Raw genomic sequence first — 131429 nt, 5'->3', positions numbered from 1 at the left:
GGGATAACAACCCTCCAGCTTCTAGGACTGATGCACAATTACACCCCCCCCCTGCAAAGCACCCTTTAGGATGAATAACACTACCCCTCCCCCTCTCCCGTTAATTTGATAAGGGTTACCTCCCTCTATCCTGAGGACAACCCTCCCCCCATAACTTTCTTATTTAAAATCCGGTTTTTGCTTTCTTCTGTCAGATCATCTTTCAGTGGGGTAGATTGTGCCTGCTAGACCTTGAGAAATGTATTCGCCCCCCCCCCCCTGCTCATACTCTTAAAAAAACCAGCAATTGTATAATCCTTACCCCATAATTACTTTTAACAATTGTGTGATGGGGGAAAAAAGAATAATAAAACGAAACCTTTAATCATGGCATGGCCAACATTTTTCCTTGTGTTTTTTTTTGGGGGGGGGTCAACGAATTACCATGGATAGGTCCAAGGAATTACCCACTGTGATTCAGAAGCCAGTGTGTTCGTAAAACAATTAATAAACAGGAGCATTGATGTCAACATGCTGTTATTTTTTTTATCACATATCCCAACGGAATGCGTCGCCCCACATCCAGAGTGATCTTGTTTTGGCACGGCCCCGTCATGTGCAATGAGATGTTACCTCACACTGTCAAAGAAGTTCAATATTCAATAATCAAACAATGACTTCAAAGACGTCTAGAGGCTTTTGATACATTAAAGTTGAAATATCATTGACATTTATAATCAGTGGTTATATTTACCTATGACGAAATCAGAGACTAATTCAGGTTTAAGCAATTGTACACGGTGGTTTCACATTGTTATACCATGGACCTACCAATGAAAGGCCTAAACTGCCTGAAATTGCAAATGGCTTTTCCCCACTATTCAGTGAAGAAGTTTGATGTTTTCTGTACTTGTTGATTCAAGATTCCCTATTTCAAGACTATTTTTTTTCAGGTGGCAACAAATCCCATTCATAGATCATGTCTTCATTATTTTTATAATAACTTGCCAACTGACTTGTAAAAAATGGGGGGAAAATATCTAAAGCCGTATTCTTAAATGAGGTAACTCTGGAATATATCCTTAGAAGCCGAAGATCCTTACTTACAGTAGGCCTATATTCGTATTTTATTTACTAGAATCTTTTACCCATTATTTGATGAGAAATCAAACACACGCACATGTATATTGCTTAGAGAGGTTTTAAAATTTCCAGTGTCAAGTGTGCTCATTGTCTGGACATATACAGTTTGATATGCGTGGTATTTAGAGTCAAGCAATCAAATCAAAAAGTGAAATTCAGAAAAAAGGGCCTTTACCTTTAAATCGAGAAGTAAATAAAAATCATCTTTCATTCGGGCCATGGTTAAACGCCCCTATAGAAGACCGGATGTCGACACGGTTCGTGTGAATTATGATTATCGCCGGGACGTGCCCTATTTGTCTGCTTAGCAAACTGTCAGAATCAACAGTCGAAATCGACGTGAAATAATGTCTTTTCAAGACTTATTATTCAATAAATGAAGTATATTAGTCATACAGGTAGTCTGTTTTTAACCTACCCCACCCCCCCCCCCCATCCTTCATGTCCTTGAAGTATGGGGAAAAACAATGATACCATTAACAGTCGATGGGCTAACGGCCGATTTTTTCATATACCATGGACCTACTGCAAATACGCATAATTGTGGGTATTGGGGGGGGGGGGGTATGGGTATTGACACAAGCATCGCAGAAAATTTTTCAGAAATGGTAAATATGTTCAAGGAAAAGGTAGCGTACCTGAACCAAGGAATTCACTGCATAAACCTTTCCAGAAAGGCATTCTCTACACTTGGGTGTAGGGCGGCAAATGTATAGACAAATAGCTATTCTCCAATTATTCAGTAGTCGGGACTCTCGCCAATCATATTTAACAAGTTTAATGATGTGATCAAATGACCCAAAGTCAATATCACTTTCAGTCTGGCATCTAAAAAGTCTAAATAAATGGCTTGCAGTGTATTCAATTACACGCAATCACTTTACATTGACCACATAAGTCGCGGATATTGTTTGATACATCCTGCACATTTACCACTTTATGAACATATTAAAACCGACGTAGATCATTTAAGTACCGATGTATTGGATTAACAGGTTGGATAGTTTTGATAGTTGTGATGACCGTGAGATCGGGATGAAGAAGACTGGAAGCAAATGAAAAAAGTGGCTTGAATGTCAGACATATCCGAGAGGGTTGACGAGTGGATACCATGCGTGACCAAAAAACACGTAAAAAGGATGTCTTTTTCACGATAGGGCACGTTACGTACGTAACGTGATAAGGGTGTCAAAAACACAAAAATAAAAAAAGGTATCTATTTTACTAGGAAAATTACGTGTTTAGGGTCGATTTTGCGGGGATGATAAAACAAAATTAAAATGTATTATAAAGGATGTCTTTTTTGCCCCGACACTTCGTGTTTAGAGTCCGATTTGCGCGAGGTGTAGAAGGTGGGGTCGTACTAAACCAAATAAGGTAAAGCCGACGACCGAAGGCCCCGTAAGAATAAAGCTTTCCTGTACTTGTTTAGGGGTTCATTTCAGGGAATTTTTGCCAAGAGTATCATTTTGTTTCCAATACTTGTTAAGCATGTTAAGGGTAGGGTTTCACACGCCAATACTTGTTAAGGGATGCATTTTCAGAATATGGAAATTACGTGTTTAGGGTGCTCTTCGAGACCCCATGATGGTCGCGCATGGTATCCACTCGTGCATGGAAGTGCCCCCCCCCCGGGGGGAGAGGGTGGGGATAGATAGAGAGATAGTGGGAGGGAGAGGTTGAGCGAGAGAGAGAGAGGGGGGGGGGCGCACGAATGGAGCAAAATCAGAAGAACAGGAAGACAAATTGAATTATATTATAATTGCGTATACAAGTTGTAAACTGTGTAACACGCGCATGCACCCACACTCACACACCTACCCCCCCCCCCACACACACACACACATCCTGGGAATTCCGATGACGTTTCATATGATAATGAAACAACATCCTCGTGATTTCAAGTCAAGTGTATGGACATATATATTTGTCAATACTCTTGAACAGTATATGGATGATGGTACGTCATACTCCCGAATTGGGTCGCAGGAGGGCGCTCATGCACAGTGGTTCAAAATATAAACCGGTGGCCGATTGCACGAAACGGTCTTTCCAAGGACCGTCTTTCGTGTCGCCATCTTTTATGATACGCTATAGGCGGGGTGTTTCTGAAATTCATGATTAAGAATAAGATTCGTTAGTTTGCTTTTAAATCAAATTTTATACAATTTCATGATAAATCACATCATTTTATAAACAAATAATTTGTTTGATTTAACGGATGAATGAAATATGTTTGCAGATGATTTTTATTCAAAATGCGTTTCACATTGCGCATCATAAAAGATGGGCGACATGAAAGACGATCCTTGCAAAGACCCTTTCGTGCAATCCGCCCCAGGTGCCGTGGCCGAGTGGTCTAAGGCACCTGGCTATACATGAAAGGTCCGGGGTTCGATCCCCGGCCGCGGCAGCTATGCCCGTGAGCAAGGTAATTAATGTACAATGCTCTTTTATCCTGTTTTCAAATAAATGGAAATGATATATGCATTATTAGTAACTAGGTGTGAAAATAAATAAACCATCATGGGGCCTTCACTGGTACCAATACAGCCATACTGGATCAATTCTGCCGTCCTGATCTTTACTATTTCTTTTCTTCTTATTTGTTTTTATCCTTTTTTTAGTTCTCAACTTGGGATATTATATGATTCATCTACAAGATAATAAAACAATTGGATTAGCATAGCCCCAATATCCGAAATATAGAGGTTCTCAAAACTCTATACAGCAAAAAAAACATTTACCTGTACAACGAAACTCATTCCACAAAGTTGCTTCATTTTGTCGGCACTTTTCTCCAAGAAATAAGATCATGGTAATGGTAGATGAATATTAATTTTCAGAATTATATGTGCCCTTCTTTTTCGAAAGAAAATGTTATAGAGTGTTGAATTTGGATTGGAGAAGAAGAAGGTTGAGAGAGGGGAAGGCGGGTAAAGTCCGAGGAGTAATGAGTACTGCCGGACAGATGGAGGGGGGGGGGGGGGCAAAACAAAAATTCACGACTAAGAACAAAAAAATAGAAGAGATAAGGGTGAATTTTTTCTGAATATTATGTTAAATTATATCACAAACTTGGATTTGCTTGGATGCCGAAAAGTTGCTCGCTCGTTCACATTTTTTTCATTGATTTTACTTGAAACGTAATTATTGAGCCCCCTTTATTTTATTTTTATTTATTTGTTTATATATATATATATATATTGTAAAGAAATGGATGAATAGAACAATGGTAGGCGTAGCTTAAATCAGGGTTCCCCAGAGCTATCTACCCTTTGGAAAAATTGGTGATGCCGAAAAAATGTCTCTGCCGGGAATCGAACCCGGGCCCCCAGCTTTGAACGCCGGTGCCTTAACCACTAGACCACAGAGACGGGTTAATGGCTAGGGCGAACCCAATCCGATTGACCGTCAGATCGACAGATTTTCGACACTATACCAATCATGATTTCCTTTGTCGGGTAGATTTTCCAAAGGGTAGATAGCTCTGGGGAACCTTGATTTAAGCTACGCCTTGATTTAAGCTACGCCTACCATTGTTCTCTTCATCCATTTCTTTACACTATTTGAATAAAAAAAGAGTTGCCAAAAGCTGTTGTACATTTATAACTTTGCACATTTATATATTTTTTATGGGGGGGGGGGTGTCTCATTACGCCACTAGCTAGGGGTGGGGGTTATTATCTTGTATAGGCGCACAACTACAACACCATTTAAATAAAAATGAAATTCTGTATCCAGACTTTGCAATGGCTCCCCACGATATAAAGGTTCAATCACATTTTGCCGCTGACAATTGCTCAGATCGAAAATCCGCACCAAACCTAAAACCTAACCTTCCAACTAACCATCGCTGCAAGCAAATTAATTCCCCTTTACCGCGGCAGTACGGTGAGTCGAAAACAGCCGTTTCATTCATTTTCATTCAAACCATCATGCACCTATAGCTGGTACCTGGGTACAACTGGCCATACGGCCGCTGAGGGGTAAATGTGACTGCGCCGCCAATGGACCATGATGCTGTAGTCACATTTCCCCTGTGGCAGCCGTACGGCGAGTCGAAAACAATCGTTTCATTCGTTTTATTTAACCACCTATTATGTAGCTGGTACAAAAAAAATGTTAAAACAATTGTTTTCGACTCGCCATACGGCCACCGTAGCCCGTAGACCAAAAAATATCATTCATTCATATCATTATGACCCCCCCCCCCCCCTCCAAAAAAGAAATCTTTATTACAATCCTAACTCTAAACTTATGCACTCTGAGATATTGAGACCGGAGTGAAGAATGTCAGAGGAGCTAATATGTATTTTCACCGATAAAAGAAACAATTTAGATTTCCTTTTTAGCCCTCCTTTACAAGTCATGATTGAATTATCATGACAATGGAAATCAATTTTCATTACAAAATAATCATGCTGATTTGCGTTTCTTTGTCGAATTATGTTTTCTCTCTCCTTTACCCCTTGAAACCTTGTATTTTCAGTGTGCTGTAAGTGTAGCGAGTATGGTGACCGCACAATGAACTATGCAGGATCGCATTTATATCGAGGAAATGACATTGAATGTCAACATTTCCTCTCAAAACGCCTTGCGAAGAAAACAACGGGAAGAAAAGAAAACTGGTTGCTCGGACGAAAACTTGCCAGTTCGCTCCATCAGCCGTCAATGGAAATATTTGACAAGTCCGATTTCCAGCCAGTCTGTGTCAATAACGAGTGTCATGCATCATCTTCACAAATGTTAGCTTACACATCGGCGACGCTATGTCTCGTTGAAAGGCGAATAATATTCAACAATACGAAAATCCTATTGAATGTTAAAGGAGATGTTCATCGTGCCGTCAACTCGGTTTGAATACAAGCCCCCCCCCAAAAAAAGGAGAGAATTTAGTGAATGGTTGAAAAATAGCAATAATAATAATAAAAATAAACGAATGCCAAGGTCATATGTTTGAATAAAAAACATATCTACAATAACTCACAGAATAATGGTCTCGTGTACACTTTCATCATGACTAACTAAGACTTAAACCGTTTTCTATGTTACTAGTTGCAACACCTTGTCGTTGATACAGCTTTGCCGAGCTCCTACATTATTAATACGGGAGTTACCTTAACACAAGCAGAAACAGACCGTTAACTATGTTTCAAATTATATACGTAAGCGACCTGTAAATCTGTGACCTCAAGAAGTAAAACAAAAAAAAATCCATCTTCAATCTTTGATTGACCGACAAACTTTCGTTTAATATGTTTAAATATATTTCCATTTTTTTATGTCGTTATCGAATCCAACTTGAAGACTTGAGAAGTTTGGCGCCCTTGGGTTACCAACTTGAAACTAGACCTAGAAGTTGCCTTGTATTCAATCAATTTGAATATCTTGAGGACTATGGTAAAAACATCATGTGGCAAGGGAATGTCAACATTTTCAGTTTTCGACCCAAATTATCATTACATACATAAATACTTATTCCAGACTTATGCAAATGCATTAATTTTGCAAATATCATTCAAACAACGAATTAACATATTATCCAAAATATGAAAGAACAACTCATTTCCTGACAACTGTGAATCATTGAGAACATTGAGAATCATTGAGAATTTGGAAAGAAATTATTGATCTTCATATTCCATGTATTCTGAGGCGTGCCTTATTTTGCCTCCTCATAAACCTTCCCAAATAGTACCCATAAAGCGGGCTGTATCCAATTCCACAGTCGGATATTTGATTTACCTAACCCAGGTCTACCATGCCATATATTCACATAATTCTAGGTCATTTAATTCCTATGGTCACTTGATATCAGAAAACTGATTACATTGTGAAAATGACCTACAAACATGTAAATATTTCCGTTTTCACAAGTACTGAGATAGCTGTTCAAGATATCCATTCCAATTGCGTCGTTGTCTCGTGGTTCTGATTCTCGCCTTTGAACACACAGGGTCATGGGTTCGAATCGTTACATATTTTCCTTCAGCAAGAAATTAATCCACACTATGTTGCACTCGACCCAGGTGAGGTGAATTGGTGCCCGGCAGAAACAATTCCTTGCTTGCACTTAGCGCCGGTGATGGTAACTCGAGCTAAATCCGGGGTAATAATAGCAACGCTTTGTATCCTCGGGCAAAAAGCACTTTATAAATCCAGCTATTATAATTATTATTAATTGAATTTATTTCATTCTATTTTGCAGATTTTCTAGATCTGACTCGTTTTATTTCGCCTGCGACAATTTCTCCAAGCTTTTTTTTTTGTTCTAAGATATAGGGTTCTAGGGCTAAGGTTGGAATAAGGTTTAATGTTTTATATAGTGTTGAATCCAAGGTTTAAGAGGGACATTCTATTAGTTTGTGGATTTTACATTGGAGCAATTGTCGCCGGAGCAAATGTCATGAACCACTACTTGTTTGACACCCCCCCCCCCCCGTTATGCCACTGCAATGAACCCATGATATAAAGTAATGTGGGGCAGTCATACCGGCAAAAGCGACTCCTGGGCTCCGTAACGCGAATGTTTGCGATGAATTGCAAATATGAAAGAACCGCACTGATTGGTTACCGGTCAGCATTTCATTGAGAGTGCGTGTGCAGCGATGATCTTGATTGGTCATTGGTATCTAGCGATTGATTGCAAACATTTGTGTTACGGAACCCAGACCGAACGATGATATAAGGGAGTTTCAGCAACACGAGGCAGACGCTTTTTAGAACGTTGAGAATATATTGTCGAAATCCTTTCATGACAAAGCAGCCTTTGTTGAAAAATGGGGAAATCGAAACAGCAGTGTCGTCCTGGACCCAGGACTAACGTCAACTGTTTGGCAACTCCGAATCAGCTGTCCCGGTTCATTCATTTTCGACAATGAATTCTAAGCTGATGTCATTTGACGGGCAATTTCAATAATGTCAATAGATTTGCAATGTTCAAGGCAACATCTGCCTAATGGTTGCAAAAACTCGCTAATTTGTTATTTGAATTTGGTTTCGTTGAGTGCATGTCCATATATTTTCCAAGTGGATTTGTTTTCTTCAAGCTTCTTTTTGGAATATTAACTTATTTATTTATTTATTTATTCATTCATTTCCCAACACATGGGCTGGATAGCCCTTTTCAGTCTAACGGCTGTTCTTCTGAGGGGTCCTGATATTGTGTATCGAAAAGATACACCGAAAGAAAATATTCATTTGCAAATATTAATGGCATATTTTGGGTGTACTCTTAGGCCCGTAATCTGAACTCGGGTTTAAATCAAACCCTGGTTTAAAGTTGTTGTTTACCTATGGAAAGCCAATTGGTGCAGAATCCCTAACAGTAAACATTCAATAATTATTAACTTATATGACGCTCAAACTGTTCACAATTATCTTTGTTATGAAAGCAAACGAAACACAATAGTAAAACTATGAAATGTAAGATACAAACATAATATTTTTAATTTGTGGCTCCCCATAATTTCAGCACAGAGTTAAACCTGACTTCAGAATACAGGGCTTACTATAATGTTTACTAACACTAACAGCCCTACTTTCGGGCCTAAAATAAAATCGAGGGCATGTCACCTTATGTTTGCTCTAATATTAGAAGAGATTTGTCAATATTGTGTCGCAATAAGCTATCAAGTTTATTATGATTGATAGCGGAAGTTATGGGTCAATAGTTCACCCATAGTATGGGGCGAAACACTGGTCAAGTAACGGCGGGAATGACACCTCCGTCACTTCACAGCGACATGAGGGAGGTAGGTGCAAAAGATCGTCTCTTTCAACGTATAATAAAGAAGAATATTTAAAAAATATATGAGTTGTTTATCCTCGCGAATTTTCTTGCAAAATGGATGCTTACGTCTTGTATTGCACTGTTTGTCTGATATTCCTTCCCCTTTTCTTTTGAGGCCTTCATCAATTTCAAGCTCTAAGCTTAAGATGAAGGTCTCCCACATTTCAAATGTATTATGTTAATAAATGTATATATATGATTTTTCCTGCTATTTTTATTGATTTTTTTAAATAAAAAAAAAAATATATATATATATAATATATATATATATATATATATATATTTGAACTAGATTGTATATATGTATATGTTATTAATTATATCATTTGCTTATGTTATGCTAAGAAAAAATGATTACTCTTGTTTATGCTTATTGGAATGTGGAAATAAATAAATCAAATTAAATGTGAACACCAATAAAACCGGATAAGATTATACGATTTAATACTTTGTCACATGATTTCCTTTGTCATAGTCAGGGGTCACAGAACGGGGGGGGGGGGGTTAAAGGTGTGGGGGGGTGTAGCTTCTTTTTTTTCAAATTTAATTTGTTACCCATATTTCACTCACTCTCCCCCGTGTCATGGAAATTAGTGGGGAGGGAGCAGTTTTTGGAGCAAAAAATCTTTAAAATCGCGTGAAGTCAAAGAGAGCGAGCAAAACACCTTGATTAAAAAAAAATCTGTTTTTGTGATGGATTCTGATATACTCATTAGAAATAGTAATATATTTACTTTTTTTATTCCGTGTGCTATTGTCTATACGCCAATGGTACCAGTAGCAGATTTTCTGTGTTCTTTTTAATCACAGCTATTTACCAAGGCATTCGTCAGTATAGACCTCAATGAAGAATTACCTATTGCAGGTTTTGATATTGATAACATTAGCAAAATGTGACCTTTTAGAGTGCTCGAAAAGAAAGAAGGAAGTAGTATATAATATCAGTGTATTATTCTCGAGAAAAACAAGGAAAATAAATGATTGTTTTGATAGTTGACAGGAAATGTTGATCAACCTGTTGTAAATATTAAGAAAGTAGTGGTACTCATGGAAAGTGCTGCAGCGGTCTATACGATCACTGCGATTGCCGCAATACATTGTGGGCCAAGCGATCACTTCGAGTTTCCGCAGAAGGTGATTCTCCCGGGGGTCAAGGGAGTCAGAAACAGAGAAAAGTCCCCCTTTCCTTTTTTTTTCAAATGCCTCGAGTTTCCACATAGTGGGTATGTATTTATTCCTCTCCCTACCAAGTCTTCTCTCTCCAACCATTCGGAGATATTTATGTATAGATGCTAGCCAAAACCTGCTCATGCTAGCCATGATTATTTCACATGTGGTGAGTGCTATCCAGTTTGGCAACTCATTCCAATTAGAACAAAAGAAAATTACATGACTTGTACAGTCTCGTAAGCCCCAGTGAAATATAAACACGGATCCTGAAAGGACAGGTCCACCCAGTGAAAATGGATTTCAAAAAGAGGAAAATCCAACAAGCATAACGCTGAAAATTTCATCAAAATTGGATGTAAAATAAGAAAGTTATGACATTTTTGAACTTCGCTTAATTTCCCAAAACAGCTACACTGTTTATGCACATTCTGGTCTGTATACAAATGAGGAGACTGATGACATCACTCAATCACTATTTCTTTTGTATTTTAGTATATGAAAAAAAATGGAGCGTTGTGGCCCAGTGGATTAGTCTTCGGACTTTGAAACAGAGGGTCGTGGGTTCGAATCCCAGCCATGGCGTTATTTCCTTCGGCAAGAAACTGATCCACAATGTGCTGCACTCAACCCAGTAAATGGTACCGGTAGGAAATAATTCCTTAAAAAGCTGTGTGCGCTATGAACGCATAGCTTAGCCGGGTAATATAGGAGCGCCTTGACCACCTAACAAGGTGGATATATGAGAGCAATATAAATACCCTTAGTATTATCATATAATCATTTTCCATTCATTGCCCTGTTAAATAAAGTTGCATTCTTCCCTGAACATGTGGTACTGTATTACCATTGTTTAATATTCTATTCTTCAGTATATTATATAATGTATAATTCAAATTTTTAAAAAGGAAATAGTGAGTGATGGGCGTGGCAGACTCTCTCGTGCGCATGTCACTGAGCGGTGCATATAACTGTTTCGTGAAAAATAAGTGAAATTTTGAAATGTCAGACACTCTTAAGATGTTGGGCAAGATACTTTCCATGCAACAATGAATTGGTAAAAAAATCATCGAACTCTGAGTAGTTTTCAACCAATACTGTGTAGTTTTCACCCAAAGCACACATTGCTGGTTTAAAACTACCCAGAATTAGAAAAAAACATTAACCAATTGTTGTGCGGACAGCATGTTGCCCAAATTTCTTTAAGAGTGTAACTTTCTTATTTTACATCCGATGTTGATGAAATTTTAATCTTTATGCTTGTTTGATTCTTCCCTATTTGGTCAAATCAACCCTTTTCTGGGGTAGACTTGATATGATCCACAAGGACGTCAACAGATCATGTCAGCGTGATCTGGGTTTGTTTATATGCCCAGAGTTGAGCGTCGACGAGCGTTGATGACAGTACACAAAGTATCAACACGTCGTCTACAATATTTTATTAAAATATTATTTAAAAAAAAAATAGATACTGATTCCATCAACAGAATACAGGACTTCTCTCGTCATGCTCGTTAACGTCCAGTGGACAAAACATGTGATGGCGCTAGACCTTTTAATAATCCAACTCAATATCAAAGTCAAACATCCCTCCACGGCGGAAGAAGTTTGTGTTAATTTGGAAACAATTCACATGTAACAAACAGTGGACACAAGGAAATCAAAATGTCAGATCAATTCGACAGTTCTTATAAAAAACAGAAATGTTTAATTCCTTCCCATGATGACCAAATTGCCATTGTGGACTACTGAGTTATCCTTTTGTTATCAAATTTTCTGGGGAAAAATGTAAGAGAAATTCAATAATCAATGCACTAATTAAAATGTAAAGTACGATATAAATGATAATATAAAAAAGAAGGTATTTTCGAAAACCATTGTTCATTTGGTATAAATAAGGAAGGAAGTGCTATGTTAAATTTCATATTCCATAGAAAACGAAAATAAAAGGTTGTTTTGAAAAGTAGGTCTGACATGTTGATCAATCAGTTCAGAGAAGTAATAACTATATATATATATATATATATATATATAAGAAATGGATGAAGAGAACAATGGTAGACGTAGCTTAAATCAAGGTTCCCCAGAGCTATCTACCCCTTTGAAAAATTGAATATGCCGAAAAAATGTCTCTGCCGGGAATCGAACCCGGGCCCCCAGCTTTGAACGCCGGTGCCTTAACCACTAGACCACAGAGACGGGCTAGTGGCTAGGCTGACCGAGATCCGATTGACCGTCAGAAAGACAGATTTTCGACACTATACCAATTACCTTTGTCGGGTGAAGGTGGGTTTTGAACAATGACAAGCCGTCATGCCTCAGCTGGATCAAAGCTATTGCTTCGATACAGTACACGTAGTGTGAGAAAGTATGCAAATGTGTGAAGCTTGAATATATATATATATATATATATATATGTATATATATATGAAATATAAATAGTCTGCTTCGGCATATGGAATAAAATAATCACAAAAGGTTCAGAAAATGCCGTAGAAATAAAACAGTAGATTTTAAAAGGAGCATTCTTTTAAGATATGCTCCTTTTAAAATCTACGATTTAATTTCAGCGGCATTTTTCTAAACCTTTTGTGATTATATAACATATAAAACACATTTATATACATTTTTAGTAAATGAGAGAATTTATACATGTACAACAGATTTGGCAACTCTTGCGTTTAAAATAAAGTGAAAGAAATGAATGGAGAGAACAATGGTAGGCGAAACTTAATCAAGGCTCCCCAGGTGCTATCGGGGAATCGAACCCGGGCCCACAGCTTGGAACGCCTTATCCAGTAGAACACAGAGACGGGTAAGTGGCTTTGGCGACCCCGATCCGATTGACTGTCAACATGGTCAGATAAACAGATTTTTGACACTATACCAATTTTAATTTCCTTTGACGGGTGAAGGTGGGTTTTTGAACAATGACTAAAAGTATGATATTGTTTTAATGAAATGTTATGCATGCACTCCACTTTCTCCTTTTTTTTCTTTATATTCCTGATCACTCAAATCTTCTGTATATATTTTGATTTATCCCTGAATTTTTTAATGTAACTTTTATAGTGAAATTTGATGTAAATGATTTGTATGTTGATGATTTATCAATAAAAACATTAAAAAAAAAAACAATGACAATTCGACTTGCCCCAGCTGGATCAAAGCTATTGCTTAGACCCAGCACATGTACGGGATAAATTCTACAAATGCGAGAATTATGCATGAAGAACAGCTTTGGCAACTCTCGTGTTTAAATTATGTGAAAAAATGAATGAGGAGAAATAACCATATATCTGGAGATGAAAGTTTTCCAATAATTCGGCCATAGTCCTCTGCCATGTTTGTTCAAGAATTTATAAAGCTGCCTGAGCATTAAGATCACTCAGATAACAGGCAAAACTGGTCGCGTAGCAACAAGATTTGAATGCACGCCCTAAGTTAATAATACAGTAGAAGATAAGGCTACAGTGGAAAAAATAAAGAACACATGAGAAAGAGAGAAAGATATGATGATGGAAAGAATGAGAGCTGAAGAAAATAAAAACGAGAGAGACAGAATGATATCAGCGAGTTGCCGCTTGGTTTCGCCAATGTAGAATTGATCGCACTTGGTTCAATTAAAAAGCACAAATAAAAGAATAGTCTTTTTTTTTTAAAGTAAATCAAATTTATTTATTAAATAAACCAAACATTTAGACATGATGAATACGACGTGATCTTATACATTTACAATTCTTTGAATTACGATCGTTTGAAAACATATTTTATGATACATTCATCAAAACTATGTACATATTAAAACTGGAATAAGAGGCTAAATAATGTGAAGCAGAAAGAAACAGAGGATGCAAGAAAGACAAGTGGAGCGCCTCTGGCAGTCTAATCTGCATTACGCGATTGTATAGCAGTGCTCAGTGCTGACTTTGAAAAGTACTATAAAATTATCATTCACAAAAACACCATTCATGATAAAATAATACGTTTATTGACCCCATGACATTTGACCTTGATCATGTGACCTGAGACTTGTCAGTGATACTTGATTACCCCCATGTCCACAATCATGGATTATATCCATACACTTTTAAAGTTATGATAACAATTCAATAATTACCTCAAACATGGCCAAAGTTCGTTGACCTTAATAACCTTTGACCTTGGTCATGTGACCTGAAACTTGCGGAGGATGTTGGGTTATACTTGATTAATCTCGTTATGTCCAAGTTTTATGAATCAGATCCATAAATTTTCAAAGTCATGGTAACTCAACAAATATCCCCCCAACTTGGCAAAATTTCATTGACCTTCAAAGACTGTTGAACTCGGTAATGTGACCTGAAACTCGCACGGGATTATCAGTAATAAAGTGGAGCGTTGTGGCCCAGTGGATTAGTCTCCGGACTCTGAAACAGAGGGTCGTGGGTTCGAATCCCAACCATGGCGTAGTTTCCTTCAGCAAGAAATTGGGTCACAATGTGCTGCACTCAACCCAGGTGAGGTAAATGGGTACCTGGCAGGAATTTATTCCTTGAAACGCAGCGCGCGTAACAGCTGCACTGCTAAAGCCAGGGTAATTATGCTGCATATACTGTAGAGCGCTTAGAGACTTCTGACAAAGTAAGTATTAAGCGCTATATAAGCAAGTATAATTATTATTATTAATACTTGAATACTTTTATGTCCAAGTTTCATATATTTTCAAAGTGATGGTAATTCAACAAATACCCTTAACCTGACCAAAGTGACCTGGGTCATGTAACTTAAACTTCAGGCATGATGGTTAGCAATAGTTGATTGCCCTTATGGCCAGGTTTCATGAACTCAGTCCATATGCTTTCTAAGTTATGACATTTTAAAAACTTAACCTTAGTTTAAGATTTCAATATTGACTCTCCCAACTTGGTCTAAGTTTATTGACCCTAAATGACATTTGACCTTGGACATAGACCTGAAACTCAAGCAGGACGTGAAGTAATACTTGATTATCCTATTTTCCAAGTTTCATGAACTAGCTCCATATACTTTATCACGGGTGCCATTAAAGCGCAATGTAAAGAATAGATCCTACATCGTTTAGCTCGGGGGGGGGGGGTGGTTGTTGGTATGATTTTTTATATGTAATTCTTGATGATCAAATCCATTTAAACACACAAAAAAAAAATGTTTTGCATCTCATTTCATCACCTGTACACCTGCATTGCCCCCCCCCCCATCCCCCACCCGGAAAAAAAATATGTAGAAAAGCGAAACGAGTTAAATAAAAATGATATTTTTCATTAAAAAAATAAATTTTGTTATAGATTTCGACATAATATCCAGTATGCTGGCTCAGTTGGTAGAGCGTCCGCCACATAGTCTGCTGTGCAAACCCTTCACTCGAGTAAAGGGTCTGAATTGCAGCCTACTCATGCCTTGTGTGCTGAAGGTCTGCGTGGAGACACACTTGTTGTATTTTCAAAGTGATGGTAATTCAACAAATACCCTTAACCTGGCCAAAGTGACCTGGGTCATGTAACTTAAACTTCAGGCATGATGGTTAGCAATAGTTGATTGCCCTTATGGCCAGGTTTCATGAACTCAGTCCATATGCTTTCTAAGTTATGACATTTTAAAAACTTAACCTTAGTTTAAGATTTCAATATTGACTCTCCCAACTTGGTCTAAGTTTATTGACCCTAAATGACATTTGACCTTGGACATAGACCTGAAACTCAAGCAGGACGTGAAGTAATACTTGATTATCCTATTTTCCAAGTTTCATGAACTAGCTCCATATACTTTATCACGGGTGCCATTAAAGCGCAATGTAAAGAATAGATCCTACATCGTTTAGCTCGGGGGGGGGGGGGTGGGAGTTGGTATGATTTTTATATGTAATTCTTGATGATCAAATCCATTTAAACACACACAAAAAAATGTTTTGCATCTCATTTCATCACCTGTACACCTGCATTGCCCCCCCCCATCCCCCACCCGGAAAAAAGAAAATATGTAGAAAAGCGAAACGAGTTAAACAAAAATGATATTTTTCATTAAAAAAATAAATTTTGTTATAGATTTCGACATAATATCCAGTATGCTGGCTCAGTTGCTAGAGCGTCCGCCACATAGTCTGCTGTGCAAACCCTTCACTCGAGTAAAGGGTCTGAATTGCAGCCTACTCATGCCTTGTGTGCTGAAGGTCTGCGTGGAGACACACTTGTTGATAAAAGATTCAATCAGGGTCTGTGACTGAAGACTATCCGACTCAGATCAGAAGGGGGGGGGGGGCATGATGACCCCCCCCGTCCTCAATAAATCTCAAATAGCCCAGTCCTTTTAGGGTTAAGGGCGCTATTTAAAACATTCCTTCACCTAGGGCGCAATCGGTGGTGCCAATGGGACAAGTTCCCCAAACCTACATGTATTTCTTTCCACACAGTACTGACGAAAATATGTTCTACTTGAAAGATTATTACTTGCACTGAAGAATATTTTATAAATGACCGTGCACGAAACTCCTGCCCGCAGGGTCGTAACAGTACGAACATATACATGTCACGTCATATTGCCTATCTAATAACAATAACGACAGTGAACATGGTGAAGCTGATGTTATCGATGAAATAGTAATGATAATAATGATAATTCATTGGTTTGTGCTATAACGTTTTATTTGCTTTTTCTTTTACATGTATTTTTGGTTGTTCGAAATTCTCTCAGCAAAGTGCCTCAGAACGATGTCTTCAAGCTTCAAGCGCTTTACAACGTCGTATCTCTCCATGCTCAATGAATTCAGGCTTGCCTGGCCTGCCTATCAACATTATGTATCCTATTAGACTTTCGGGACAAACTAGTGAACGCTTTCGACATGTTCGATTCCACAATTCCATGGCCATACTGGCACCAAAGAGCTACCGAAATCCTGGACTATCCGCGGCTTCCGCCCATCAAAAGCTGTACGCCGACGTGCACGACCTGCCGAAGCATTGGGGATTGCGAACAGGGGGCGGTGGCAGAGGATGCGTGCTGACCCTCCCGGTGGAACCCGGATGTCTGGATAGCTAACTTGAGTCGGAAACGCAAGTCCTCTTCGGACTCGTACTCGGGTAGATCCATGGATAGGTATCCCCTGCACGTCATGACCTCGGGCATCAGCTGGCCAGGTTCCGGGTACTTGTCAGGATGAACAGGATCCCGGTATTTGTTAGCCATGTTGTTCAAGCGTCGGATTGGAAAGCGGACGAAGCCACCGACTGGAACATGGTCAGCGCCGGTAAGGAATTCTGCAAGAAACAACACAAAATCAAAACCGAAAGACGATTAGAAATTATTAAAGTGCTTGTATGGACATGATGAACCATCTCTTAAAGCCATCAGTTACTCAATTAGTGTTAACCAGAGCTTGCAAATTGCCATTATGTCATTAGTGCCATCCGAATACACCATCGATTTTATTTTTTTATATCAAAGGGTCATTAGTCTCAATAAATACAAATTAATTGATGAAACCTTTCCATGTCTTTCTTATTTATCGTCATTATCTTGTCACAATATTACTTAAATATTAAATATTGTTTAAAGAATAAAAGAGTGAAATTTCAATCGAAGCGTCATAACATTATCCTCTCATTTGATTATAGGAGCAATATCCTAACCTGCATGCTTAACCAAGGTTTCTGCACTAAAACACGGCTGATTTTCTAAATAGCGCGAAGGAGCCATCTTGAGCTTATACTTTGAGTATTGTATAGACTGTGATAAAGCGAGGACCATGACGCCCCCAATCATGGTAGCCTATGCGTGGTTCTTCGAAGTGACAGACTCCCTTCTTTTTCGTAAAATTAACCAGTTTCTGAAATGCGTACTTGTGTTTCATTGCTAATATTCATGATATTGAGACGATGAATTTGAATATTTACCAAACATTTGAACATTGTATGACAATAATAGGTATTATGTTCGAAATAAGTATAGGTAATTGTTCTGGTTTCCAAAACAATATAAGCTTCGGAAAAAAAAATCAGCGCCATTCGCTCGAAACCGTTTATAGTGACCACCATCATTGTTTTTCTTCAAATATATTTTCTCGAATTATTTCTGGTTCTTCCTTTATTAGTTTTGAATGTCTGAATTTACTTTTTGAATAGTCATTGGCTAAATCATCGATGGAATCAATATGGGTTAATTAAAATCGAATAAGCTTAGGCAACTCTACAGACAACGCATATCATCGAGACATGTGTTGAAGTCATTGCGGACTATTCAATAGCTTGACATTTAGCTCGAAAATTTAGTTTCTAACTAAAAGTTCTTACTGAGAAACTGTCTCTTCTCCCGTTCCTCCAGTTCACCAAACACCTTCCAGAACATCTTGATGACCGGATGGTCTGGTTCGTAGGGGAATTGGTACATAGCACTCTAAAATTCAAGTAAAAGTTAAAATGGACATCAGCATACATTTGTGTCAAATTTAACTCTGTGCTTGCAGAGACTCTCGCATTGTTTATCTTATAAGTTATAACAAAACGCACACAAAAAAGGACAAAAATGTCTTACAAATTTGAAAGCGTTCCAGTCCAGTTCTTCTCCCAGGACAACATCTCTCAGATCTTCTGCTTTGAAGATATTTTTCATTAGAGGTGTCTTTGAAGCTATCCTGTTGAATCCCTTGGCGAAGGCTGTAAGCTGTGGAATGGCCAATTTCTTATTTACCATATCACTGATGTACTCTTCCCTACGATGCACAACGAAAAAAAACAATGTCGTCGAAATTTTTCATCAGGTACTGCTTCTAAATTGGAAACGAAACTTATTATGCGCGTCATATAATTTCAAATTAAAATGCGGACCATTGCGAACGAAGAATAGATACAAATAATTATGATCATATGTTACGACCAAAATACACAGTGTGCTGCAAAAGTGAAATACCAACATTGTATAACCTTCAATATGAAGTAGTATGACGTAGTCTTATCCATCAAAATATTTTGTACAAAATACTACGTGCAATAAACAAGGTACATATGGCAAAAGTAATACTTTTTAAAGAAAGAAAGAAAGAAAGAAAGGAGAAGAAAAGAAAAACGAAACGCATTCATGCCCATGACCATCACGTGCTAGAACTAACCACTGGGCACCTGGTCCCGAAATTATGCAGCATGTCAGAAACGAAATTGCTCAAACCCGTGAGATCGTGTAAAAATCTACTGCAAATTAAGTCTTTAGTCAATTTTCATAAATGTGTAATGATTTATACTTTCCGGATCAAACGCAATATATTTCATCTAGTGATTGAAAAAAAATCAAAACAAATACGATATACATCAACATATAAGATATATAATACAAGTGTGATATCTACATATTTTCAGAACACCATAATAAAAATCCTACAAAGAGTCTGTGATAAAAAAAAACGCAGTTTGAAGACCGTCATTAATTAGAGCATTTCTTCAATATTATGCATAAATTAGCATAATGTATAAGTTATGAGATTTGTTGTGGAAAATTACAATTTTGAAGATTATGCGATAATTAGGGAGGGGGATGAATCCTCCCCCCCCCCTCCCCGTCTTGTCAGGCGACAAAATAACCAATTAATTTTAGGATTAAATTTTCTTCAGGGGCCCATTTCATAAAGGTACAGCGTCAGCTTTAAGTCCCAAAACAGCGTCAAATTCTTACTTGCTATCATAGCAACTCTCACAGATCTCATATTTAAATTATACAAAACACATACATCAAACAAATCTCATATTTAAATTCCTTTAAGTCCAAGTTGAAAAACTTTCTTTTCAACCATCAAACATCTTGATTTAATTTATCCCATCATATTTCCTAATTATTATATGTTTATTTTATCAGTACAAGTCTTGAATTTTATATTTTACTGTCCATAGGGACTGCCTCGACAGAACATTTGCTTTGTTCTTTTGCAGATTCCCATTTCATGGTCATTTTTTATACATGTACTGTAATTATCCTTATACAATCTTAGCCCTTTTAAAAATCTTACTTGCATCTTGCTATGTGTATTTGTTTCCTTGTTTTTTATGTATAATGGGCCCCAGATGTATTATTAAGACATTCTAAAATTTTGAAATAAACCCCGAACAGCCGAAGGAATCCATGAACTTAGTATTAGTAACAGACTGTTTCTTACGACTGCCCATCCGATCACCCGTCATGAGCTTGAGAAATAAAATCATGCATTATTCACAAACCATTTTGTACATAATGTACCCGGAGTCACAAACTTACAAATTGTCCTTCGAGACATTTATTGTATCACCCTCTGGTCGCAGACCAGTGAAGTCAAGTTCCAGCGCATTAACGTCTTCTTCCTTCAGTTCACGAAGCATATAGAGCTGTTTGGCAAAGTCTTGGTCCATTTTCTTTAGATCAGAAACATCTGGATCTCTGCGAATAGACAAATTGGAGAGGGAACAGAGCAGTTCCATGAGAATGTACTATAATGTTGATAATAACACTATAACTACTACTACTACTACTACTACTACTACTACTACTACTACTACTACTACTACTACTACTACTACTACTACTACTACTACTTCTACTACTACTACTACTACTACTACTACTACTACTTCTACTACTACTACTAATAATAATACTAATACTACTACCAGTGGCGGACCGAGACCCGGAGGAGACAAAGCATTGAACATGTTGAAGGGGCACAGCATTGTTCACAAACCATACAGTGATTGTCTCCGGGTCACGGTCCGCCACCATGGCCACTGACTACTACTACTACTACTACTACTACTACTACTACTACTACGATTACTACTACTATTAACGATAATAAAAGCAAAGGATAATTTGTATAGGCAGTATCCATCTTCTCTCTCCGGTTAAGCTCGGCAAACCAATCCAGGTGCTCACAAATTCGTCTTCTTGTTTTTTTTTGGAGCAATTACTTCCTGTCTGACCCCTTTATCTCACCTAGGTTTAACATACAGCTTATTGTGCATCGATTTTTTTCTCTCTTATCTGCATAGAAGAGTGAGACAAAAGGCGCCGCTTTTCCGATACATATAACTTGGAAATAAACGTAAGCAAGTATAATTGAACATCCTTTGCGAGTTTCAGGTCACATGACCAAGGTCAAAGGTCATTTAAGGTCAATGAACTTTGGCCATGTTGGGGGTATTTGTGAAATACCATCGTAACTCTGTAAGTGTATTGGTCTAGTTCATAAAACTTGGACATAAGAGTAATCAAGTATCACTGAACATTCTGTGCAAGCTTAAGGTCACATGGCTAAGGTCAAAGGTTAATGAACTTTAACTATGTCTTTTTTGGAGGGGGGGGGTTGAATAACCATTTTAACTAGTTCATAAAACTTCGACATAAGAGTAATCAAGCATCATCGAACATCTCGTGCGAATTTCAGGTCACATGACCAAAGTAACATGTCATTTAAGGTCAATGAACTTTCGCCATTTCGGAGGTAATTATTAGACTTATGTCATACCGTTCTAAGTTTAATGTAGATATAGGGGTAATTAAGTATCACTGACAAGTCTTAGGTCGCATGATCAAGGTCAAACATCCTTTATTGTATCATTACATGAAATGTGTTTTTTATGAATAAGTATTTAATATTAGTTTTCATAGTCGACACTGCTGCCATATTGAATCGCGTGATGCAGGTGAGACTGTCAGATGCACTCCACTTGTTTGCTAAAAGAAATTACGACATGACTGGGATTTGAACCCACAGCTCTCTGTTTCAAAGTCCGGGGGTTCAAACCAGTGGGTCCCAACGATCCATGCGTTAACAGGAACGCGAGCTTCTTGCAGGCTATGCAGGCTCATACGCACCTGTTTGAAAGGAGTTTTTCATAGAGTTGTTCTGGGAAAGGCACTGTCGTCACAGCTCCATTGTATATTGCTAGAGCAAAAAGGAGTCCAATCTTCTCTAATGTTTTGTAATCAACATAATGCTGCAAATCGAAAAAAATATGATCCATCATAAAGCAAGATAAAGATTGAACTATTGCAGCACAAAATCTCTGGCAAATTAACAAAATTGTTGGCAAACAAAATTTGTGCCATTGACAATATCATAATGAAAAACTCTGGCAAAAAAAAAGACTTTTATTTTTGCTGGGAGCACTGAATAATGACAAAGATTTAGGAGTGAGTCTTGGATTAGAAAATACGATGCGGCTCGTGTTCATAATTTGGATAGGGATTTTATAAGCAGAACAAGCGAGCAAAACAACAATGACAAATAAAGAGAATTTAAGACACTTTTACTGATAAAAAGGCAATTGAGATTGAAGTCGTGTCATCCAAGATTTACACCGGAACTAATAGAAAAAGTTACAGCCGAATAATTATTTTATGCATTAATCGGCATAATTGATTGATTGAAAATAATTACGGTACAATTCACTATCCAGTTTTGTAAAGTACGTCATGGGTGACGGGCTAGCCACATGGTCGTTATCTCGAGAGAAAAAGAAAATCGAAAGGGGGGGGGGGGGTGGATATGCAATTTTAAAATAAAACGGGATATTATATGACCAAATGACATTAAAATTTTATTTTCCAGACATCAAAAGTACTCGGTGGAAATTGTGTGATGTTGAAAAATGAATAACAGTGACTTAACTCCAAAAATATCTAACTTTTTCGTTATTCCATTTTTTAACATAGGGGAGGAAGGGAGGGGGGCAGCGAAATACCATTACCTCGTTGAACCACACATGTGATGACGTAGCTTGGTCATCAATCTTCCTGAACATGGGCATATGTGGGTCCAACAAAGCGGAGAATAGGTGATGAAAGAAATCCTGTGGAGAAACCAGAGTTGTTATTCTTCTAGAGGAAGTCCATAGGCGAATGGGGGGAGAGGGCTAGCCCCCCCCCCCATTGGTGGAGCAAAACAAAAAAAGAAAAATTGGAAAGAAAGGAAAAAACGAGAAGGTTAAAGACAGGAGAAAAAAAAAAGAAAATAGGGGAGGAAGACGAGTGAATAAAATAAAAAGAGGGGTCAATTTGAAAAAAAAATTAATAAAACAATTTAATAAAATTTTTGCTCGCGCTTCGCGCTCGCATTGCCTAATCGATGATACATATCTTGCTCAATATATTATAGACTGATATAGAGCTTAAAACATCAAGTTCAAAGTCAATATACAAAACGTATTTTACCTCGGACATCGATCTTTCCTTATTTTGTTTGATTTACAAACTAATTTTAAAAGAATACTTCGTAAAATGTCCGTTTTATGGTCTAAATATAAAAAAAATCAGTTCGCGCTGCGCGTTCGCATTATTTGATTTGTCAAGTACCGTGTATTCGTGTATTCCATAATGTTCTAAATATATCCCTTTTCATGTCTGGTTGTCTAAACGTATCAGCTAGCGCTGCGCGCCCGTATTTTTAATGAGTTATGTATATCTCTATGATAATTCTATAACAAACTTTTTTAAATCCCCTTTCCATGATAATTTATGAATGAAAAATTTCGGCTCGTAATTTGCACTCGCATAATCAATTGATAAAAATATATTCACCAATGCATCATATTCATAATTACATAAGTGCTTAAAATTATTATCCAGATATTAGGCTTCGCTATCAATAAATTTCGCGCTCTCAATAGGCCTATTAGACATGATAGATTTATGAATAAATATAAATATTTATGACTTCCTATAAAGTGTCCCTTTTTGAGAATGGAATGTCGGCAAGGTTCATCTCGCGCTTAGGAAGATGAATAGAAGGATAGTCATCATTTTAATATAATGACTAATGTTCTAAAAATGTCCCGGCCGTAGGTTGAAATAATATATAAAAATATATCAGCTCGCGCTTCGCGCTCGCGTGATTTATTAAGTGCAATCCCTATCCACTTTCCAATTTTCCTACACAGTGCTTGAAATATTGCTTAGATTAAACCCTTTTTCAGACCAGAATATCAAATACTTGAAGCTTGCGCTTCAAACGCACACGCATGTTTATTGAGATAGGCATCTTGTTCTTTATCAAAAACATCAGTTTGCCCTTCGCATTAATCGATTGTTGAAATGTGTATTGTCTTCATAGCTAACTAAACAGTCTTTAACAGGTACCGTTTTGATCAGACTAGAATGTATTTTAAAACGTTCTGCTCGCATCTTGTTTAGGATCACAAACATTGCCCAGAATGTTCAATTATCAGGACAAATGCACTGTAAAAGTAATCCCCCCCAAAGAAAATAATAATAATAAAAAATAGCTCGCGCTTCGCGCTCGCCCCATTTGCACAGGGCTCATGAGATTATTATACATTTGTGTTGTTTTAAAAGAATGTTTTAGTGACTGTTACTACTACCCCTTCAAAGAAACAAACACAAATCAATTTTGAGCGGCTGATCGGGGAAAATATGGGGGGAAAATAGGCGAAACTGGGTCCGCCCCTGAAGTCTATTATAATTTATTACCATGTACCTAAATGCTTGAAGACAGTTTTAATATGATGTCGGGGGGGGGGGGGGGAGTCCATAGCAATACAATAAAAAAGTGGGAAAAAATAAAATATGGACTTGGTCTAGGTAATTGTCCGAAGATTATTTCTCTGCATCTTAAATTCCAGTGCAGTAACACGGGGGCACTATAGTTACACTTTGATGGAGGTGTGCCTCTCGAAACCCTGGCTACTAGGTTTAACACGTTCAACAAGACAGTAATAATCTCTCAATGCAAAATGATTAATCTGGTTCTATATTTACACTACACAGGGAAGAGAGGATTTTATTACAATTCTCGTAAAAAGTGTAGAAAAAATGAACACTTCACGCAAGGGGTGCTAAAGCGAGCCCTCAGGCACAGTTACTTCAAATAGATTGGTCCATAGTACACCTATAACTCCAATTCTTTAAATGGTTCGTTACACCAACAATGCTTAGAATGTTGCGTTTTTCTTGCCTATGTATAGCCCCTCCCCCCCCAAAAAAAAAAAAATAAATAACTGGAAAAAAAACCAGATCGGACTTCTCGCTCGTATATTACTAACGTGCTTACTATTCAAGCTGTCCAGTTTCCAGAAAAAAAAAAATCAACAATATTCAGTGCGGGCTTCGCACACGCACCAACTTCTTAGTGTGATACCCATTTTTTTTTCTTCTGGTCAGAATAATTTTTATCAAAGATTTCAGCTAGACCATCGCGGTCGTGTTATTTGGTTGATGAGATATGCATTCTACAAATGAACCACTGCAAAAGGCCTTAAAACGGCCCCTTTACTTTTCCGGTCAGTGTATCAACAATATCTGCTTTTCGCGCTCGCATTAAATTATTGTAAAAAATGGTTAAAATGTGTTTCAGCCTATAAAAGGACAAAGACTACCTTAACCACCCCCCTCCAAAATAAAATGCTCTTGATGGTCGATCAAGGAAAATGTGGATGAAAATATATCTTCGCCCCCCCCCCCCCCCCCTCATTGACGAAAGCAGGATCTGCGCCCGGGGCGGGTGGTTGTGCCATAAATTCACGATGCGGCTAAAGCGTTGTGTTAAAATAAAAGAAATTAATGAAACGTCCGCTACCAGATAATTGGTTACCTTACTGGGACCTCCCAAATCTATGGCAGACTCTCTTTCGAAGTTTACACCTAAGGGCTTCAGCCAGATGGACTCGCATACCGAGTCCTCATCTTCGTTCCAGTACTTGTCCACGTTATCGATCGCAGTCTGGACGATATTGTCGCGATCAACGTGGAACTGAAGACTGGTTGGTATGATTGGGACCCGGGCCTGTGGAAACCATTTGGCATAGATTGTCTTGTTAATCTGCCTTCTGATGCTGTTCTCTTTGTCTGCATTCAACATGTCGCGTTCCTGAAATTATGACAAACGAAGTTTAAACAAATGAATGCACTACAGAATATACCCTTATACGTTGACTTCTGCTTGTCATGCTTGTTGTTCTATCTTCGCTCCTCGTTGTTCTTACATGTATATACCAAATCTTAATATAGACTGCCTCTTATAATAAAAACAAACCGCCAAAGGAAAACCAAAACTTGAATTAGACACATGTATATCATACAAAATTGATTTACAGGGGAATTCGTTATAACAAAGTCCCTGGTGGGAAATGATGCATAGTGTCTCTGTGATTTAGAAAAAAAAAATGTTTCATCACAGTCGATGAAAAAAGGGTTCCTTAATCTACGTATTGCTACATTTTTAAACGTTTTAAGAGTTGGAAAAAAGTGTTCAGAGATACGATTTGGGTTCTTATATTACCAGGAAATAGAAGCACTTAAAACTGTTTTTTTTCTATTAATTTCTTATTTATTATGATAAGCATACATAGTTTTGAACAGCAATTCTTACCATGGTAAGAACAGCTTCAAGCGACACGTATTTCCATTTCGTTCTGACATTGAGGAGGAAGGGTGCATCAAGCCACGTGAATGCCTTATATTATCAAATGAGAATACAAAGAGATTAAACGCACACATCACTTATGTTTTTTTTTTCAAAATACGAGGAAAAGTATAGATATTACAAGATCAGAACCCTTCTTTGACTATAATCATGATAATAGTAATACATATGGTCAGGAAGGGGGTAGGTATTTTCCCTTTTACATTTTGCGCTATCTGAGGTCGCGCCGCGAAGTTTCATGAATGTTTCTTCCGGATAAGCAATTTAAGAAAATATATATACGTTTTCGACGTCCGTGTATGACGTTTCGTAGTAACACAAATGAACGGACTTAAAATATGTTCTAATTGAGCCATTCATTATCGTTTTATGAACTTTATTTCGTTCAAGCAATAGTTATAACCACATTTCCAACTCTCCCAGCACTAGCCAAACAGCGGCAGACCTAGGGGGGGGGGGTGTAAGGGGTTTAAACTACCACCTCGGGCTTCCCAAAAATAATAAGAAAGGAGTGTGGGATCAAACTCCAACACCCCTTCCCTGTTTACGAGAGTCACGTATTAAAAAGCAGAACAATGACGGACCTGCTGAGAGAGGGGGGGGGGAGGGGGAGTAGGACGCATTACGTTGGATCTCTTCGTTATTGGGTCAAACCAACTCAACTCAGATCACCCTCTCAGATCCGCCACTACCAAACCATTTAAGAGTATGCTTGTGATTTGAACACGTTATGACCAATTTATGAAAGAAGCGAATTAAGTTAGTCTTACCTGGGAGATGTTTGACTGGGAATTTTTATTGTTGACGTACTGAATCAAATCATGGCGTAAGTGTGGACTAGATTCCAGACCTTGTAGCCAGAACAACCGGCGAGATACTGGGTACCCATATTTTTCATTGATCTGGAAATAGGTTGAAGTTTGGTCAAAAGAGAAGAACTGATTTATTGAAAGTGAGAATTCTACAACAAATAAACCAAAGTGTAGGTCAATGTTCTTTTTTCTCAAAAGTTGGTTTTTATTTTATATATTTTTTTGCGATTGAGGACTATGCATAAAAAATATTGGGTCAAACCACCGCATTTGACTACTTTGTCAAAACATGTAATTAGGTCATAAGAGTGCAAGCATTCTTAAAATTTTCATCCACATACAATATCAATTAAAGCGTCGATTTCGTTCAACCAAGAAGCAGTAGCAAATGCGATATGATGGTTATCATTGATTCGGCGGTTAATTGTTCTTATTGCTACGGTGTATTTAAATGTAGCCTACAATTTATTGGCGCAGCAATGTAAAAAGGGGCATGTACATGATGGCCATCCCGTCCGCAACACTAACCGCTCAAATAAATATCTTTTTTTTCCCCACGGCTGTCAGCTTTACACACCTTTTGTGACAACCTTTGCAACAATCTTATATATGGTGAAACAGAAAATACCACTTCAATTATTTATATATGATACATTAGGTGATTTACATACGTAATCATATTTTGTCTACCATCTTGATGCCAAATTTTAGATACGTATTTGTCTTGTCCAGATTTTTGTTTAGGGAAAATGTTGCAAAACCGAACAAATGACATGAAATAGAGAGGAAAGAACAAATCTTCCACTCCCGATCGAAGCACCGCTTCCTCCACATGCGCACGGAGGATTCAAGAAAAGAGTAATTTGAAAAATACACTCTTAAAAGTGAAATAAAATTATCTTTTAATGACTTTGTATTTGGCATACCAGCTGGAAATTCTTCTTTTAATTTTGATATTTTATATGCCAAATATGATATCTTTTCAACTAAATGTTTAAAAGGAAACTTATCATTCTCATCATTTCAAAAGAAATTGAAGTATCAGCATGACATAGAACGAACTATGCACATGCAACATGATGAATCGAGGCACATCGAGCTTATTTAAATTATGTATTGTGTAAATGTATGATATTGAATTTGATGTATCACATACATTTTGCATTTGTTTATATGCGTTGTGGAGAAATATTGAATAAAGACTTTCTTTGAAAAAAAAAGAGTAATTGTATTGTGAAAAGCCTGCAATGACAAAGGACAGAAAAGTCTTTGTCAAAAAAAAATGTTCAATTAACACAGCAGTTTAGTCCTTGATTTGGTCCTTCTGGACAAGCAGTTTGCAATATCTCATCATCTCTAAAAGTGATGTTTTGGATCATCCATTTTCATCAAAGTCTTGTTTAGTTGTTCTTCGCCATTTGACGTGCATTTGGCAAAATCCACTCGATATTGAATTCTAAGTACCTCGTTAGACGAAAACTCTGGGCCTATTCTTTAACTATGATGCAACGAATATTAAATACCAACCTCATTCAGTATCCGCAGTACACCCAGGCTCAGATTGATATTGTTTCCAGTGTTTATGGACCACACAAGCCATGACCTGAAAGCGTTCACGAAAAGAGTTAGAAGCTCCTTGTCTTCTGCAAACATCCGTTCTGAAAAGGAATACAAAACAAATCAAATCAAATAATATTAAAATTGTAATAATAATAAAGCATAATAATAATAATATACGGTATTTATATTGCGCACAAATACACCTTGTTAGGTGCTCAATGCGCTCCTATATTACCCAGCTAAGCTAGGCGTTCAGAGCGCACACAGCTTCTTAAGGAATTGCGTCCTACCGGTACCCATTTACCTCACCTGGGTTGAGTGCAGCACATTGTGGATCAGTGTCTTGCTGAAGGAAATTACGCCATGGCTGGGATTTGAACCCACGACCCTCTGTTTCAAAGTCCGGAGACTAATCCACTGGGCCACTACGCTCCACTACTACTACTACTACTACTACTACTACTACTACTACTACTATTACTACTACTACTACTACTACTATACTACTACTACTACTATTACTACTACTACTACTACTATTACTACTACTACTACTGCTACTACTACTACACTACTGCTCCTGCTACTACTACTACTACCACTAATACTGCTAATTATTAGTGTTACATGTAATATAATAAGATCAGAACGGATGTATCATAAAATTAAAGAAAATGTTAAAGCTCATATGTCATGTATGTTTACCTCCCCCTCCCCTTCCCTGCCCTTCATATCTCTGCCTTCATGTTGATCGCGCGATCTTGACGAAAATACATACCATGCGTATTAGACGTCATTTATTTCACTTGTATATATTGAGAACCCTACTCAGGAAAATGACACTTAAACAATTACGAAATTTGAATATTTGAAATATAGGGCCTAACAATGAAAACAATCTTTAGAATACATGTTTACGTTGAAGAAACATAGTGAAGCGATTTTCTTGACGATGAAATCAGAAAGGGCTATGTAGATTTTGCATCTACATGTATTTGTCCATATTTGTGAGATTAATGGCAGTCATAGCCTACTATCTAAGCGGAGGCTGCAGATTTTGTAATTTTTATTATTATCATTATTTTTGTTGCCTTCATGAGCCTGATGATGTTACGCGAATAAAAGTATTTACACTCCGGCCTTTCGTTAACCATGAGACCGGAGTGACCACTTTGCATGCGCATCAGACGTTTCACCGACGTATCGTGGTACAGCATCGTGCTCAGAAAAGGCAAATACAGCATCTGCAGTCTCCGTCTGCAAGATTACAGGCTGTGGCAACTGATATTCATGATCGGACTATCCATATTACCCATTGGTTCGAACGGCGGATGCGACCTTCCTTTCGCCTGGATCAAATTAACACCGACCATGGTAAGGATATTCTGATATTGACCATCATTTGGACGTATAGGGGAAAGGAATTCCATAGCCATGGTCTTATAGATGTCCCTGCCAGTAGCAGTCTCAAATAGCCATTGGTGACAGGAGGCTTCAAAGACCTGGAGTGCTTTTAAAATCTAAGAAAAAAAAGAAAAAAAAGGTTAATTCTTAGGAAAACTTCTGTCTTATTTATTTCTTGAAATGTTTTACCTACTTGGCAGTAGAAGTAATTATATATTTTTTTAAAACCAAAAACAGGGATATGACCCAATAATTAATATTCTAGTCACAATCTTAATGCACACTATTAAAAACATGCACGACTAGCATGTAATATTAAACACAATGGCGGCGTACCTAGGATTTTCTAAAAGGGGAGCAATTTTTGGAGGGTATTTCACGAGAAAAGACAACGGACAGCTGAAGGAATGAAACACGAATAGGGACTCTCCTCGATTCGCCACGGGTATCAATATCCTAAGAGAGCAAAAAACAATGATCGTAATTATGATGATGATAATTATATTAATACAAATAATAATAATAATGAAATATATAAATCTAATCGCGTTTAACAGGAAGCTCTACATCGTTTAAGACAGGGGCGGCGGAACTAGGGGGGGGGTCACTTGCCCCGCCCCCCAAAAAATCCCAATAGGAATAAAATGCCCTTTTTCATAATGAATAGTGTCTTTTTTTTCAAAATGAAATTCGCCCCTTTATAAAACGAAATACCCTTTTTAAGTAAAACATAAAACATTTTAGGTTAGAAAATCAAACTTTTTGCTCGCGCTTCGCATCAATTATCGTAGTAAGTAGTAAGCTACTCATTCTGTCTTTCATTAAAACAAATGTTTAAAATGTCCAGTTTTCAAGTTGAAATATCACAATTTTGGGGCTCGCGTTTTGCGCTCGCATCAACTATTGATTAGTAAGGTATTCGTTCTGTTATTGGTTATAAAAAATGCTTAGAAATTTCATTTTTTTTCACGTTGGAATTTATTTTTTTGGCTAGCGCTTCGCGCACGCTTTACTAGATTGGTGAGATATGCACCCTTTTCATCAGTCATTAATGTAGTCCTCATCAGGTTCCTTTTCTGGTCAGTATATTAACAGTTTCAGCTTGCGCTTCGCGCTCGCTTCAATTATTTAGGCCTACATCATTTTCTTAACAAAAAAACTGCTCGAAATGTTTAGTTTTCATGTTTTACCACATGAAATGTCCATACCAGTAAATAGCGCCAGACTCGACCAAAAAACAAGTTTCCCAGCTTCCATATTTGTTTTTTTTTCCAAACCGCTCGCTTGTTACTCTTGCTTGAAGAAAAAATAAAAGTCTAAATATACATTTAATCAATAAAATATCAGTTCAAAAGGGGTTGCTCAACTTAAATACTACACAACTACTTCACGCAGATGATGACATTATCCGTCTGCACCAAAATGCCAAATTTGAGTGCCCTTTTTTGGCTTTGCCCCCAAACAAAAAAACACCTTCTGCCGCTCTTAGTTTAAAATCATCTTCTGACAAAATACTAAATTTAATCTTTCTTTATACCTCTTTGAACATCTCAGTCAGGTCGAGTGGACCAAATTCATTGCAGGCTCCATTATTTATCAGACCCAATAAAGCTCCATGTAGCAGATCTATAGCCATTTTCAAAAGCTCGTCAGCGTCCGCAAACCAACTTTCTGCAAATGGGTTAAAAAGACAAATAACATAGAGACTTTGTAAACGCACTTCAGGTATTTTTTTACATTTATGTTTAATGTGTTTATTATTTTCCATACTCAAGATTCGTTCATAAATATATTGGATTCAATGTTATTATTACTATCAATACCAAGCATCAGTTAAGTCATTGTCATTCTTATTATTAACAAGAAGGTGCGATAACTCAGTCGATAGAGCGAGGGTTACTTACTCCGGTGACCGGGTTCGATTCCCACGTGGACCTTAGCCGTCGGTCCTCTGTTTGCTCGTTTATACGCATTCATGCTTCCATAGCAATCAGCTAAAAATCACTACCATTTTACATTTATTGTTATCATTGCAATATTTATTATTAGCACAATTCCCATTTCGTTCTTAAACTTACGGAGCCTTAAAAGTGCCATCGACTCGACGACTTGGCGACATATATCTTGCCATGTCGACAAAATAACCTTTATGTCGACATGCCGAGAAACATCATCCCGCCAAGGTGACTTATAAAATGTTGTATGTCGACATGGTGAGATACGTTATCTTGCCAAGATGACTTATACAAAGTTCAACATGGCGATATATTTCATCTTGCCAAGTCGACATATAAAAAGTTATATGTCAACTTGGCAAAATATTTGGACTCTCGCCGGGCCTTGGACACTTCATATCTTGCCATGTCGACATTATAACATTTTATAAGTCGACTTGGCAAGATAAAATATCTCGCTATGTTGACATGTAACATTTCATAAGTCAACTTGGTAAGATACCGTATCTTGCCATGTCGACGTAATATGGTTATTGTGTCGACATGACAAGACAAAGTATGTCGTCAAGTCGATGGCACTTTAAAGGCTCCGTATAAACCATTATAAGCCTATCAGTACTATTATCATGATCACCGTTTATCATCATAGTCTTTTCTATAGGAGAATAGCACATATTTTTCGCACTCTATTGTGACTTTTACCTATTTGCCTGATGATAGGGTTTGAAGGATCCTTCAGCTGCTGGTAGGTCGTCAGAATCGTGTTGGGCAGATTGCGGAATGCCGTCTCGTTCGGTCTCACCTGCTGAGGAATCTGCAGATATGCCGATCTGAGGAAAGTCATTCCTGTTTGCGTCCGGCATATGCTGGGAAGGCGTGTGAAAAGTTCATTCACCTGGCGAATATTCAGTATCTTGATTTCAATAGAAAGAGAATAAAATAAAAAATTATGCGTTATATACAAATAAAGATTTGTTTTATGAATGCAAAGGACATAATACCATTGGCAGCGGAAGCCAAAAAATTTAGGGGGTGTCCACCTGAAATTTTGGGATGGACACAGGTAAAAAGTAAAAAATTGGACAAGCGCGCCCCCAAAAAAGGTTATAAACCTAAATTTTAGGAGTGGCTACTCAAAATTTTTGGACAAGCAAAAAAAAAAAAAAGGTCATCAACCTAAATTTTAGGGGGGGGGGACAACACACGTTTCAAGGGTCCACGTGACTTTAGGGGGGGACGCTGGAAAAAAATTAACAAGCAAAAAAAAAGTTATCAAAAAAAATTAGGGGGGACCATCCCCCCACCTAAAATTTAGGGGGGACACGTCCCCCCCCCCCGTCCCCCCGCTTCCGCCGCCTATGCATAATACTTCATGAGGTAAAATGAAATTATCTATTCAGCGAAGCGTAGCAGTGTTGAATGGCTCATTCTGTTCATCTTCCACCGGACAAGTCTGCCCACTACAGTAGTAGTATATCATGTCTTTATTAAAGATCAAGCATAACAAAAACCAGGGCCGGCAACATATCAGGTTGGCCGGCAGGTTAAACTACATTATTACATGATACATAAATCAGAGTACATTATACATTGCAATCATGATACACTATTATATTACTGTTTGATACAGTAATATAGCGATTATAACATTAAATATCTAAAATACATTACAAATACATTCAAACAACGATGAATGCATTCACATGGTACACAGTAAGATGGAGAGAGACAGTGAGAGATAGGGAAAAGGAAGTAAGAAAGAAGAAGAGTGAGAGAAAGAAAAAAAACACTAGAAAGATAGGATCGAGGGAGAGGGGGGGGGAGGGAGTGGGAGAAATAGAAGAAAAAGCGAGAAAGGCAAAGAGAAGAGAGATCGAAATAATATAGCATTTACTGATCACTACAGTATATAACATTGTCATGAAATGGCAAAAATATATGGATGCAGATCCAAACGGTCGTAACAATAAAGATTCAAACAAGTGGCACTGGGAAGGTAGCATAAAGGGAAAGCGGGAGGGGAAGATAGAGAAGGGGGGGGAGACTGAGTTTGGGTAGAAGTAAGGGGGGGGGGGCGGGTAGAGAATGGAACAATACTACCATAACTTGTATACGAAGATAGTGGTATGTAGGGTTGAATGACAGATTTGAATAAGCGTTAATATAATCAGATTGGTAAATTAAGGAACAGTAAACATATTATTTAACTTTAACTTATATAAATCTCAATTATACTTTCATGTATTGGTCAATCTGCCATGTTGCCTCACGCCTGCCTTGAAATATTACGTAAGAATTAAAAAGAACAATCTTAACTATTTGGTCCCTAATATCTGGATATCTTTCTGAATGGGTACTGAGATTGAGTATTTCTTTCATTCTATATTTATTCTGGGGGGTTATCAGACCACGTGCACCAATTTCAGTGCATATGAGATTGTTCTTCCAACCTGTTGCCGTGATGTCGTGTACGAGTCCTGCGTATCTGTCTTGTTTAGGTTACACGGGCCTAATCACAACTGGCAGGCCATATTCATTCGAGCCAACCCACTGATCAATTTTTAAATTTGATAATGCTGATTGACAGAAATGAATGAATATGACTGACAATCTGACACTGATTCTAGGGAGGGTACCTACTGAACTTACTTTTTCCAAATTAAAAAGATATATCACCACCATTGAACTACATTTTTATTGGTGGAAGAATTAGGGTCATTTTACTCTCTCAAGTGATGAATTTGGTCCCGTCAGGTGTAGTCTTAATAAATGCTGATTTATTTTTAAAATGAGCCGGTCAAGGTACCTTTTCTGGTCAGATATGGAATGTCAGACATTTATCCTATCAACTGGTAGTAAACATTCAACCCTCGAATTTCCTCCTTATTTTTTATGAATTCTTTTTAAGAGCCCTTTACGTTGATGTACGTTTTCAATATTTGTTTCGAATGGTACAGTATAAAGTTCGACGATGGTGATGGTTTTATTATTGTTGTCAATGTAGCAAATACCAGGTTTTTGTTGGGTGTGTATAATGTGTGGTGGTACGGTGCCCCCGTTGATACTTTCCCCTTCGATGCTGCATAAACTCTGTAGGTATTGCTTGTGGTGGGTTTTATGTTTTTTTAGTATGATGTGTATTACGTTGTTATGGCGCCAGGTATATCGGTCGAGCATCTTTTCGCAATTATTGACAACATGGTGCAAAGTATCAGTAGAGTTCGAAAGATTACATTTGTCTGAGATTCCCCCCCCCTCAACGGTACAGGTTTTTGTTTGTAGGGAGACTATCAGTTGCTGCATTTTTTTTTTCAATTTTTCAATTTCAATTTATTATTTACCATCTTTAAAAATAAGTGTACATAAAAATATGACATAAAATACAGATACATATTGTTTAAAAATGGAGGGATACCCTTAATAAGCACAGTGCTTGTAAGCAGGGTCCCAACATAAAAAAAATACGTAAACATAATACAGATTATACATTAAAAATACATATGTAACAATAAAACACACATACATATGCATACACATAAATTTAACCATGAATTTCATAACACCCTGTGGTGCATTACAGATATAATCGATTTCCAGTCACATCGGTATTTTCTATATGAACTACCTTCATGAATTCTCCCTGTACCAGAAGTGGTTCGATCAATTTTATCCACCTTTCTCTACTGTCTTCTCTAATTGATTTTTAATATGAGTCTTTGCCTGGTTCCAATTCAAAGAGTCCTGTACTTTAAGGTAAGTTCCATGTGCATCTACCGTGATAAGAACATTAATTTTTTGGTTAATATGACACCTATATTTTTTTTCCATTTAAAATCATGAATGTCGATGAACAATAATTTATGTTTATGCAGTGCGAGATCGGTATATTGATGTCACGTGCACAACATGCGCGCTGCAAGCACAGGCCCCGGTTTTATTATTTTGCTGTGCCTACAGGTTGGGTGCGCGCGTGGAATGGACAAAATCGTATGGAACCAAAATTGCACGGTTGACGTAGTCATTGTAAAATGTGCTGAATGATTGATATCAAACAACCTATCAAATGACAAGGATCTATCTAGGTGCCACTAGGTGTCATATTAAAACAAATAGTATACAGACAATGAGTTTCCATGAGTGCAATGGATAGAACACTTCATGAGGTGTAAGATGAAATACCTAATGCATGTAATGTCATTTTCTTGTCAATCCTTTTTAAGTTCTTGGAGGACAAAAATAACAAACCAAATTTCAAATAATAATAAAAATGATAATGATATAGTAATAATAATAGTTTATAAAGCGCAGTATACTATGTGCATATAATCAACCTCGCTTTGATACTTGGTGTCGTATTATTACCAAGGCTGTAGCCGAGCCGCCATAATAAGAAAAACGTTCAAGAAATATTGCAACCCTAACCCTACATCTTAGACAAGTACGGAGAAACATTCGCAGAAGCAAATGTCGTGTTATGTCATCTAGATAACTTACTATCTGCAAAATAACCTTTCACGTGGAAGGAATACCTACCTACAATGGAGCGTTGTGGCCCAGTGGATTAGTCTCCGGACTCTGAAACAGAGGGTCGTGGGTTCGAATCCCAACCATGGCGTAATTTCCTTCAGCAAGAAATTGATCCACAATGTGCTGCACTCAACCCAGGTGAGGTAAATGGGTACCTGGCAGGAATTTATTCCTTGAAACGCAGCGCGCGTAACAGCTGCACTGCTTAAGCCAGGGTAATTATGCTGCATATACTGTAGAGCGCTTAGAGACTTTTGTAAGTAAGTATTAGCGCTATATAACATGAATTGAATTGAATTGAATAACAAGTATAATTATTACCTGTCTGATAATTCTTGACACATCAAAAGAACCCCTTCCTTTCCCAGAATTCATTTCCATCAGCCTTGCAATTCCTCCATGAAGAAAGTTGACAGCAGCCTTCAAAAGTAAGTGGTAATTCGAGTACCATTGTTCTAAACCAGGAAACAAAAATAAACTTGAAATTATTGAAGGAGTTTGGAAAAATGCTTTCATTTGTTTTTCAGTTTTCCAGAGTGGCAATAAATTATTCTTTCTTTATAGCTTATTTATTTTGATAACATTTAATTAGGCGTCGTTTCCTGGCCAAATTGCAATCATTTCTTTCTTATTTGTATTACTTGATTCTAATTCAATTATTTTTAGAATTTTCATCGTTGCATCGTATTGCACTTTATTTCATTTGTATTGTAATTTGTTAATTTTATTCAGTATAATTCTATTACAATAAATATTTTTATCTTAATTAATTATCTTGTTTTATTTAATTTTATATCTTTATTCATTGGCATGATTGGGGAATATAGTATACCCAGCAAATAAAATGTCACTAGTTCTATTAAAAAAAGCATACCTATGTCCTGGAAATGTGGATGAGACCTGTCCTTCAGTTGGCTTAGAACTGGATACAGGAAATGAAAAAGTCCGCGCAGTCCCACTTCAAGTGGATCCTTGAGCTCGGGCAATTCCCGAAGAATTGTTATCATGAACTCTTTACCAGCTGGTGTCCCGAACAACCAGTTTTCAAAGTCAGCCAGAGTCTCGTACAGGATTCTTGCCAACTGATGGCAATAAAAATAACATCTTTCATTTTTATAAATGACAATTCATTTTCTACGCGCCCTTTTTTTTCACAGACCCGCGTTTAACAAAACGTGTACACGAGATCAATATACATACATGCAGGCCTAATGTTATGGACAATAATGTATTTTTTCTATACGGAGGCAATAAATACGCATTTACTAAGACTATCCCATACATTGTGTCCCATGATAATCAAAACCAGAAATTATCAACGATTTATTGAATGTTATTACATAAAAATACGAATGACCTGTAAATGAATCCCGTCTTCGAACTGAGATGATTCCTTAGTCACGCAGGAGTGAGTAAAGCAATTCGAGGAAGGGTCACAAAGCTAAACTGGAGGAATTCTATATCATTAAAGGAATGGTCCAGGCTGGAGATTTTGTTTGTCAATAAATAGAGTAAAATTCACAAAGAAAATGCTGAAGATTTGATCAAAATCTGATAACAAATAACAAAGCTATTGAATTTTTAAAGATTAGTATTCATTCCGGAGACACAGTTTTAGGCATGTCCTTATGAATATTTATTAGGTGGGCTGAATGATGTCAAATCCCCGTTTGTTCTTTTGTGTTTTATTATATTAAATTACGTTTATTCAAAAGTTTTCTTCCAAGAACTAAAACAAGGATTGACAAATGATTGAATGCATTAGTTATTCATTACCACAACTTATTTCACCATAATACATGTATGAACAAATTAAACATTTATGATTTCATGTAATAACATAAGAAAAAGTAAAGTGGGGATGGGACATCATCAGTTCACCTGATGAATATTCATTAAGATGTGCAAACAACTGCTTGTACAAAATATTGATAAACTTCAAAATTCAATAACTTCATTATTTGTTATCCGATTTTGATGAAATTTTCAGCATTCGCTCTATTTATTTAAATATAAATATTTTCAGCTCGCACCATTTCTTTAAGTGATTTTGACAATCAAATTTATTTTGTATACTAATTGTTAAATTATTATCCAAAATTTTATTAACCTTATTCTGTTTTTCATAAAAGCTATAACTTGTTACAGGGAGTTAGTTCTACTTAAATTACTTACATCATGTAATCCGTGATTGTCCCTTGTAACAACCCCGTGGTCTGCTTCTCTGGTCTCGTAAATCGCAGCTGCAGAGCTGTTGGACCAAAAGGGTTATTTTAATCTAAACTTTATACTTTATAGCAGTGAGGTTTTAGGCTACTAAATTGGGGTATATTCATCCATGAACAGAAAATAGAAAGGAGGTGGGTCAATGGTATCCACTCGGTGAATATTAAGGAGAAGTCTGGCCCTCCCCCCCAAAAAAAATGTTGATTTTGATAAAAAGATAAAAGTCCAACAAGGATAACACGGAACATTTCATCAAAATCGGATGGAAAATAAGAAAGTTATGACGTTTTCAACTTTCACTAAATTTATATGCACATCCCGGTTGGTATGAAAATGAGGATACTGATGGCATAACTCTCTATTTCTTTTGTATTTTAATACATGAAATGTGAAATATTCTAATTTTCTCATCAAAGCAATGTGAAAGATGATTTATTTCCCCTGATTATGTGGAATTACCATTGTTAAACATTCTATGGTTCAGTCAAGTTGGTCCTTATTGTCAAATATGTAAAAAATAAAATATTGTATAATTCAAACAATAAAACACATAGGAGATAGTGAATGAGGGACACCATCAATTGTCTCATTTGCATGTGACAGAATATTTCACTTTTTTGTGGAAAAATAAGCGAAAATCTAAAATATCATAACTCCGATTTTGCGTAAATCATAGTTTACGTTTTAAGGTATCATAATAAAAGTAGATAATATGGATATTGAAATATTTTTTTTTTCCGAACAGATGGCAGCAAAAGCAAAGCAAAAAAAAAAAAAACCCAGGAAAATACGGCTTCGTTTTTTTTCCTGGGACGCACTGTCTATGATTATACACACACCCTTACGCACACACACACACACAAATAAATAAATATATTATATATATATATATATATATATATATATATATATATATATATATATATATATATATGCACACATGTATATATGTGAATAGTGAATAAAGAAAATGATAGCATTGCAAACTTGCATTACTCGTGAATATCATTTTTGTATCTCGCATAAACCCCTCAAAAAGTTAGGAAATCTGAGTTTGGCCGTTAATCTCTTCCAACTCCCAATATTACACAGTTCATATTTGACATCATTCAAGAAATCAATTAATTGTCTTTAACACTATACCATGCTTGTCATGATAATGCCATCACGAAAAGAGCAGGATTCAAAAATGGTGGATGAGGTCTGAACTGAAAAGCTGTTAAACGAGAAATAGGTATGACGGATCAATTTTTGTCTGTGTCAATAGAGATGAAAATCCATTCAAATCAAGCTCCTGCTTCTTCATTTTTGATGTTTTGTTGTGGTTTATGTAGTAATGTTCTGTGAGATAACATGGTTTGAGTCGTAATTTGAAATACCCATGCATATTCGTTTGTTTTTTGTGTGTTTGTTTGTGCAGAAGTGTGTTTGATTCCATGTTAATGTTAGCGAAACAATACAAAATCGCTGAGAAACTCACTCATCATCACGGGAAAAAGAACAGTGTGTAACTTTGTGTGTAATATTGTGTAACTTTGCAACTTTTGAATTTTGACCTTGCCACGCATTTTAAGGTACTGCACCTCATGTGAACCATAATCATATTATGTAGGAAATCATGTTAAAGAAAATTGAATGATCTATTCAGTGGTATCAAACATGCATTAATATTCGCTAAAACCGAGGAGGGATTATCGATCAGTCAGATTTCCTTTTTTTAGGAGGAGGAGTTTATACATAGTAGGGGAAGGCAAGGTAAGTTTAGCATAGGGGCAAGTTGAGCCACCACCCCCAGGCCAATAACGGATGAGTCAAACATTGTGGTGATGTCATGTATTGATGACCCATTACATAACCCTTTACCCAACCATATTGTTTTCGACTTTGGAACAAAAAGTACTTTTTTAGACGGAAAAATACAAATTTTAGCCAAAAAAGAAAGAAAAAAGGGTATAAAATAAAGGAGTGCTTTTTACCCACACTCGTTTTTAAATACAATAAAGAAATAAGAACATTATTGCTAGTCCAGGAATGAATCTTCGTTCTTGTCATAGTGTTTTAAATGATGGATGCATAAGAAATGTGTGGATGTGAAAATATTCCAGTAAGTTCGGACTGGGGTACTATGAGCCAGCCAACATGGAGCAAGTTGAGCCATGGTAATTCTTATGGTAATAAGGATGAAAAAAAATGAAACGCCATTTATAGGCAGGCAGAAAGATGTAAATTCACATGACAGTTCTCTTACTTTTATTTAGAGGATGTTAGTATTTATAGAGAATTAGCAAGTGAAAAGACTTGATATAAAAAAATGACATGCTGTTTCTTCCCGCATGCATTTTGTACATAGTTTTTGTGGCTCAACTAACCCCAGAAGGTGGCACAACTTACTCCACATATGGGGTAAGTTGAGCCATTTGACATCGTTTTTTTTAAAGGTCACAATGAATTTCAATGTGGGGGTAGAAAGTTGTATATAGGTGAAAATATTTCCCAAGAATCATATTTAAAGGCAAGGTACTTATTTCTAAAATATGTCATATCAGTTGTAAAATGCAAAAAAGTGTCACAATTTACCCGCTTTCCCCTACTCATGTAGGGAGCAGTCGCGCGTGAGCCCCATGCTGTGGTGCACTCTACCATATATTTATATATATATGGTAGAGTGTACATTCCAACTTTGTTTATATATATGTATCGTTATTACTATTATTACTTGATCAAAACTTCATCAAATTATATTTTCATCTCCCCTGCTATTTTTACAAAAATCATTTCGCCAGAGTGAACCTTATCTTCGAGTGCATGGTGGTGAGGTTGAGTGTGAGAGGATGTTTACGAGGGTGTACGTGGATCTTTTCCGGGTGTCTTCATACTGAGGCACCACAATAACTGACACCGTAGGCGCCAAAACTACACGCTACATCATCATCATCACCACCACCAGCAGCACCACGTCTTAAGAAAAACTGGCAACTTACCATCTGTGCTGAACAGCTTAGAAAGTGCGTCTGGGACAAATATTTCTCTGATTTCTGTTAACTCCATATCGTCCAATTCAACCACACTGCTGGCTTCATCTGCTCTTATAATATCGGACGAATTTTCATTCATATCTTCCTCCCTCGCGGTTACACTATCCCGGGTGTCTTCTGCCATAATCACATATATCTAACCCAACATGCCCAAACTGGGCTATAAACGTGGTAGGACAGGGTCGCAACTTTGATGTTTTTTTCCATCGAGTTACGAGTACAATCATGGGGTTCTAGTAGGATCCATGGACGATACAGCCGTGCTATGACTTTCTGTACAAAATACGTTCGCGATTAGACCCAAACAACAAAACGCAGCTCTTCTTTGTTATGTGCGTTTCGTTTACATCAAAACGTACTTATCAACGATCACTAACAATAGCTGACTAGTCTCTAGCGCCAGCCAGTGGTGATATTTCATTTAAATGTATTACACAAAATATTCAGTCAAGGCCTTGAATTACACAAAATTTGATGTATGAATATAACATAAACTTGTTAAAATTATGTTATAATCGCGTCGCCAAGATTTGATTAAATGTGGTGTGTTTCATGCTTTACCACATAGAACAGAGGACTATGGTACCAGACTAGCACCACAAGCAACTGGGGATTCCCCAATGCCCTTCTAATACGACGACATGTTGATTACGTATGGGGAATCCCCGTCTCGCACTCTCAACCCCCGCAGTGGACTGAAAGGCAGCAAATACAAATGAAGCTTTCGATATTTTCCGATCACTGTCTGTAGCCTTTGAGCATATGCACTGATTAAACACGGTATATGCGGATTCAGTAATTTCGTAAAAATAACATAAAGTAGGGTCATCATACTGAGCACATATGTACCATTTATATTAAATCGGGTTCACTTAGTCCATAAAGGGTGCGGTACGTGGGAAACATTGATATAACCATTGAATTGTGTTTCAAGACATCTCTAGCCCTAGCCTATAATCTAGGCGGAGGCTGCAGTAATAAGGCAGTTCAAGGTTAGCTCATGATCAACTTTTCTCAAATGACCTTTGTGATTTTTCACTAGGATAAGCACTTCAAATGTAGATGCTGCGTAATCTTTACGGTAGAGTATTCAAATTCTAAGAACAAAAGGCATTGTATAGACCAGGTGACTAGAATAGTACATCAGGGATAAATTTTGAAAATCTGTTTTATTGTGTGCCTTTTCCCCACATTTGACTATTGTTTAGGCTACTGTCAAATAATTTATTTTCCAGCGTTACGGAGTATAGCTGGTAAATTTTGTTTAGACGGCAACGTATGAATGCTAAGTCAGGCAAGCGTAGCGGTCTTGACATGCTTGACGACGTTGGGTAATTTGAATGTGACGTATAGGGTAATTTGTATATGAAAAGAAGTAGATTCTTGAGTTGGGCGTAGAGAACGCCGAGGATCATTCTAGCCTTCTACAGCATAGAACTAGCACGGCTTTTTTTAAAAAAAGACCAATTAGTTACCCGAGTTAATATTTTAAGAATCCATTATTTCGTTTTATGTCTGGTAACAACGTTTGTAATAACCTAGGGTTTTTCAGAGTTTTTGCGCTTATTAGTTTTTATCTCTGTTTTTTTCAGCCTGGGCTAAAAGGATAGGGAAATGTTAGAGTCAAATTTCCCGTGTTAGGATTAAAAAGGATAAAACCTACGAAGATGATGTACCTTAAAACACATACTGAAGAAGCAATTGGTTTGTTTTCGCGTTTGTGACATATCTTATTTTTATGACAACTGTGTTGTCAAATGTATTGATTATTTGATATTACTGAATAAAGACCTCGCCGGCTCGATCGTGCTAGTAGCTTGGCAGGCTAATCCAAAATAACGTGTATTTTGGTGCGTTATGGTTTGTAATGAGAGATTTGTAAGACTTATGCTGTGAACGTTGGAGGATGAACCCAGTGATTATGAAGGCTCTATTTATTACTCTTCAGCTTGGATGTGATAAAATGAATATTTTGAAAGGAATACACGAATAATCATCGAATCACAAATGCCTATGTCAGTGAATTTGAAAGCCACCTTCATGGTTTATCTCAAATGACCCTTTTCTGCTCGTGCGCAGTTTACAACCGTCTTTGCTGTTATGCTGGACGTGAGCGATACGTCTGATCTTGCAGTTAGGTCCCTATGTCTCGCCTGCAATTTACGCAATTCAATACAGGGCAAGTGCTGACTTTCAAAACATGCATGTGAGATTTTTTCTCAAAAAGAGAGAAAGGGAAACCCACTCATTTGATACACTGGCATCAAATGACCTTGACAAGGAATTTCTTTTTGGTTGTTATTCATATAGTAAGTGATAGCCAATTAAAATCCCACGTAAGTTTGATTTATCTAGATTACATAAAAATCTTTGAAAAAATAAGCCAAATAGTAATTCGCATCATTGTTCTGAAATGGCATTTGTCCTTGACCCAGTAACTCAAAATTACATTTATTCTCATTCAAAGTGTGATACCTGTTAGCAATTCTACCCATGTTTACCATAATAGTGACTGGTGCAGGTAACTTGAAAATGAAAAATCCTGACTTATTTTTTTTTCTCAATTCGATAAAAATTTGACCAAAGATGACCTTAAAATATGGATCTGATATTTGTTTTGTTTCGATAATTTGAAGACACTTATATAAACGTTTGATATTTTTACTTTCATAATTATTTCATAAAATTCAAAACCTTAGCCTTACGTTTTATTTATTTTTCGTTGTTTTATATTTTTACGTTCATAATTATTTTGTAAAATTCAAAACCTTAGCCTTATTCTTTATTTATTTTTCGTTGTTTTATATTGATACCCAAATTTGTATAAAGTTCAATGACCGTAGATGAACTTTGACCTTGATCACGTAACCCTGAAACTGCAACTCTCTCCAGATGATTCAATCCATACTCATTTCCAGCAAACATAAACAAACATATACATTACAGAATCATTGCATTCGACAGTAAAACTGAGACATAACTTTATTATGAAGATAAAGTTAATATGACCTTCCTTTTTTTCAGTAACACCATATAAAAATATAAATTAAATGGAATACAGCGAAACAGATGAATATAATAATACAAAATGTATCAACAGATGAAGAAAATTGAATAGATAACAACAAATGACATAATTAAATACAATTAAAAGTAAAATTCATATAATTTTTAAAAATATGAATATGAACCATTCAAGTTCTAAATATTACACAACTTGATGACCAAGAACACATTGTGTATCAGTTTGACAGACACATTATTGCAGCGATGAAAGACATTTTATGTCATATGGCATATAATATCACCTTGAACATTGAATTATGTGTGTGTGTGTGTGTGTGTGATGGTGTGTGTGTGTATGTGTGTGTATATACATATTAGGTTACACTTCGTAATTCCGAAGCTTCGTAATTCCGAAGGTTCTTTATTCCGAAGGTTCGTAATTCCGAAACACGTAAATTGCCTATACCTCGATGTTCGTTAATCCGAAAACGAAAAAGGGTTCGTTAATCCGAACATTTGTGGCGAAATTCCGACGGTTCGTTATTCCGAAGGTTCGTTAATCCGAAAACGAAATAAGGTTCGTTGTTCCGAAGGTTCGTTAATCCGAAAACGAAATAAGGTTCGTTGTTCCGAAGGTTCGTTAATCCGAAAACAAAATAAGGTTCGTTTTTCCGAAGGTTCGTTAATCCGAAAACGAAATAAGGTTCGTTAATCCGAAAACGAAATAAGGTTCGTTAATCCGAAAACGAAATAAGGTTCGTTAATCCGAAAACAAAATAAGGTTCGTTAATCCGAAAAATGAAAACTGGGAAAGCAGAGGCAAGGGGGAGGGGGCGGGGGACACTGTTGCCGTTCAATTGTTATGAGGATGGGAAGGCAAGGGCGGCCGAACGAATTTTCGTTTGGGGGTAAAGCCAAAAAATGAAACTCATACGTCAAAATGGACACTTTGGTGATATTTTCCCCTTAAGATTATCATCTGCTTGAAGTCATTGTGTTTGATAGTGATTAAGTAGAGAAAAACCTTTTTTGAAGTGATTTCTTATTATGGCAAAACGTATATTTAGGCTATTTTTTGAAAGAGAGTGTAATGAGCGAGCGGCTTGGTAAAATAAATTCAAAGGTGAAGTTGTAAAACGTTTTGGGGGGTCAATTATTCTTAAAATGGCATAATTGCGAGGTGTTGCGAGCGTGAATCACAAGCTAAAACTTTAGGGTATTTCAATAAAAAATGAAAATAAGTTTTTAAAAATCCGAGCAGATTTCTGCTGTCATTAAAAAGATGTGCATCTAACTAAAAAATTAACACGAGCGCAAAACGCAGCTTAAACATACTGACCAGAAAAGGAACCTGTTAAAGAAAGCATTTAGTGACCTCTTTAGGATGCATATTTCACCAATCGAATGAGAGTGCGGATCGCGCAAGCAGAAAATTTGCAATATTCCAGCCTGAAAACTTAACTTGTATACTTTAATAAGAGTATTTTATTTCGAAAAAACACGAAAAACCGCATATTTATTTTTGAAAAAGGAACTTTCCCATTTTGGAAAATATTAATTTCCCTGTTTTTCTTAATTTCATTTTGGGGGTGCAAGTGCCCCCTGCCTCCCTCCCGGCGGATCCAACTTTCGTCAAATAGGGGGGGGGGCAATATTTTTTTCAGCCACATTTTCCTTGATCGGCAGCTTAAAGTTGATTTTTGTTTGTTTCTTTGAAAGGGTAGTCCTAACAGTCAATAATTAGCTTTATACTTATAAAAAAGTAAATATGTAATAACATGATAATTCCTTTATAAATAATGCGAGCGCGAGCTATATATTTTTTTAATGATGGGCAATGTGTTTGTGATCTTCAAAACGAAATGCCTATGTAACTAACTTTAGATAATAACTGCGAGCAAGGTCGCAAACAGAAATTTTGAATATATAAGCTCTGACCTGATCTAAAGGGGACATTTAAAGAATGTTTTTGCAGTTAGCCATGAAGACGATGCGTGTTTCAACAGTGGCGGCGGAATATATTTTCCTGGGGGGGGGGGCAAAGCCAAAAAAAGGGGACCAATAGGGGCAATTTGGTGCAAACGTATATTTTCACCATGAGATTATCATCTGTGTAAAGAGGTTGTGTGTTTTGTAGTAATTGAATTGAGCAAAAAAAATTAAGTGATCACTGATTGATAAATTATATATTTACGTTTCATTTCTGCGAGCGTAGCGAGCAAGCGGTTGGGGGGGGGGGGGAGAAATCAAATCTGAAGATGTAAAATTCGCCTTTTTGGTCAATTACTGTTAAAAGGGCATCCTTGTGAGATGTTGCGAGCGAATCACGTGCTCAAACTTTTGGAAATTTCATGTAGGCCTAGAATGATAATAATGATATAGATAGGGAAGCCACTTCAGTTCTGAAAACTGTTCTCCCAGCTATTATTTTTTTAACAAGAATGCTTAGAATGTTCAGTTTTCAGGTTGGAAATCGGAAAATTTTGGCTCACGTTTCTCGCTCGCATCAAGTATTGTTTATTGAGGAACTCATTCTATTCCTGGTTACAAAAAATATAAAATGTCCAGTTTTCAGGTGGAATATCAAACATTTTAAGCTTGCGGTTCGCGCTCTCATCACTTAGTTCGTGAGATACATATTCTATTCATGAGTCACTAAATGCAGTCCTTAAAAAATTACTTAGGTTACTATATAAACAAATTACAGCTCGCCCTCGAGTTAATTCTTTAGAAAGATACACATCTTTCTCACGATTAAAGAAACTGCTCAGAATGTTTAAGTTCACGTCTTGTTACATGAAATGTCTATTAGTTTGAGCTTGCGATTCGCGCTTTCAACATCTCACAAGGATCATTATTATAGTATTATTTTTTATTACCAGCAGAAGCTGTTATTAAAAATGACATCCCCTCCAATACAAATCCTATTATCTAGAGGTTACTCGCACGCGACCAACACACTTGATCCCTGCATCTTTAAACCATTTGCTTAGGCAGCAATTGCTCAGATAAAATCGAAATTAGCCTATGCTTGATCAGGGCGCCTATTCTTAATGAAATACATGCTTTTGGCCACAACACATGCATGTATCATCGATCGTCATTGCATAATATCGTGTAATCTTGTAATGACAACACCGTTTTTGTTACCAAAATGAATAATTTTTCATTTTCGGAAATACGAACCTTATTCAATTTTCGGATTAACGAACCTTATTTCGTTTTCGGATTAACGAACCTTCGGAATTACGAACCTTATTTCGTTTTCGGATTAACGAACCTTATTTCGTTTTCGGATTAAAGAACCTTATTTCGTTTTCGGATTGACGAACCTTCGGAATTACGAACCTCATTTTGTTTTCGGATTAACGAACCTTCGGAATTACGAACCGTATTTCGTTTTCGGATTAACGAACCTTCGGAATTACGAACCTTATTTCGTTTTCGGATTAACGAACCTTCGGAATTACGGAACCTTATTTCGTTTTCGGATTGACGAACCTTCGGAATTACGAACCTTCGGAATTACGAACCTTCGGAATAACCGAAACTTCGGAATTACGAAGCTTCGGAATTACGAATGTATGCGTACATATATATATATATATATTTATTTATTTATACAGAGGATACACCACCATCGCCTGAAATTCCATTTCATTCCATATTCTTCGTTAAGTACATAAGCAAAACTCAAATGTGTTAGATCGACCTCTTACAAAATTATTATCTGAGCGAAGAAGCCGCAGTTATGGGGGTTTTAAGAAAATAATTGTTATTGGCTTTAATACGTCTAGGTTTAATTACCTTTTTTGTATTTGGAAAATCTCTTTTTTTATTATTAATATTTGACACTCGAAAATAGAAAGAGTATGTTTACAAGTAGAGTTTACACAAATTTATATTATATATTTAAAACTATGTACTGGAAGTGTGATATGGAGTTACAATGTAAACACTCAATAGTACGACACTGTTAATACATACATATTTAACAAGTTTAAGAAAGAAATAAGTGGTAAGTTGAAAAAAATGTTAGTGCTTCTGAATAGAGAGAGCATTATGTGAGTTGTCAGTGACTGAATTTTAAAGGAATATTGTTTCATTTGCTATATATTTTAATCTGTATATTTAAAGAATCTAAGTTTGTATTGAATAAAACTTCTTAATAGAAACAAAATATTGTTCGCGTACAGTAAAGAATACACAATTCAAATATTTATACTCGATGGGCCTCGATTTATCAAGATCTATTGTTGCATTTGCTTGGTTCGTATTTTCTCATGTCGATATTTTAATTTATTACATCCTGATGAGAATGATAAATAATCTTTTAATCATTTAGTTGAAAAGGTACCAAAATTGAAATAAGATTGTTTTCCAACTGGTTTATATGCAACTACAAAATTACCAGGTATATTTATTTTAGTTAAGAGAGAATTTGTTATTCGAAATCATGTAAAGAACCGCCGAGTGTCAAGGGCAATCCGCAAATAAGTAATAGTTTTAGCGAGAGCTAAACAAAAATAGCATAAATCAGGTTTAACATACCAATTCGAAAAAAAATTACTTTAGTTTCAACACAATTTAAGCCTACTTAGTTAGATAAATGTAACTGTACCCCCTCTCTGAAGTTCTGTAAAGAACCGCTGACTGTGGCAATCCGCAAATAAATAAGTACTAGTTTTAGCGAGAGCTGAACAAAAAGAGCATAAATCAGGTTTAACATACCAACCCTTTACAAATATGTATTAGTGGTTATCAATGATACCAAGAATAATTCAGCATTCAAAACACGTGGATTTCTCGATAAAGATTGTTTTAAAATGAATCATATATATATTCTTGCCATTGTTCTAATAGCGTCTGGATCGGAAATTTCGTTTCTTGTATATGCTATGATAAATTACTTGTACCTTATAGTCAGTTTGTTGATGATCTTAACCTTCTGTCCCAAACAAGTCTACTTCCCAAATCTTAGAAATCCTGTCTTCTTGTCTTCAAAGTCGACTTTGAAAGCTCTCACCACTCGACGTGTTCCCTTCACATCCCAAATTAGTCGATTTCCAAGTGTCAGCAAATTGTCGCGTGTTCTTTTCCCAAAGAAGTCTACTTTCCGAGTAACAACTCGTCATCTTGCTTTCGTGCCCCAAACAAGTCGACCTGCCGAGTCCCAACAACCTTTATTCTTGCCAAATGCCGTACGTCCATGTTAAAACCGTCTTCTCGTCCGCTTATCTCGTCATAATTTTAATTAGCACTTTCATTCTTCCGTTTTCAAGTAATCTTCTTCGAGTACCGGTGACAGAGCACCTTGTTTCTGAACGCCAGGATCCGTTAAGGTGCAAATTTTCCAAGGAGGAAAGGCCGAATCATCTGATGCATTGCCCGGAGGATCAAGTTTTTAAACACCGTGGACTGCAACACCAAGGATCATCGACCTCCACTGAACAAAAGGTGTAAGCTGCGAACAACCTGTTGCAGCATCTGCGATTGCGGGGAACGTGCCTCTGCATTGATTGGTCCCTCTCGATGGAACCCGGATGTCTGAATAGCCAACTTGAGTCGGAAACGCAGGTCCTCCTCGGATGTGTACTCGGGTAGATCCATTGACAGTACTCCCCTGCAGGTCATCACCTCTGGCATTAGCTGGCTTGGCTCTGGGTACTTATCACGTTCAATTGGATGTCGGTATTTTTCAGTCAGATGGTTCAATCGCCTGATTGGGAAAGGAACAAAGCCGCCTACAGGAACGTGGTCTGCACCTGTCAGGAATTCTGTAGGGGAAAAAATGACGTCATGATCTTTATAAAGTAGGTTTAAAAAGGTTTATTAAGTTAAGCTCTAGCTAGCAGTCGTTATGAGCAGGCGTGTAACGGAAGGGGGGGAGGGGTGGTGTGGGCAGTGGCGTACCCAGGATGTTCTAGGGGGGGCAAATTCGTCCACCAAATATTCGACAAGCAAAAAAACAACAACAACAACAAACAAACAAAGAAAAAAGGTCTTCAACCACAAATTAAGGATTTCGTACAAGAAAAAAAATGGCAAGCAAAGAAAAAAGGGTATTCAACAGCCTAGACAGGAAATTTCGCACCAGAAAAAGAAATGACAAAAAGGTCTTCAAGTACAAAAGAGGGGGCCAGTTGTGGCTCGTCAGTGATCTGTTGTGACTCGTCAGGGGGGGGGGCAGGGGTATGTCCCTTGCATGAGTTATGACTCGTCAGGGGGGGGGGGGCTTAGATACGCAAATGGGTGTGGATGAGTTGTCTCTCCATAGTCTGCAAGCGAAAACTCACATTTGACACTTATAACCAATTATATCATGTCTGGAGTAAATACTGTAATTCTCTGTCTTTGTATATGCAGCCACACTACACAGTAAAAAAAGTCTCACTACTTCAGCCTCTTCGTTTTGTACTATGCAAATTTACAGTCTCGCCTGCATTACGCGATTCAATATAGCAGCAGTGCTGACTTTGAAAATTACTCTAAAATAAATATGTTACTTCGTACATTGACCCTAAATACCAATTGCTCTTGATCAAGTGACCTACGACTTGTGCAAGATGAGCAATAATACTGGATTACCCAGATGTCCACATTTTATGAACTGTATACATAAATTTTCATAGTTATGATGGCAAATCAGCAATTATCCCCTAAAATACCCAAATTTCATTGACCATAAATGACCTTTGAAACTTAAGCAAGATGTTCAGTAATACTTCTTTACCCTTATATGTAAGTTTCATGAACAAGGTTTATATGCTTACTATAAAATTTCTAAAACTAAACGTTAGGTTAAGATTTGATGTTTTTTTTCTTTTTCATAGAAAGTCTTTATTCAATATTTCTCCACAACGCATATAAACAAATGCAAAATGTATGTGATAAATCAAATTCAATATCATACATATACACAATACATGATTTAAATAAGCTCGATGTGCCTCGATTCATCAAGATAAACAATAAACTTATTTTGTTGCATGTGCGTAGTTCGTTCTATCTCAAGCTGATACTTTAATTTCTTTTGAAATGATGAGAATGATAAGTTTCCTTTTAAACATTTAGTTGAAAAGATATAATATTTGGCATATAAAATATCAAAATTAAAAGAAGAATTTCCAGCTGGTATGCCAAATACAAAGTCATTGAAAGATAATTTTATTTCACTTTTAAGAGTGTATTTTTCAACATCATCTAAAAATCGACGAGTAAGGGGACATTCCCAAAATAAATGAGCAATAGTTTCCGTGTGTGCTGAACAAAAGGAACATAAATCAGAATGTGATATACCAACAGTTTTCAAGTACCTGTTAACACCAAGAATATTATGAAAAATTTTGTACTGAAAATATCTAAGCTTTGTTGAAAAAGTACATTTGAAAGGAATCATATAGATTTTTTCCCAAGTAACGATTGGATCTGAAATCATACTTTTCCATTTGTTTTGTGAAATAGGAATTAAAAAAAATTCAACACACGTTTTATGAATATATTTACACACTTTTGTTACCTTGTTTATGTTATATATAACATAAACAAGGTAACGGCAAGATTTGATGTTGCCGCCGCCGTCGGAAAAGCGGAACAAGAATCGGGAAACATAGGAAAAGGTAGGTCAAGACTCATTTTTTTTTTCATTCGACAAATTACTGTAGTTTCTGCACAGTTTAAGCCTACTTAATTATAATTATGTAACTACCCTCCCTCCGCTAAAGTTCTGCCTCATATTCACCTAAAATACCGTACCAGTTACATATTAATATGCAACCTAAGCTGTGCCCTATTATTTATAGACATTTATTGTAAAGTTTCATGTTTCTTACTGAGGAACTGCCTTTTCTCAATTTCTTCCAGTTCATCAAACACCTTCCAGAACATCTTGATGACGGGTGGTCTGGTACGTAGGGGGAAATATATATAACACTCTGAAAGGTAATAGAGGTATAAGGGAAACATTCAAATAATACAGTGCCTCAAAAAAAGGAAACCGAACATTATCGAGGATTTATCATAGATAAAGTAATCTTCAGCTAATAAATGACATATTATTTGAACACTGTAACAAAATAGATTTTGTTGAAAAAATACATACAGGTAACAGGAAAATAAAAAAATATTATAACATAAAATGTTTAGGAGAATAACATAGTTATTCTGGGAACTGTTAAAACAGGAAATTTTTCAGCAACAGAATAGGTCTATCTGAAAACATGTTTTTTTCAGGATATGTTCATATACCAAAGTACCACGTGTTTTGTAGTTTTACAGAATGCCTGTAAAATTACATCGTACAGTGAATGTTTTTTTTAACAAGTTCACACTTATTTACCAATAATGCAAATAGCATTTCCATTTATTTGAAAACAGGATAAAAGAGCATTGTAGATTAAATGCCTTGCTCACGGCCGGGATCGAACCCCGGACTCTTTCATGTATAGCCAAGCGCCTTAGACCACTCGGCCACGGCACCTCCTTGAGAAAATGTTCTCAACACTGCGATAGGATCTTTTTTTCGAACAGTGAATACTTAATCTCCTCTTTCATCTTGATTGTGTATTGCCACATGATACGTACTTCATGCACGAGTAAGCTAAATTATTTTTTAACGGAATGTTGTTAACTTATCATCCTAGCTTGTGATGATCATGTTCCTTGATAAGGCAATGCAGAGTACTGAATACACCACCTCCTGCTAACAACCACTCATCACAATTCCTTACAAATTTGAAAGCGTTCCAGTCCAGCTCTTCTCCCAGGACAACATCCCTCAGATCTTCTGCTTTGAAGATATTTTTCATCAGAGGTGTCTTTGAGGCTATCCTGTTGAATCCCTTGGCGAAGGCCGTAAGTTGCGGAATGGCCAACCGTTTATTGATCATCGCATTAATGTACTCTTCCCTGTGTTGCAAACCAAAGAAGAAGAACAATAACAACATTATTTTTAAAAAGCAAATAAGGTAGAACACCTCCGGAGAACACCTCCAGGGGTCTCCTTGTCTACATTACCCAATTCAATATAGCAGCAGTGATCTCTTTGGAAAAGAACCTATATCAAGATGAACATAACTATTTTTTTTGTCAAAATGAATGGGAAAAAGCGCAATCAATATACAATACGATCATAAGTATGTTGATCCTGACTAAGAAACTTGCATTTCATTCCATCTCATTTGTGCAGTAGGGGGCAACTTCTGATTTGATTCAGAAAATGAATGGTTAGGTGAACGAGTAGAGATATAATGCATTCAAGAATTTTGGGGCATTATTCAAGAAAGATTCGAACATCGACGTCCAATAGTTTTGTACAGAGTCGCTATAAGATAAGAATCAGAAGAATCCGTAGGAAGAAAACGAGCATGAATTCAGAATGGATACAAGAACAAGGTAGTATTGAGTTTTAGCTCAGCGATGTACGGATGATTAAAAAAACAGAGTAAATGTATCGCTAAATGAAGAACTAGTCCTTCCTTCTGTACAAACGACGTATCTGCATACTATCGTCAGCTCTCAATCTTACGACGAAACTGATGTTCCGCCTCACCAAATTTCGGCACTTACATCCGTACTTTGTCATTTTGAGGGGAATTTCCAATACATCTACACTGTCCTTGGATCATCCGTGCGTTCCTAAACAAAAACTAACTAATATGTCACAGAGTTCGGCGGTGCATGAAGAGTGGGAATGACCAGTGGTGCACGGCAACCGGATATCTCGAGCGGGCTCGAATCAACGTCTCCCCAAGTTGATTAGATTATAACATTACAATAATAATAACAATAATAATATGTCCATTTATATAGCGCAGTTACTATGTGCATATACTAAACTGCGCTTTGAGACTTGGTATCATGTTATTGATCTTATTGTATCTGACCCACCATATTAATAGGCGCCTAAGCGTTCAAGGAATAAATCCTACCGGGTACCAGTTTACCTCACCTGTGTCGAATGAAGCACAATGTGGACAAATTTCTTGCCGAGGGAAATCACGCCATGGCTAGGATTCGAACCCACGACCCTGTGTTTCAAAGTCCGGAGACTAATCCACTGGGCCACAACGCTCCACGCCACACACCTCATATGAAACCTTAATTACCCCGGCCGCTGATTGTACTTTTCTATTATCATATTGTACTCATGACTTTTATAACATGCGACTTACAAGTTCTCCTTTGTGACACTGACGTCCTCTCCCCCTGGTCGTAGATCACCGAAGTCGAATTCCATCGCTTTCAAATCTTCCTCATCCAATTCACGGAGAGTGTAGAGCTGTTTGACGAACTCTTGGTCCATTTTCTCCAGATCAGTAGATCCTGGGTTTCTGGAGGAAAAAAAGGGGAAATATAGTGGAGAGGTGCTGCGATACATTTTTTCCCTAGAGGTATAATATGGATAGGGCTATTTGGATTCTTTGTTTACTATGGTATAGTGGATCTGTCGTCCGTTAATTATTCAGAGGGTTGAGACCGTATAAACACCCGGGCGGTGGTTTACCTTAACAGGCAAGCATCCACCATTGTCCACTCTGCTGCATTCGTGCAAGGTAAGTGTTTACCTTGACTACATGCACCCCAACAACTTATACATATACAGATGAAGCATGTTACATCACTTTTTTAGTTTAGTCAATATTATAATTATAAAAAGTACTCTACTCTTTTTCATCTATCCAGTTCCACCTACATAACTGGATATATTTTGAACTGTTATTGCTTTTTCACTTATCATCAGAACAAAAGTATCTTGAATTTCGACCTATCATTTAGAAAATTTGACATTTAATTCTGACGTTTGGCTCAAACGCCTTTTTTTTTTTTGGGGGGGGGGGCTTTTTTACCGGTTCGAAAGAAGTTTTTCGTAGAGCTGCTCGGGGAAAGGCACTGTAGGGACAGCTCCATTGTAGATTGCAAGGGCAAAGAGGAGCCCAATCTTCTCTAAGGTAACGTGATCCAAATAGGCCTGGAAATTAATGAAAGATACAGATGATAATGGTCGCTTGCATATGGATGGAGGGCATGTGGGCCATGCATCCACTAAAAGTTATGCGACCCAGAAAAATGTAGGGGGAAATAAAAGAAAAGGAAATGAGAATGGGTGAAGCTATTTCATTTTTAAATATTATATCGAAAACTAACACAAAATTATATTTTCGTATCAAGCAGGGCAATATTTTGCAGGCTCATTCAACTCGCAGCATTGTGTTTCTTTTGATAGACATGTAAATGTTGCTCCATAACCCATGTCTGACCAATATGATGTTTTGTGCACGTGAAGCCTTAACGAAGGCAATACGAACATATTATACTGATATACCTTAATGTTAATATACACATTTTCATACGGCTGACCACTTATTCACAAAATAAAACGCCACAAACTTTGAAATTACCTGATTGAACCATACATGCGATGACGTAGCGTCTTCGTCCATCTCCCTAAACATGGACATACGTGGGTCCAGCACAGCCGAGAACAGATTGTGAAAAAAAATCCTGCGTGATTAATATTAAAACATTTAAAGACAGTTCAAAATATTATGTTCCGTAATTAATAGAATGTCGCACATTGTGACAATGTGAATTGAATCAGGGTGTCGTACATTATGTGCCAAGCTCGACAGGTGTAACCCAATTAGAAATCTGGGTTTACTTTGTTTATCATTGCAGAACTCTGTAAGTACACTGTAAATACAATTTAAATATAATATAAGTACACATAATCATTACGTATACTGGTTCATTCTAGAGCAAGATATTTATCACGACGTTGCATAATTAATGGTGTTGATATGTCATTGTACACGTTTTACTCTGGTGTAGTATGTTGGTGTTAGTTCCGCACCTCTCGCTACTATTACAACACCTTTGGTAGTTGCTTGATACCTCTTGGTGTTATCTTTCATTTATAGGGTCTAATTTTACACATCGGCGTACGACCCTTTAAGAGAAAAAAAACTGATACCAGCTTTTAATAGTTTTTACAGTGAATATAAATGAACTGAGTGGCCACTGGCCAGTACATGTATATTATAATTAAGGATGTTAAAGGACTAATCACCATACTTGGCCCACCAAGATCTATGGCAGACTCCCTTTCGAAGTGTATTTCCAGAGCCCTTAGCCAGACAGAGTTGGATTCCCAATGTTCATCATCATGCCAATATTTGTTGACATTTTCGATCGCCGACTGGACGATGTTATCGCGATCAACGTGGAACTGGAGACTCGTTGGTATGATTGGGGCCTGGGCGTGCGGAAACCATTTGGCATAGATTGTTTTGTTCACTTGTCTCCTGATCTTGTTTTCTTTCTCTGCTTTCAACTTGTCCCGATCCTGCAAAATAAATGCATAACGAGAGAAGTAAACCGAAATATATGATGATGATGATATTGATCATATAATGGTCCTAATTTCACAGGAACTCCTGAATATGTTCAAGTGTCCAGCCACAGGCTCAAGTATGGTACTTTAACTTATCATACCATGTCTAGAGTAAAGACTAAGAGAATGTTGCCAGCAAACTTTCTGTTAGAATTTTACAATCAATGTATCAATTTTAGCTGTATTTGTTGTCATTATCATCAGTGTTATTTTGTTCTTCTTGTCATTTTTAAAAATTATGTTGTTAGTAACGGTATCATTAGTATAACTATCATTACAATCACTTATTAGCCTCTGCATCATCATAATCATTATCATCTTCATCATCATCATTACTTTCCATGTTGTAATTCTAAACATCATTGTCAATATCATCATTAGGCCTACACATAATCTATAATGTAATATCTTACCATGGTGAGCACAGCTTCAAGTGACACAAATTTCCATTTCGTTCTAACATTGAGCAGAAAGGGCACATCAAGCCACGAGAAAGGCTACACAGTGTATAAAGTGAGATGTCGAGAGAGGAGGGGTGGTGATTAAACATGAAAAAAAGGAAACACTGAAACAATAAAAAAAATTTTGAAGGTAAAAACATTTTTTTTATCTGACAAAAAATATACACATATCTTTAAAATCCCTCTCCTTCCCTTGTACAATAATTTGTTTGTCTCAACCCTGTATATCGGTTAGACGCATATTCACCAAGGGTTTCCACTTTGAACGGAATTACCCGAATTCCGGGAAATCCAGTCAATTTTCCGGAAATTTTCGGTTAATGAAAAAAATTCTTGGTAATTCTGGGTAATCCGAAAAATGCAATTAAACAACAGTAAAACGTTGGAACTTTTAATATTCATGTTACATGTATATTTAAACAATCGTTTACCTCGACACGTAGCTCAATTTTTTGCTCGCTCTCCGCGCTCGTATTTTGTAATTTTCTTTCTAGAGGGCATGAGCAAAAAAATTGTTAGATTCCTTGATTTTAGTCACTTGGACCAAATTCAGGCTCGCCGTATTAGTGCCCGATTTTTGTTAAAAGTCAAACTTGAATTTTCCAGGAAATGGCTGGGAATTTCGGGAAATGTGGGATTTCGTTTCGATAATTGGTTTTGGATTTGTTCACCAATACATTGATTACTTTGGCCGTAACTTCTTGGTTTAGAAGACCATGGAGCTACTGAGAAGACAAACCCAATTTGCGCACCTCTATAACCATGATAGTCACGAAAAAAGAATTTAAGAAATATGCAATCCTGGTTCGTCTTAGTTTTTTTTTAACAAGTTCACACCTAGTTATCAATAATGCTTATAGCATTTCCATTTATTTGAAAGCAGGAGAAAAGAGCATTGTGGGATTAAATGCCTTGCTCACGGGCATAGCTGCGGCGGCCGGGGATCGGACCGCGGACTTCTTCATGTATAGCCAGGCGCCTTAGACCACTCGGCCACGGCACCTCCACATCTAGAGTCTTACCTTAGACGTATTCGATTCGGATCTATTCGTCAAGCTGTACTGAAGCAAGTCCCGGCGAAGTTGATCGTGAGATTCTAAACCTTTAAGCCAGAACCATCGGCGAGACACTGGGCACCCATATTTCTCATTGATCTGGCAACAAGTGAAATTTAAGGGGGGGGGGTCAAAGCAACGTGGTTTCGTTTAAGTGTTATACATTATAATATCGTTTTATCTAGAGCTTTTAGGCCCGCCAAAACACTATTTTGGCCTACCAAAGTTGAGAAATGATGGGCCTAGAATTTCACTCATCAAAAATCTAAATGAAATATTTAATTTAAACTGACTGAGAGAGAGCTGGTTATAAAATGTTAAACTGTCATAGTCATTATAAACTGATATCCTGAATGAACAAAAAAGAAAATCTGCTCCTCATCCCATAATTGAACAGAACCATTTTACCGCAGAGGAATAGAAAGAAAACCAACCTCATTTAATATCCGTAATACATTGATGTGGAGAGTGAAATTTTGTTTTTTGTTGATGGACCACACAAGTACGGACATGTATGCCTTCACGAACACAGACAGAAGTTCCGGGTCTCCTCCTAACATTCGTTCTTACGAAAAGAAAAAAAATGATTTGAGAGAAAAAAGGGAAGATTTATTTTACCAAGTCATGAAGGTCGACAAGTACTAAGCAAACTTGTAATGTCTATACATCATTTTATTTTTGAATTATTTGAAAAAAAGAGTCGATTTTGCTCAACAGAGCGCTGCGGTGATCTTGCAATCCGATGCCAATTTTCATAGCGAGAGAGGGGCTGGAGGGCGACATACTAAGGAGGCGTCTTTGTTTACTTGCATTAAGTTACAGGAATTAAAAGGGTTATTGAACCAACATCACTCATTTGCCCTACGCTTCTTTCACTTAAACCCCTCCTTATCCACATAATGTTCCTTTTTTCCAATGCATAACTTCAGAAATAAATGTACCCCCCCCCCCAGAGAAATACCAAAGTTGAAAATTGTCAATACATTTGCAACCCTTCAAATTTGTTAACTTTATGAATTTTATTTTTCTATCTAATCTGCTGGGCTCGCTATCAAATAAAGCCTTTTGCGTTTTTATCATTTTTTACTGATTTTTTTTTTATTTGAATGAAACCTGTTAATATAAACAGGGGACACACAGCCGTTTTTTTTTAACCGTGTTAAAAAATGTTAAAAAGGACCATCTGATTTTGATTTGGGTATGGTCTGCATCTCTCGCCATTTCAAAGACCTTCTCCGACCCGTGATATGCATTGTTTATCCAAGTCTATACTATTTTGTATATAATTATACATATTTTTACGGATGATGAATTTAAACATACAAATTATTATCATCTAGATTACCTATTGGTTCGAATGGAGGATGGTTCTTCTTTTTTACTCGGAGAAAATTTAGCCCAATCACCATAAGGACATTGCGATATTGACCGTCATTCGGACGTGCAGGTGACAGTAATTCCAGAGTAACGACCTTGTAGAAATCCCTACCGGTGGCAGTCTCAAAAATAAGATGATGGCAAGAAGATTCCAACATCTCATGTGCCTTTACCATCTATACATTGATAAACAAAATAATAAACACAACAAAAATCGTAATTATTGACCCAATGAGTAATCTATTTCTCGAAATTTCAGATTATTTTTCACAGTTATGGTAAGTCAATGGAAATGATCAATACGGTAATAAAAGGAACGTGGGGCGTTTTGGCCCAGTGGATTAGTCTCTGGACTTTGAAACAGAGGGTCGTGGGTTCAAATCCCAGCCATGGAGTAGTTTCCTTCAGCAAGAAATTTCACCAATATCCACATTGGGCTGCACTAAACTCTGGTGAGGTGAATGGGTACCTGGCAGGAATTTATTCCTTGAATTGCTGAGCGCGTAAAAGCTGCTTGAGCCAAAGCCAGGGTATAATATCCAAGTCATTTGGAAGCGCATAGAGACGTTATTCATAATGTGTTATGCGCTATACAAGAACTGACAATTACTATTATTATCATTAAAAGGAACCAAAGTCGAAAATTGGTAAAGATGAGCTAATTTTGACGTCATATTTCCTACTCTCTTTAAAAGAGCTCTCTTTTCATACTCTTTTTCATTCAAGGTCCCCGTCTCATATTTCCTTAAGCATTTATATTGTTCCACTTTGCTTCCACTACTTGAAAATCAAAGGGGCGGTCGATCCCTGCCCCAGCCCCTAATATATGCCACCCCTGAAGGAATATTACGTTCTTTACCAAGAACAACTTGCGTTAACAATATTCCAAAACTCTTGCCACGATTCGAACCTGTTTGAACATTGCTGTCAGGTCTAATGGACCGAACTCCTTGCAAGCCTCATTACTGATCAGGCCCATGACAGCCCCGTGTAGAACATCTAAAGCTATTTTCAAAAGCTCGTCAATGTCTGCAAACCAACTTTCTGCAAGAGAGCCAAAGAAATTAAATTATAAATATATTTTTTGGGGTAGTAAAACATTTTTTGTAGTTAACTACATGTTGCATAGGGATAATAATCATTAAATGACATTGATTTTCATTAATAATTGTAATTATCATTTTATGATTGTTTGTAGGTCAATTATCATTATCTTTATCCCCTTTTATTATCATTATTATTATTATTGATATTATTGTTTTGATAATAATTATAACTAATACGACCATTACCGTTAATCATTTAAGACATATTGTACAATAGGTCTGCATGTATAATGTCATATTTGTTGTTTTTGTTTTCTGTGGGAACTATTGCTGGATTAGCGTCAGGAGCGTCTTCGGATGGTGTATGCACTTGATGAAATAGTACCGTTGTTTTTATTGCTACTGTGATTATCACAATTATCGCCATTTATTATCACTTCTTTCAGTATCAATAATATAACATTCATTACTATTATTTTATCCTTATTTCACCATTACTACTATCGTCATTTTGTGGAAGCGTCGTGATGTAGCGGTTTTGAATCTCGCCTTGTACTCGAAGGGTTGTGTGTTCGAATCCCACCATGGCCTAGCGTCCTTTGGCAAGGCGTCAATCCACAATTTGCCTCTCTCCACCCAGGTGCTAAACGTCTACCCGGTAGGATGCGAAAGCATATGTAGTATGCCTAGCAATTGAGTCTTGGAACTCTTGTTGGAATGCTCCCCACGGGAGTGGAGAAAGTGCAAACATCACAATTTGCCACTCTCCATCCAGGTGCTAAACGTGTACCCAGTAGGATGCGAAAGCCTAAATAGCATGAGTAGGTTGCCTAGCAACTGAGTCAAGAAACTCTTGTTGTAATGCTTCCCAGGTCGTGGAGAAGGTGCAGACATTGGATGCGTGCATGGTAGGATCCAATGACCGGGGTAATAATATATTTGTAAAGCGCGTAGAGACGTTGTTCCGATGTATTAAGCGTTATGATAAAAGCATTGTTTTCGTGTACTTGAACTGGATAGTGAACCGTGTATAAAGAAATAGCTGAATAAATTTCTATCGATTATTACTTTATCGTGTTAATGAGCATAGCTTCTGTATTTTGTAACCACTGTTTTACCTATCAACCGGAAAATGGGATTTGAGGGCTCCTTCAGCTGCTGGTAGACAGTTAGAACCATGTTGGGAAGACTGCGGTAAAACGTCTCGTTGGGTCTCATTGGCTCGGGGATCTGTAGATATGCCGATCGGAGGGAAGCCATTCCTGCTTGCGTCCGACAGAGACTTGGAAGGCGAGTGAAGACCTCATTAACCTGGCGGATGTTAAGCACCTTGATTTGAAGACCGAAAGAAAGTCGAAGTGTGTGAAGGAATAGTTTAGTGACATACTTTTACAAAATGAAGATGGCATACATCATTTAATTCCTGTTATAAGCAGATAAGGAGGCACGATAGCTCAGTCGGTAGAGTGGGGGTTTCGGATTCCGGTGACCCGGGTTCGATTCCCACTTTCCTAGTGCACTTTGGTAAGGCATTAATCGTCATTACCAACATGAAGCTGTCGCTCCTCTGGTAGGTTGACAAGCATTCATGCTTTCTTAGCAACCAGTTTAAACAAACAAAAATCACCACCACCACCATATATAAAGATCGCGGTTGCTCCAACTTCGCCAAGAGACTCTGGATGATATTCGCAACCATCAGTTCCCATGGGATGGGAACTGATGCGCCAGGAAAATTTGTCATGGGTGAACAAGATGAATAATAATTTACTTATGTTTTTGTTTTGTGTGTAATTTCAGAAGTTTGGAGTATACGCAAGTTTCCAGAAGATCCTTCTCCTTTGGAACCCCCCCCCCCTTCAAGCACGAAGCAAATTCAATTTACAGATAAATCAAGAGGCGTATATGTTTACAACAGCAGGGCATTTTCACGGTAACTGACGTTACACGGCACAATTTAACACACATTTAATTTAAGCAGACTCCCATCATTGTTGTTTTAAAGATAATCATACACACAATGAAAAGTGTGTAAAATTGTGCCGTGTAATGAAAATGCCCAACTGTACATAATTATGTAATATCATCTAATGGTAAAGCAAAATTATGATTTTTTTTACTGAGAACCCGCTCAAAGTCACTATGTGATAATCACCTACCCCTGACATCTACAATCCTGTCAATTCCTACACGTAATCCTCCATAATGATGAAAAAGTCAACTGCCGGTAAACATGAAATCGTCAATGCAGACGGATACCGACCTGTCTGATAATTTTGGACACATCAAAAGTACTCTTTCCTTTGCCAGCATTTCTCTTCATCAACCTCACAATTCCTCCATGAAGAAAATTGACACCAGCCTTCAAAATCAAGTGATAATTCGAGTACCATTGTTCTAGACAAGGAAACAAAAGTAACCTCGAATTAACTGAGGGAATTCGGGAATATTTCAATATGTTTTCAGATTTCAAGAGTGGCGATGAATTGTTTCTTGATAGTTTCGGCAGGCCCTATTTTGATCATATTTGGCCCCTAATTAATTAGGCTTCATATTCTTGCGACAACTTGTCTAGAGGCCAACATGTTTGAATAAAGCCGGTGAAAAAAAATTTTTAGGGGGTTATTTTGCACACAGAGAAAAAAATCGTTTAGTGTGTTCAGCAATACATTTGTCTGCCCCCACCCCAATTTAAATAGAGAAAATACCTACCTATGTCCTGGAAATGTGGATGAGACCTATCCTTCAGTTGGCTAAGGACTGGATAAAGGAAATGAAAGAGTTCGCGCAGTCCCACTTCCAGTGGGTCCTTAAGGTCGGGCAACTTCCGAAGAATGACTCCCTGAAAATCTTTACCCGCTTGTGTCTCGTACAGCCAGTTCTCCAAGTCAGTCATGGTCTGGAATATGATACCTGCCAGCTGATGTAAGGGTTTTAACGAAAGAACGAGACATGCAAATACAATATATCGATTTGATGAATGAGTACTCATTTTCTGTGCGCCCTTCGTTTACACAACTCAGTTAAAAAAAGAAACGCGAGCACTTCGATCAACATATTGGCCTAACGTTATGCACACGTCTTTGTAAGGCGACAATAATATACATGATATAGGCTTACAAAGTGGGTCCTACAGAACTCGAAGCCGAGAATTAACGATGATTTATCACAACTTAAATAAAAACAGTAGACAAAAATCATATCACTGTGAAGCTTAAGAATATCCTCTTTCATATGGGGTGGCTGTGTACAGAGTCCATGGTAAAGGAAATTCCGTATTTACGACTGAATCAGGGAGATCTCTGTAGCATTGGTGATTGCGGTATAAGTATACGAACGCTCATAACTTTCTTATTATTTGTCCAATTATCCTCAAATTTTCATTAATCCTATTCCTTGATGTTGTCCTACAGGTTTAACTCACCATTAAATACTTACATCTTGTAATCCATGATTGTCCGCTGTCGTGATAGCCCCATGTCCTGCTTCTTTGTTCTCGACAGCAACAGCTGCAGAGCTATTGGAGCAAACAATTCATGTCAATCCATATTCAACTGATCTCTTTTGAAGAGACTGTAATGGGTGGAATCATACTGAAAGCGTCGTATTTCTTTGAATATTGCAAATATTACCAATAGTTTTCCATCACTGTATCTTTCACGAGAAGTGTTGCATCTTTCAAACTGAAAAAGATGCATAATACGATATTACGTACTTTAGGTACAGAAGTGGCGCTTTTTAAAGTGGATTCCCGGAGTGGACTGTACCATGAATTGTTTAAAGAACTTCAAATAGAAGTTGAACTGAATATTACTCTATAGAAAATGTTTTTAAAGACTATGTCTGTAAACAGATCAAATATCCCTTTTAACTTTGTTTATCTTCCATCTAGTAGGCCTAAATAATAATGTTACCCGAAGAGGGAACTTCAAATAGAAGTTGAACTGAATATTACTCTATAGAATATGTTTTTGTTTTTAAGACTATGTCTATAAACAGATCAAATATCCCTTTTAACTTTATCTTCCATAGGCCTAAATAATAATGTTACCCGAAGAGGGAAGATGTATTTGTTTAAAACTCTAACGGCTTATATCTCTCCATCGAAATCGTCAACGTATCTGTGAAGGATTCTAGTGCTATTGAAACAACTTCGACCAAAAATGACAAAACGAATCTGCTTTATTAACATTATTGTTTTTAATCAGACGATAAAATGGACGGTTTGGTGGGTGAGTACATGCAAGTGTATATGGGATCAGCAAGGAGCTTAAGTGTACGAGGACGAGGTTATATAGGCATACATTTGTCTGTGTATTTTTTATGTTTCGCACCATAATCATCGACATCGTCGGCACCACCGTTACAACTTTACCACCACCAACCCCTTCGTTACATTGGCGCTTTCCAAAGAAAAACTTGCAACTTACCCATCTGTGCTGAATAGTTTGGAAAGTGCGTCCGGTACAAAGATGTCTCTCAGTTGTGTTAAATCCATGTCGTCAAAGTCAACCACGCTGCTGGTTTCACCCTCCTTCACAATAGCAGATGAATTGCCATTCGCATCTTTCTCCCTCGGGATTACACTTTCACCGATGTCCTCTGCCATATTCATATATATCCAGCTCAAACTAAGGCTCTAAACGTGGCAGGATGAAGGTTCTACATTGCACTATTTTTCATCGAGTGAAATACAGTCGGCGCTATGTGTTTCCGTATAAAAATACGTTCGCGATTCATATACAACAGAATGCAGCTCGTCTTTGTTATGGTGCGTTTCGTTTATGTCAAACCATAGAGCTAATAGCTCCATGGTCAAACCGTATTCAACAACGGTCACGAATAATAGGCGAGTAGTCTCCAGCACCAGCCAGCGGTAATGTTTCTTTTGAATGTATAACCTAAAATATTCAGGCAAACCCTAGAGTAGCCCAACATCTAATGCATGAATGAAATGGAATCTGGTTATATTCGTGTTGTGATTGTATGTTGCGTCGTGTACTAGATTTGATAAAACGCGCTGTGCTTCCTGGTTTGTCACACAGAACAGAGGTCTGTGTTAGCAGACTAGCACCACAAGCAACTGGGGATTCCCCGATGTGCTTGTAATACAACGACGTGTCGATTACGTATGGAGAATCCCCGTCTCGCTGCACTGAGCTCTCCGCAGTGGACTAAAAGTCAGCATCTACAAAGCCTTTGATATTTTCTGATCACTGTCTGTAGCCTTTGAGCACATTCCCTAATTAAACAATAGTTTTTGCAGAATTATTTCTTGATGATAACATAACGTGTGGTAACTATGCGGATTGTTAATCTAGGTCAATACAGTTAACATGTAAAACAACTATTAGACTGTGGGATGGTCGCTAAAAGTGACTTTCCGTGGGGCGGCAAATACAACCACGGTTCTTGGACATGATAATATGTAAAATATTATGAGTAAATACATGCACAATGTTGCCATCGGTAAATTTTGCTCCTGACCTCAAAATTAAAATAATAATATGCAAAATCGTACCATTGATTCGACTGGAAATTCCGCCATTCACCCCGTGTGTTAAGGACTTCCGTGAACGCGCGCAAGCATGCACAATGCATGTAACCTCGTTCGCGTTTTATTTTTTTTTATTCGCTGTACATGATATACGTTATAATACAGAATGTACGATGGCGGATAAGATGTCGTCGTCTTCGTCGTGTTTTGACAGCGAAAATGACGATTTATCACTAGCAAATATATGCTACATGCACGTCTTACCCAAGGAAAGAGGGCCAGTAAATTCCTTTCAAGTAAAGAGCTAGAACAAATTTAAGCCTTTGCTGCATTCGTTGATGTAGACTACCTGGGACTTCAGAATAAAAATAGCTATTCGTGCAGCCGAGAAGTTTGCGATTGACTTGCATGCAGCCCGGCCCCGGAGACCAGCCCGACGTCCGACCAGCATTTCAGCAAGATCCGAATGGATCAAAATAAATATAGATGTACCGCGTTTACACCTTGCCCAGAGCCAGGTCAAACATCGTTCGTATCACCAGCATTGAGCAATCAAGCGATCGAAGGTAATTTGTTTTCACTTTGTGCTCTTGCATTTCACTCTCTGCAAAAGTGAAGCGGTGCAAACTTTGATGATTTTTGTATAGGTCTACATCTAGATTTCTTAATTGAGTCGATGAATAATGTGACTCATGACTTACTTCGTCTTCTATTCATAGGCTTGTAAATGTGGCGGTGAAGTAAGTCATGACATGAGTCACATTATGTATCGATTCAATTAAGAAATCTAGACCTATACAAAAATCAAAGCTTGTACTGCTTCACTTTTGCAGAGAATGAAATGCAAAAGCACAAAGTGAAACAATTTTGGCATGGACAAAGATCGCTATAACAAGGATCACCATCTCAAAATCATCCTCTGTATCTTTTTCACCTTCGATAGCTTGATTGCTGGAATGCTGGTGATACGAACGATGTTTGACCTGGCTCTGAGCAAGATGTAACGCGTTACATCTATAACGTTAGTTTGATCCATTCGGATCTTGCTGCAATGCTGGTCGGGCTGGGCAGGAGCGTAACGGGTCGGTGGCCATGCAGGAGGGGCAAGAGCAAAAAAATCTCCGGTCCTATCAGGGGCAGATCCATGATTTTCCAAAAGGGGTCTAATTTTTCAGAGGAAAGTTTCGACCAGCCCCACCCCCCCAAAAAAAAAAGTTTTTCAACCAATTGACAAGCAAAAAAAATAAAAATAAAGGTTTTCACCCACAAATGAAGTATATTTCGTACACGAAAAAAAGGGTCTTCAATTTCAAAAGAGGGGGCACACCTTTGTTTTAATGGCATATTTACATTACAAATTTTAGTATTTTGCTTCTCAAAGGGGGGGGGCAGGCAATGGCGTCATGAGGCAACATTTTGAGGGGCGATATGGTGTATCGGGTAAAAAAAACAATGCGAGTGAGCAAAAAATTATACATTTTTATTACAAAAATCCAATTTCAGATTTTGACATAATGTTAAAGAAGATAACATATTTTTCACCCTTCTCTCTTTCCTTTTCCTTTTTTTTCTTGGTCTGTACGCCACGGTAAACAAGATTTTGTTTATGATTTTGCATGCTTATTTAAAAAAAAATAAAATCACCTTTTCATGACAATCTATCTGTTCTTCTTTCTTTCCTTTTCCAGTTCCTCTTTTTCCCCTTTCCCTTTCATTCTCCCCCTTTTCTTTTTTCCCCTTTAAGTTCCCGGTGAACTCCGCCAGGGGGGATAGCTTGCCCCCCCCCTGCACTGTTAAGCCACTGCTCCCTGGGATGGGCCGGGTTGCATGCAAGTCAATCGCAAACTTCTCTGCTGCACGAATAGCTATTTTTATTCTGAAGTCCCAGGTAGTCTACATCAACGAATGCAGCAAAGGCTTAAATTTGTTCTAGCTCTTTACTTGAAAGGAATTTACTGGCCCTCTTTCCTTGGGTAAGACGTGCATGTAGCATATATTTGCTAGTGATCATGGTGATAAATCGTCATTTTCGCTGTCAAAACACGACGAAGACGACGACATCTTATACGCCATCGTATATTCTGTATATAACGTATATCATGTACAGCGAATAAAAAAAAAATAAAACGCGAACGAGGTTACATGCATTGTGCACGCTTGCGCGCGTTCACGGAAGTCCTTAACACACGGGGTGAATGGCGGAATTTCCAGTCGAATCAATAGTACGATTTTGCATATTATTATTTTAATTTTGAGGTCAGGAGCAAAATTTACCGATGGGAACATTGTGCATGTATTCACTCATAATATTTTACATATTATCATGTCCAAGAACCGTGGTTGTATTTGCCGCCCCACGGAAATGAAAAACTAGAGACATTTTCCTTGTCCATCCCACAGTCTTTATAACCTGGGTCCCGTAACACACAGGTTGGCGATTCTCACGATTGATTTTATATTGCAGTCAGTGGAATCAATGATAGAAAAGTGTTGTACGATCATTGTACGAGAAGGAACATTATTAACTGCCTGGAAAGAATAAGTATGACAGTTGTCTTTAACATTAAATAATTAGTAAAGAGCACAATAAACGTGAAAAGCATTCACTGTAAACGAAAATTTTCAGACGTTTGACTTCCCATAATTTTAGCACAGAGTTGTTAACTTAGATCATGGTCTAAGTTAAATCCGACTTCAGGATACGGGCCAAAGTATCTTACTGTGCAATGTTCTAAATCATCTAAGGAATACCTATATTCAAATCTGTGACGATGCTATCATCCTTATTTATTAGAATAGCAAAAAAATTATATCTAGTCATGTTGACGTCATAGCAAGCGCATGATTGGATACGATTTGAAACTTATTTGGACTTTAGGCCTACTCCAAAATTAAGGCTAATTTGTAATCATCCAAATTTGTACATTAGTATCATTTTAGTTAATTTAAACCTGAAATACAAAAACAACCTTTAATTCACAAAATGGGCAAAAGTTTATTTGTTCCAAAATCGGATCGTGGACCAGTCGTGAGGGGAGTGGTGGTCTTAAAATTCACGAAGCGAAACAGTCAAAATTTCATCGAAACCTTATAACAAAATTTATTACATTCTGAAGTTGAGTATCATTTTTTGTGAGAACGGTTAAATCGCATGCCGTCATGAATAATCGTTAGGTTGGTTCATGATACCTTGTCCCCAATCTCTTTCTTTATTATGTTATAACGGGAAATCATAACTTTTTCACTTTTTTCAAATATATGTGTATAGGATTTGCCTTCCTTGTGACAAATTAAGTTGTGGCAACGAACACGATGAATATATGAATTGAATCACTTGTCCAACCATAGTATACATATATATCAATATACCAAAGAATAAGTTGGGATGTGGCATTATCCGTTTGCTCATCGTATATTTATATAATATTGACTGGCCTTGAGGGGAACATCAAATATATTGCCAGCAAAAGAATCATATTGGCCCGAGTCTTTAGACGAGGGCAATATGGGTCTTTTAAGGGCAATATATTTGATGTTCCCCGAAAGAAGAGCCAGTCAATATTTTTATTATCATCCAAATCAGATATCTCAAGCAAAACTCATGATAAATTGGGATATTTCTTTTAAAACTAGTCTGCACTTTACCATTATGACGTACTTGCAAGCGCTCGGATCCAGCGTTGTCTTTATTATGACGTAATTGTGGTGCGCGGATCCTTATGAAGCGTATCTCTTTATACGCATTCACAAATGCCCGGATGTGAGACCAGGGAAAATACAAAGGTATATTTTGCGTCGTCTCTGCATGCAAAGTAAATACGCGCATTGAGACCGAGGAAAATACAAACAATATACCTACCCTTCCGATATTCAGAAAATGTAGGGCAATACGGTTTCGTAAATGACCAGCTCAGATGTCTGATACGGGTGATAATTATAGAGACATGCATTTGACTGTTTCACCGAAATGATGCACATCTATAAAATTTTCATGATTCTTTTTTACCCCTTGCCCGATTTTGATGAAATCTTCAGTTTTTTTTTTTTTTTTGGGGGTGTCTATTTATTTTCTATATCTGCTCAAACCATACAATATTTTTTTTGCATGGAGCACCTTCAATTAATCTACATGTACGTACGCAAAGAATGAACACTGTTGTATCAACAGAGGTCTCAAGCATTTGCGCTCTTTTACACATACCAGTTGAACAATCCATGTGTTCAAATATGGGTATATTTAATGTGCCCTCTGTCGTCTTCAAGTTTTGAACTGATGAGCATAATTTGGAAAACTTGGACAGCGCCACCATATTCGACCACCACCATCATGACCAATGACAATTGTCATACCCCCCACAAACATGACAAACTTACCATCTGATTGTAATTTTTCCATGACCTCCCCTTCCCTCCCCCTTCAAAACCGTTCAGTCTTAACCCATATGGCTTACCAATATCGGTGTATACTGATAGCTATTCTACGTCTGTGTACTTTCCTGGGCGCAACTTTTTTAATTAACCAGATTAAGTGCGAATGTAAGTCACTCTTAACTACTTGTGAATCAACTCTACTCTCTAACACATGATTTCACCATACACCTTTGTGCAAGCGGGGATTTATATGAAGGGTGATTTCACAGGATGAAGCGGGAAATTTATACGCACAATTTAAATGAAACATGAACGACGCACACTTCCACTAATTCCCTGTTACAAGATATTATAGTTTTTTTATTTATTTTTAGACAGGCACTTTTTATTAAAATATACATGTGATAAATTTATTCTACACAAAAAATATTCACACAGTCAATACCGCATCTTGAAGTAATTTTATTTAGTAAATATGTAAATACGTATTCTTTCTCTGCCGGGTCTGCCATATTCATTGTCATCGCCATACCCTGTTGTCGGTGGGGATTACAATGGAAACAATAATGATTGTGTTTAAAGGTCGAGGCTTACGGTTCCAGACATTTGCTCCGGCGACAATTGCTCCGCAGTGAATTCCAAACACTAAATAAATGGAATAGCCAACCTCATAGTATCGTATTTTAACGATATACCCTAGTTTAACCCTAAACTTAAAATAAAACCTTATTGCAACCCTGATCCTAATCCTATATCTTAGACAAAATAAAGACCGGAGCTATTGTCGCAGGAGCAAAGTTTGTGTCACCAGACTGCAAAAACTCCGGTGTTGATTTAACACCAGCCCGGAATCTATGTCCACATCAGAGAAGTATTGAAACAACACCAGTTTGTGATCAAACCGATGTTGTTTCGATACTAGTTGGTGTTGTATAAACACCTATTTGGTGTTAGACCAAAACGAAACTGGTATTGTTTAACACTTCTCTGGTGTGGACACGTGTAGATTCCGGGCTGGTGTTAAATCAACACCAGATTTTTTGCAGTGCAGGCTAGCATCCCGATTCCACAATGAGTAATATACGTTAGAATATACTGTAGATAGGTTATAGGCATAACCATAGTTGCCTCGTCTATATAATGAAATGTCGCATAATCTGCATATTGAATTACTTCAAACCGACGGATAGTATATCACTGGTAATAACGCAATGTTTTCGTCTGTCTTGGGTTAGTGTCGTTGATGAGACAACGGCATAAGTCAAAGAGCATTTTAGCAATCACTTCACATAATTACGCTTTCTATTAACGCTGATCATCTTGTATTAAATGCCCTTCATCATTGTTCATAACAAAAACAGCCTTTGTCTAAAATCGGTGAATCAAAACAGACGTGTTGAAATGGAATCCGGGCAAGCGACATATTTGTCATATTTTGTCCGGTCCGCAACTAAAGACGATGTGTCATCCCGGCTCGCCAACTTTCGACAATGACCTGTAATCTGTCTATTGTGATTTGATCGGTATTTTCAATAGAATTCTGAGCGTTGTAGAAAGCGTCTGTGAAGTGGATGCCAAAATACACTATTAAGAAATAACACAGTAAACAAAGAGGTTTTATTAGGAGGTAATAATAATCTGTGAACAAGTTTTTCGACATTAATGCCATTGTCAGAAAGAAGAGGATCGAGGGTATTTGTATTCCAGTTCATAGTGACTAAGCCGTGAACCAGAAAAGCCTGGTGGTTTAGTCGCTACTCGGCAAGCAGCAGATGACAGGTTCGAACCCCACTGGTTCCAATTTTTTCTGACTTTTCTGATTTTCATTACAGATCGAGCATGCGATCATGTCAAACACGTAGGAGAAATGCCGAAAATTTCGTTCACAAGAAGTAACACCCTTCTACCTTCTTCATCGCTCAACAAGATAATTCAAGTATGTTACTCATAAAATATAATGTTCGGTACTAATCTAGCCAGCTGGTTGTATACATGTACATTCACATCACCAATATGTTCTCACTTGCTTAAATGTCGGGTTACATTACATGACATGTTAGGCAAATTATTCTGCTTCAGTAGCATTACTTCTAGTATCATCGCCATTACATGTACATTACTCTCAAAGAGAGGAGTGGGTATTTGAAATAATTTTTTTAATCAATAAATCGTAACTCTATATCATAATATCCGTAATATCCGTTCTCTGATTGCGTCTGTTATGGTAATAAGGATCGGTACCATTGATTTATTCTCCAAACGACAACAAAATGATATTCTTTAGGCATATAATATATACACCCCATCAGCCATGTCGGTCACTAAACCGAAACACCAGGCAGTATGTGTTCCGATCAAATTGCATAGCGGCAATCTTGCACGTTAATATGAATTTGCTCTTAATTCACTACGACATAAGTTCAAGCAGTCTTGAGTTATAGAGTATATGCATACATGGTTTTTCCATGACATTTTTTACAATTGCAGTCCTCAATTTGCAACATGCTCAATGGGTCAAGCCAAGGGTTTAAATGGTTGAGGGTTTCTACTTGAACATATAAATATCTGATTTTTTTTTAAAGGTAATTCAGTCCTTAAATTAATTCGGCAGGTGTTTGACCCTCTGCTTCCTTTTTGTCCTACGCTATCATCCTCTATACGTGATTATTACCGGCGCATAGGAAATATCCATATTTACATCAAGTTTTATTACCATAATTACATATTTGCTACTATTATTAATAGTATTGGTTATATATTCGTGCAACCCGTCTACACAGGCAATGACATTTACTGAAATTAAAAACTCAATGCATCCTTTGTCATAAAAGTAGGATTTACACCATACATATGAAAACAAACTTTTAAATTGATATTAAAATAATTGAGTTTAGTCCTGACTGTAACAAATTGGTTTGCACTTTGATAAAGTCAATGGTGTCAAAAAAAGAACGTTCTTCTTACAGCAAAAAACAGAGGAAAAATCTAAAAAGGACTCATACAGATATACTATATCCTTCCCAAGTGGTATGGGTAGAAAGCATCTCTACATTTAAATGTCAAAATACATCATTTATTGAGACATGTTCAAATAATTTTGTAAAGATATGAAACTGACATTTATTGTGGAGATTTATTGCAATTTGTCGCATACATTTCACTTAGTTGTAATTTCGTAATTCGATTGTATTCTTAAAAAGAGACCCATTCTGAATTGTGTTACCCATAGGAAAGAAAAAATAAAGTAAAATGTACAGAATTCATGATTAGGCGTATTGGCAGGAGAATATGCTTATTCCAGGGAGTTTATTCATTCGTTTTTGTTTGGCTTCCCAGTTAAGATTAATACTCTACATCGTTTTATTATTCACAGTAAGCAGTTTAATGTGCATGTATATCGTGTATCATCAGCACGATCTACGGGATATAGGTTCCAAATATTACTCGGAAAATGAGCTGGTTCTTTACAAGATAAATCATAGGATAGTTTTTAGTAGATCTCTCACGCAAATTGTTTTCTGACAAATATAAATCACATTGGCGAGAAAAAAAAATATGCCAACTCTCAAATGTAGCTAAGTTTCTCTTGTATAAAAGAAGAGTTCGTATTATTCCCGCAAACCCACATAATTCAATAACTTCCGCAATTTTTTTCTTTTTCGACCGCCTAAAGCGTCTGGAACGCACTCCGGCATATCCGAAATCAATTAATACACACGAGATTGAGCGTATCTGCCTATAGACATTTAACAAATACAATTAATTATACTGATATGAACAGTTAAGGCACATTTCTAAATCGAGTTATTCTTCTTCAATAAATTCCGTCTCACTCTACTACTTTTTTTTATTTCTGGTAACATACATGTCAAGATGTATAGGTTTGAACAACACCCTTAAGATTACGTACGTGATCTTCGGGCGTTTCCAGAAAACAACATAAGCATCAAGAGCGTGGGTTCTTCCGACCGAGAACCTAGCCCAACCAACGGCAAAGGCAAGATGGAACAGGAAATACCAAGCTCTCCATCGATCGAACGCTGTTCAACTTCATCAAAAAGAACGATCCTCTTCAAAGCAGGACTTCAATCACGGCTAACCAGGTCGAGTCCGAGATGGTTTCCTTCATATAACCGATTCGGCCAAAATGGCGATCGCAACATTCGGGTGGCTCTCGAGACGGACAGAGGCATCATCCAGTTGTCGGAGAACTTTCCCGTTGGCCTTCGGTCCAACTCCGCATGAGGTGGCCGTCTTGCATTTTACAAGAGGCCTGTCAAGGTCTAACCGATTAACTTTGGTCTCTTTTTCAAAATGCAAACTATCCCTGGCTGTGAACTCAGATGTTCTCTCACAATTTTGCTCGCAAAACCTGACGAGGGTTACGTTGTCATCGCAAGAAGGTGAAACCCAGGACTTTCTTTTAGGAGGATATGTCCCATTCTCGCCATTCTTTATGGAGCGTACACACGTGCATGCGTCGTTCTTCAGCTCGGAATTTATCACGACGATCTCAGGTGACGAATGGGCGCGCTTTTTTCGAGGTATACCTACAGGCGAACGATCATCCTCTATACTTTTCAGTAAAGGATGTCCAACTCGGTTGCAGCTGGCACTACGTTCAGTTTTATTGCTCATTTTAGAGGTTCTACAAGGTATATGTGCCCCATTGAAATTGGAAGATGTCGCTTTAAGTTGCATGTTGTGTTCCGGGTATCGACACTTGTCGCACTTCTTATAGATAGGCTCGTCTTGCCCTGTATCTTCGAGCAAATGTTTCGACATTGCGTCACTCACACTATAAACACCTTTCTGTTTGTCTTTCCTCTTCCTTTTCTTATCTCCATGAATAATTTTTCCCTGTAACCAGTTTGCACGCGGCTTCTTCGACTTTTCCTTTTTCTCGTCATCAGTGTCACTGTGGAAAAAAATCGATAAGGACTCATTAATAATGATAATAATAATAATAATAAATAATACCAACGTGTTTATAGCGCAAATCACTGCCAAACGCGTCCCTATGCGCTTGATTAAACATCATTACCCTGGCTTTAGCCCCGCAGCCTTTTACAGCGCGCAGGCAGTTCAAGAAATAAATTCCTGCCAGGTACCCATTTACCTCACCTGGGTCGAGTACAGCACAATGTAGACAAATAATTTGCCGAAGGAAATTACGCCATGGCTGGGGCTCGAACCCACGACCCTCTGTTTCAAAGTCCAAAGGGCCACAATTAACGCTTCACAAACGCCCATTACTCAAGCAATACCACGACCAGACAATTACAGTACGGCCAACCCTGTTGAATAGAACACAGTGTCCTACAATATTGCCAAGGTGTCTTCAGTGTGTGCACATACATGTAGTAGACTATAAAAAGGGAATATGCGTTTTGCACTTTCAATATTCCCAGATATAATGTTGTGTCGAAAGCTCAAGTATCGACACCAAAAATTTTGAACAAATAAATGAATATGATTAAAAAAAATGCTTAGTATAAAGCCCACCCCCCAAAAAAAAATGTTCCCACTTTGGAAAACAACGAAAACGAGACCAAATCCTGAGTGGAAAATCAATCATGTAACGTGCGTTTTACTCCAAGTTATTACACAACAAGAAGCATTGTTTCCACCAGACTGCCACACCCCCCTCCCAAAAAGGAGATATTTACTGAACATATCAAGAGTGTCTGGTTTTAAAATGTCAGTGAGCCTCAAGTTGCTTCGACACCGTCAGATTAAATCACGAATCCGAGTGATTTCAATTAAAACTTTTCGTCCCGGTTTAGTGCAGGACACCGTTCTAATTATGGTCATGTCATAAGAGTATCATTATATTCATGGTCATATAAATATATATATATATATACATATATTCGAATCGTGATATATCGTCAGTATTATGCAAACCCCTGAGACTTACTCCTTTTCGTTGAGTGATCCCCAGTACATGAAAAGCACAAAGGCGACCAGCACGGCTATTCCACCTGCATACATTGGGTTCTCAGGAGGAGCTGTGGAAAAGGTTGAGAAAATAATTATCATAGTCGTGGTGCTATTCATATATTATCATCCATGTAAGAGTAGGGGGGGGGGGGACCCTAGTGTAGTGGTCCACCTGCACTCCTTTAATTAGTTATATTGGGAGGAGAGATCTGCAGGTCGTGGTGATTCAGTTCGCTATTCACCTCCCAGGCACAGGTGACGCCCAAAATATAATAAAAAATGATCATGATTATGATGGAAGTGATGATGATACTAATGATCACGATGTTGATGATGATAAGTGCAACAATGGTAATCATGGTGATAGTATCAACATCAATCATAATAAAAGATATAGTATTAACATTGATGATGGTGACAATGATAACAATGAAATACAATGATTACGAATGCAATAGAGAAAGAGGCGGGGCTCCAAAATGTACTACACGTTGTCATTTATACGGCACTTGAGGGTACCTATGAACGTTGATAATGGTGTAAAATTTGCTTTTTAAATTATTAAAATCCGTACCTTGCGTTATTTCTTGAGGAAAGGTGTCATTCATCTGATCCATGCTGTTCCATATTGCAGATGTACTGGTCCACGTGTCCACATAGCCTGTTTGAATTAACATCAAAGAAGAACAAAGGTATTACAAATATTGAATAACGGTGACATTCAACCTGAACTGAAAGCATCACGCAGAAACGAAGAAAAACATTGATCATTGGCTTGTGGAAGGCAGTAATGCACAACGGAACAATATGAAAGGTTTTGTTAAGATAAAAGAAAAATATGAAAGGTACGCCAAAGTGATATAAATAATAGTACAGAAACAGAGAGAGAGTAGATGAGAGAAGAGAAGAGACTGGGAGGGGTTTTAGTTAAAACAAATACAGAGATATCAAAATATCTCAAATCTGACTTTTTATCAAATACATTGCTAAGTAATCATGGTATGCCTAAAGCAACATAATGACACGCAAATACGACGTTATGACAATAGTTTGCAATTATTAGGTCCGGAAAAATGAGGGATCACCAACAACGGTAATGCAAATTTTTGGAGTATTTCATGTCTATTTCGAACAATAAATTATGGATTTATCATTTTTTTATCGATTTTTATTTATTTAATTGTTATCTTTAAAAGACACTCACAACGCATGCAGACAAACGTTAACTTTCATAAACAGTCTTGCTAAAGGCGCAACATGCAGAATTATTAATTAAACCTCAATGTAACTATTTTTTTCTATTAATGTTTAATAATAATAACTAGCATTTAGTACGCTCTCCATAGTTAACTATATCACAGCGTTTACAAACGAGTTTAAAACAAAGAGTACATAATTACAATAAAAATACATTCAAAAGAAATTAATCGGAAAAGAGGTATGTTTTTAGAAGTTTTTTTAATTGATCTGAAGAGTTTGATGATTTAATGAAAGTGGGTATGTTGTTCCATTCTTTAGAAGCAGTAACACTAAATGTGTGATCACCTGATTTTGTACGAGTTTTGGTATGGCAAGCAAATATGGGTCTTTAGATGAACGGAGATTAGGGCGAGTTGGTCTATGGGAAGAAAGGCTATCTTTGATATATTTTGGCATCTTGTTATTAAAGGCTTTGAAGACAAAAAGAAGTAATTTAAAGACAATTCTCTTCTTTACTGGGAGTCAATGAAGAGATTTAAGTAAAGGGCCAGGATCATGACATCGGTCCACCCTAAAGATAATACGGGCTGCCCAGTTTTGTAAACTTTGTAGGCGCTTCAAATACACTTGGGGAACAGATGTTAATAGGCTGTTACAGTAATCTAATCTGGACAAAATATGACAACGAACAGCACTATGGCAGGTTTCTTCAGTTATGTACTTTCTTATCCGCGATATGTTTCTTAGATGGAATCTGACAGATTTACATAATTGATTAAGTTGTTCTAACATATTCATATTACAATCAAAGTAAGCACCAAGGTTTCTAACAGATTTGGATGATACAATAGTAGCAGAAACAATACCAAGGCCAACATCACTAAGGGAACGAAGGTTATGACTTGAACCTATGACAAGAAATGAAATTCAGTCTTTCCTTCGTTGAGTTTAAGTCTGTTATGAGTCATCTAACTACAGATGTCTGTGACACAAGCACAAAGAGTCTTCTTCGCCTCATCTACACTGCAAACCTTAGGATCAAATGTTACGTAAAGCTGTATGTCATCAGCATAAGTATGGTAGAAGACATTATGATGACGAGCGATGTCTCCTACAGGTAAGGTGTAGATACAGTAGCCGATCGGCCCGAATGATCTGCATTCAAAGTAGGAATGCAACAAATACCTTCATAAAGTGTTCATTGGTGTGCTAGTCACCTGGTCTATTCAATCTCTTCATCCTGCCATCCTCCCTGCTATGTTAGGCGTCTTACGTAATATCTTGCTTTGAAATCTGCCTATCATAATGAAAGAAATGAAAGGTCATTTGACCAAAATTGCCCATGAAATAACTACGAACTGGTCTATTAGGCACGGTGTCTGCTCTGTATTCAAGCAGCCTTGCATTATCGAAAGTCGATTGAAGTTGCTCACACCACTTGAATTCTACAGAGAGTGTTTCATAAATGATTTATAATTAACACAATACTCGCGACGCCATTTTAACCACCGAGTCTTAATGGATAAAGATATTACATGTATGTGCGTGTGTGTTGTGTCAAACAGAAATGGTTGTCTACGGCTGAGACCGTCACCATACAAAATGCATGGAAATGGTTATTCTGCAGCAACGCCCAACTTCACCAAAGTGATAATAGTTCTGGTTTGCCCCTGAAGTGTTGGACATTAAGAATGACGTAATTTTGTATCATTATTAATAAATGCTGATAACCTCTGAATTGATAATATACATTCGAAGGAAAACACTGCACAAACATTGCATGGGTAAGATTAACTCTATTCAACTTCCTCTCGGTGAGTACGTATGAGAAAACGAATGGTGTACGACTTTACCCGGCTATGGCTATATTACATTGGCAAAGAAAAACTACAGGTATTTTGTTCAGAACAGATGAAATTCGGTGAGTTTCAAGTCAAATGGGAGAGTGTTCATCCCTGATAGCACCCTGAACTTTTCGCATACATTCGTAATTCCGAAGCTTCGTTATTCCGAAGGTTCGTATTTCCGAGGGTTCGTAATTCCGAAGGTTCGTAAGTCCAAAAACGAAATGAGGTTCGTGATTCCGTAGGTTTCGTTAGTCCGAAAACGTAATAATTAACGAACCTTATTTCGTTTTCGGACTAGCTAACCTTCGGAACAACGAACCTCATTCCGTTTTCGAATTAACCAAACTTTGGAACAACGAATCTTATTTCGTTTTCGGACTAACAAACCTTCGGAACATCGAACTTTTTCGCTTTTGGACTATCGCACCTTCGGAATAACGCCACAAATGTTCGGATTAACGAACCCTTTTACGTTTTCGGATTAACGAACATCGAGGTATAGGCAATTTACGTGTTTCGGAATTACGAACCTTCGGAATAAAGAGCCTTCGGAATTGCGAAGTGTAACCGAACTTTTAAAGTATAAAGTTAATGCATTTATTACGTGTTCTCGCTCAAAGGGATTTCGCAACACTATGCAGACGCTTTATGGAACATTGAAAATGTATTATCAAAAGCCCCTCATCATGTTCATGGCAAAGTATCCTTTGTCAAAGATTTGTGAATCAAACCAACAGTGTCACCCTGGACAAGTTGGAGAAAATACATATTTGCAATACTTCGTCAGCTCTGAACGAACTGCTGTCACAGTTAGCCAATTTTTGACAAAGTCCACCAAGTTGTTAGTTATGATTTGATGGGCATTTTTAATAGATTTGCTATGTTGTAGAATCTGTCCCGGATGGAATTTGCGAAAACCTGCGAATCACGACTCTTAGCCCATTGTATAGATGGCGCAGAAGACGAACTCGCGGTGTTGTGTTTGCATTAATGTGTGCATTTGCCATTTGCATAGCTTTCATGGGAAATACAGTATGATAAAGGCACTATTTCAAAAGCTAATATTTTTTTTGTTCAAAATGTTAGTTCCTCGACAAGCTACTGGCCACATTACTAAATCTAATCAGTGATTTGCTAACGGATTTACAACATTTACAAAAACAATTTAACCCCCAATATCATTTGGTAGTCTATGATTTGTAAGAATTTCCCTTCATAAGGCGAAGAACTTTATTGCAATCAATAGGTACAGTAGTTAGGATTTGAACAAAAAGTGAAATCGACATAATACCTTAAAAAGTATATAAAGTTTCCGTTTTTTGTCTAAGTAAGTACTTGATGAATTTTGTTTGACGTTTTATTAGATAGTGTAATCTTTTATTACACCATGAACTGCAATTCTCATAATAATAACACTAATAATAGGCATTTATATAGCGCCATCTATCTAGAAACAATCCATTCCAAAGAGCATTATTATTATTATCATTATTATCATTATTACTCCGGCTTAAGCTCGCGTTGCCTTCCACCCAATGCATTAATTCAGTTGGATACCAATTAGCCCCATTTTGGTTGAGTGCAGTACAATATGGGCGGATTTCCTGCTGAAGAAAAACACTTCATCAAGGGTTGTAACCACTAGACCACGGAGCCCCCATCAGGCAGAAAAAAATAGTGAAGGTAGTTGTCAGATCTGACAATCTGTCGGAGAGAAAAGGCTGATGAAATTTTCTCAAGGTGAATGATTATATCAAATATTTCGTCAATGATTTTTACCGACATGTTTTATCAGGTACTCCAAATCCCTGCATACAAATGACCGAGAGCAAATTAGCCGGTAAACATTTCTCACAAGGTTTTTTTTTTTGTTCGCGAGAATTTCAATCAATGAGGGCTCTTGTCAATTTTCTTTGTAATTTTCATTAGCATGGGGTGAGGCGTCATGTATTCTTAATCATCCCCCTCCTTATAGTTAAAAAAATGATATTGCTCAATCATGCAACGTCGTCTTATAGGTAGGCACTTAATACATAAGTTTGAAAGGACACTCGTAAAATGACGTCACTCTCGCCGATGAATATTCATTAGATTGTGGTCGTGTGTGTTCCATACAAACAGGCTCACAGAAGTGCATGCATGCAGAGAGTTATATGAGAGGAACATTGGCTCCAGAGAGAAGTTGTCAATAACGTGTGTGTACTATTCCATGCTATCCGCTTGGGAGAGTGCATGGCAATTCGGTTAAACGAAGTTTCCGATATAAAGAGATAATTACTCTATGTACAGTAGACGTATACTATAATAGAGGCAAATGTCAGATCAGGGGAGGCTGGAATACAATCAGGTTTTCTTCTTTTAAGGGAAGAATAGTGTATAATTATAGCCAATTGATCTAGGTAAGGGAAGCGGAAGGGAAGTGAACAATAATGTTTTTTAAAAAGAATGCTGGAATATACCTGCATGGTGAAGCCAATTTGAAAGGAGGTGAGGCAAGTTTCAATGGAGGTTATTAAAAAAAATAAACTGTACAACACATTATAGTGAAGCCATTTTAAAAGGAGGTGAGGCAGGTTTCAATGGAGGTTTTTTTCAAAAGAATAAAAAACTACTACAAATGATGGTGAAGCCAGTTTAAATGGAGATGAGGCAGGTTTCAATGGAGGTTTTTTTAAAAAGAATAAACTGTACCACACATTATGGTGAAGCCAGTTTAAAAGGAGGTGAGGCAAGTTTCAATGGAGGTTTTTTAAAAAGAATAAACTGTACCACACATTATGGTGAAGCCAGTTTAAAAGGAGGTGAGGCAAGTTTCAATGGAGGTTTTTTTAAAAAGAATAAACTGTACCACACATTATGGTGAAGCCAGTTTAAAAGGAGGTGAGGCAGGTTTCAATGGAGGTTTTTTAAAAAGAATAAACGGTACCACACATTATTGTGACGCCAGTTTAAATGGAGGTGAGACAAGTTTCAATGGAGGTTTTTTCAAAAGAAACTGTACCACACATATCATGGTGAAGCCAGTAAAGGAGGCGAGGCAAGTTTCAATGGAGGTTTTTATAACTGTACTCTGAATTATGGTGAAGCCAATTTAAAAGCAGGTGAGGCAAGTTTCAATGGAGGTTTTTTAAAAAGAATAAACTGTACCACACATTATGGTGAAGCCAGTTTAAAAGGAGGTGAGGCAAGTTTCAATGGAGGTTTTATAACTGTACTCTAAATTATGGTGAAGCCAATTTAAATGGAGGTCAGGCAGGTTTCAATGTAGGTTTTTTAAAAAGAATAAACGGTACCACACATTATGGTGACGCCAGTTTAAATGGAGGTCAGGCAGGTTTCAATGGAGGTTTTTTAAAAAGAATAAACGGTACCACACATTATGGTGACGCCAGTTTAAATGGAGGTGAGGCAATTTTCAATGGAGGTTTTTTTTTAAAGAATAAACTGTACCACACATTATGGTGAAGCCAGTTTAAAAGGAGGTGAGGCAAGTTTCAATGGAGGTTTTATAACTGTACTCTAAATTATGGTGAAGCCAATTTAAATGGAGGTCAGGCAGGTTTCAATGTAGGTTTTTTAAAAAGAATAAAGGGTACCACACATTATGGTGACGCCAGTTTAAATGGAGGTGAGACAAGTTTCAATGGAGGTTTTTTTCAAAAGAATAAACTGTACCACACATATCATGGTGAAGCCAGTTTAAAAGGAGGCGAGGCAAGTTTCAATGGAGGTTTTTATAACTGTACTCTGAATTATGGTGAAGCCAATTTAAAAGCAGGTGAGGCAAGTTCCAATGGAGTTTTTTATAACTACTACAAAATGATGGTGAAGCCAATTTAAAAGGAGGTGAGGCAGGTTTCAATGGAGGTTTTTTAAAAAGAATAAACGGTACCACACATTATGGTGACGCCAGTTTAAATGGAGGTGAGACAAGTTTCAATGGAGGTTTTTTCAAAAGAATAAACTGTACCACACATATCATGGTGAAGCCAGTTTAAAAGGAGGCGAGGCAAGTTTCAATGGAGGTTTTTATAACTGTACTCTGAATTATGGTGAAGCCAATTTAAAAGGAGGTGAGGCAAGTTCCAATGGAGTTTTTTATAACTACTACAAATGATGGTGAAGCCAATTTAAAAGGAGGTGAGGCAGGTTTCAATGGAGGTTTTTTAAAAAGAATAAACGGCACCACACATTAAATTTGGTACTTCTGTAGTGACAATCAACCTGCATTTTAAAGATGTTTTCATTGAATCATTGTTTTATTGTAACTCCAGGACCCTAGCTTAAATAACAACATTTCATTACAACTCAATTGTATCAGCCAAAAACAAGTACCAACTGTACTAACATACGTAGAAGGCAGCACTTGCCGTTTGTTGCTGCCCTCTACGTTCAAAGATGTGCAGCATGATATCAACATATCAAAATGGCAAATAGGCAAAAGTTGGCTGCTGAGAACGACATCCAAAAAGCCCCAAAATTGTTAAAACTTCATCCAACCCGAAAAATTACGCTAATAACTTGAAGGTTATTTTTGTTTGTATATGTGATTGACATTAATTACCTCTCAATGTTGTACACTTTTAATTCATACTTTGTGTTTATATATAATTTTTGTCTCACCTGCATATCAGAGTGAGACTATAGGCGCCGCTTTTCCGACGGCGGCGGCGGCGGCGTCAACATCAAATCTTAACCTGAGGTTAAGTTTTTGATATGACATCGTAACTTAGAAAGTATATGGACCTAGTTCATGAAACTTGGCCATAAGGTTAATCAAGTATTACTGAACATCCTATTAGAGTTTCATGTCACATGACCAAGGTCAAAGGTCATTTAGGGTCAATGAACTTAGACCATGTTGGAGGAATCAACATCAAAATCTTAACCTGAGGTTAAGTTTTTGACATGTCATCATAACTTAGAAAATATACGGACCTAGTTCATGAAACTTGAACATATGATTAATCAAGTATCACCGAACATCCTGCATGAGTTTCACGTCACATGACCAAGGTCAAAGGTCATTTAGGGTCAATGAACTTTGGCCGAATTGGGGGTATCTGTTGAATTCCCATCATAACTTTGAAAGTTAAATTTATGGATCTGATTCATGAAACTTGGACATAATAGTAATCAAGCATCACTGAAAATTTTGTGCAAGTTTCAGGTCTCATGATTAAGGTCAAAGGTCATTTAGGGTCAATGAACTTTGGCCGAATCGGGAGTATCTGTTAAATTACCATCATAACTTTGAAAGTTTATTGGTCTAGTTTGTTAAACTTGGACATTAGAGTTATCAAGTATCACTGAACATCCTGTGCACGTCTCAGGTCACATGACCAAGGTGAAAGTTCAATGAACTTTGGCCGAATTGTATGTATCTGTTGAATTACCATCATAACTTTAAAAGTTTATGGATCTGATTCATGAAACTTGTACATAAGAGTAATCAAGTATTACTGAACATCCTGTTGGAGTTTCAGGTCACATGATCAAGGTCAAAGGTCATGTAAGGTCAATTTACTTTGGCCATGTTGGGTTTTTTTGTTGAATAACCATATCTCTGTAAGTTTGTTGGTCTAGTTCATAAAAACCCAGGACCAAAATCCAGTTGAAACCAATTAGAGCAAAACCAATTGAAACCAGTTGGCCAACTGGTTTCAATAGGGAAATTGGAACAACTGGTTCCAATTGAAAACCAGTTGCCAACTGGTTCCAGTTAAAACCAATTGGGCAACTGGAACCAGTTGGCTATTGGTTTCAATTGGTTCCAGTTGTTCCAATTTCCCTATTAAAACCAGTTGAATCCAATTGGAGGCAACTGGTTTCAATTGGTTCCAGTTGAAACCAATTGGAGGCAACTGGTTTTCAACTGGAACCAGTTGAAACCAATTGGTTTCCAACTGGATCCAATTGGAACTTCCAGTTGGAATGAACTTAATTAGTTACAAATTAATTAGCATTTGCACTAACTATTGCTCATGCCAACACAGAAGCAGTGTTATTTGTCTATTAATACCAATGTAAAGGGCATTGATAAAATACAGACTTTCATATGTATATATTCATATTGGAGTTCTTCAAATATATGTATTATTATTTGATGTAATTTGGTAACAGTTAGTGGTGTACTAATTATCTTTGAATCTGTTTTAATTATAATCTATAACATTTATGAACATGGTTTTCACTGCTAAGTATTGGAAACACTTATCTGAAAAAAGTGTGGAACTTCAAATTGAAAAAAAATAGATACATTGTAAATTGTGATGAATCTCATAAAACATTAATCTGTGCACACTGGCAGAAAATATGCAAATTAACTGGTTTCAACTGGATCCAGTTAGGATTTCCAGTTACCCAACTGGTTCCAGTTTTATTTCCAGTTACCCAACTGGTTCCAATTAGAATTCAGTTACCCATCTTTCCAGTTAGAAGTCATCTCCAGTTACCCAACTGGTTCCAGTTAGAAATCATTTCCAGTTGGAAGTCATTTCCAGTTACCCAACTATTTCCAGTTAGGATTTCCAGTTGCCCAACTGGTTCCAGTTAAGATTTCCAGTTACCCAACTGGTTCCAATTAGAAATCATTTCCAGTTGGAAGTCATTACCCAACTGGTTCCAGTTAGGATTTCCAGTTGCCCAACTGGTTCCAGTTAGGATTTCCAGTTACCCAACTGGTTCCAGTTAGAAATCATTTCCAGTTGGAAGTCATATCCATTTACCCAACTGGTTCCAGTTGGGATTTCCAGTTGCCCAACTGGTTTCAATTGGTTTCAACTGGAAATTGTTAAATTCCAGTTAAAACCAATTGAAACCAGTTGAAACCAATTGAAACCAGTTGGAAATCCAACTGGTTTCAATTGGATTTTGGTCCTGGGAAGTGGACATAAGAGTAACCATGTATAACTGAACATCTTGTGCTAGTTACATGTAGAGTAGTTTTCAAAGTCAGCACTGCTGCTATATTGAACTGCGTGATGCAGGTGAGACGGCCAGAGGCATTCCACTTGTTTTTATATTGTACTTGTTTTATTTTTGGAGATCATATGGACAGGTTCTTTGTGGTGTTCTCAGCAAAAGAACATGAAAATTGCGATACCAGAACAATTTCTTATGTATTTTTATTTTTTGTTTGGATCTATTTTTTTGTCTCACCTGCATAGCAGAGTGAGACTATATAGACGCTGCTTTTCCAACGGTGGCGGCAGCTTCAACATCATATCTTAACCTAAGGTTAAGTTTTTGAAATGACATCATAACTTAGAAAGTTTATGAACCTAGTTCATGAAACTTGGCCGTAAGGTTAATCAAGTATTACTGAACATCTTATTAGAGTTTCATGTCACATGACCAAGGTCAAAGGTCATTTAGGGTCAATGAACTTAGACCATGTTGGGAGAATCAACATCAAAATCTTAACGTGAAGTTAAGTTTCTGAAATGTCACCATAAGTTATGATATAATAATAAATATATGGACCTAGTACATTAAACTTATGCATAAGGTTAATCAAGTATCACCAAACATCCTTGTCTCACCTCCATTTAAACTGGCATCACCATAATGTGTGGTACCGTTTATTCTTTTTAAAAAACCTCCATTGAAACCTGCCTCACCTCCTTTTAAATTGGCTTCACCATCATTTGTAGTAGTTATAAAAAACTCCATTGGAACTTGCCTCACCTCCTTTTAAATTGGCTTCACCATAATTCAGAGTACAGTTATAAAAACCTCCATTGAAACTTGCCTCGCCTCCTTTTAAACTGGCTTCACCATGATATGTGTGGTACAGTTTATTCTTTTGAAAAAAACCTCCATTGAAACTTGTCTCACCTCCATTTAAACTGGCGTCACCATAATGTGTGGTACCGTTTATTCTTTTTAAAAAACCTCCATTGAAACCTGCCTGACCTCCATTTAAATTGGCTTCACCATAATTTAGAGTACAGTTATAAAACCTCCATTGAAACTTGCCTCACCTCCTTTTAAACTGGCTTCACCATAATGTGTGGTACAGTTTATTCTTTTTAAAAAACCTCCATTGAAACTTGCCTCACCTGCTTTTAAATTGGCTTCACCATAATTCAGAGTACAGTTATAAAAACCTCCATTGAAACTTGCCTCGCCTCCTTTTAAACTGGCTTCACCATGATATGTGTGGTACAGTTTCTTTTGAAAAAACCTCCATTGAAACTTGTCTCACCTCCATTTAAACTGGCGTCACCATAATGTGTGGTACCGTTTATTCTTTTTAAAAAAACCTCCATTGAAACCTGCCTCACCTCCTTTTAAATTGGCTTCACCATAATGTGTGGTACAGTTTATTCTTTTTAAAAAACCTACATTGAAACTTGCCTCACCTGCTTTTAAATTGGCTTCACCATAATTCAGAGTACAGTTATAAAAACCTCCATTGAAACTTGCCTCGCCTCCTTTTAAACTGGCTTCACCATGATATGTGTGGTACAGTTTATTCTTTTGAAAAAACCTCCATTGAAACTTGTCTCACCTCCATTTAAACTGGCGTCACCATAATGTGTGGTACCGTTTATTCTTTTTAAAAAACCTCCATTGAAACCTGCCTCACCTCCTTTTAAATTGGCTTCACCATCATTTGTAGTAGTTATAAAAAACTCCATTGGAACTTGCCTCACCTCCTTTTAAATTGGCTTCACCATCATTTGTAGTACAGTTATAAAAACCTCCATTAAAACTTGCCTCACCTCCTTTAAAATTGGTTTCACCATAATACCAGTACAGTTTTTTCTTTTTAAAAACCTCCATTGAAACTTGCCTCACCTCCTTTTAAATTGGCTACACCATAATTTGTTCTTTTTTTAAAACCTCCACTGAAACCTGCCTCGCCTCCTTTTAAACTGGCTTCACCATGATATGTGTGGTACCGTTTATTCTTTTTAAAAAAACCTACATTGAAACCTTCCTTACCTCCATTTAAATTGGCTTCACCACTTAGAGTACAGTTATAAAACCTCCAGTGAAACTTGCCTCACCTCCTTTTAAACTGGCTTCACCATAATGTGTGGTACAGTTTATTCTTTTTAAAAAACCTCCATTGAAACTTGCCTCACCTTCTTTTAAACTGGCTTCACCATAATGTGTGGTACAGTTTATTCTTTTAAAAAACCTCCATTGAAACCTGCCTCACCTCCATTTAAACTGGCTTCACCATCATTTGTAGTAGTTTAATCTTTTGAAAAAAACCTCCATTGAAACCTGCCTCACCTCCTTTTAAACTGGCTTCACTATAATGTGTTGTACAGTTTATTTTTTTTTAATAACCTCCATTGAAACTTGCCTCACCTCCTTTCAAATTGGCTTCACCATGCAGGTATATTCCAGCATTCTTTTTAAAAAACATTATTGTTCACTTCCCTTACCTAGATCAATTGGCTATAATTATACACTATTCTTCCCTTAAAAGAAGAAAACCTGATTGTATTCCAGCCTCCCCTGATCTGACATTTGCCTCTATTATAGTATACGTCTACTGTACATAGAGTAATTATCTCTTTATATCGGAAACTTCGTTTAACCGAATTGCCATGCACTCTCTCCCATGCGGACAACATGGAATAGTACACACACGTTATTGACAACTTCTCTGTGGAGCCAATGTTCCTCTCATATAACTCTCTGCATGTGCATGCACTTCTGCGTGCATGTTGTATGGAACACACACGACCACAATCTGATGAATATTCATCGGCGGGAGTGACGTCATTTTACGAGTGTCCTTTCAAACTTATGTATTAAGTGCCTACCCGTCTTATACTAAGTCTATGAGGCACGGGAAGCTGAGTGACAGTGCGCTACCCTCGTTGTAAGTGTCGCCTTCGTTGTGTTACCGTCGCTCTTTCTGTGAAGCTTCATTTTTTTCTTTTCTTTTTAACGCAATTCTTATCTCATTCTCGAGTTCTAGGTCATACGGCTACCTAAACAACGTTTAATAAATCCGACGGAGTTAACTAAAAATGATGTGGCGTGAGTCTTTTCAATGTCCACTGTTTACACACACCGAAAATTCAATAGTCATAACAGCGGGTAATTTATGAACTTTGCACCGCGTGGTACGTTCGTTTTCGGCACGCCCGTTTGAAACAAACATGATATTTTCGTGCTGTCATTCATAGCTTCATAAAGTTTTAGTGCAGAAGAATGCAATTGTTTAGATGTTACAACCAAGGACTTAATAATGATAAAAAATATTATGACATCACGCGTTGCGCATCCGTATACGTAGTATGATAAGCAATGAGACTGCCGGTGATCATGTATTTATGAATGAACGTTTTGAATTATTTCATGACGAGGAAAACGGTGAACCATATGGTTATTTATTATTGGTATTAGGAAGAACATAAGGCGTAATCATACATGAAGTTTACAACTTCTAATAATTTTTAAAAGCAGATGATTGTAAATTATTCCTTATTGCATTTAAACTTAAGACTGTCAGTGACAGCTTCAGTCATGAGGTGAGGCGATGGGAACGTTCTCCCCCCCCACACATATACCATACCATTTATAATTTCCTTTGTCGGGTGAAGTTGGGTTCTGAATAATGACAAGCCGCCATGCCTCAGCTGGATCAAAGCTTTTGCTTTGATACAAAGCTAGTGCTTTGATTATAATTGGTATGGTGTCGAAAATCTGTCTATCTGACGGTCGATTGGATCAGGGTCGCCTAGCCACTAACCCTTCTCTGTGGTCTAGTGGTTAAGGCACCGGCGTTCAAAGCTGGGGGCCCGGGTTCGATTCCCGGCAGAGACATTTTTTCGGCATCACCAATTTTTCCAAAGGGTAGCTCTTGGGAACCTTGATTTAAGCTACGCCTACCATTGTTCTCTTCATCCATTTCTTTACACAATATTCAAAATAAAAGAGTTGCCAAAGCTGTTTTACATGTATAGCTTCACACACAATTATATATATACTTATATACTGTTTCAACAAAATAGATATGGTTGAAGAATACGATATTGCACGGAAGCAAAATTTGATTCTTTCGAGAGGACATTCATCTTTAAACAATAACCTACTTTTATTCCTCTTTTGATCTTTCACACCACGGCCCTCTCTCTCTCTTTCTCTCTCTGATTCGGAAGGTATTCTCTTCGTATATTCTAAACAGGCGCTCGCCTGACATCTTAATGTATTATTAAACCGCAGAAGTTTATTGTCAGTTTTGTGTGACGTTTTTGCATTATCAATTGATGAAGAATATGATGAATTAACCATGATACATTAGCAGTGGGGCAAAGGAATCACGCCGAGCTTTTAGGATATCGGTTCGTATACACTGGCTTTTTTTCCGTGGTTTCATCATGACTGTAGTCTTTTTTGCAAGATGTACAAGATGAACTTCAATTCAATTTCATTTTCAGAATTTCAAGATGATGACTGAATACATGTAAGACTTCACAACTGACAATGTAAATTATAAAGTAATTAGAATATTTTTTGCCTAGAGGGGAAGGGATAATTGTATTTGTGTCAAGCCTTAAACCTTAAAAGGTGAGTTTAAAGAAGGAACATGAAAAATCTGCTCTGAAAAGGGAAAGTACTACATGTACATAGAGGACTATACCAGTTATTTTACACCGGTGTTAACTTGGTGGTGTTTTACACCTATAGGTGTTATTACAACACATTTTGTTGTTACATTTATACTCTTTAGTGTTATGTGTAATCTCTAGGGTGTAATTGTAACACCTCAGGATGTGGTCCTCTATCAACACCAATTTGTGTCAGTTTTAACACCGCAGTTTTTACAGTGTAGAAACGAGAAGATAGGGACAGGTAAATTTCAAATCTCACAAAAAATATAATATACAACAAAAAAGTAACCCCCCCCCCTGTGTTACATGAACGTGAAGGTAATTTTATAAACTACCCCCTGAGTGAATGGTACGGACGTACTTTATGTCATGCTTGAGTCACGAACCAAATATCACGACCTTGATTCCATTTTGTTGGAACGAATTCCATATTCTCAAGGCTTGTAAAGGCTCCTTTCTAAAAGACAACACAACTTTTTTTTATTTCATGGTTGAATAAACAAGTCAAATATGTTATAATATGATTTTTACTAATTTATCATATTTATTTTCTATATTGACTATTTATCATTGCACGGTTCAAGGAACATTAAAAGTAAGCAAAATACGATTCTCAGGAAACATTCACTATAACATTAGTTTACCTATACGCTTTGCCGAATGGTATTTTATGTAATAATCCAAGCAAATATTTATGCGTGTGTATGCAATTATCTTGGCTATCAATAAATTGTCGGGATGCAATTTTAAGTCTTAATTTTCACTCTTTCAATAAATAAAAAAAAGTAAGATAGGTGAGAGGTTTCATGTTCTCATTCATATCTCTAATTTCAATTATGGGATAACTACTTCCCAACTGACTAAAATGTCCCCCCACCCCACTTTCTCCCTCTCTCACTCACTCTTCGGACGGGGCGATGCGATTGGGATCCAAGTGCATAGTTTTACATGTACTCTAGCAATGTTAACATGAATATTATTATTCTGAACACGATATTGAGAGAAAAGTAATGAAGATTGGCATTGCGAATGGGCATGATAGATAATGCCCGAAGACATGACAGATACCGATGCCAAGCTCATACATTACGTGTTGTTAAGAATTGATTCATGTATTCTTATTTCTTCTTTAATGATCTATGTATTTTTTCTTTAAAATGTGATTTGATAACGATGATAAACCTCATCAAACGTATCGCTCTCTTATTATCGCATCATGCCATCGACATTTCGTATAAAAAACAAACATAGTAATAGTGACATGATCATCATTTTAAGAAAAATAAACATTTAAAAGATTGTTTTGTTTTCATTCTACTCGTTTAAAGGTAAATGCCAGTTTTGGTAACGATATCAAAATGAGTTCGTACAGAATCCAATGAAATGACCACCAAAGTGTCTGTTTGTATAAATAAATAATATGTGCCAAAGGATTCTGGAAGAAATTGTGTAATTGCTGAAAAATTAGCAAATAAGCATAGGATTCGGGTGAAGCGTCGGGCAAGACATTCAAAGCAATGATAATACACTGTCCCACGTGCGCTCATCTGTGTTGGTGATCTTCAGTGTGAATGTTTTTCAGCGTAGATTTCAAGATTTCACAATGTTCAGTTTATGTGACTGCACCAGATCTAGATCCTCGATGATATACTGACAATTAAGCCTGGTTTTACAGACTTTGTCATGAAATCAGTGTTTACTGCAACTACTGGCATTTCTTTTTAACAGTTGTTGAAGCGAACTGCAATAATCAGTAACATACAGGTTGTTTGATCCGCCGACATTTAGGTAAAGAAATAATACATTAAAAGAACTGTTTCTAAAATAAGGGACAGATTGAACAAAATGTGATTCAAGCCTTTACCACCCTTATTCTAACGGCTATTTGAATATCAATTAGTGTGGTTATTTCAATTCATGACCCATTAATTCCTAGTCACGTGAGTGGAAAAAGAAAAAATCCCGAAGCTCCAAACATGTTTTTTTTTTTTTTTTTGCCTTTCAGAAAAGTTGAAAGGGGGAGGTAAAAAGTGTACCTCGCGAGCGAAGTGCAGCCTCGTGAACAGAAGTAAAAATAGCAACTTTTCATTAAAAAAAACATTTGAAAGAAATGAAGCGGCTCTATTCCAAGTAAATGGGAACCAACATTTACACTAAAGCTTTAAAAGCTTTTCAATAATACAATGGAATAATAAAGCCGCATTATGTATCTTATTTTTACAATCATGAATTATTTCTGAAACTGGACAGTCGAGCGGGAAGGGCGAAATAGATACGTGCGACCCATATTTTGTGACAAAGAAGAATTGGAAACGGTTTTCACACCTCGGAAAGGTGAGCGTATCGCCATCGAAATGATGGAGCAGCGTCGTTAGGGGACATGTCATTCGATCACCTGGTATTTAAACCAGATCAATATTAATGGTTGATGATTTATTCTGTTCCCAATGTGGCACAGGCTCCAAGGTATTTAAGGTTCTTAGCTCGATGTTTCCATCGATAATGGACATCATTATGATGCAGTCACACCGGTCTGTTTTCAATCGGTCCACTGCCAATTCGTCTACTATCATTTTGGTCTTTCATCAGTTCATCTACTATCCACATGGTCTAATTGCTATTTCGCCAAATCACCATTTCGTCTAATAACCAGTTGGTCCCATAGCCATTTAGTCTAATTGAGCAGTTGAAAAGGTTCTCATTCAAAAACATTATGATTTTGTTTTATCCTTAGATAATAGTACGCATGTACAATTGTTGGAAATATGTTAGCTTCATGATTTTCTGTAAATTGAATTGCTGTCGTGTTTGATTTTGAATAAAATCTGTCTATAAAAGAAGAAGAAAATAAATGGACAAAGTGTTAATGGGCGAAATGGATGAAAATACAATGGATATTAGACCAACTGGTTATGAGACAAAATGGTCACAGACGAACTGAATGGACGGAATGACATTAGACTAACGAAGGTAGACCATGTGGGCAGTGGACGAGTTGGCATTAGACGAATCGGCAGTTTACTGTCACACCTGCCACGCGGACTCCAAACCGACGAGTTGTATGCCACTGAAAATAATGACGTAGCACGGACCGGTCTGGTGTTATGAGTGTCGGTTTGGTTGTTGTAACTGCAACACTATAGATGTCTTGGATATGCACATTTTAACATCACATGGTTAGCATGCTTAGTACCATACCTTTATCCCCGGACCTTTATTTGGCCTAAGGAAATTACCGACTGTGCATGAGTTAAGATAAAAGAGATTTCGACATTTTTTAAATGAATTCAATGGAATGACAGAGATTGAGTTGTCGATGCTTCGGGAAAAGCTCATGGATGAGGCAAAGGAGATGGTGATGGAATATGGCCTGATAACTGTAAAACGCGAGTAGTATTGGGGATATGAAATAGCAATGCAGAAGAGTGATAGTAGTAGAATATGTTGAAAGAAGAACAGCAGAGGTAGTAGTAGTAGTAGTTGCAGCAGCAGTAGTAGTAGTTTGAGTGCACTAGAAGGAGCAGAGCAAGGTAGCAGCAAGAGCCCTGTTATAGTTATAATTATTATCATCATGATGATTATCATTAGCAGCATCAGCAGCAGCAGTAGTTGTAGTAGTCCTAATAGAGTAGCAGTAAATCTAGAGGTAGAATTAGACATAACATTACGATCATACAAATTAAGTAGATCCTAACTACGAAGCAATAAGGTATCAGGAATAAGGCTTTCCTGAATATAAACCCCTCAAAAAAGTTTTGCAACTCAGTTTTGGGGGATGATATCTTTTTTGGTTAATGAAGAATAAAAGATGAAACTGTTATCATTAGAAAGCTGAATTACTCTTCTTTACAATGACATGCCATTTGCTGTGATTATGTAATCATGGAATATGCAATCACCCTGAACGTTGAGAAAAGTCAGAAGTGAAATGTTGCAAAATGCATTGATTTCTAACAAGAGTCTCCATTTCTATAAAATTTCCACCATGCAGGTGACAGTGAATGCACTCGGTCCATCCTCGAAACAATTGGAAATTCGCTATTGGAAACATTTCATTTATAACATTGCTGCGTATTATCATTTTTGTGTATTTCATGATAACACTATCATTACAAATGACACATGATTGTAAAGAAGAATAATCATGCTTTTTAAAGATATCACTTTTACACATGATGATAACACATTAAGAAATTTATCAGCACTCCAACTTGCAGTTTGAGTTGCAGAACTCAAACATGACATGACAACGAATTTTGCAAAATTTCATTTTTTACATTGCAGCATACTTATCATGTCTGTGTATTTCATGATATCATAAGCATTACAAATGACACATGATCATAAAGAGGAATAATCATACTTTCCAATTATACCTCTTTTACATATGATGATGGCACACTAAGAAATTTATTAGCACTCAAACCCGAGTTGCAGAACTTTTTTGAGGGGTTTATTTGCTTATTCTCCTTGAAAGGTCCCATTACCCGTCACAATAGAAGGTATCGACGACTAACGCTATCACTTCTTCTATCACATTTTAAAATATCACAGTACTACAAAATGCAACACATACTACTGCAACTAATACTACTATCGACTTTCTATTATAAGGCCAATGGTTCAAATCCCACAGCTGCAGCATTCGCATCCTTACAACGCGATTACCTAAAGTTGCCGCTCTTCACCCAGGTGTCGTATACCTGCATGGTAACCGGAGCAGCTGCAGATGGGGGGGGGGGTTATTTTCCAGCGCATAGAAACATTGCACAAAGTGGAACAGTATGTAATTTTTTGCATGTTATTAAACACCAATACCATTCGCTTTAATATAAAGAAAATTTCCTCGTTTCCTTATCAGTCTCCATACGATGCTAGATCATTGTCCTTACTGCTGTTGCATTCGCTATTGCTGGCATCATCAGCTCGAGACATGGTACTAAAAAATACAGGCAGCAGGAAACATCAGTCCTATCTTCATTTCCCATTGTGTACTTTAAAGTGAGTGCGGTATTGAAAAATAACCACGTATCGGTTGTTCATGACTTAATTCCACACCTCCCATTTGTCAGTCCGCACGGTTGTACATCATTCCAAATTTCCAATAAAGAGTGTCGGTTTCCCTTTTTTTTCAAAAGCTACTCCTAGAAAGGCGACATCAAAGATGTGTAGCTTATTACCAGAGATTTAGCACTGTTATTCAATATCTGAGAAGATCTAATTCCGTGTAAAACGTGAAATCTCATTTCTGCAAGAAATATACTGATATTAAACATGAAAAGAAAATAACTGTCATAGTTGTTTCAGAGGTTTCGACATGGCTGTGAACGTTACCGGTCACCATCATGATAACATCTTATGCTTCTCCTGAACGCTACTGATACATTTGGACGCAAAATATCTGGTGACTTTAATTTGCAGTAATACATAGATTTGTTTCAATATTAAGAGAGTGACAGTTCCCTCTGCCCAAATAAGACCGTTTATAACCATGGTCATAAATTGAGGTTCGTGCCACCCTTAAAGCCCATTGACATTTTTGGCTTCACTTGCCAGCTTTCTTGCTGCAGACGGCAAAAGCGACAAAACGATAATTGAAACACACAACTGAAGGTCACGAAAGTGTATTCTTGTCGACGTAATTTAGTTGCGGTTAGGGGTGAGCCCAAATAATGTATTTACGTCGGACAAACGTGGTTAATTGACTTTTACTTAAAAGCACCGAAGAAGAGACTGGTTTTTGTGTAGTTAAAAAGAAAACACTGACTAATGATATATTCTACATCTTAATACATAACAAATGGTAACTATGATTATCTAATCATTTTTCTGTTTCTCTTTATTCATCATTATTAATAAAATGAATTGTTAAACATCTAATTTGCTTCTAAAAGAAAGAAAACACCCCGTACATATGCATATTGTTTAATGACGCTTGCATGTATAAGTATCTGTATAACATATTCATCTGTGTTCATGTTTATAACACAAGAGCATTGTTCGCAATGAACGAAACTGCTTTAGTCAAGGACCTCATTTTAACGCCTGAATCGAATCCCGGATTTTGGTCTGTATCGGGCGTGTTCAGCATTGTCGGCATGGACAATTAGCATGATTAGGTAGATGTGCTATTGCAATTTCAAGAATCTATTATATTTTTGTAATTTCTGCATTGTGTTGTAAGCATGCTGAGCGTAAAGCGTGCTTAATCCAGCAACTGAGAGGCTACCTGTCACGTGGTTGTGCTTCCTGCTTATTCGGTAAATGCCACAGTCACCTTAAGCATCAAGAAAACAAAGTACAGAGTCAAGCAGAAAGTTTTTCGTGATATCCTACGGCAGAGTTTTTTGTCGCTGACGGTCGGTCTCGTTGAGGCATGGATTGTAGGTCAACGGTTGGTGTGGCCGCTCTGGCCAATAAGAGTGAATGTGCTTAAGGCCCGGTCCCATTTCACGTAGGGATGCAGAGAGGATGTAAAGCGGAAAAGAATCTTTCCATCCGTTGGAAAACGTTATGTATCCGCTTTGAACTCTTTGCATGCATGTTCCATACGCTCTACATCCATCGAGCCTCTGTCCACTGTGATTTCATTGTTTGCCCATTTTTCCCCATCTTCTGGAGCTGAAAAATGGATGACCCCCCCCCGAAATGTTCACTGTAAAAAATGAAGTGTTAATTTAGCACTTATGGTGCTTGTATAGTGACTGCACAACGAGTGTTGATTTTCTAGTTCAAATTTAAACTAGAAAACTAGTGCAGTCACTATACAAGCACCGTAAGCGCTAAATAACACTTCATTTTACAGTGTTGCTTGTCCGTTGTATCCGTGATGAATAAGATTTGTGTCCGACGGCCTTACATGCCTTAAGATAGTCACTTTGTATCATAAGTTATGAACGTGTCGCTTAGACAATACACTTTCCGCTGGTTTTACTTCCCTCATCACTTCTCTTGGATAAGGGGTGACATGAATGGATGGGGGGGGGGGGGTGCAAGATGTCCGAGCATACTAGGTAAAACGAGGCCCACTTGAAGGCTAAGTTAATATGGTAAGTACATGATAGTAAGGGGTTTGGGTGGGAAGGAGAAGGTCCAATCTAATTTCACAACGCATGTCTCCAACAGATGAAATAATCTAATTCAATCGCGCCAACATCAGCAATCACTCGAAATAATGCACTCGGTATATGTAAGAAATGATCGAAGCAACAACACTCCAACTCAAGCAAAAGCATGCATGTAACCACCAGTGCATATACCATTATGGATAGCTGGTGCATGAAATTAGAGTTTAAAGCAACAAAGATTTGAGTTATCTTATTCAGACAAGTCACAATTATTGTAGAACCTCACTCTCTTTGCAATCTTTTAAAATCACAAAAAGCAGAGGGGCATGCATGTTCACTGTAAAAAAATGGTAAGTGGTAATTTAGCTCTTACAGTGCTTGTATAGTGACTGCATACGAGTGCTGATTTTCTCGTTCAAATTCAATCGAGAAAGTCAGCATTGTAGTGCAGTCACTATACAAAAACTTAAAGTGCTAAATTAGCACTTCATTTTTGACAGTGTTTGTGGATAACATTTTACCTCACACCATGATTCAGTTTATTCAGTGCTGTGATAATCTTTCAGCACATATCGATCCTGCGTAAATAATTTACCCAATGTTCATGTTGAGCCAATACCAGAAAGTATCATACTCACTCCCCCCCCCCCCTGCTTATTCTGTATTGATTACTGAATCATGAATGTATACAGCTAGATAGAGTTACCTATCGACATACATCGACTGAATTGCCTTTATAATTATTAACAACAACTTAGTGGGGGACTGTCTTCTAAAAAAATTGCCTGCAATCCTTCTTGAATCCCTCTAAAAAGAAGAAGAAAGTACTGAAATTGATATCACTTTATTGATGTAAAAAATTAAACGATAAACGGCATGTTATCATTTTTGGAGGTTTTTTTTCCATATTATTATGGTATATGATGAACAGGAGGGGGGGGGGGGCAGACAGATTGAAAAGCCGATAGGGGTAGGGGAGAGGAGAAAGGCGAACCAGTTCAAATTTATCATGCCTCCGTCACACTTTCCCTACGGCCGCCTTACGGCTAGTCCAAAACAGCCGTTTTATTTATTTTTTTATTCAAACCAACTGCATGTATATGTAGCTGGTAAAACGGCTGTAAGGCCGCCACCAGGGAAATGTAAATGAGGCATGAGAGTAAGAATGCCATAGGAACATCATTACACATTTATTTCGTTTAACGTGTCTAATGAAATCTACTAGGTGTGAACAGATCACTAAATGAAACATTATTGTGCTATCATGCACGTGTCAACAGCTATCTGATCCATTCCACCATGCATACTGGGTGTTTCTGACGTGTGAATCCCACCGGGGTAGCACAAGAAAATGTCAGCATGTATTCGGGCTTTATACCCAACATAGCCCCCAAGACGCCACTCTCTAGAGAGAAACAATTTAACATAAAGAACTATCTTATGGTGTTAGGCAGTGGCATAAAAGGTTTTGAGAAACATGATTAAAGATGTTCATGGTGGTGACGAGGACATGTGGGTGTTTCACATAGCTGTTCGTTAAGATACGAATGACTTTACGCACGACTGGTGATCCTTTCTCGTGCTTAGTGATTTCCCTATGTAATTGATGTAGGACCTATGAACATATTCCAGTCGTGCGTTAAGTTGTGCGTAACTTTTAAGAACAGCTTTATGAAACACCCACCTGGTGAAAGAGTGTGGAAAATGCAATGTGCATTTTTTTATTAAAAGTTACAAAACAAACAAAAAATCGTTTACTGTCTCGAACGATGAGCAATACGCTAAAATATAATGTGAAAAAGAAAAATTGAAATTCAAAATAAAACAAAGTAGAAAAGAGCAACCCTTAAGTATTTCGCATATGTGAAAATGATTATTTAGAAAATGAGGTTTAAATTAGCTAAATCAGGCTTGATGGAAATCATGTTCCTGCCATACTAACTAACACGTTCTTTCCCTACTGTAGGTAAAAACAGCTAACACTTTTTTTTCTGAATTGCATTTGTGTATTTCTCTGTAATTATATGCATAACATATTATTCTGCGAAGTATCGTTTCGGAGATTTTTTTTCCATTCTGTGTAAGTTAATTTTATTTTATCACCAGTACCACAGATTATCCTCAATTCTAAATGTAAATAAACGCCGTGGCTGTTGGGGGGTCGCAGCTACAGAGAGATGAATACCTGCACCATGTTCACATCTACATTAGATCATGTATAAATACAGGGATGCCAATAGACACTGAGTGTGGCATGGTTTGATTCGATATATGATAAAAGGATTAACAAAAAAATCATCTTGATACTGGCTAAGCTCATGTAATTCATATCAATTAACTCTTTACTGCCACTTTTGATTACTTCTGAAACTGTTACCACTACAACAGCCATGTGCACTAATAATACACTCCATGTTTTTTTTATTCATTTTTCTTCTTCAAAATTTAACCATCAAAATAACAGACGCAGGACTAATGTTTGAAGAAAAAATACAGATTTTAATATAAATCAAGGAACTACTTCGCACGTACAGCGTGTTTTGCGGTGGGCAAGGTTGAGTTAGGCCATTAGTAGATGGGGCACCCCAGGTGGAAATCGTTCATTAGAAGAAGTAACCGTTATCATGACGCACGGATATTACGCTTCTTTGCGTGTTTTAGTGGCCTGTTGCTTTAACTGATGAATTAACAAATGAGAGATAGAGAAACAAAAGCTTAAGAAGATGCATTTTTGTGTGAATATGATACTAAGCAACATTTCAGTTTTCCGGAATATTATCCAACTTATCCAGTTTATTATATGGAATTGATCCGGTTGCACAATCGGGCGTCGACGTCCAAACACACACCATGCAAATGATGCAAATATCAATAGAAAAATTTTCCACAATGATAAAAAAGTATACGTAAATTTTTGTCTGCGGCTGGCCGCGTTTGTTTTTTGTATATCTCCTAAGCTTACGTTGTTCTCATAACAAAAAAAAAAACGCACAACCAAATACAAATACCAAATACAGATGACTGAAACTAACAGGTACAGAATATGAATCTAAGCAGATCTACCGAATGCAAAATACGTGACACAGGCTTAATCTTATATATACCTGTCTGCAAATTTTCCAAATCTATACTCACCTATTGTGACGTAAGTGCACCAGAAGGTGAACCCGACCGCCAAGATCTTGATGACACTGCAGCATCTGATTGTGTCAAAGACCCTGACAGCTGGTCGTCTCAGCCGATAGAACCCCGCCATGATCATCCCATGCAATACCCCTCCCAGTCCAACAGAAAACAACGAATGTAAATTAGTAATGATCAGTACTCCAAATTGAAGGAGGAAAGGGCGATGATGACATTTAAGTCTTAGACAGTATCTCTCCTGTAGTACGTCGCTGAATGTCCGCACAAGTTTGCTTGATCGATAGGTGCAGTCAGGATGGTAAATACAGCAATAAAACAGTATGTATAGTTTAAAGACATGTCTGTACTTTCCCCAAGCCATAAGCATTGAACTTGCGCGTGTGCTGGCATTTTCGCTTCTCTGTTTGTTCAGGAACAGAAGCAATGCGAAGAGCAGTCAGCAGTCAAGACAGCGATGTTATTCAGACCAAAAATATAGAACTATGAGAATGGTACCATAGGTGTTCACTTCCCTGGGTAAAAAAAATAAATATATATGTATATTTATATATATTCCCTTATCATAGACAGCTATATCCAACTTTTTTTTGTTGAATAGACTGACCGACTCCTTCGAATTTCAACTCACTGCACGTACGTAGACCTACTACAGTCACTACATCAAGTATCTAACGCACTCAGGGGGCTCATCGGGTCCTCCATCGCCCTTTTGAATGGCTGCCAGAAAGTTGTCAATCTCTATTGCTTTTTAAACCAAATAATCTAATTTCCAAGGTCCTCCGATGCTAATGATTGCCTACAGATCTCTACAGGCTCTTCATTCTCAATGAATTGAAATAAAATGATTCCTCAATCATGACAAGTTTGGAGGTTTCGATGTAACTGATGATCTTTGCACAAATAGTGACAGGGAGGAGGACAAGGAGAATCTTTATATTCCAGCTATTGACAGTTTCTATCATTACATGAAGACCAAGTTTGTAAGGTTTGTATTCTTCAAAGTGCAAGCTGAGGTACACGAGGTAAAGTTCCATTTGCATTCTCGCTGGAAAGAAAATGTCTTGGATGAAAATATGGGCATAACCTTGCGCGATGAACGAAGAATGATTCACTTCGCATGGGGTTGAATGGAGGCAACTCTCAAAAGTACATTTGCGCATTCCAAAAAAGAAAATGCTGATTTTTCCAAATAGCTACGGAAGCGAAATCAACTTGAGGTAAGTCAGGAAGCAATCTCAATAATAGCACTACACATTCATATGATGAAAGGGGGATACTATGTGCTACGTGACAGGGCGTCAGTAGAGAACCGACAGTTTACAAACAACGTCGGCTTAATCCAGAATAAATCCAAACAAAAGGACGTCACATCACCGAAAGATGACGATGATGAGACTCACTCATTAATTAGACTCCTTTGGTTCAAATTCACATTAGTTCCACATCCATTATGATATTCAAACACGATGACATGTTGCAATAATAGAACTCACAAAGAGTGAGAGAGAGGGAGAGTGAGAAAATATAAAGGATTCCACACAGATACCGTGGCTATGTTCTGATCTTGATGATAATAATAACGATAGTAATAACCTGGCATTCACAATCAAGAAGAAAAACCCCACGCATCTCAATTTTCCCCGATTTACATATATGGTTAAACCATAACACTTTCAATAATATAAATACATGCTACACTATGTTTCATATTTTCCGAATGTGTCCACCAGAATTACTTTTTGTCCCTTACATCATGCAAGTCTGTCAATAGCCTTCACGCTATATTTTCAATCCTCTGTTCAAATGCAGATGTATATTTCCGAACGGCAGGTGCAAAATACATGTTCTCCTTTTTCTTTCTCCTCTTGGTGCAATCAAATTCAAAATGCAAGCTCCTAAGTGGAGCATATGAATTATGCTCAATCAAAAGACTTTATTGAGACAAAGTCGATCGACTTCTCATCAGTTGATGTCTATGCACTCTTATGTATTCACCGTGTGCATCTAGTTGAAGTTAATCCAGATGATTATCCTTTTTATAGCTTTGTTTCCGAGTTTTGTACTCATTTTCCATGAACCCATTTAATAGTACACCCTTTAAATTGTCTTGTTCGTCGCACTCGTGTTATAAAGTAATTCAGCACTGAAGAATAGTTTTGATATACTCTTAAAAAAATCAAACAGAAAGCTGGCTGAACAAGGTATGCCTAGAGATGTGCATACATCGCTGTCACACTCCGCCAGACTGTAAAATGTTAACCTTTAAAGTAAGCTCAGTGCCATGAAGACAAGACCTACATTTTGAAATGTACAGGCTGGTCTTCTGTAAAGATATTAAAACACAATGAGAGCTGCAAACGCGAAATCTTAGTACAGTTACTTAAATGCAAATTCAGTCGTGTCGTGGAAGTTTTGAGGAGATCCAACTTATTCTAATGGTTGAAGACGCAAAGATTGATGAAATACAGATGTGTCTTTGTCTTTGAAACGTAAAATTGGAATATCCAGGATTTTTCCCCAAACTTACATTCCTAAGGTTCCAGTGGATGGTTTGGCTTCATATATTAACCAGGGATCAAAGTTTCTGCGGGGTCCAAGATTCGAGTTTAAGGTCAGCCCTGCTCATCCGTTGGAAAGGAATTGTTGACAACAGGTCTATTGTAGAACTTCACAGATCCATGTTCTCGTAGGCATGGTAGGAATATTATGGAATCAACCACTTCATTCGTAGATCAGTTATTAAATGACAGAAACAAATTCTTGAATACGAATGCGCCACAATACAATCGATATATGGTTACTACAAATGATAACAACAAAATGAGCGGGGATATTATCCAAATATCAAGGTGGATGCGTGCGTGGAAGGGCGCGCGCAACATTTCTCTCTCGCCTAACTTCTGGCCTGTTAACATGGTTAAAGTGAGCAAGTGCAACCTTAAATGGCGATCGTGAGAGCGATCGCGGCTCTGGAGCGAATTGTGACCATTTATTTGTGAGGTAAATCAGAGGAACAAAATGTTACTGGGGAAAAAAATGTACACAGAAGATTTGGAGAGAGAGAGAGAGAGAAAGAGGGGGAGGAAGGGATATGAAATGAGCCTCCTTGTGCATAAATGAGGGGTTATGTGCGCGCGCGTGTGGTTTGCACATGTTGTAGGAAAGAGGGAGGTGAGCACTAGCGGATCCGAGGGGGGGGGGATGTGCACAGCCGGCCCGTGCCCCCCCTTAAAAAGCAAAACTAAAATTTGTAATGTAAAAATGCCGTTAAAACAGAAATCTGCCCCCTCCCCCTTTGAAAGTGAAGACCTTTTTTATTTCATTTATTTTTTTTTTTTGGGGGGGGGCATGTCAATTTTTTCCTCGGAAAAATGTGCCCCCTTTTGGGCAAATCCCGAATCCGACCCTAGAGGTGAGGGTATTGAGGGAGAGATGTCAGAGGAAGAAAGACAGTGAGAATGGAGAGATTCAGATAAAGAGAGAGATAAAAGAAGGGGAGGGGGTAAAGGGACACAGTTTTGAATAGGAGAATTATGTGAAGTGAAAGCGCAGATTTGGCGACGTCACTTTCTTCGCATTCGCTGATCGTCAGGATACTTATTAAAGGACGATCCCTAAAACATGGGCCATGTTTTCAAGGCATTCTGAATAGTTCAATGGAACAGGTGAAATCACGATTTGGTTGTTGCTGCCGTTTTCTTTTTTTAAATGTAATATGACTCTCGAAAAAATAAACTCATATTCATTGTTTTTGTATATATTTCATTTGTAAGTAGCTGAATAAACCTAATGATATATTGTCACAACAATATTGTATATTTGCTACGACAAAATACGAAATAAAGATAATAATACTGATAATTATAAAAATAATTATAATTATGAAATTAACACACTGGTGGCGAGGAAACATCACTCTCGACATTAGTGTCCTCTAATGTACATTTCCTCTTTGTTTGTCAAAAAAAATATTGTATTGGAATAGATAAGTAATAGCGATAATAATATGGCACTTTTCATAATACATGACATGTTTATCATCATTAAGGCCAAACGCCGTCATGACAAATAAAATTTCGTTCACGATGTATAGTTTGCGTTTAAGTGTTGAATAAGTCGCCTAACTCCGGTGTCACATCAACGATAACAGATCACTGATTAATCAATTATTATCGAAATTATGAAAAAAAAGTTTATTCGATCCGATGATGATTTTTGTTTGGTGTGAATGGCAGCAAAGGAGAGCAGATGCATCTCTTACAAAATAAATTAGGTATGCCAGGATTCACCCAGATAAAGCACACCTTAGAACTACTAAATCTAACTCGCGGAGAATAAATAACTCCGCGGACACATACTCAATATTGCATGAGATTTTAAAGTCTTCCCATAAAATATCGATGGATAGATTCTAGCATGTGTAGTCTCGTGCAAGTCTTTTCCGTTTTGTTTTTATTTAAGGGAAGTACGAACCAACGGTCTGAGTAGCCCATCCGCAACTCCTGAAGTACTCATATCTGGCCAGGTTCGTTACCCACATCGCAATAGTCTCAAGTGTAGTCTTGTGATATAGCCTGTTGAATGCTAAACCATATTAACTACTCCATATATCCATATTACAATAATTATGTGTCCATGTATCAAAACAGGTATAGCTTAAAATAAAACAACGACAGAAGCAAACATTTCAGTCTCGATTAATGATTATTGACTATAAATGTATCCTCTGTATCACCAATATCTTCTCCTTTGATATATTTCAAGAAACCTATTTATAGCACACAGTGTTAGTTAAAAAAATTAAGTTTTAAGCTGGAGAGGGAATTTTAGTTACGCCGACAACAAAAAAACACTGAGCGCGTTTAAGTCTGGTAACTTCAAACATCTGACAAGTTTGTTTGATTTTGATTGGTTAGAAACGATTATAATCAATGCAAGGCACTATCGGAAGAAACACAAATTGTCCAGTAAGTGCATTAATCAAGTATTCCCTTGATCATGTTGATGTAAGTTAAATGCTTTTTTGTTTTTGTCATGTAACATTTTAACCATGTGATAGTAGCAGAATAAAAATAGATTTTTTTTTTTGATTTGACGATTTGCCCTTTTTTGGTTTCTCCAACTACTATTACTACTGTGACTGCTATTAATAAAAAACATTTTTATAGTTTTAATGATTTTATATCATTATCATTTAAACAGTAATTACACTCAAATTTGGAGAGTATCCTAATTATAACAAAATATTACTCTTAATACTACTGCAACTTCCTATCCCAGGTTTTCATAATCATTTTTTTTTTCAGCTTAGATAGCAATTTCAATTAGCAGATATTGCACAAAAATTGAGTTTCCTCACATCACCAATATATTGCTCGCACAACACCTTGATTTTGTTGAATATGTTACAGAATGCACACTTTATCGCATTTATCCTGTGTATAATATTGTTTAAACGGCACCAATACCATGAATACGAGTCGATGTTTATGTCAGGGTCTTTTTGACTAAATGTATTAATCTTTGTAGCAAAAAAGGATGAGGAAGAAGACGAAGAAGGGGAAAATTCAAGATAAAGATAAATTCAATTCGATAAAGTAAACAGAAAGAAAACACGAGGGGAAAATGATAATAAAACACACCTCTACAGAATCGAGGTATCAGATAAACATATTCAATTCCCAAGTTCACAGTCTTAATTCATTTAAAATGTTAGCTAATCAGTAATTGGTTATGATTGCAAGGTTTTTTATTTGCTGCTTTGGGGAAGCGTTATTATCAGGTCTAGAAACATTAAACAAAACCGAGTTGCACCAAAGTATAATATGTCACATTTATCCATTTATTTGATTTTGGTCTCTGTAAAGGGAAGATAAATGTTGCTCTGCATTTGCCATGTTTGCTGTAAAGAAAGGGTTACTCATTCTTTTTTTAGATTGGAAAATATATATATATATTTGTTTGCTTCTCAATGCTTGGTCGGAATATTCACCATATTATGGTGAATATTCCGAACAAGCATTGAGAAACAACTTTGCCCAGCTAAAAATTACAAAGTAAACCAGAAATGCACGGAACAAGAGGCGGTGTATATATTTACATCTAGTTTTACAAGATCACACAAAAATTCTAATCCCTAAGGTGACGTGAAAAGCACGAACGCGAATGGCGACGGTGACGCCTTTCTTTTGCAATTATCAGGTGAAACGTTATTATTGTATTAAACTGTTAAGATACCGATTGTAAGAATGCTAATCGCATTTCGGGCTTTATTATTGTATCAAAATGTAGCGTTGGTTGCATAAGGGTAGAATTTAGGTGTTATTAGAGCGCTGGCAAAGTAGCAGTGACTATTCGCTGACATTTACAAAGTGTTATGTGTACAAAGAAATTAATTTACATTTAGTTTCCTTTGTTCACAATGTTGACGAGGGAGTCGTTGGGGCATCCCTTTTCCCCTTCCAGAAGATTAGGCAACTACATGAACTCATCCAGAGGGAATTATGAATGCATCATCCTATCCACCACCATGACCACTATAGTCCATGTTAAAAGAGGACACAACAGCCATGTTTGAATCAAAGATCCAATGAGTGAGGTAGCATTAATAATACAAATTATGGTTTGGATAGAGCAGCACCAGGTATGATTATCTTAAAATTACCTGTGTGTGGCTAATTGCATAAAGAATTGATTGGTTATACATATAGGCCTATACCAGACAACATTTTTAGGAAACGTCACACCACCGCTGGTTGTATTTGTGTTACAACATTTTTACAACACTTCATTTACTCCCTCTGGAATGAGGCTATTGATCAAAGGAAGTAGTTATACGAATGCATTAACAAAAATATTAGTGGTGAATACAGAGTTTGTTACATTGTATATGTTTCGAGCAGGATTTCCTGTTATATTTCAATGTATCATAAACAAGTGATGGAATATTCACGTGATTCATTGTTGCCACGTAAATACTTTCGAATCGCATGACCGTACCATTTACCCTAGTATTGAGGTTTCTGTGCCACCAGGATATGATACATCTGTAGATCCATGATTCCATAAGGGTGGATGGCAAGTAAAACTGGTTTTTCTTTTCTTTTTTTCTGGAAATAAATATTGTTCTAATTCATCATTGTATAAACGATGTTGTGGTAGTCCGTACATGACTTTACTGCAGCTGAGCAAAAAAGTGCATCTTACAGAAAAAAATATGCAAGATATATATAAGAAATAATGTGATTAAAAATATATATATTGATAGTAGACCTAGTGGTATATATTCCAACATAATACCGTTTCTAAAAAAAAAAACATAATACCGTTTCTACTGGCCTTGGTAAAAGGCTAGGCGGTAAGGGTGGATAGCAAAAATTATTTTCCTGTCCGGCGCTGTGGCAGAATGTGAAGAGCCGTTTTATCTGAAATGAATGCCGACCAATGGAGTGGCCGAAAGAGGAGATGATGATGTCGGGAAGGACTTCTGTAATTACCTACAATTTTTCATTACTCGATTGGCGATTTCGGCACGATGGAAACTGGGCAGGTGGATTCGGGAAAAGGTTGTGAGAAAGGAGAAGAGGAAAGCAAGAGAAGTATGTGTTTAATGGTGTGTGTGTGTGCCGATGTGTGGGTTTTCCACAAATACGATTGACTTTCGGCGTGTGTGTGGGTAGGTGGGAGAGGGTGAGGGTGAGGGTGTGAGTTTGTGAAAGAGAGACAAAGAGAGGGGGAGAGAGACAAGGGGAGGGAGTGTGTAGGTATATAGGGTTGAGACGCAGCTAAAAGACATATTGAAGATCTGAGATAATGCATTAGCAACGTAAGGACTCGTGAGCATGTGTACGTGCGTTGTAAGGGGGAAGGGGGGGGGGGTGAAAAAGGTAAATTTGTAAGAGTTTGTTGTGTTTAGGCGCATGTGGAATTGCTTTAGAAAGAAATACAGGTTATTTCACTTAGTGGTTTAAAATAATTTCACATATTAACAGATAGATAGAAGTGGATGTTCTTCATTTCGCAGATGGGGGTCACTCGAATGCCCATTGTCAGCTGGACTTTAATTATGAGAGTCTCATAAACACGATAAACATTAATATGATCTCAGGGGCGTGTTGCAGAAAGAGTTGCGTTTAAACGCAAGTCAAAAAAATCAATCGCAAGTCCCAAATGCGCACTGTTAATTGGTTGAAAATCAAGTTGCGCATGATTTTTAGAGCTGCGATTGATTGCAACTCTTTCTGCAACGGGTCCCAGGAGTGATAAAATAGCTACTTAGATTTAAGAATATGAATTTGAAATGAATTATACAAATACTAAAGGTGTCTACTATTTTTTAAACTATATCTTAGGAATGTCCAACAACCATGATTTATAAGATTAATAGCCACAGCCGCAGAAAATGTATGGAATACCGGATTTGAGTGTTCTGAAATAACATCGCCTTACATTATACATGTAGATTTAGGTTTTCGAGCAGCCAAGAAAACCAAAGTTATCTGTCTGTGTTATATTTTGTAATGGACACAGGTTAAAAAAATTGACAAGCAAAAAAAAAGTCATCAGCCTAAATTTCAGGGGGGGGGAAACATTTTAAGGGGGTCCACCTGAACTTAGGGGGGCGGAGGAAACAAAATTGACAAGCAAAAAAGCAAAAAAAAAAGGTTATCATCAACAAATTTAGGGGGGGGTCGTCCCCCCACTTCAAATTTAAGGGGGGGACATGTCCCTCCCCCCGCTTCCGCTACCTATATAGCTGAGGCGATGATGAACTAGAACACATATCAAAACGTAACCGTTCACACTCTTGCGCGGAGAGCACCGTATTTTGTCTATCCGTGGACCGACACCATCGGATTTAAATTTGGTGGCGTACTTCATGACCGTCATGGTCGAGATTGAGAAAAGATACCCCGTTGCGATTTGCTCTTCTTCTCAAAACATTTTAAAGCTGCCTTATAAAGCACCTATCGAGAAAGAAAATACCTCCATCTGAGGATGGGGGCGGGCCAAGATCACGAAAAGGTCGATATAATTAATTTCAGTAGATGTGCTGCGATAATAAAATTTGCGAGCAATAATAATTTGATGCGTCCTGAGATTGAATTATCATTTAAGATTCAGTTATTGCAAGCTTATTGTTGGTTACCGGGATATGAAGATTCCCACCAATCTGTTTTTCGTTTCTTTTATCATCAAATATATGCGAGGTGCCTTTTTCTTCGAAGATTTTTTTGTTTTGTTTTTATTTTTTTAGGGATTGTGATCCTATGAGATGTGATCCTGAAATATAAGGAAAGGGAAATATAACACACTTAGGCTCAATCCACGTTAGGCACATGGATCCAGTATTTTTTTTAGGATAAAAGAAACGTAAGTGCATTCAATTTTTTTTTCTCAGAATTAAGATGTTCATGTATTTCATGATGAACTGAAACGAACAAGAGCTAATTTTGGATACTCTAAATTTTCCCAGTATTTTCACTCATATATATTCATATATTCTTTTCTTAATTCCCAAAGTCTCCTGCTATACCCCTCCCGGAGGTCACCCTCTGTCACTGAGGCGTCGCCCTTTGGTTTTAACATTAATTAATGTGTAAATCATCTTGTAATTCTGTCCCTGCTATTATTCTTCCCCTCCCCTCCCCCTTCCTGTCACAACTATCGCCCCTCGTTCTCCTTCCTTCATTTCGATCCACTCCACTTTTTGTAGAGTTAACATGAATTTCAAATTAAATTTTAGACACCACTCTACTAAACAAAAAAACTTGTGTATTGTACTGTAAACATCATGTTTACACCTTTGCATGATATGGCTACCTGAATATCCGTGCCTTTGCACCAATGACCCTTTGTCACGAGACAAACATCGTGAAAAGAACGTGCAACAGTTGTCAAAAATAATTGATGGATTTTCCCCCATCTGAATGAGTATGAATGAACAAAAAACAATAATTTCCTGACAATGAAATTATGAATAACACCCCTCCCCCCCTCTCTCTCTTTTCTTTTTCCACAGGGTTTCCTGCAAATCATCATGTTTTGGTTGATATGAGCGCACTATTGTGCCAATAAATTCCACCAGTTCTGTGAATCGTCCAGGTATGATAAGATATATCATTGGCCATAATTGCATTTCACTCAATTACTACGTACATCATTACGTACATCATTAAAACAATTCGCTCCATGAAACTAATTCTTCAGACCATCAGTGTATTTAAGACCAATTATGAAATACTAAAAGTTTTTACAAGGTCACATTGTCACACTCCTATACATGCTAATAGGAAGTCGTACCGGGCACCAAAGTAGGTCTCTAGAACAACTTGATAATGCTCATTAACTACAAAGTAGATTATAAAAATGTGTCTCCGAGCTGAAAAAATGTAAACTTGACACCTCAAAATTTTCTACTTGCGCTCCGCGCTCCCATTTCATAATTTTGTTCCTATTTCTAAAAAGGGCGTGAAGAAATAAAAAGGTTAGATTTTGATCACCGAGACCAAGTTTAAGCTTGCTCTTTCATTGTCCGAGATTTGTTAAAATTCAATATTAAAAATTCCAGGAATTGTCAGATGAATTCCGGGAGATTTGGGATTCAGTTTCGGGAAATTTGTTTCAGATCTGTATAAACACTGAGTGGACATATGATAATACATTTTTATTTGAAGGTGGCCTTTCACAAGGAAGCGTCTTTGTCCCAACATTAAAAACCAAACACACTCAAAGAGGCTTGCAAGTAGCAGATGTTTCTCGAATCTAGATAAACTTCCATTTCTTAATCGTTGAAATATGTTATGAGAGCAGGAAATATGGTTTTACAAGATAAATTTCTTCAGCAGAACAGCCACTAATAAGGACGTGTTTTTCCCTTCGGTCCCATCTACTCATTTTCATGTAGGGGTTAAGTATAACAATTGATATGTTTTCAATGAAAGAAAGTGTGAATGCCGTGTGCCAGGAAGAGATAAAAGGGGAACGAATGCATTTAAAATATCAACTTATTTTACCCTAGTTTTTACATAAATCTTTAGGATAAATAAGGTAAAAATAGATGAAATGGAAGCGTCCCTGAAATTGACGGCAGCAGTTTGAAAGTAGAAGTTTCAAATGTTACAATGGCTGTTTTGGAACTATGTACATCTGAAATTGGCAATGCGATAAAATAACCAGTACGGAAAACCTTCTTATTGGGAACTTTTGGTTCTTTTTTCATCGTGGTCTAAATCAAATATACTCTAGCATCCGAACATGTTATTACACGTCCTAATCAATGAGAATATAATTAATTGTGAAAACCTTGTAAAAAATATTAATTCTTACTCATCTAAGTCAAAGTAATACCGTACATATCTAATAAATAATATGGTCAGTTTTACACGTTATGTATACCGGTAACAAAGTTATACAAACTTTCAATATCAATAGCTTTCTTAATCTTTCAACGACTTCGTTCAAACTTTAACTTTTTTTTCTGAATAGTATATGTTTAGAGAGCAATTCCCTTTGTCATGTTTGTATTGGATTTCCCTTTAAACCCGTTGCATTGTTAACTTGCAAGCAATGCTTCTAATTAGGTATGTCGGTGGAAACATACACGCAATGTCCTGTATGTGGGTTCAATAGTATACATGTATGACTCTCTTCATTAAAGGGGAATCCAACCCAAATAAAAACTTGCTTTCAGAGGAAAAAGTAAAATCAGACAAGTTGATAGGTGAAAGTTTGAACAAGATCGGACAAACAATAGAAAAGTTATGAATTTTTAAAAGTTGTGAATATTGGTAATCACTATACCTATGGAGATGTCAAATCGGCAACAAATGTGATGTCAAAGTGATGTAAGGCAAGGACTAATCTTCCATGTACTCCAATACATATTATGGCTAAAATTACATTTTTATCAAATGTTTTACTTCAAATTATATTTTTCTTTCATGAGGACATACAACAATATACTACCTAGGCTATATTTAGATTAAAGCCCCAGGGGAATGGGTACTTAGGAGAAAACCACAAATCACTGATAATAAAGTACATGGCCTATGGGAAAGTTGTCCTTGCCTCTTGTCATAATTTACTTACCCAGTTGCCAATTTGAAATCTACAGGGTCTTAGAGATTTCAATTCTAAAACAGCCATAACTTTCTTATTGCTTATCCGATTTTTTCAAACTTGCACCAAACTGTTTTATTTATTTTTCTCATTCAAACACAGCATATTATAACCAGGGCTGGATTCCCCTTTAAGCTGGAATAAATGTGCTGGCTTTGGTGAAGCAATCAGCCTGCTTGTGGTTTTCTGCTGGTAGAACCGATCAATACGAATAGTATATGCCTGTCATATTAAATACGATTGAATGTCTTAATGCTATTCCATGTGAATAAATACTTTTCTGTTCTAGATGTTTCGATTTGCATAAAAAAAATCATATGCAGTAAGTACCCAATGATTTTATTAGTATTTTTTTATTCAAGATTTTATTTTGTATTATTTTATTTATTCATTTATTTCTTTTATTTCTATTTAGTTATCATTATTATCATCATCATTATTATTATCCACTCTCTCTTTCTGGGTTTTTTTCTTCTGTCTTGCGCAACGTAAACTATCCTTTACAACGAAGACCGCTTTGTGTTAAAAACTTTGCATTTGTTCAGTAATTATGTTTGCATCAATATGATTTTTTTGTTCTATTTTCTTTCCTGTAATACATACATGCACTCATATAAGAATAAGTCGACTATACTTTCTTCATTTCAAAGGGGGATCCACACTTTTACAAGCTTTGCTTTTTAGTGGATCCCCCTCATTTCCATTTATGCTCTATATTATACTGTTTTTTCTGTTTGTTTTACGAAGTAAGAATGCCCTTCTGTAAACTTGTACTTGATTTGTATTACTTTATATTACTTTGTTCTATGTTTTGAATGGAAATGAAATAAAGAATTGGATTGAAAAAAATTCTGTTTCTGTTTCTGTTGTGGTAACTTCCGTAGGAACTTGGCAGGACAGCATTGTTTGCTGGTAAACGCCAAGCTGGTATATAACCAATTACCTTGGAAAAATTTTACGTCTAGGTTAATCAGCCACAGTGGCTGACATAATAGACGACAGATATCACTCTTGGGCCTTTTTTTATCAAAGTGGAGACAATGGCAGAGTTGGGATTCGAACTCACAACCTTGCGATTATGAGTCCAATGCTCAAACCACTGGACCACACGACCGATTGAAATTGAATTATTATCATTATTATTATTCTTTTTTTTTTTGGGGGGGGGGTTATCATGGTTATATCAGCTTATTGATTATTGCATATTAAAGTGTATCAGAACAAGGAAATAAATCATAAAGACATGAAATCAAGCCTAATTGCTCCCCGCCACCTTCTTTGAAAGAGTTTTGGTCCCCATGGTAAAACAGTACTGTAATTTTAAAAGGAAAATTGAATCGTTTGGACAAAGGGCCGGTATTCATCGCACATGTACAATTATTGAAATGTTGCTTCCATTACTTATTGTAAACGAGAACACGAAAGAAGTGTATCGGATTGCTGCATACATCCACATGCATCCCCACCCATAGACATGCATGTGGCGGAAGATTTTACTTAACCAAGATTTTGATCGCATTATCTTCAACAGGGTATCTGTAGACATAGAATGGCAAAATGCCATCACAAACATGCTAATCATTGCGTGGATATTGCATCTATGCAATAAATGAATTAAAACTATTTATATTTGAATGCTGTCATTATATTATAGAACTTTAACACCACTTACACGCATAGAGCGTTGAATAAATATAACGTGTATGATGGAGCTTGTATGCTGTTAAAATTGATCAATGCGAGTGCGTAGAAAGGTCAATGATCTTATTACACAGTTCTGTGTCAGAACATGGACCTACGACACGTACATGGTCAGAATAAAAAACAGCAAAGTACTGCCATGGCTAAATTACTTGCTTATATTTTTGTTCTCATGATTATAGGCTCATCTTAATTTTAACACACTAATCCAATATTTGATACATTCACATCGAAATAATTACGTTTCCAAATAATATAGACACAGTCAACACGCAGTGTTCGTCAGTCGCCCCCCCCCCCCGATACTTGAAGGAATTGTTCATAAAACTTTCAATAGACAGCATCTCATCTTGTGGTAAGGATAGTGGACCTGCATATCATAACGGTAATCAATAATAAATGAATTGTTTTAGTTTAGATATTCATCCCTGAATTTATACTCTATCCTAAAGCTAACCCTAAACCTCACATATAGCCCCATTTGTCGTGTCACCCTTGCGGTGATCATGGTATATTTGTGTTTTGATTGAGATTCACAATATTGTTACGGTAATCAATGACAAATCAACTTTGTTAGTTTAGATAATAACAAAATGTGTTAGAAATCTTGGGTTAAGAAGGTACGATGACTCCAAAACTCACTTCCCATATTTCACTATCGCACATAATTATGGAACTGTTTTTAGAGTCATTAATTATGTACACCCGACCCACCAATCTAGCATTCAGACCACCGACCCACAGCCACCAACCAACACACAAATTATTAAATAATTAGATATACAGGGAATACAATAACGATCTTTAGATTGATAAATGAATGGAAGAATGCATGAATTAAAGAGTGAATTCATTGAAATTGCACGCAAGTATGGTATTTAGAAAAAGAAGAGAAGAAATACAACACAAAGAACCATGATGAATACATTTAATTCGACTCTACAATAATGAAACAATTTTTGTCATAACACCGGTTATTCCATAATCATCTTCTTCAGGAAATTACGAAAATGGTTGTATATAAAGCAATGGCATGAAAAGGTAACTATGCAATATACATGATATATGTAGTATAGATATAATTATGGTGACGATGCAGGGGGTATTAACACGCACCGACATCCAATACAACACTGCATAACACTCTTAATACAAACAGCGTCGTATACTTAATGCAATTAAGCGGTGTGATAATCGATAGGAATCCTTAGTTATAATGATATTAGTTACACAATGAAAAGCGGTCAGGAATTAATCTGCCTACCTCACAATGCGATACAATTGAAGACCAAGTTCTGCAGTTACTGATCCTTATTCCAAAAATAAAGTAATGACACTTTACGCGGTGACGAGTTCCTGGTCCCGTTTATGACTGCAAGTTCATGAACAACGTTCCACGGGCGAAAACATAAATCTGGAACAGCACTCGCAGCGCTAATTGTTTGATTTTGTGTTTTTCTTTCCAGCACCAAGGCCAAGAGATGAATCCAATGCTTTTGTTGTTGCCTAGCGCAAACAATGTTATATTCCGCAGTAGTGCCACGCATGAGTCGTCTCGAAGGGAGTTGGTATGACTGTCTGAATCATTGTGTCCTGGTGAGATAGAGTTAGAATTGAATTTGGTTGGGGTACAAAGGAGGGTGCACAACTGGAAAGAGGAAGTAGGAGAGAAAGGAATTAAAAGTGAAAGAGAAACAAATGGCTAAAAAGATGAAGAGGAAGAGAGGCGGAGAGAACAGAAGGGGGGGGGGGGGGGTTGAGGGGCTTGGGGAAGAGAGATAAAATGACGAAAAAATAAAGACACAGTGAGAAATTGTTTTCATGATAGACGAAATCCTCCGTTTTTAGGCACTTCATGGACCAATCCTTAAACATGGAACAGTCTAACAGGACCAAACTCGCCGTGTTCTACATGTAGGCACCCCACCCCCCGCTTTCAGGCATACTTCAAAAGCAAGAGAACGACAGGTTTTTCACTGAGACAAGCACACACACACACCCTTACACACACACACACATATATATATATATATATATATGTGTGTGTGTGAAGTTATACATGTACAACAGCTTTGGCAACTCTTTTATTTAAATACTGTGTGAAAGAAATGGATGAAGAGAACAATGGTAGGCGTATCTTAAAACAAACCTTGATTTAAGCTACGCCTACCATTGTTCTCTTCATTCATTTCTTTCACACTACATATACATATATATGTATTAATATAAATAAATGATATATACAAATATGTATATATTTATATATATATATATATAAATACATACATATTCTTATAAAAAAGTAAAAGCTGAAAATTGTTCGACCCAAGTGAGGGGATCGCATTTTCAATACATGTAAGAGAGCTTGTTAATTAATCAAATGAAGGCTATGGTGCCTTTGAAAGACATCAATCTGTTAGAATCATCGTTGCCCTGTCAAACACACAATTTAACTTGTCAAAGATTCAATGTCCTTTCACAAATAGGATTCATATCTTTCAAAGGCACCATAACCTCCGTTTAACATAATAAGGGAATATGAGTATGTCATAAACTTTCCCCATTAACAATGGAAATCCTCTTGCTTAGGTTGATTAAATAAAATTGTGTTTTTCTTACTCATCAAAGAGTATTCAATGCTAAAAGATAACTGAAAAAAGGGTGGTTTGCGAACCACGAGTCTTGCTTGATTTCGCGATAATTGAAATACGCAATCTTTTGACCCCTGGATTACCGTTGATCCCGCTATCTTCACTGATACACATGTATAAGCCAGTTCGTAGTTCCTTTCTGCGCATGATCAAAAGATTCTACGCATGATCAGAAGAAGGTCATTTGAACTAAAGTGACATGGTGCCTTAAAATCTAATGAGATAAGCACCAACTTTGATGTCTTGATTATTCATATATTCTTTTGAATTGTCGTTTTCATTTACATCCACAAAAAACAACAATGCTTCCACGAACGACTGGTATTTCACAGTTTGTCAATTACATTGTGCAACATGCTAAGATATGCATTCAAAGTAGGAATGCAACAAATACCTTCATCAAGTGTTCATTGGTGTGCTATTCTAGTCACCTGGTCTATTCAATTTCTTCATCCTGCTATGTAAGGCAAGCTTACGTAATATCTTGCTTTGAAATCTGCCTATCATGATGAAAGAAATTAAAGGTCATTTGACCAAAATTGCCCATGAAGTAACTACGAACTGGTCTATTATTACCCAGGGATCATACGTACCAAGTATGAACATAATTGATGCTGAAATAAAGATATGAGAGCATGTTCAACGAGGGAGATGACCACATATCATTTGACCTTTGACTCATTTATGCACTGTAAAAACTGTGGTGTTAAAACTGACACCAATTGGTGTTAATAGAGGACCACACCCTGAGGTGTTAAAACAACACCCTAAGGATTGAACATAACACCAAAGAGTGTAAATGTAACAACCATAGGTCTTGTAATAACACCTATAGGTGTAAAACTAACACCACCAATTTAACACCGGTGTAAAATAACTGGTGTGGTCCTCTATGTACACCGGTTAACACCACAGTATTTGCTGTGTGATCTCCTACCCCATCATCCTCATGGACATGTGGTATTATTCAAGGATCATATTGACCAAGTACCGTATGAACATACCTGATGCATAAATTAAGAAATGAGAGCAAGTTAGATATTAAAAAAAAAACTAGAAAGGAGTCTGATGATTAATATTTTCTAATTTGGTGCCATTTGGTGCAAGCCTATTTTTACCCCCTGACAAAAACAATTTTCGTGGAGCGCCTCTGTGCTATTTCATTACTTTTCGTGGTTATTCAACCGCAAAATACTAATTCAATTAATGATATAACAACAACACATTCAATAATATACCTCTCCCTTTTTGGATAGTAATATATACCATAATGACCACAGGTGGTTTGCAACTACCATGACCACCTGTAGCCTTTCCAGTCATTCTTCTTCTTCTTATTCTTCTGCTGCTGCTGCTTCTGCGATTCTTCGACTCCTCCTCCTCCTTCTTCTTCTTCATCATCTTCTTCTTCTTCATCATCATCTTCTTCCTTATTTTCTATTTTATGTTCTTCCTCTTCCCAATACTTTCAATTGAAGAAAAGAGTCATTGTATGAGCGTAGATACTTTCTGATGTACAGTTGGTGATTATGTAGCTATATTGATGAAGCTTTACATATATCATGTTTGAATTGTAGTTTTGCACGCATGTATTTATATCCTCTTTGCAAGTCTTGGCTTTCATTTTCGAAAGCGATACCAGGTTAACGACTCTATGCACTAACCAACGACAGCGTATGCACCCACACGTGCGCGCATGTCCCAAAACATTACATAAATTTACAAACTTTAAGATTTGTTTTAAAAAGACAATTAGTAGGAAAGGCAGCTTTGATATTAAAGGGATACTCAGGCCTTTAAATATTCATATCTTAATAAATGAAGAGTTTAGTTGCAAAAGGGGTTAGGTCCACCTTGGACCATTCCGAGAAGAAACATCTTTTTTATTCTCATGTATTGCAATATTCTTATGACAGTATGAGAAACTAAATTGTCATGATGTACTACTTTATCGTGTGAACATAAAATTGGGTATAAAAGAAATCTATCTGTCTTCCATTTGTTTTCTATATTTTTTTAACAACTATCATTGTGGACCTTACCCCTTTTGCAAGTAAACTGATATGAATCCAATATCTTTTGATTAAAAAGGTGATCTCTTTGCCACTTTCATTCACGTTTTCATTTGAATTTCATATTTTCTTTCGGATCATCAGAGTGACTTAAAATTTAGAGGTTTAGAGACAGAAAACAATAAAATTTATGAAAAATTGACCTATCCCCTTTTGACAAATGAGATCTTCAGAAGAGTTTTGTTGCAAAAGGGATTAGGTCCACTCCAAGAATATATGTTTTTTACTTCTCCCATATTGCAATATTGTTATGCGAAACTGAATTTTCATGATACCCTTCCATGAGAACATGAAATTGGGTTTGAAAGACATCTACCTGTTTTCATATTTTATATGATATTCTTTTCCAACAAAAAATCTGTGTGCAACTAAACTGATATGGACCTAACACCTTTAGAAGAAAGTGTTTTTTCTTTGCCATTTTAGTTCACTTTTTAATAGGAATTTCAACTTTTCTTTGGTTTGATCTTATAGAGCTACTAAAAATCTATACATTGAAACATACAAATTAAACTTAATGAAAAATGGACCTGACCCCTTTTGCAAGTGAGCTCTTCAAATATAGTAAATTTCACAAAGCAAAGTGCTGAAAATGTCAGTAAAATAGGATTACACATAAAGCAGTTATTGGATGCTAAGTTTTAGCATTATTTTGTGACAATAGTTAAATGCACACCATCATGACTATTCATTAGGTGGGCTGATGATGTCACACCCCCACTTTCCTTTTTTATGTTATTACATTAAATCATAATTGTTTCATTTTTCATTTATGTGTGAATAATATGTTTCCTCTATAGTAAAATAAGGTGCAGCAACTATTCTCAAATGCACTAATTAGTTGCCAATCCATTTTTTCAGTTCTTGGTAGAAAAAAATGAAAACAACTAATTTCATATAATAAAATACAAAAAAACAAGTGGGGATATGACATCATCAATTTGCGCATCAAATATTCATGAAGACGTGCCTAGACCCGTCTCACTGAAATTATACTAATCTTTAAAATTCAATAACTTTGTTTTTCGTTGTCAGGTTTTGATCAAATTGTCAGTGTTTTGTTTGTCTGATTTTTCTTTATCTGTTTAAATCATTCCGTTCTCAACCTGGAGCATCTCTTTAAGATTAAGTGTATTATTGAATGACCTTACAAGCTAGCAACTCGCCAGTAGGTGAACTAAGATTTTCAAATTACATAAAAGAAATATAACAAATAAACATTAATAAATGATGATATATGGAGATAAATTAATTATCGAAAATGCTACAAAAAAGGTTTCTTCAATAATTTATCCAAATTACTTATGGTTAATTGAATAACGATGACTGGCATGATGGAAAATTCATCTGATAACGCTGATGGCACTTTTTTTCTCTCTTCCTCATGCCGCTTTCTAGTCAGACTGCAGGTCCCAAGAAAGTGGCTTCTTTCATCCAAGTGATATTCATGACTGAGATGTTTTGCATATTTAATGGGCTTGATGCGGACCAAAACACCTCTTTTCATTCGGTCATTGCTGCTCTAATTGTGCATCGAATTTCATGAATTTGGTACCTTTGTAAAGAAGAAGAATCATTCTATTAGTTCATGTGTTTGGATTTATCCAAACATTTTGTAATACAGGTTAAAATTTTTATCTAAAATATGCTACAAAATAAAATTTTCACCTGATAAAAGCTGTTATTTTCACACTTTATTTTTGTTTGAGCCCAAATGATATTTATATCATGATAAAGCTGAATATGTATGCTTTGAAGTGATATAGGCTTCAAAATAAGAATTGGTTTAATCGGGTCAAGATCACACTTTTCATTTGCCAAGTACATAAAGCAGTGTGGAAACAAGAATACTGCACTCTGACTGGTCAAAGAGACCACACAATGGCAAATTCCAACGGTTTCTGTGCCTGGGTTCGTGGGAAGGTCACACTTCCCATGTGGTAATCTCCTCAAATACCCCGCGCTTGTTGTTCTGTGAACCTTATCCAGCCAATCAGAACTCTGGATTTCATGCAAGTACAAAATTTCAGAAATTTCGTCTTGTACCTTGGTGGGAAAAGTGTGATCTTTACCCGATTAAAAGGTGCCGCATATCAAGAGTGGCATTGTGAGAAAGTACAGACGTTCAGCTTTATGGTGATATAGATATCATTGAGGCTCAAAACAAAAGTTTTGCACAATTTGCAAAAGAAAACAGAAGAAGAAAATTCAGTTTTGAGGCACATTTTCAGGCCAGAAATTTACTTATTTAACAAAATATTGTATACAAAATAAATGACCGATCTGATGGTGTAATAATATTTCATTTAACTTGAGGTTAAAACAGGTTAATTCTTAGAGAAATTAAATCTCACGAATCACGAGATTTTGCAAGGAAGATTCAGCCACGAGATGATTTGGATGAATCTGGCCATTTTGCTCACTAGCATAGGGACCTGCGGTCTGAGTGTTTCAACACAGAAATTGATTGTGTTTGATTGATTCGGAAAGGTGTCAAAAGCATCATCCAATATTACAGTTGCGTGAACGCTATGGAGCATTTATGAAGTATTTCATGCCTTTTTATTTCTAAAAATTGGCCTCATAAACCCATGTAACATGTTGAGTCTTAAAGAACAAGTCCACCCCAACGAAAAGTTGATTTAAATAAAGACAGAAAAATCCAACGAGCATAACACTGAAAATTTCATCAACAGGATATGCACATCCTGTTCGGTATGCAGATGAGGAAACTGATGACATCACTCACTCACTTTTTCTTGTGTATTTTATTATTTGAAATATGAAATATTCCAATTTTCTCCTCATTGTCCTGTGAAACAAAGTTTTATTTCTCACTGAACATGTGGAGTTACCATTGCTTAACTTTATATGGTTCAGTCAAGTTGGTCCTTATTGTCAAATCTGTAAAAAATTGAAATATTGTATTATTCAAACAATAAAAAACAAGAAAATAGTAAGAGGGGGACATCAATGTTTCTATCATATGCATGTGACTAAATTGTGCATATACTATTTTGTAAAAATAAGCGAAATTTCAAATGTCATAACTTTCTTATTTTAAATCCTATTTTCATGCTTACAATGTCTGGATTTTCTCTGTTGATTCAAAATAACTTTTTTTCTGAGGTGGACTTGACCTTTAATTGTCCCTAGTTGAATATTATTCTCTCTGAAATGATACTGAATGGACGGACCTGGACGCAAAATCGAATGAAATATCAACAAAATATGCATTACAAAATTATATGCCAAATCTTGCACGGACTAGTGTAACACTTTCATTTGATTGCAGTCCTCGAGATCTTGCCTTTTTCTTTATTAACCCTCAGCAATTCGGTGGATTCGCAATACGGTGCGCCATCTATCGTTTGCAATACCTTGCGAATTATTCAGCGCTGGCCGACGTGGCGATTGGTTATGCTGTTTACTAGGGTCCTGGAGGTGGGAAACAAATTTGTCCGCATATTTATGTGCGAAATTTTTGGTGAATTCCTGTCAAGTGGTTCTTATTTTTAAGCATCACAGTCACATTATAGTACAGTTTCACTGTGTGCTGCCTGCTCCCTTGTGCGATGTCGACCGCTAAGTTTAATAGACAATTCGCTGCAGCCGATAGATGGCGCAACATAGTGTGAATCCACCGCATTGGAAGTAGGTGCCGTGGCCGAGTGGTCTATAAAGGCACCTGGCTATACGTAAAAAGTCCGGGATTCGATCCCCGGCTGCGACACCTTTGCATGCGAGCAAGGCATTTAATGTACAATGCTCTTTTTTCCTGCTTTCAAATAATTGGAAATGCTATAGGCAGGATAGGCATTATTGCTATCTTGGTGTGTACTTGTTTAAAAAAAAATGGAAGCATGTTCTAGTATTTTCTTGTTGTGGGGGGTGCAGGATAGATAGAGGGGAGAGAGTGAGAGGTGGGGGGGTGGAGAGAAAGGACTGTTGAAAGGACATAGGACAGGGTTTGTGTGCAGCTTGTGTATGCTTATCAAATATCTATTCCTGCCCTTCCTATCATTATTATTTTTACCGATCAGCAGTTCAACTCGTGGTATAAAAATTTTCCAACTGCCATGTGTCATAAAGGAAAAACTACCCCCTTGACATAAATCATAAAAACTTGTTTAATCACGTTTACAACAGCACGAATACTTTTGTATTCGGATGGTTGGATAAACAAGGAAAAAACTGTAAATCATGAACTGTAAGATCGTAATGCATTTCATTATTTGTGTGTATGTGTTTGTCTTCTAATCATCATATTTTTTTCATTAAATTAATCGCAACTACTCAATCATAATATTCACTGATGTGGGTTATAAACGTGATAGTCTATGGTGTAACTAGCCGTATTAATGATATTCGACTTACACTAACACCTGAACAGGGCTATGTATTGAACATTTCGAAAACGGTAGCAGGAACATCTTAGAACCTTTTATGATATAACAATTCACTTCGTCGAAAAATAACACATGAATAGTAAAGTTTGTTGCAAATCATTCGGTTTGGGCAATGCGATCACCATTGCATGGTGTATTCGTTTTTATACGCCCGTCTTGACGGTACGTATTGTGGTATCACGCTCGGTGTCCGTCCGTCTGTCCGTCCATATTGTAAACGCGTTTAAAGTTCAGTTTAACTTAACATAGGCTCATATAATTTGGTATGTATAATACTAGCATGAATCCAAGGAAGCCTATTGATTTTAAGGTCAAAAGGTCAAGGTCACAGTTAACCTATTTTCATTGTACTCTTCTGCAGTCCTTGTAAACGCGATAACTTCAGTTTAACTTAACTTAGGCTCATATAATTTGGAATGTATAGTACTAGCATGAATCCAAGGAAGCCTATTGATTTAGAGGTCAAAAGGTAAAAGGTCAAGATCACAGTTACCTATTTTCATTGTACTCTTCTGCAGTCCTTGTAAACGCAATAACTTCAGTTTAACTTAACCTAAGCTCATATAATTTAGTATGTATAAATCCAAGGAAGCCTATTGATTTTGAGGTTCAAAGGTCAAGGTCACAGTGACCTATATTTCAGGTGAACTTAACCTAGGCTCATATAATTTGGTGTTGTATGATACTAGCATGAATCTCAAGAAGCCTATTGGTTTTGAGGTCAAATGGTCAAAGGTCAAGGTCACAGTGACATATTTTCATTGTACCCTTCTGCAGTGTATTTTCATTGTACCCTTCTGCAGTCCTTGTAAACGTGATAGCTTCGGTTGAACTTAACCTAGGCTCATGTAGTTTGGTGTGAATGATACTATCATATAGCAATTCTATTGATTTTGAGGTCAGAAGGTCAAAGGTGAAATCGCCATCTTCCACTTTTCTTGCTTGACCAATAGCTCCATTTTCCGTCTTACAGACGGGCGTATTATGTGCTCGCCTAAGCGACACTCTTGTTATCTATGTGATACATGCTCGTATCACCAAACATTTTCTGATTTTATCATGTTTACTCAGAAACTAAAGGTTGAGTATTATCTATCAAATCTGTGGGGAACATTTAATAGCGTTGTTTGTGCTTACCTGGCATTTCTCATTAAACATGATCTAAGCACGATAGGTCTTTTTATTCTATTGCGTATACATGATTGAGGAAATGTGGAGGAAATTGGGCTCAACATGTTCAAGGACATCAACAAGCTTGGGCATATCGTTCTTTGTCAACTTGAATGATAGATCGTTCGAGAGAACAACCAAAAAAATAATAAAATAAATCGTTATTGCTTATTTAAGATACAGCACCGAATGAACAATTAAGCGGTGGAATCTGCCAGCATGATTTCTTCCAAGTTACTTTTCATTTCTGGGCTATGGGGTGCGATAGCGGGCTATTTAGCATATCGAACAGCGTACTCGCCATTTGGAAGCTTGGAATCTATGATATATGGTAAGTAAATTCAAACTTATTATATGGGGATTTTATAAGTTTGTGAGTTTCATTCTGACTTCCCACCAATGAGAACCATAAAAAGGAAATAGCATAATCGCACAAGTGATAATGAACCCTCATGTTTGAAATATGTACACAACTATACATATATTTATATTTTGAGAGTGTGTCGAGTGATACAAAGAGTCAAGACAAAGCACATAATTAGCATAGGCGGACCAGGGGGGCAAAGCGCGCCCCCCCCCCCCTATTGGCGGAGCATAAAAAGAAAAAAAAAGAAAAGAAAGAAAAAGAAGGGAAAAGAGAGGAGAAAAAAGGGAAACATAAAAGCAGGGAGACAAGTGAATATAATGAGATGAGGGGAAGACTTGGAAAATAATTTTAAAAATTTTTCATGTCACTATACAGTATAAATCTTCCGCTCGCGCTCGCATTGCCTTTTAGGTGATTTTATTGTTTTTGTTACAAATTGATTTTGAAAAAGTGCTCTGTAAAAATTTATGTTTATCTTCTGAATATTTTGATTGGTCATTTGATATTTATATTTCAATGCTAATTCTATAACAAACTACTTAAAATCCCCATTTCATGTCAGTTTGTCAGAAATTTCGGCTCGCGATTTGTGCTCGCATTGATTGTTGAAATGATTTATGAATCTTATTCATAATTACAAAAGAGCTTTAATTGTCCAGTTTTCAGGCCATAATAAATTAACAGATTTCGCGCTCTCTTTAGGCTAATTAGATTTTAAAAAAGATACTAAATAATAATCAAATTCCCTTTTTTCAGAATGAAACATCGACAAGTTTCATCCCCCGATTAGGAAGAGAAATAGCAACAAAGTCATCATTTTCATATGATGACATAATGTTCTCAGATATCATATTTATTTTTAACTGTGATTCATATCCACCTCACAATTTTCCTACAAAGTGCTTGAAACAAAGATCTTAAATTTACTCTTTTTCAGACCGGAATATCAAATACTTTAAGCTCGCGCTTCGCGCCCATTTTACTGATTTTCATGATGAAAAAAGGTGTTTAGAATGCCCAGATTCTAGATCGAAATTGGAAACATGCGCACACAGGACTGGTGTATTCAGATACATAGCTTGTTCTCTATTTAAATCATTATGAGCCTTCATATCCAGTTTCAGATCAGAATATCAAAAAGTTTCTGCTCACGCTTTGCACTCGCATTAATAAAGTAGGTAAATATCAAATTATACCCAACATTTTTCATCATTCCCAAATTATGAAGAGATTGTGCCGTTTTTAGGTTTGAAATCTCAACATTTTCCGCTCGCGCTTAGCATCAATAGTTTGGTTATATACTTTTACAGTTCATGATTACAAGAAGTGCATAGAACGTTAATTATTAGGTGATTTGCGCTCGCATTATTTGATCATTGAAATATGTATCGTCTTAATGGCTAACTGCAAAATGTCCTTAAAACTTTTCCCCTTTTCGACAAAGTCAGAACGCATTCTAAAGATTTCTGCTCGCAGTAATTATATAGTTATATACGCATCTTGTTCAGGTTCACAAACATTGCCCAGAATGTTCAATTTTCAGGACAAATTACATGAAATTTCAAAATTATTTAGCTCGCACTTCGCGCTCACACTATTTAAATAGGGCTTATTAGATTATTACACATTTATGTTGTTTATAAGAATTAAGCAAAAAATTAGTGTAAGGGCATGGGAGTTTTGCCCCCCCCCCCTAAAAAAAATCACGATCAAGAAAAAGAAATAGAGAGGGAAATAAATAAAGGTGACAGATAATATTTTTTTTCAAAATATTATGTCAAAATCTATCACGAACTTTGATTTTTGTAGTAAAAATGTCAAAATTTTTGCACACTCGCTTCGCTTGCTCATAATTTATCAATTTTACGCGATACGCCATATCGAGCCCCCTCAAAAATGTTTGCTCATTACGCCACTGGAACAACCCCTTCAAGAAAACAAACAAAAATTAACTTTGAGCGGCCGATCGGGGAAAATATAGGTGAAAAATTTTTCGCCCCCCCCCCTATTGGCGGATGCTGGATCCGCCCCTGGATTAGTGCCAGAAAACAAGTCACCAGTAGTGCGAAAAGTTGTGCGAACAGCTTTATGACAAATTGATCAGAATGGTCTAAGACAAACTCATGTAAAGGCAGGGAAGATTACCTCCAACCGGGCCTCTTACACGTCCAATATAACAATCACCATGCCTTCAATGGGTGATTTCAAGTCCGATGTTGGCCTTGGTGTTGAAATTTAGATTCCTTCCCCTACCTCTAAAACTTATTCTGCGTTTGTAAAACTGATCCAGATCACAACTAGCTCAACAACTAGTGACGGAGTTTCCAGGACCATCTTCATTTTATGTTTGGTGTCATAATCGTGTAAAAATTGACACCAACGACAAAAGGTCAACACTGAACTTGAAATCACCCAATGACGGTGACGCGACATTTTCTCCCTGCGACCATTTGCTCCGGGCTTAATTTCGTCTAAGATATAGGGTTAGGATTGCAATAGGGTTTCATGTTAGGTTTAGAGTTAGACTTAGGGTAAGGTATAGTGATAAACCCAGGGTTGAAGTTGGTCTTTCGATTTGTGTGTGGTATTTGAAGCGGAGCGTTTGTCATCGGAGGAAATGTCAATGAGCAATCATGACTGTGTAGAAGGGTAGATCTGACGGTAGGTGGTCGCATGAAGTATAAGTATAAGATAAAAGCAATATCTCTGATTCTTTTCATTGCCTACTTCTAATCATTCTCTAGGTACTCCTGCTTTTACATCTGCCTGCCTGTCGTTATTTTCCCTGTGGATCTTGACACTTCGGCCATCGCCCCATCGAGGTGTTTTGTCGGTCCTCCATCAACTGTACTTTGCTGGCATGTCTTACATAAGAGGAAGGTATCACCTTCGGGGACTAAAGGAAGGTTGGCGAAACCCGCGTCGCGCTCAGGAAAGGTTTCTTAGAAGAATTTTGGAAGAGAATGGAGATACCGACTATGGACGAAAGCTAAAACTTAAGAACATTACGAGCATGGATGATTTCCGAAAAAGTCATCCGTTAACGACCTATGACGATTACAAACCCTACGTCGAGCGTGTTATGGCTGGGGAGCGTGGCGTCATGACCCAGGTGATGCCGAATGCATTTATTCAAACTTCCGGTACGACAGGTCCATCAAAATATTTTCCACAGAGAGACCACAGGCATAGCTTAAGAAGGATGCTAGATATCATCTATAGTAATCTGCACCATCTTTGTCCACGTCTGGGGCTACTCCAGAAGAAGTTATTCCACTACGTCCAACCAATCATGACGCGAACTAAAGGTGGCGGGAGTGTCAGGCCTGCTGTTTCAGTTTACGAAGAAGATGGATTCACAGAAGCCTGCCACACCACACCTCCTGCAGGTTTTTGCATTCAATCCTTCAACCAGGCAAATTACATTCATCTCCTGTTTGGCCTCCTTGATCGGAATCTAGGAGCAATTGGTAGCCTTTTTATAGGTGGAATTGACGCGATGATGAAGCAGTTGGAGCAAAGTTGGGAGGAAATCGTCTGTGACATAGAGTCCGGAACAATCAATGAAAATGTGAAATTCACCGACGATGGCATCAAATCATCACTAGAACGGGCGCTTGGCAATGGTCACCCGGAGAGGGCGGGAGAGCTTAGACGCCAGTTCATGAAAGGATTTGACAAAAGTATCATCAGAAGGGTTTGGCCGAATCTGGAAGTGATATTTTCCATAGACAGTACTGGAATCTGGCCGCAATTCAAAACAAAATATGCCGAAGGTTTGCAAATAGATCAATCTTCTGGTTTGTTTGTTTGATTTTCATTTGTTTCAATTTTCATTAACACATCTTTGATTACCCTGCAAAGTCAATCTTAAACAGTGCTATTTTTAAATAAGTTAAATATTCGAAAGATCTTAGAGGTTTTGTTCGTTCGCTAAATAGGTCCCCTTACTTTGACTTTGGCTAACCATAATAATAGGTCCATGTGCTAACTACGCCAAATAGTCATTCTCATGAGAGTGTAAGTAGTGCGATGTAAAACGACGCTGAGGACCGGATGATTATGAAGGAAATCACGATTACCAAATCGATCAGAAATTTATCACATGCAACACACAATAAAGCATTGTTCAATATACCGTGCACGATAATTATCTTTACGGATTTCCGTGATCATGATTATGCTATGATTTATTGTCTGTTATTCTCTGAAGATATTCCACTAGTGAACTTCGGATACGGAAATTCAGAAGGGATGTTTCTCGCGCATTCCCCTTGGTTTCATGAGGATAACCGTAGCATGGTTCCTTTTCCAAACTTTGCGTTCTTTGAATTCATCAGACTTGAAGACGCGTGAGTAAATTTGTTATCATCATACATGGCACAGTGGAACAAGCTGACTTATGTGAAGTTTGACAAAACAAAATACCGATAAAGTTATAAGCGATTGAATTTTGAAAGTAGATATAATACTTAGAATATACTCAAATTCGCAATGTGAACCAAATGGTGGGCGCTGATGTAATGCTATAGTTTTCATTGATATTTTTCTCTTAATATTTTTGTTTTACCTTCAATCGGCTGACAAGGGTCTTATTTTGCTGACTGCATCATCATCATCATCCATGTACATGTCGGTTATGTCTGCTTGTGTGTAGTTGTTTGCTAATGTATGTTTACATTTTTCTCATTCTAGGAAAGAAAATCAGCCTCGAACTTTTCTCATCGACGAACTAGAGATCGGAAAGGAGTACGAGATCGTCTTTACCCAAGATAGTGGTCTCTATAGATACAGGGTAGGGGATGTCATACGGATAACCGGATATCATTACAACTGCCCTACCTTCGAATTTATGTATCGGTGAGTTTCACATTATTTTCATTAGTTATATTTTTTCTGTAATACCGAATTTCATGAAGAAAAAAACTTTGCTATTAT

The 131429-nt window shown here is 37.1% G+C and overlaps 4 protein-coding genes across 4 annotated transcripts in view; 1 reads left to right on the top strand and 3 right to left on the bottom strand.

Annotated features, from left to right (window-relative positions):
- Nucleotides 1-16082: 16082 nt before the first annotated feature.
- Nucleotides 16083-42424, bottom strand: LOC121430823. The gene is made up of 17 exons (XM_041628236.1): nucleotides 41958-42424; nucleotides 38926-39002; nucleotides 37625-37832; nucleotides 37072-37205; nucleotides 32926-33136; nucleotides 31806-31939; nucleotides 30177-30384; nucleotides 28832-28962; nucleotides 27263-27394; nucleotides 26439-26522; nucleotides 25662-25937; nucleotides 22804-22905; nucleotides 21929-22050; nucleotides 20336-20494; nucleotides 18629-18806; nucleotides 18388-18490; nucleotides 16083-17355 (listed from the first exon to the last, which is right to left on the bottom strand). Exons 1-17 carry the CDS (start codon nucleotides 42133-42135, stop codon nucleotides 17000-17002), a joined length of 2793 nt encoding a protein of 930 aa, XP_041484170.1. The 5' UTR covers nucleotides 42136-42424; the 3' UTR covers nucleotides 16083-16999.
- Nucleotides 42425-49252: 6828 nt separating this feature from the next.
- On the bottom strand, nucleotides 49253-66676 carry LOC121430742. Its single transcript, XM_041628114.1, has 17 exons — nucleotides 65778-66676; nucleotides 64786-64864; nucleotides 64060-64267; nucleotides 63611-63744; nucleotides 62466-62676; nucleotides 61212-61345; nucleotides 60270-60477; nucleotides 59359-59489; nucleotides 58892-59023; nucleotides 57822-57905; nucleotides 57090-57360; nucleotides 56417-56523; nucleotides 55865-55986; nucleotides 55190-55348; nucleotides 53747-53924; nucleotides 52850-52949; nucleotides 49253-50794 (listed from the first exon to the last, which is right to left on the bottom strand). The coding sequence occupies exons 1-17, from the start codon at nucleotides 65960-65962 to the stop codon at nucleotides 50451-50453; spliced, it is 2787 nt and encodes a 928-aa protein (XP_041484048.1). The 5' UTR covers nucleotides 65963-66676; the 3' UTR covers nucleotides 49253-50450.
- Nucleotides 66677-73029: 6353 nt separating this feature from the next.
- Nucleotides 73030-77818, bottom strand: LOC121430807. The gene is made up of 3 exons (XM_041628217.1): nucleotides 77733-77818; nucleotides 77136-77226; nucleotides 73030-76133 (listed from the first exon to the last, which is right to left on the bottom strand). Exons 1-3 carry the CDS (start codon nucleotides 77773-77775, stop codon nucleotides 75341-75343), a joined length of 927 nt encoding a protein of 308 aa, XP_041484151.1. The 5' UTR covers nucleotides 77776-77818; the 3' UTR covers nucleotides 73030-75340.
- Nucleotides 77819-126147: 48329 nt separating this feature from the next.
- Nucleotides 126148-131429, top strand: part of LOC121430510 (indole-3-acetic acid-amido synthetase GH3.3-like) — a 7068-nt gene continuing 1786 nt past the window's right edge. Inside the window, exons 1-4 of the mRNA XM_041627791.1 lie at nucleotides 126148-126455; nucleotides 129236-130267; nucleotides 130705-130843; nucleotides 131187-131351. Coding sequence (XP_041483725.1) covers nucleotides 126344-126455; nucleotides 129236-130267; nucleotides 130705-130843; nucleotides 131187-131351 — 1448 coding nt within the window. The 5' untranslated portion in view covers nucleotides 126148-126343. The remainder of the gene's footprint in view (nucleotides 126456-129235; nucleotides 130268-130704; nucleotides 130844-131186; nucleotides 131352-131429) is intronic.

This window comes from Lytechinus variegatus, chromosome 17 (genome assembly GCF_018143015.1).
Source record: "Lytechinus variegatus isolate NC3 chromosome 17, Lvar_3.0, whole genome shotgun sequence".
NCBI lineage: Eukaryota > Metazoa > Echinodermata > Echinoidea > Temnopleuroida > Toxopneustidae > Lytechinus > Lytechinus variegatus.
This window is presented reverse-complemented; position numbering and strand designations above follow the sequence as displayed.

Excerpts from the sequence above, each read along its gene's own strand:
- LOC121430823 (XM_041628236.1), bottom strand. The coding sequence starts at position 42,135 with ATGGCAGAAGACACCCGGGATAGTGTAACCGCGAGGGAGGAAGATATG. Across the intron at positions 20,495-21,928 it reads GAAAAACTCCTTTCAAACAG|AGATCCAGATGTTTCTGATC; the intron begins GTGCGTATGAGC and ends GTCTATTCGCAG. Across the intron at positions 18,807-20,335 it reads AATGTCTCGAAGGACAATTT|GGAAGAGTACATCAGTGATA; the intron begins GTAAGTTTGTGA and ends TGTGCATCGTAG.
- LOC121430742 (XM_041628114.1), bottom strand. The coding sequence starts at position 65,962 with ATGAATATGGCAGAGGACATCGGTGAAAGTGTAATCCCGAGGGAGAAA. Across the intron at positions 60,478-61,211 it reads TGACAGCAATGTTCAAACAG|ATGGTAAAGGCACATGAGAT; the intron begins GTTCGAATCGTG and ends ATCAATGTATAG. Across the intron at positions 53,925-55,189 it reads AGTGTCACAAAGGAGAACTT|GGAAGAGTACATTAATGCGA; the intron begins GTAAGTCGCATG and ends TTTGCAACACAG.
- LOC121430807 (XM_041628217.1), bottom strand. The coding sequence starts at position 77,775 with ATGGATCAGATGAATGACACCTTTCCTCAAGAAATAACGCAAG. Across the intron at positions 77,227-77,732 it reads TCCTCAAGAAATAACGCAAG|CTCCTCCTGAGAACCCAATG; the intron begins GTACGGATTTTA and ends CCTTTTCCACAG. Across the intron at positions 76,134-77,135 it reads GGATCACTCAACGAAAAGGA|TGACACTGATGACGAGAAAA; the intron begins GTAAGTCTCAGG and ends TTTTTTCCACAG.